Consider the following 142,197-nt stretch of genomic DNA (forward strand, 5'->3'; position numbering starts at 1 on the left):
CTGATATATATTCGATATTGACCTGGCTACAATGGCGATGTCATCTACAATGCCACATTTCCACGTTCTGTTACAAGGTGCAAGCAACCAGTTCCCAGGGTCACATGGTGTGCTTTGAAATATATTTTCTATAGGTTTACTGCTCTGTTTGTGACAATGTGAAGTCAACCATAGCAGTCATGGAAGAAGAGGGGGCCCCCAGGGTTATACCCCCCTCCCCACACACCCACCCACCCACCCACACACACACACACACACACACACACACACAAAGAAATTACAACCTAATCGAATGCCTGGGTAATGGAGTAACTGAATAAGAGGCCTAGAGGTTATTAATGCAAGCGGTTTCAAAACCAGGGCCTGGAAATCCAGGGGCTCATGAAATAGGGTCCAGAGGGTCCAAATGTAGACTTGTTCAATTTAATCATAATCAGCCATTGCCAGTTAGAAAGTAAATAAGCATCTGAGATTTTACTCTCACTACTTCTATGTTCCTACATAGGTCCAGAGGTCAAAATCAACCACAACAAATGAGGGTGTGTAGAACCTAATGTGTTTGTGCTTGGGCATCTGTTATATGTAAATCATTGAAATGAATAGATTTTGCGCAACAGTCAATATTGAATTGTCAAGTGTTTTAAATTAGATGTCAAAAATATGGCCATTCAAAACCTGAGGATTTGTTTTACATGTCAGTTTTGCATGAATTATTAAAGATTTCTGTCGCCATCGGTCAACCAATTAAGGAACTTATTGTGATGATTAGTCACCATAATAGGCTAATCTTGTTTGGGTTACGAGCAAAATAAAAATCAAAGCAACAAATTAAGGCCTTAATAGCTATAATCAGCCTTTTAAAGCTTTTATTTCTACCAAGAGGTTAGTCATTGTTTGATCTGTTTTCAACCTTTGGCTAAATGGAGCTTACAGGTTGGGGTGATCCACCATGCTTCATGTGTGAACAGGTGACAGGCCCATCTATTAGACTTCTTTCCTTTATTCTCTCAGCATCAAAGTCATAAGAAAAGCCCCATCAGGTTAACATTAGTCCTACATGTAAAGACTCAAATGAGGAGTTCATCTTTGATATTCGTTTGATATGTGCTCTCCATTGGCTCCTTTGATCCTGTACTTCCCACTGGAAATGTGATGCTCTGATGCACTGACCCTCAATGAAAAGAAGAAGATTGACAAATGTTGATGTCATCGGTAACTAAGAATTTCCCCCGTGTAAATTGAGATGCCTTTCATGTTAATTTCAAAATGTAGACTGTAGATGTTTGAGGTGATTGACTCTTAACAAATGAGGCTTCTCTGACTGTTTTGTGATTTGCCAGATTTCAGGTAGGTCAGTCGGTCACAGCATGCAGTCACTTTGTCCATTTCTCATGTGGAGTATGCCTATGCACTGGTGGACAATACATTAACTGAAGTACAACTTTGAGGCGTTTCTTCTCATTTTATGTTACTTTATAGTTATACTTACCATACCAAATATGAGAAGGACATGTGGTACATCGGATCAAATATATAAAATATGATGCATTGTTATAAAGTACCCAATAGCAGCCTATAAAATGAGTACTTCCACCAGTAACAACATGAAACAAAGTAATGCATCAATGATAATATTTTACTTGTATCACATAACTGTGACAAAGAGCATATTGACAATTATAACCTTTGATATTTAAGCACATTTTACCGATAATACTTTTACTGAAGTAAGATCATGAATGCAAGACTTTTATACCTACTTATAACAGAGCATTTTAAAATGTGACATGATATTCCTATGTTTAATTAAACAAAAGATCTGATCACACTTTGTCCACCACTGATGGTAAAATATGATGACCAGCTGATGAATTACACTTTTAGACTTTAAAGACATTTTATAACAATTATATGTTACAGGACTTGATGCATATTGAAAAGTTTCTTGGTTGACTTCTTTTCATGTAAACCGAGTGAATTGTGTCCACTGTTTATCTTCAACTATATTCACTGTTTATAATTGACGATTCAAATTAATCACTCACTCTGACTCAGTGAACCATCAAATCTTCTCCTCTCTGTGTGGGACTTTGCACTTAGCTTCAGCATCAACTGAGCGGTCGTACATCTCGCGATGAAAGCCAGGAAACGCGAGATTTTTGTGCTCCCCGCAAAGTTGTGATCGCAGCAGCGCAGCGGGAGCAGCAGCAGCAGTAGCAGCAGCAATGGCCGCTTTCCGCAAAGTAGCGGCCCTGGCCAGTCGGCTAAACCTACTGTCGGTGGCGAGAAACGAGCTCGTTGGAGGAAGGACACGGAGGTGTCAGGCTGTCGGGATGTGTCTTGCAACGGGAGGCGCCGTGGCACTTTACTTCTACAACGATGTGACGAGCGACAGTGTCAGGAAGAAGATGGGGAATCGCAGCATCAACGGTTTGCTGCCGTCCATCCCGACCGTTGAAGCCAAGGAAAAGGTAGGAGTTGACTACATAGGCGCTTGATTGGTTGCGGTAACAGCAATGCTTTAGCGACACGTAGCGACTTGCCAGGTTGATGGCAGAAAATGAGATGTCCTCTGTGTTGACATGGGGACCTCGGTGTGGACTGTGGGGAAAAGCCACAGCCCACTGAGCGAAAGGACAGGGCGCTGAGTATTTTCACATCTCCTTCCGCTGAGGCCAGGCCCACAGAGGCCCAGGGAGACGGGCCTGCTTCTGTTTTGTTGCCATGGTGTTTTCTGGCACTTCATGTTTTCCTGTCAGGCGGATAAACTGTGTCACTCGTTTTTCTGCACGCCCAGTGGAAACAGTTCGCTCACTGCTTGGCTGTTGGATGTGCGCGCGCAGATGCAGGAATGGCGCTCTCCGCTCGTGCAGGTGCTGAAATGTCAACACATTGAGGACGTTGCTGTCAGTCAGGCAGCTGTGTGCTCACTGCTGTCTGTTACTTTAACACTTTTAGCAGCAAAATATACTGAAAGCACCAAAAAATTAAAAGCAGCGTTGTTGCAGCTGGTGGAGCTGGGGCTCTTTATGCCTACTTTAGAGGTTCAGTATTTTTAAGATAATAGGTCTTGAATGAAAACATTCAGGATGAAGTAACTGTCAAAAGTATTTGCTTTTGAACATTCAGTGAATGACTAATCAGTGATGATTAGAGCTGAAACGATAAATTGATCGACAGAAAATAGTTGGAATGGTGTGCTGTTCCTTTCTTTGTCTTGTGTGATTGTAAACTGAACATTTTTGGGCTTTGGACTGTTGGTTGGACAAAGCAATACATTTTTGTCCATGGTTTTCTAAAACACCTTGGGCTTAAGAAAACCATGGCCAGCATTTTCACTATTTTCTAACATTTAGTTTGTTGAAAGAGTAATCAGCAGATTAATCAGACAGGAAAATGTGTTATTTGCAGCCATAAATCCTACATATGTGTAAATCTGCATACTGTGTTGATGTATGCATGCTGTGCAGGCATGTATGCATACGCGTGTTAATGCATATGCAGAAATCTATGCTTGTGAATGCATATATGTTTATGCATACCTAATGTTAGCTCAATGTCTGGACTGTTTGGCTCATTCAGAAATTTTCAAAATCTTTTATTTTATTATAAAAGAAGTAATTTTGCAAGAATGAGATGTAGGTTTAATATGTTATGTTTCCACCTACATCTTTTGGGTCACTGTTAACTCTTTTTTAAGACTGATTCACTGTTTTATGGCTGAGTATACACTTGAGTTTAAGTTAAAGATGAATTAAAGATTGATCATTAATGCATCATATTTAGCTATTACTAGGAAAGCACCATTACTTTTTATGTCACTTTTTCCAGCCTTTTGCCTTTATAGACAAAGGAAAGTGACAAAGTGGAAAGGCAGGAGAGACCACTAAAGGTCAGAATTGAACCTGGCTTTCTACAGTAAGGACACATGGGGCAGGTGCTCGACCTGATTACGTGACCACCATTTTTGTATTCCCTCGAGTGAAAAGAGCATCGCCCCACTGAGCTAGACAGAAGTCACAGACAACAGAGTGCTCAAAAAAGAAACATATTTATATTACAATTACAATAATATCCACATCAGTGTGCCATAAAGGCTACCAACTGAACAGTGACATCAGATGTTAGGCAGCAAACTAGTGAACACATATGAGATATACATGTCAGTTGCTTTATGATCAGTAGGGATTTCCTGATATACTTATTTTGGACCTTTGATATTAGGCACAAATCAATATAAAGTCTGATGGTTGTATTTACCTAAATGAGCTTGCTCACTTGAAAATGAAATAAGATGTAACTTAATTGATGGACATATGCAGTGTTGATTAAATATGTATGTGGCACATTGAAATCACAGCTGTTCTCTTGTAGACCCACTGGAATGAACTGATACTAACCGTTTATTACTGGGTAGTAAATCTCTAAAATGTATATATGTATATGCAGGTTGCAAATATAAGGTTAAATAGAAGAGTTGTCTGCTAGGACACCGGGATGAAGGAGTGGTAGCCAGTTTAAAAGCAGGAGGGGTAGCCCATAAGAAGACAAGCTACCTGACTGGGGAAGAAGTTGACTAGATAGCCACACCACTTGGGAAGAGGATAGCTCCAGTGGGGAAAGGGATAATCAACCATCTGTTACTCATAAAACATAGCCTATAAGGATCCTGAATAATTACATTCAAAGAAATTGAGAGAAATCACCTGCAGGGAAAGAGAACAAAGCTGCAGGGAAACATCCGTTCTTACATACTGGAAGCAAGACGTCGTTTCTAAAAGGAAACAAGAAAAACATACGACCAGGAAACAAAAGAGTGGTTCAGTTGTGGCTTCAGAGATCTGGATTTTGGGGACTTGTCACCAAGAACTGCTTGCTCTGGAGAACAAGCCAAAAGGAACCTAGACGCATGAGATGCACAGGACCAATCTGGACAAAACCTCTGAAAAGAATCCTGTCAGAATTGTGAATGACTGGCATACCGACCAACATGATGTCTGAACGCTAGAGATGGCACGTGGATTCACACGAGGCAAAGCTGTCCTGTGCTACAGACAAAAGACCTCTTGAGAATATTTTAAGTCTGACAGCTGTGTTCTCATTTCTGCTGGGAGAACTCCTCAACTTACGAAAACCAAGCAGCTTGGATAGTGGCACAGACTAAGAGGCAAGATCAGTGTGATGCTCATTGTATCACAACAGAGAAAACTGCTGCAGTGTTAGCCATTTCTGACACTTCAGATACAAGAGCTGTTTGATACCTGCTGGAACCTTAGCTGGCTAGATTTTACTTTCATTCAACTGAACTGAAAGAACTAAACTTGGGAACACAGGATGGTTAGTGTTGGGACAGCTTTGAGAAAACTCAGGAGATGGACCAAAAGCTGCAGCTGTGAATGGAGAACACTGGGTTACCTAAGGGGAAAACACCTGGAGCATCTGCTATGCATTCTGAAGAACAAGACTAGGCAACAGGAGCAGGTTTAGTTGTGGCTACATGACATTATAACTACAGAAGAACACGGTGTACCACACAGAATCTAATTTTAAATCCCTGACGTTTAATTTTTTTTTTCCTAAGGAGCTTGCATTACTTTTAACGTCATGTTGTGCAGCATGGCATGTGAACCTAGCTGCCTTTGCAGAACTTTTAAAACTTCATTTATTAGTGAGAGTCAAAGCCATGGGCGTCTGTGCTCTTACACTTGATTACAGTGCATTCCTATGAAGCCGAGCACTCATCTCCTATTCATGCCTTCAAAAGCCCCCTCGGTGAAGACAGCATCAAAGCTTTATGAATGAATCTGTGTGCTCATTAGCATGTTAGCTGAGCTGAGCAGGAACCTCGGTGCACTGGGCCCGGCGGCCAAACGGGTTTAAATTTGGAAACCTCTCTGCTAATTACGCAGCTTCATGCAGCACAATCTGTTGGCGTAGCAGCTCTCCTACACTGCAGCTAATCAAGTTGAAGCCCCGGCTCTGCACAGAGAGAGAGCGCGATGCTAATCAAGTAGAAAGTAGTGACAAAGTAGTTGTGTGTGAATGTGTGTTTGTGTGTGTGTGTGCCTGTTCTCCTGTTATTGTACTGCGCCAGAGGTGCTGACTGTTTATAATCTCAGAGAGCTAAATGGAGAGAGTTGATGCCAAGAATAGATGGAGCTCCTCATTATAGAGGTTCAAAGGCAGTGAAGAGGCACATGTAGTTGAGATTCCTCTGTTTGTATAAGAGGCCAGAGAGTTTCCTCTTCACAGACAGCTATGACAGCTTGGAAAGTCACATTCAGACTGTAATCATTGGGGCAAATGAACACCTATTGCTGTAAGGATTATTTAAATCAGATGGTTAAGTAGTAAAAGTACTTTTTTTATATGTACCTTTCACATCATTAAATATTTCTTTATATTGTCAGTAATGTAATAATATTGAAATAATCAAGATGCACTCGTTTAATTGTTGAGCACCAGTTCCTTGTTGTTTTGTTGTAACTTATTTTTTTTAATCGTTTCAAATGCCTGCCACCTTAAAATGTCTTGGTTGGAAGAAATGTCCAAAAGATAAGAAAACCAACAAAATAGTGTAGCTAACCAACAGGGCAGCACAGTCAATAACAGTGTATTTTGTTTTGCATTTTGGCTTTATTTCTGCAGGCTCGTCCATTTGACTTTGAGGACGGAGACGTGTACATGTCGTCCCACGAGCATCGCTTCCGCATGTTCAGCTCTGTAGAGTATGAAGGGCAGCTGTACATGACTCCACAGAACTTCATTGAGTCGGTCACCATGAGTGAACCAAGAAGTACGTTTCACAGCCTTGACACTTGACACTCAAAACTCTTGGGATTATCCTAAAATTAATGGGCTTTGTATTGAACTTCAGTTTGAAAACATCTTCAAATTGTTCCTCTCAGAGAAATGACATTCTCCATTTGCATCAATTCTTAAAACCATTTCAGTTTCACATGCAGATCTTTTTATTACCGTGGTCCCATTTTGACCTGCCAGTAACACATGGCTTATATGTGGACTGCATCAATATGTTACATGTGACATTAAAATATTTGGAATCATGCATTACATTTCTTTGCCTAACAATACAGACCTCATCCTGATTTTCCAATATGGATGTCAGTGCCAGGTGTTAAATAGATTTTTTTTTTTATATGTACTGAAAACAAGTTTCAAAACACACCAAAATCCTGGCCTTAAACACGCCTTTGCTATTTCTGTCAGCCTACAGCCAGTCGTAACAGATTAGTCCTGGCCAACCAGCCTCAAAGCAGATGGCTTTACAGCTATTGTTTAGTCTGAGGTTAATGTTAGTCAGACACACGCGCGCACACACACACACACACAGACAGACTCTTCTCTACTTGTCCACATTCCTTTTGCTTACATTTACCTTTTTGCTTAACCAATAAATATCTAAACCAGACACATAACAAATTTTTTCCTCGTGGCAGCTGGTTTAAAAACGTCCTTACACGTTGAGGTAATCATAAAACGCCCATCCAAAAGCAGCTACCGTTCCTTTCTTCAGCAGCCATGTGATTGTCTTGCGTGCAAGCTGTGCACCTGTATGTGTGTGTTTACATCTACCCTGGCTCCCTGACATACGATACAGCCTCACATACCCTCTCAGCAGCCGTCATCCTCTAATGCGCCCTTTGAAGTTGAATTAGATGAACTTTGTTGTATAAAACAGAACAAAAGTAGTATGTGCTTTTACGGGGACATTCAGCATACTACAAAGACAAGCACAGGGCACTTTAGACAGTACAAATGGGCTTGTGATGATGACAGTGTATATACAGTGTGTGTGTGCGTGTGTGTGCATGCGTGTGTGTGTGTGTGTGTGTGTGTGTGTGTGTGTTGTGACTGTACCCGGCACATTAAGACCCATTTCTGGATCATACAGATGCTATCAGACTGAGCCCACCCAAACTCTCTTCTCCTCTTTCCCTTCTTCTTCTCTCCTCCTTTGTCTCGTTCCCTGGCAGACAAGAGGCCCTGGAGGTCCCTGACCAAACAGGTGGGAGACATACTCTTAATTCTTCTTGCTTCTCCTCCTCCATGTTGCAAGCATCTGTTGCATGTTACATCTGTTGCAGGCTGTGTGTACTCTGCAAAGTTAAAATCCTGATTTTGGCATGATTGTTGAGGAGTTACTTTATATAAATGTAAAAGTGTAGCATCAGTGTGTGATTGCAAGTCATGATATGAGCCATTGTCACTACATGTAAAGAAAACTCAAGTCAGACGATGTACAAGAAATAGGTTCTGCACAGCACAAAGACTGATTCTGCAAAAATTTATACTGTTGAGCAAGTTTTGACAAGGCACACACAGTCTGTCCTGAGTTTATTGGTCACTTATGTGGGTCAAAGTTGCTGTTGCATTAGACTAAGCAGAGAAGGCCAGGTGTTTACAGCTCAGTAGTGGCTGCAGAAAGTATCCAGACCCCTGATGTATTCATTCAACACAAATCAGGTGCTTGGCCTCCATAGTAATGTAGCATTTTTGGTGTCAGTAGGACTGATCATAGTTAAAGTTATTAATGGTATGTGAAGGTATTGCCATTGACAGCAGACATACTGGAAGTCAGTGCTATCACTACTTGCCAGGTTCCAATCCTGATGCAGTCTGAAAGGTACCCTGTGGAGGTTTCTTGTAAACAAACAGTTATGTTAAAATTATATGTATGTTTGTTTTTAACCAAAGTAGAGGCAGAGACAAAAAAAACATTAATTAAATGAGATTTTCCACTTGATTGCAGGAAAATAACATTTTAGATATAAATAGTAAAAATAAATGGCATGTCAAGATGACATGCAGTGAATCCTTTCTGCTTTTCCATTGCATGCTGCCTCCTTTCTCCCTCTCCCTCTCTCTGTTTCTCTTATGTAACTGTCAGAGATTGAAGTTTGAAGGTGAAGGTTTGTATTTCTATTGTGTATGCTGGAAAACTCATTTAGAAATTGTATGTTTTTTTGTGTGAGTCACAGGAACTGGAGAAGATTTTGACAGAAACTCCCCCAGTATGGAGAGGATCCTCCAAACTGTTCCGCAACCTGAGAGAACGAGGTCAGGGAGAGTACACACACACACACACACACACACACACACACACACACACACACACACACACACACACACACACCCTCACTTAAAAAGAAACAGGAGCAAAGGCACCTTGAGTGCATTTGCACTGACTAATACAAACGCACAAAGTAAACAGGTAGCAGTCAGATAATATCAAGGTCACTGAATGTCAGTGGATTTGGATTTGGAGATTTTTAGCTGTTACAGTTTAATTTGCTTTATAAACATATACATTTCATGACAGCTTATGAACAGTTGAAATTTTCTGTTAATATGAGCAATAAGTGAGGAACAGCGTATACATTTTACAGCATTTTTGTAGCTCAGTACACTTCCTTGTGTGTATGTACTGTACCAGGGCTTACCTGCCGGTGTGTGACTAAATAGGGCTTGTGAGGTTGTGCGCTGTGTGTCGCTGTAGGTGTCTCTAATCCGGGGTTGGAGCAATGCTGTCCCTCCTTCCAGCCAGACAACCTGCTGAAAAAAACTAAAAATAAACCTCCTCTTCTCTCTTATCCTGTCCTCTCCTCATTGCATATGGGAACAGAACAAATTATATAGCACCAAAGACTGAGACATGGAGTGGCAGAGAAGCTCCCCCTAATTAAAGCACTTGCTTCAGGAGAGTGTGACATAGCAATCACACTCAGGAGTGAGTCCCCGTAGTGATAATTACACGCACATAAACACACACGCACACACTGGGAGATGCTAAATATAACACACCCGCTCTTCCTCTACCATGATCATGATCTATACCTTCTAACTACAGTGTATTAGTGTGTGTTACATTCACACTTCAGGCACTAATATCCAGCACCATTGCCTTTATCATTTTTTTTTTTTTGAATCAGAGAAAAACCAGAAACAAAAAACTGGTAGAAAATGAAAAAGGAATGAGAGAAATCAAAAGGGGAGCAGAGAAAAAGAGGGGTAACACGACAAAGACTTAAGGAGTGAGTGAGGGAAAAGGAGACATGTAAAGTGTGGGGAGATGTTTAGAAATTGAAGAAGTGGATGGAGTGTAAAGGGATGGTTAGAGTCAAAACAGACAGATGGAGAAATGAAAGAGCACAAAGAAAAAGAGGAAAGAGAGATCGTTTGTAGAGCTATCTTAAGTATTCAAGGGCAAGACATTGTATCCAAATTGCTTGTGGCATATTGCCAAGACCACACATACACACATACACACACGCACACACACACACACACACACACACACACACACACACACACACACACACACACACATCATCAGCATTCAACAGTACCTTTCTATGTTTACTTTTTCTATATTTCTCTATATACTTATTACCTCTAAACCACTCATTTGTTCATTCACACATTTATTCAGTTCAGCTTTCTTAAGATGCCTTCCCTTGTTTAAGATGTGTGTGTGTGTGTGTGTGTGTGTGTGTGTGTGTGTGAGTGTGAGAGTGAGTGCTGGTGTCAGGACATGCTCTCCCTTTCATACCGTGATGAGCGAGGACTGTGAAACTCCTTGGGATGGCTTTGGATTTCTGAGAATGACAGAACTATGTGTCAGACATAGGAATGCATAGCGTTGCCTGAGCATTGTTGACTCTGTGTGTGTGTGTGTGTGTGTGTGTGTGTGTGTGTGTGTGTGTGTGTGTGTGTGTGTGTGGTGGGCTGTACAATATGTCAGTACTGGTTGTTTGTGTTACTCAGTAACCTGGTATGGTGACGTTATTAATTTGGTTTTGAAACATTAGATGTGTGCAGCTCTGTGATGAGTTCATGGTTAGGTGATTGTTAGTGTACCACAGCATGTTTGACACTTACACGACAGACTACAGCTCATAGTAAATCCATGTTGTCAGCTGTCACACATAACAGTTATTGTATGAATGTACCTCATACGGCATAATGAGTTTGTGTTTTTTACTTGTGGTAAAAGCATCTTTTATTCCTAGATCAGTACCATAAATTGATGATTCGACATGTACGTTGTTCTACTGTGTTCCTGTAAGGAAGTGTCATAATTTCTTTAGCAGACCTGCTTACGTTTGGACAAACGCAGAAGTTCAATGAATTGAGATTGATCCTGCCGTTGCTTTATTTAAATATTAAGTAACTGGATTTAAGAAAGCAGGGAGCTTTTTCTTGTTTTCTTGAAGAATTTTATCAAATTCAGCAACAGTTATCGATATGGTCCATGAAGCCAATTGAGCCAAAAGTGATATTGGCTTACACAAATAACCCTGACTTTGTTGTTTTCAAAGGTGGAAGGTCAGCTTAACTGTAACATCATAATGTTCTGTAAAAATGCTTTTCTGGCCATTATTTAACACCATAACTCAGGAACAGAAGGGGAGAGTGTGATCATTGGGCAGGTAGTTCACTGTGAACTTCAGTGATATTGCAAGCTATGAATTTCTGCTTTGTGTGGGGCGATGGTGAGAATTGTGTGTTTTTGCCAAGTTTACATGACCCAAGGTACCAGACTCGGAGTCTCTTGTACAGAGGAGGTCCAAGTACTGAACAAGAGTAGACTGATTCCGTGAGAGCAGACCAACAGGTCAGAGTTGGAGCAGGTGTGGGCTAGGCACCTGAGCACAGCAAGGAAAAATCAGTCAGGAATATGCACTGGCAGGCAGACAAGACAAACCAACAAGAGTACTCAGCACTAGCTTCAGGTCGTTACCACTTAGCCAAGCAGACGATATGATGAATACTGGTTGTAACTCGGGTGCTTATATACTGAGTGAGCAGGTGAGTCCTGATTGATGATTGAGCACAGCTGTGTTCAGGAGGCCGGTCCCCACCTGCAGGCCACACCCTGCAGCAACACAAACACAGACTTGACAGACAGAGGAAGACAGACAGGAGACAAAAGGAGAAAACACTGGAGCACAAAGGGGGAAAAGGAGGAGAGACTGCAGATCTCCACGGTTTGGATTGATGTGGACCTGCTGATCAAAACAATCAGCTGATAGCTGCAGAGACTGTGGTGTTGATTGGCATGATGTGGCATCAGATATACGTACATACAGATATATATATAAGAAAGCTTTCATACTTTCATTTCCTGCACTAAACAGAATTTTGAAATGTACAAACTCATAAACACTCTTAATTAAAATATGGATAAATTAGAGACATAAATGAAAAGTAAATGTGACTATAAATATGTAAATAGCATACATAGTATAAAACTAAATTACCTTTTGTTTTGACTCATCATTGATTGAGAGGTGTTCTTCTAATGATAATTACTGCCTGGCATTCTATGTTAACCCACCTTTTTATTCAGCAGCATGTCACTGAGAGTATGTGAGTGTAAACATGCTGAATATATTTTAGAAACCTGAGTTGTTTCACAGTGTACCCCCTCATCTTTGCACAGCTCTGGCTACGTGGGGGGGTGAGAATTCAGTTCTAAACCAGCTCCTCCACACAAAGCAGTCGAGCATCAAGAAAACACAAGGCTCACACTGGTCTTTAGCTGGTGTCATGTTCATATACACACACGGGAAAGCAGTCTCCCGTAACACTCAAGCGAGTCACCCTGAACTATCTGAGCGATCAAGGCAGAAAGCGAAAAAAGAGAGAGATGAGATGGAGTAACAAAGATTCCTAAATGGGCCTTAGGCAAGAAAGGATCATCTCTTAAAACATTTTTCACTTGCTTATCCAAACACAGACCCATATGCATGCACACACCCCTACCAGCTAGTGTCTTTACCTTGGACACTTGGGGTGTGGAAAAAGAAACGGTGTGTGGCAAATGGCTGTTGGCAGCTCAGCTCCAGAAGACACATTTTAAGATGCTATCTTTATGAAAGGAAGGATTATGTGTGTATGCGTCTGTGTGTGTGTTAGGAGGCCCATGGTCTTTGAACATCTGTAAACATTTTGTGTGTGTGTGTGTGTGTGTGTGTGTGTGCGTGTGTGTGTCTTGAATGTGACCTTTTCTTTAACTCTGTCTGTCTTGGTCTCATTACCAGGCATCATCTCATACACAGAGTACCTGTTCCTGCTCTGCATCCTTACAAGTGAGTCAGTTCAGTTTCTCTGAACATCCTCCGTCACTTCATCTTCATTTTTCTACTTTCTTATTCTATTTTTAGCTATGGTATATGATGTGAACTGTACTCAGGCCCACCCAGAAGACGCAATTATCTAAGACACATATCTGGTGGTTTTCCCCATTCCCTTTGGGATAAGACAGAAATTGAGAGAGAGAGTGTACACATGAATGTGAGGCTTGTTCCTCAAAAGTTAGTTAAAAGAATTTTTCTCATTACTGACAGTGTACTGCACTGTATTAAAATATTTCCCCGTTACATGCTCAAAATTGTTGATGACGTATGCTCTTCTTCAAATCAATATCAGGAATTAAATTATTTTTCTCTTCTGTAAATAATCAGGAAATGAAACAGTGTCGATATTCAATCTTTTTTGAACTTTCAGCATTTCCTTCTTGAGAAAATCGCAGTAGTTTTGCATCTTGTGTCGCTCAGTGTGTGTCAGGGAGTCATTAATCATGACCACATTAATCAGGAGAGGGTTTGTCTTACTGTTTGATCAATTTAATCCACATTAATTTGAAATTCAAATGGAACGATGAAAGTAATGACTTCAGTCTGATTAGAACTGTTGTTTCTGAAATTCAGTTCAAACTGGTCATGAGCTCCTTGTACCTCCTTCTATCATTGGACTCACTTACTCAGGATGAAGGGCCACCAACAGTTTCAGAAATGTCTTAATTTTCTGTGGTTATTCTGTAGCAAATATATATGATCTGGTATTTATAATATAAAGACATACAGCTTAATTAGATTTGGAATATAAGCAGCTATTTCTGATGACTAAGAAGCAAGTAGAGAGGGAAAGAAAAATCCAAATGTTAACGGCAGCTCATAGTCCACATAGATTCATCCACCAGCCCCTCTCCCTCCTGCCTCGCCTATATGCCACTTCATCCCATGCTATTTCTGGATTTAAAATTGCCTTTAACACACACACATGCACACGCTCACCCTATGTGCTCTTGTCTCTGTTCTCCAGAGCCCCATGCTGGCTTTAAGATTGCTTTCAATATGTTTGATGCAGACGGCAACCAGATGGTGGACAAGAGGGAGTTCTTGGTGGTAAGTCTCTGATACTGAGAAAAAAAATCCACCCCGTGACTGAATTCATATGTTATTATTAACATCACCTTTTGCTCTCATCACAAAAGGACAAGGTTAGGATGTTATGGATACTGATAATGAGTGTGAAGTTGGTGATGATGGAAAATAAACATAGAGGAACAGGAGCTGCAGGAGCTGCTTTATTTTTTAATTTCCAAGCATTTCACGGCTGCTTTTCAGCTCATTTTTTGTAAGGACAGCTTATTAAGCAGCTGAGTCGGCTAACTGTAATAGCATTCCTTTAGATTAATAACCTATAAAGGCTATTTGTGTCTTACTTTCTCTGTGGGATGGGACCAAGAGATTTTCAATTGAAAACACTGCTGCTGGCAGGAAGTGATCAGAATGTCTGTGGAGGCTGATGGGAGTGGAATGGCACATCAGAGGAAGTGGGTGATAATGGTTTAGGGTCTTGTGGGAGTGGGTAGTGGTGGGACCGAAAAAAGACTTCCCACATTAAGGGTTTATCAACGGGCTCTGATTTTCCTGCTGTCTTGAATACAGACGTCACCAAAAAACTGCTGCTGTTGTCTGTCCTGATCACAACTCTTAAAATGTCTTAAAATGGATTCAAATATCTCTTTTTATGTAGTGCTACAATTGTAGGCAACAATTGAAATGTTTAATTCAATTTAGTAATCAAAATTGATTAACGAAACACTGTTCATTTTAGAAAATATAAAAGCTGTTAATACTAAAACGCTAATAGTAATTACCATGCAGTTGCGGTTTTCTGCCAGATGTGATTCAGTATTGACTTACTATTTAATATACTGTCTGTGACTATAAGTCCCTTTCAAAGCCAAACTAGAAATCATGTTGTCAAAAGACCAGAATCACATCACAGACCAGCATGAAAGAGTGAATGACTTTGTGAACTCAGTGAATGTTTGTGCGTATGAACATTTAAGCTTCAAACAGAGCTTTGAATTTGGCTTTGAATTGTCAATGAGATCCTCCCTCTGTCTCTCATTACAGCTTCAGGAGATCTTCCGGAAGAAAAATGAAAAGAAAGGGAGGAAAGGAGATGCTGAGAAATCTGCACAATTGGTAAGAAAGCCGGTGACAGAGGACGAGGGTGTGTTCTTGTGTGAGAAGAGGTACATTTGTAGGTAAAATTCAATTATTTTGCTAATTAGCCTAAGTATAGCTAACAGTTAAATGAGCATGGCTTATACGTCTTCAGTATCATCACAAAAATCCACAATGTCTTGGTTTTATTGAGGTTAATATAGCAGTAAAAAACAAACATTACTCTTAAAGTGGCGTTTTAATACATCCATGGGTGTAATGTGGCACAGCACCTCTCCTGTTTCCTCTTCAAAGCTACTGAAGCTGCAAAATGACCGCTGTGTCAAACTGTGCGTGTGGATATATTAAACATGACACATCATCATCAAAGCTAATTGTCATCTGTATTCAGGTACTAAAGTTAGCTAAACCATTCATGTAACCATGTTTGAGTGCATGCTGCCTTGTAGAAACTGTTATTGACAGTGTGGTATCTCCTCTGTTTTTACTGTGACAGGTATCCCTACTGTGTACTTGTTAAACTGGATACACTCTTAAAGGAATTTGTCCTTTTCAACACTGCTAAGGTTGCAGTTTTGGAACAACACAGGTCATCTTAGGCTTGATATCTTATCAGAAAGTGGTGGTTTAAACTTAATAATCTATTACACCTGCATTTGTTAGAGCCAAATGATAAATCTGTGAGGTTGGGTGAAAATGACGTGTTTACAGATATTGGTACGACATATTGGATACTAAGTAACAAGACATGCCAGTATTGGCTGGACTATATTTTCAGTTATTAATAAGTTATTATGTTATGGTTATTGGCTCAGATGTTAGCCTCCTTTTGTCTGCAGGTACCCGGTCAGGTAACAATGTGTCCCTTCCTCATTACTCATTAAGAGACGTTGGCAGAGGACACACCACACTCCAATCAAAGAGAGGCTTTGATTCAAATGATACTAACAACCTGCCAAACACAAATTCTGTTTTTATCCCCATGTTAGAACATATTACTACTGGTTTTTAAAGCCACGTATGATGTAATAGTAACAAATTATTAACATCTCGTGGTAAATTCATGATGTTAATACATTTGTTGCTCTAAACACTTACTGTTTTGTAGATCTGGCCCCAGAAAACTTTCATCTCACAGGAAGTGCTATCAACAACGTTTATAGTTTATTTGAAATAAAGGAAAGATAAACCTGAAGAAGAACAATGTTACACTAACCCTCACAGGCATATCGTGTCGGGGAGTTGCAACGCGCAGTGTTGTAACGCAAAGTGTGTGTTGTTCTAAAATGTAATCATAGATGTGTTGAAAATGACACATCCCTCTGCAGAGTGTATCCACAGCCTCTTTCCTTGCATGTACTAACATGTCTTTTACCTTCTCTCCTCCTCCTCTCTGACTGCATGCTCTGTCCTTCTCTTTCTCCTCCTCATGTCTCTCTCTGTGTGTTAGAGTATGCAGCTCTATGGATATCAGGTTGCCCCCATGAACAGCGTATGTATCCAAAACCATAACCCCTTAGTCTCCTTTCTGCTCTTGTTTTGATGGTTGCAGAAATGGCTGGAAAGATGAACAGGGGGACAAAGAGCTAGGTGTTTTTGTCAGTGGGGTGACTATAGTCTACATGGTTTCATTTGAAAAAGGTAGCATAATCGACATTTTTGAGATAATGATAAAACCACAATGGGGACTTAAGCATCGTGATAAAAGGTTAAGTTGGTTAAGGTTTTTTCTTTTTTTAATATATATAGAACCACTGCTTGGCTCTGTGTTCAGTTGATGAAAAATCATTATTTTGAAGTTTTTTAGCCTTCTTTTTTGTGTTAAAATTTCTCAACCGCCAGCATTTTCTGTCCAGTGTGCATCTCTCAATACTGGAAAATATAATTTAAAGAATGTTCCAGATTTTTCAAAAATACTTATTCACTTTCTTGCCAAGAATACATCACAAGATCAATACCACTCTCATATCTGTCCAAGGCCAGGGCCTGATGTCAAGTTGTGGTTTTAATGGGGATTTATGTGTTCGACTATGAACTATTTTCCTGGCTGGATACTGTGAATTTCTGAAGTCTCTGCTGGTTGTCTGGAAACATTATGGTGCAACAGAGCAAGACTAGCTGTTTGCCCTTGCTTCCAGTCTTTATGCTAAGCTAAGCAGTTCTAGCTGCATAATGTCGAATCTAAAAAACTCAGGTGTAAATGTCAATTATACCGGGATACTTAGAGGACTGTTTAATGCCCCTGTCACCCACTTTTGTGTCCTGACCTGGTTTTTGAAAAGGCCTTAACCCTGACCCAGTCCACCTGATCCTGTTGTCAGTAAAATGTACACAGTAGACTCCTTGAAAGCATGGATGGATGAAAAGAGTGAGAGGGATAGAGAAATACTTCCTTCAAGACAGGGTGTCCATCTGTTAGGTCAGCTGAGTGATTGATAGAGAAACGATGGCAAAGGGTAGGATGAATGGAGAGAGGGATGGCAGAAGAGGAGTAATAGATTTAAGGGGTCAGGAGAGATGGGCTCTCACAAAAAGAGAGTGATGTGATTTAAAATGACTGGAGGCACTCTAAAGCTCTAAACACAATCAGACACTGTCCACTGGAGACTGTTTGAGGAGACGTGACGTTTGTTTGGCAGTGTATATGTTCATGTTGGGGGTGTCACAGAGTTTTGTTAATGCAAAGACAGAGAGCAGGAGATTTTTATTAAAGGAGGTCTAGGCTACAGACAGAAAGGGCCTGCTATTGTGTGAGCACATTTATATTTACATGATAAAGAAGGCAAATGGGTTACATTTATCTGCAAAGTAGTATGGCATCCAAAATAGAACATTGACTGCTTAAAAAGATAGATATGTTTATATATTTTAGGTCCTTATTTGCCCTTTATTTCCCAAAATGTCAGGATGATGTGAACTGTAGGCTACCAGTCAGTGTCTGTTAAGCTTTCCTCTCTCTCTCTCTCTCTAGCACACACACACACACACACACACACACACACACACACACACACACACACACACACACACACAGTCCTTGCCCTGTCAGTGCTGTGATGGATAGCTGCATTGTCACTGTGAAGTTAAGAGCAGTGTAGGGTCATGTTAAAATGGCTGCTGCCGCGTTCTCCCTGGGGAGGGAGACGAGGTGGGTGGTCAAGAGCTCAGTGGTTGTCTGTTACAAAGGCAGAATACACTCTAAAAGAACTGGCTCTTTTTTGTGCCGTTTGTGACAGCAATATGTTCAGCTGGTTCACTATCATTGGAGTGAGAAAGGAAAACTTGCTTTGGGGTGAAAGGCTTTTGTATTTGCTTCAGAAATCAGTTAGATGTGTTAGGTTTGCTTGTGTTTAGTCTTGATTCAGCACAAAAGCAAAGTTACAAATGGTAGCTTTAGTGATTTAAACATAAAGGTCTTACAGCCAAGTCCTTGTAGAAAAAACAGGAGTTTTTGCCTAAATGTGACCCTTCCTCCTTTCAGTCCTGTTTTTTTTTTTTTTTTTTTTTTGGGGGGGGTGGGGGGTGGGGGGTTATTCCTTTATCATAGCGACAGCTGAAGGTACGACAGGAAAGGGGGCAACACGCAGCAAATGAGCCGCAGGTGGGAGTCTAACCTGCAGCCACTGCAGAGGACTGACAGCCTCAATACATGGGGTGCACACCCTACCAACTGAGCTAAAGAGGCACCCCATCAGTCCTGTTTTTTACACTTGTTTTTGGTGCTTATTACAGTGGATGGGATGAATTATAGTTAAATTAAACATTGCAAATGGATATTTCCATAAATGGTATTGATGACAAAAGACAATTTCTTAAGATTTTCACTTTATTTCTTTCTTTCTTTCTAGTTGTTTTTCTAACAGCATTTCATCAATGTTGGGTTAGCTAAGAATTTATAGTGCCTGTAATTTACTATTTGTTCCATTTAGTTTGACAAAACAGAACAGATGAGATTTCCCATGTAGTTTAGTTCAGTGAACGCCAGACTCCCGATTGCAATTATCGTGATCAAGTTTTTGATAGTTAGGAATGCTGTATGTGAAACTGTTCATGAAAATGCAGTATATGTGCTCTTCAGCAAGAAAAACAACATCATGAATCTGTTTGTATAAACTGAGAATGGATAGAGTGAATATTGGAAGCTGAAGTTTCCTTCCTGAAGTAGTTGAGTTGGAGGTGAACTGACCCTGGTCCTGCTTGACCGCTCCTACAGGTGCTAAAAAAAGACAGTCAGGAGTTTGTGGCGCGGAGTTACTGGGACGTTCTGAGGCGAAGTGCCAGTCAAGTCCTCTTTTCTGACCTGGCGGAGGTACACAGACCCAACTGTCCTCTGTCCCTACATCCCTCCATTCTTCATCCTCCACTCTTCCTCTTCAGTTCCCTGTAGTTAGTGTTGAGACTCCAACTTGCCCCATAGATCCCAGATAATGTAGCTGCATCAAGCTTGGCCAGAATAACACTAGAAATGTTTACCTTCAAAATAAAAGCTTTATGTGACACATTAGCGTGAAGACCTAAATTTTTGACTTCTGGAAAAATCATGCTTTGCTGCTCAATGTTCATATGGATCGAAAGAACAAATGGATTTTTTACGAATGTTGTTTTTAACATTTTTCATGACTAAAAGAGAAGAAGGAAACAAAAATATTTGTCAGTATGGGCTTAAAGTTATGGCCACCTTAACTCTTTTATTCTGGTTTAGCTTGATACTGATACTAATTCACATAGACTGAACATCTTTTTTTGTTTCTTCCTTTCTGAAGCATTGCTCCATATATAGTTTAGATTACTCAGTGTCTGCCATATTTCTATCTCACTGGTTAATACATTTCAGTCGGGGACAGAAAGTACTGTCAATCCATTCCTCCAATCTCATTCCCCATGTTACACCATTTCTATTTGGATGAGCTCTCACAGACCTCCTCACACTAAACACACTATGTCCATCAAATTGATCTCCTCTAACACTGAGACAAAGTTGAAGGAAAATGTTTCTTTCCTGGAATAACTCGAGGCTCCTCCAAATGTCTGAAGTGTCTTCCTCATTTCACTGTCACTCACTTCCCTGATGAACAAACATGACAAGGACTTTTTTCCTCATGTTTGTTCTTACTGATTATTGTTTCAGAAGAATTTTATATATTGTACTGGTGTGACAGTATTGATCCGATAATGCTAATTACCTGATAGATATTGTAATGTTCTAATAACTTGTACTGTTTCTCACCTGCCCTCTATCATTTGGTCTCTTCATTATGCTTTTTTATGTGTATCTGTGCCTTGTTATCTGTGCTGTGTTGTGGCTAGTGTTGTAGCTTTGGTGTTAAATCATTCTTGGTGTACACCACAACATGTTTAATGACACTGCTATCACGATAACAAGGCTAACTGCAGAACACATACAAAAACCCTGATCATGAGCACACCACACACTTACACTGAATCACATAGAATTTATGAGTAATTTGTGTACTGTAGTCTGTTGTTTGTACAGCAGTGTAAACTAAAATAGAGACCTGAGCTACCTGTGGCTAACAGGCTATTGATACCTTCAAACAACCATCAAAAGCTCCTATTTCTGAAACTAGACATCCCAATCAATATTATTTGTCCTGCATTCAAGTAATTTTGGACAGAATTGATCGAAAAAAAAAGACTAAAAAATCTCCAGCTATGCCAGCAACATTAATTTTGCAGGTGTTTTTGTCATAAACCAAACTGAATGTTCATGCAACAAGTCAGCCTCATGGTGGCACTAGAAAAAAGAAGTTGGGATCACCAAAGGTCAAAGGATTCATCCTCTGGGGATCATGAATTCCATTCCATTCCATTTTCCATTTTTTTTTTTGGAAAATGGAATGGAATGGAAGTTGAAAGGATTCATCCTCTGGGGATCATGAATATCTGTGTAAAATTTCATGGCAATCCAGCTAATAGTTGTTGAGATGTTCAGTCTGGACCACAGTGGTGGACTGACCAACCAAGACCAACCCTGTCTTGACCAACCGTTCCTAAAGGCAAGGCCTTAGTGTGGCTAAAAATCTGTTCAAAACAAACAAACAGGACTAAAATCAATCATCACGTGTTTGCTCGTGTAAAAGTGCTGTCCATCTGTAAAATCACACATCTTGGCAATTTGTGCTTCACAGAAAATTCACAGTAATTTTCACCTTTTCATTGACTTGTTCATGTACAACTCAGGCGTCTTTCTGATAGACAATGTCTAACAGAAGGTGAAACTGCTGGTAATGATTAGTAACAGCTAACAGCGCTAGCAGGCTAGCTGACTAATGACAGGCTATGTACTGTGGTGGCAGCGGAAGCTGAGGTGGAGGTAATGACAGTGGAGCATAATGGGGCTGACCTTGTATTTACACCGAGCAGCCTTTCATCTGCTGGGCTGTCAGACGGTCAGAACAGACGAATCAGACAGGGGGCGGAAGGGCTGAGGAAAATAGAAGGGAGAAAAACAGGGACATTAAAAGTGTGAGGGATTAAAAAAATATATATAATGAAGTAAACTGAACAAAAGAAGTGAGACAAGGGGACACTGTACAAAGAAGAAAGGATAAATCATAGCAAAATGTTGGAATTGTAACAAACCAGTAGAAGTAGAAGAGAAGTAGAAAACCTGAGGATGAGGGGGAAGAAAAGAAAGAGATAAAATCAGAGCGACAACAAACAGGTGAGAGAGGCACAAAGAAGATGACACAGGTAAGCAGAGAGAACAAATGTTGAGGAACAAAGTGGGTGGGGAGAGAAGAAGTTCGGGAAGCACATTTTGGGGAGAAGAAAGAAGCAGGTTGTATTTAGAGAAAGATGTGTTTACTCAACAGATTAGTCACCATTATACCTCTCTGCTTTTGTCTGGAGGAGGAGGGACTGACTGACAGGCTGAGAAGGAGGGAGGGAAGGAAGGAGCAAATCACCTCTGTGTTTGTCAGGTGAAGGAGGCACTGAGGGGTAGTATGAGGAGAAAGGAAATGAGAGCAGGCGCAGGATGAGAGGGAAAGAACTGACAGGAGAGGGAAAGAAAAAGAGAGAAGGTAGGAGACAAAGTTAGGAGGGAGAAAGATAAACAGGTCGTGGGAAGGGAAAGGGGGGGTTTGCTGTTTTTACCCTGGAAGGTGTGACTGACTGACAGTCTGACTGACTTGACTAAAGACCGACAATGAGCTCTTGCTCCAAGGTATTACTCACAGATAGGGAGGGTGAGGAAGACCGTTTAGTGTTTACATCGATAATTACTGTTTTTAACTTCAGCTTTATGATCAAAGTCTGTCGAAGCTCTCTCACACAGAGATGGACAAATAGACACATGCATGCACCAGGTGTTGGCTCGTGCCTTGTGGGCGTGGTAACCATGACGTCTTCGTGGGGATGATGAGCTCACACCGGTGCTGCCACACTTCCAGGAACGATAAGCTTGTTATGATCAGTTTGGCATTATGTACCCACGGTTAAACTGATCTGGGTTCAGAAAAGTTCATTAATACCAATCGTTTTTATTGAACCTTATGATATGCTGACAATTTCTCATGTTGTATATCAGCTTTAAATTTCACCCTAAAAACCCAAATTCTGTCATCTAATATAACATAGTATTATGAGAACAATCATTAACTCTAGTTAGGAAAGACTATCTATCATGTTAGAGGTTGACAGTCCTGACTTTTTTCAAGTACAACAGCAAAAACTCTAAGTATAAATAAATAGTAAATAATTGAATAGATTAATTCAATTAAATCGATTAAAATGGTAATGATTAAAGTTGTACTGATCCATATTTTTATATTAACAATTGACCAAATGACTGTGTAATGTGAAAGGTGTCACTTATGATGAACCCACAGAGAATCATCACTCTGCAGTTTCCCATAGACCTACAAAGCGTGTTAGCATCATTCAGCTCATTGTATTAGTTTGATGGTCTACAGCTTAACTGTTTAGGTCTGATCAGCCTTGCTTTCAGCAGCAGATGACTGCTTTCAGCAAAAAAGTGGTGATATCTCACTGTACACTACCTCCCCAGCACCAAACAGCAGACACAGCAACTAGCTGTTAGCATTTAGCAGCTAAAGAGACCTAAATGAGGGAAAATATTTGTGGGTAGATGCAACAGCTCCAAATGTTCAACATAACAACTTTATATGGTGATAGTATTTCAAAATTGTGTTTACAATGTGTTCTGCTGCCCCCAAATGGCTAAAAAAAGTCTGTTAACGCTGCTTTAATAATCATTTTTTACCTTTGTTTTAGTAGTGCTGAGGAGAAAGTAGAACAGTTGGTCTACAGCTTCCTCTGGTTCCATATGTGATCTCATTGATTTCACACGTTTTCCTTGGTGCATGGCATCCAAATATCAATAACCTCTCCTGCTAGTTTTCTCAATTCAACTAAAATCAATCACAGTACCCAAGTAATTCCACTTACTGCACGCCACTCACTATATTTTTTACTCCACATGGATCCATCCTAACTGACCAGCTGGATTTATCTTTAATTATATATAAGGCATTTAAACCTCTTGGGGACAGCTGACAAATCACTGCAACAGTGATGGGATGTGTCCTTTTTCAAAAGATCAACAAAATGATTGATTTTAGTTTAACTTTGTCTTGTTTTAGTGTTTCTATCACTGCAGGGGCAAAACAGTTTATGAAAAGAATAGCAAGAATATGCTAAAAGGAGGGCTGACACGCACAGACACACCACCTGGCTGCTGTCTAGATGTATGAACAGCTCATGTGTCATAAAGACATCAGTAATGCGTCAGTTATAAGATAAAAGAGCAGATGTATTTTTGTCCTGTTTGTCCATAATCAGAGTCTCAAAAAAGTGAGACACAGAATGCAAGACACTGTAATTGTTTATCTGTGTTTATATGAAGTCCTGAATCAAAGACTGGAAGACCAGACTGAAAGTGAATCAGAAACAGACTGAAAGATCGGAGCCACACTAATGTTGGTGGTCCTAAAAAACACTTTTTCATGTTTATTTCCCAGAAGACATTTCAATCCTGTGAGTTACCACTTGGCATCCATGACAGTGGGATCTACTACAAGGCATTTGGTTTGGAATTTGGTTAGCGCCTTGATCTAGGGAATATTACTAGTGTGCATCGGTAGCCTTAAGTGTCCAGAATTGAGACCCATAATCTGATTTGGCTAAAGGCTCTGAATGCTTACATAATGGACTTATACCAGCAAAGTTTTAGTTTACTAATGATCTATCCTGGTGATTCCCAACCTGGAGAGATATGATCAATGAGTTAGGATAGAAGAACGAAAACATTTTTCTGCCCCATAAAATTGTTTTAATTCATCATTACATTTATCTTTGTGTTTTTCTGCTAGAAACCTCTTTGAGCCTCTAAGTATCCACATGAAACAAGCTAAAGATTAATATCACTGTTAGCATTAAGTGCTCACAGTGCAACAAGTATGGAACCTTTGATGAGGGGTCCTGCCTTGACTGTTTTCTTCATTTTAGAAACTGGAGGTTTTTCCACTGTAAAACATCTCTGCACCTCGCTTATTTTCTCATTTTTAATTCAATGAATTCACATCTTATGTCACAACAAACAACACAACAACATCTGTCAATTATGCAAATCTAGCTTGCCAACTTGAACAAACATCTTTTTTTTTTTTTTTTTTTACTTCTGTAAACCTGTGTCGTCTTCTTTGACATTTTCTTCTTGTCCCACATCGGATTTTAGGATTTTACTCTTGAGGTAGAACCACGAATGGCATCGTGGTGATGTTGATAATGATGATGATGATGATGATGATGGAAATGGCATAAGTGCTCTTCCTCCTTAGAAAGACATGAGATTCCACCCAATCTGATGTCTGCATACACCTCAGCATGGCCATGGATTGGACAGGGGTGTTGGCTGGTTGGGGCATGGCAGGGAGAGAGACAAAACAGAGGCTTTCCACATCCTCTCTTCTGCCCTGATGCTGGCTGAGTCTTTTCTGAAGCTGCCCAAAAGCACAGTCACCTTTTTCTGAGAGAATAAACAGTGAAATGCACACTCATGCACAGTTTTCTTAAAGGCTCATAAAGAGTACATGCCACCTTGTTTTTGTAAGGGATTAGGAAGATGTTAACCAGTAGATTATATGAGCAAAGAGAACAAACATGGGTCTCAAGTGACCAGGATCATTCAGTAACCACACACTTGCAAACTGTGGAGGGAGGACAGAAGGGCAGAGTAAACAGAGTAAAGATATAAAAAGGAAAAAACAGATGAAAGTTGTACAGATATGACAAGATGATTCTCATTCGTTGCCGGAAAAAGGTGGAATTGGCTCACTTTCTCTGCATTTTTGCTTGCGCGGGTTTTGTTTCTGTGCTGCTCTTTGTGAATTGAGGTTCTGTCCGGGTGTGTCAATGTGGCATTTGCAGAGAAACGCATGAGATGTGGTGGCTTTAATGTGTCTGTGTATGTTTGGCAGTATAGTGTTATGTATTTGTCTGTCTCGCCCTTAGTTGTTCTTCCATGTGTCTTCTTTTTCCTCTTCTCTCACCTCTCTTGTCTCTCTCGTTAACACTGTGTCCTCCTTCGTTCTACATTCTTGCTGACCCTTATCCCCACCTCTGTGAATATTTGCATGAGTCTGTCATTGTGTCATTTCATTGTGTCTCTGTATCTTAATGTGTGCTGCTACTGAACACTTCTTGTGTCTTCACCAGACCAGTGTTGGTCTGTGTTTCAAGCTGCTACAGCAACGCTCCTCGATAGTCTAGGCAGCATGGAAAAATAGCTCCATAGCTCTCATTTTATTACTTTACTTGATTGTTAGAATTAAAATGGACAGAAATCTCTCTGTCCATTTGACCTCATTCCATTTTACTTATTTTTTTTTCTTCTACACACTTTATCTTACTGACAGCTTTGACAATCATTCCACTATGTGCAATTGTGTCATCATAGTGGAAATGCACTGAACCTGCCTATCATTTATTCAATTGATACTTTTCCCATTTAAGAGGTTTAATTTAAACCTTACTGCTGCCTAGACTAGTATGTTTGATGTCACAATGGCTGACTGTTTGTCTGAGCTGATCCGTTTGATTGACAGTTTGCTGTTGCTCATCCGGTGCACGTTCTGCACACGTGCAGCAGAAACCTGCTTCCTGCTAGCCATGTTGGATTGATGATGGACTCGTCCCGCTCACTGCTCCTCCTCCATTCACAATGCTTGATGTTTATTGCTTAGTCACTCATTGATCCTCTCTCTTATTCCTTCTTGATGATTTGTAGCGAGCAGATGAGAGTATCACTATTGACACTACCCTCTTGGTCCATTTCTTTGGGAAGAAAGGCAAGGCAGAGCTTACATTTGATGACTTCTACAGGTACTAAAAAACGTTAAGTGGAAAGCATAAAATATGTGCCAGTGCTATACACAATATTAACCAAACTACAAAATAGTAAGGTGCGTCTTTTGTAAACCTTTGCGTAAAATATGTTTCCTCTTCTTTCCTGCGCTTTCCTGCTTTTCAGGTTCATGGATAACCTTCAGACAGAGGTGTTGGAAATTGAGTTTCTGACCTACTCTAAAGGGATGACCACTATTAGTGAAGAAGACTTTGCCAAAATCCTGCTGCGTTTCACCAATGTGGAGAACATCAATGCCTACCTGGAGAATGTCCGCCAGTGTATACCTGACGAGAAGGTACAGGACATGCACACAGTTCTTTACTGGTAGAGGAACAGCTGTTACAAACTGAAAATACACTATTTGTGTGTGGGTGTATCTGTCATCTACCATTTTTCTTCAGCTAATTGAAGTGAAAATCTTGAGAATAGGAAATGGTGGTTGTAAACTATGAAATTACAGAATGCTGCAACGGTACACTTATGAGCAGGATTTTGGATGGTCGATTTACCTTTATACAACCCCAGATACCTTCACTAAACCCTTTATCTATTTCTTCTTCCTGCTTTATGGGTGCTCTCGCCTTCCAGCCATCTAGAGCATCCGTAATTTCCCACCACTGTCCCTGCCTGAGGCTGTTGTGGCTCTCCACACTTCAGCGCTCCACTGTTTCACTCGACACACACACACACACACACACACACACACACACACACACACACACACACACACACTTGACTGCACTTCGAGCTTCATGTGAATGTTTATCTATCTATCTAGCTATCTATCTATTGGCATGTAGTTCTTATGCAACACAACTCTATTTCTGTCCCTCCCTTCTTTCCTTTTCATGCTGTGGAAGAAGCAGGAGGTTGGTCTCTGCCTCGTACAATACACGACCTGCAGTTACAATCTGTCAGTCTATCCTGCTATTTAGTTGGTCGGCCATCTTCTTTGTTTCTCCATCTAAGGGATGTCGAGGTTGAGATACATGATTACCTAGTTATTTTTGGATTTATCAGTATATTTCAATCTGCATCATTTCATATAAACCTAGAAAGACTGCATTTCTGTTTTTGTTTGTTTATTTTTGAGTATAGCGTTTGTTACTAATCTCGCCATCGTAGGTTTGATCTTGATTCACAGCAAAAAGCATGTGGTGGTTACTGCTACTCGTTGACTGGCTTCAGCTTTATTACTGTATGCAGCTAATTTAGGGTCATGAAACACTGCAAGAAGGCTACGGTTGAAATGTCCCATATCATGAACACACAATGCAGCCATTAATGACCTTTTATGTCATTAATGGGACAATTTCATGCAATATCTTGGTCATTGATTGATAGTAGAAATTGTGGTGAGTTGCTTTTTTTTTCACTTTGGTTAATTTTTCTGACAACACAGTGGACATGCCTCCTGGAATGTTATATGCACATCTGTCAAGGTTTTTTTGGATGGCGACTGTGCAGAAACACTCATTACTCTCATTTTCGAGCAATTCTTCTTTGTTTTTCTGGGCTGGATAGAGTTTTATTGCTTCACATGTGTTTTTTTCTGCTGTTTCAGGGAATCACCTTTGATGAGTTCAGATCCTTCTTCCAGTTTCTCAACAACCTTGAGGACTTTGCCATTGCGATGCAGATGTACAATTTTGCGTCCCGCTCCATCGGACAAGGTAGGAAGAGATGAGTGGCAGCCGGGGCCGCAGCCTCTGATGGTCTTAACACACACATATGGTGTGTTTTTCCTTCTAGTTTGGTGTGCAACAAGTAGCTGAAATGATCAAAACAGTTTTTGCTCTGTCTCCTGCCAGATGAGTTTGCGAGAGCAGTGTATGTGGCCACTGGACTGAAGCTGACACGCCACCTTGTACACACCATCTTCAAGATCTTTGATGTGGATCACGACGACCAGCTCTCCTACAAGGAGTTCATCGGAATAATGAAGGACCGTCTGCACAGGGGAGCCAGGGTGAGGAACTGAGTGTGAATGAAGCAGAAAGACGACTGCTAGCTGAGAAGAGGCTTTGAACTGTTTGACTGTAATGAAATGATAGAAGAGTGACTGAGGGTGGATCTGTGGTCCAAATAACAGAACTCCCCTTGAAAAAAGACTAAGAGGAGAATGAATCACAGCCAGTAACAGCAGGGAGGACATGAAGATGAGGGAGATTTTATTGATCCCCATAATAAAAATGTACCTTCCTCCACATGGAGGCTAGAGTTCAGGGTCTGCTATAGAAGACAAACATAGGGATGGTCGGGGTTGACTTAGAGTAAGCTTTGAAAATGTTCTCTATTAAGGAGGGAATGTTATTCTGATATAAAGATCCAATAATATCAACAGCCTCACAGGTTGTGGTGGAATTCACAGTTAAAGGAATCTCATAAACAGTACGATTTTCAGGACAAGCATGTAAGACTACTCTGCAGACACCTGAGTGACTATTTTATTCTGAGGACTTGGCAGAATTTGTTTTCATTTTTATAAAAGGGGCTTTGTTGGTTGGAACCCAGGTTATCCAGCTGAAGAATAGCCTTTATAACAACTAGACCGCCTTGCTGTTTAAACGCTTGTTTCCAGTTATTGTACAGGGGTTTTAAAACAACAAAGCCTATTTTTGCCCTTCAGCCACTGCAGACGAACTCAAATGATTTCAGGAAATTAATATTGTGGCCAAAATGGAGTCAACACAAGATGAAGGTCTTTGAAAATATCATAGGTAACACGTACATTAGCACTGAATAGAATAAAATCCGCACTTTACGTTTGAATACATAATACGGATTAAAGACCTTCAGTAAAATGTCAGTTCAAGAGGGATGAAAAGACATCTAAATGACTCAATATTGACAAGTTTGGGATTCTTTTCAGGGGAATAAATCTTGGCCATGTTGCGTGACAGCTTTTAGGAAGAAGCTGGCAGCGACTTCGATTAATTACTTGAAGTGATGAAAACTCTGACTGAACTGGCAGTCACCTTGAGTGACTTCATAGTGTTGTTGCCAAGGAGGGACACTGCCATCTAGGGGTGTATTGTGATGCAATACTAGAGTAAAGAGAATCATTTTCAACCGAAGTGAAACTCATACATGAGGTGTCTGGTTGTTTCATGCCTACAGTTTGCCTGATAGGCCACAAACATCACTAACAGCAGTGAGCCTGGATGTTGTTCTGTTATGACCCTAATGGCTTCGTTGGATGCTCTCTTGGCCTCACAGTCTTGGCTTATTAACTGTGTTTTCTTTCTCTTTCACTCCTTGCTCTGTGTGCATTCTCCTCTCTTTCTGCCACACTCACCTGCGCTGCCATCATCCCAACCTCTCCTGTGTTACAACACTCATGCCTTCTTTTTCTTTCCCATCCATCTCCACCACTCTCTCTTTTGTCTCTTGTCATCTCTTCCCCTCTGTGTTTTCCCTTCTTCCTCCATTTCTGTTTTTCTCTGCCATGATGTCTTTTCACTGACCTCTCAGGGCTATAAATCTGTGGAGCGAGCCACCTCTTTTAGATCCTGTCTGAAGAAGGAGCTGGCAAGCAGATAAGTACCACCAGCAGAGAGTTGGATTAAGTTCATGGTGTTCATTATTTTTGTCATTTTATTGTTAGATTTTACATCTAGAGTATTTTTTTGAAAACACATTAATCCCATATTTGGACTTGATTACAGCATCAGCCACAATAAGACTCTTCAGCTGTCCTCTCTGACGTTTAACCATTCAACCTGTAATATGACTTTTATCAGTAGCACCTGGATTAAATGATCTTTCATTACCGCCATGAAATGTAACCTATGATCTTGAACTTGTATGGGGAAAGTACAGCAATACCAGGGGGCAGTAGCAAGGGGCAAAATGACTTCAGACTTCTCTAACATCTCTCACACATCATATCTAGAGTTGTTCAACACATTTTACAGTCATTGTGACTTGTACCTCCTGTAAATGAGCAAATTGTCAAGGTCACCATATAGTGTGCCAGGATTTGCAACAGTAGGTTCCTGAATGTGTTCATTTTGGAGAATCCCGAATGTGTGAATAGCTCAAAATGATGTGCAATATAATATTTTGAACTTTTAAAAACTTGGTTCCTTGTGACTGGAATTTTTAGTCATTACAATAGTTCTGTATCGTAACTCACAGTTAAAGGAACTGGCTTCTGGCTCCCAGCATGACTGAGCCTCCTTTTGCTCTGTGTGTACCAGGTGAAAGGCCGACACCACACTTCCTTCTCCAGCTGCGTTCGCTCTGGAGCCAGAAGACAAGTGCACCAGCTCTGGAGGAGGTACAAGGAGAACCCATAGAGGAGGACAGAGACAGAAGGCAGAAGAACACATGAGGGAAGAAGTCAAATTCAGTCAGTGGACTGAGTTAACAGCATTTGATTTTTCAAGGGAAGATCTCCAATGGACCTCTAAAGCAGATAATAACTGCAAGCATGACTGTACACAGCTGACTCACGCTCTGTATGCTGATAATGAGCAGCGTTGTTCCCTTTTTACATGTTTTCCCAGCCATCGTGATCTGTTGAAGTCATCCCAAGTATGATTTACAGCGTATTTAAAGAACAGAATTAGATTAGAATGTGACTTTACTCTCCAAGCATGGCTCTTCCAAAACCGTCAGTAGAACTGCAACCAACCATTTGTTCTATTTTGGATAGATCTGTCAGTTGCTTTACTTGCTATAAAAAAAAGTTTATTGCCAACCGAACTTCAGCCAACCGAATGAATAATGTTCTAATGAATGATGTCATCAGTTACTCAAACTGTAAATATGTTGTTTTTTTTATTTTACAAGTAAGTATAATTAGTTGAATTGCTGCACCACAAACTGTAACAACGAAAGGAGCACAACATTAATTAAATGCCAAAATCATCTTAGAATGATAAATTATCCATATAAATGTAATAACAGTAATATGAAATAATATATTAACACACAGAAGAACACTACAATCATAGGATTAAATGAAGGCATCGTGAATATGCTTTGTCCTCATTTTAATCATTTCAGCATTTTACACCCACATTTTGTTTGATCTCATCTAACCAGTATGTTATTTGCTTTTTATTGCTCTGAGAGAATATATAAACCCTACTGCTATGTTAGGAATCCATGTTATCCTGATATTACTACAGCACCTGGGATGGCTTGACCTGGACAACATACTGAAGAACATGGAGGAGATTTTTTTCCTCATTTCAGTGTTTTACATGACTGAATCCTTACATGCAAACACACACACACACACACACACACTCATTCGCCTATATACAGCATAGATATCCATAGGTGCCTTTTCTCCATCTCCTTTATCAATCCCAAAAATGTCATATAAAGACTTTCACAGCAAATAATTCTACACTGTGTCACTTTCAATGTGTACTGTCTGTTCATTCATCACCCTGTCTTTGATGTTGTTATATATTATTGAAATGAATTATTGAGTCTAATTTCAATGTCTTGGTATGAAATACGAAATATGTTTTGAACATATTGAAATAATGGAAGAAGTCTTAATGTGTAAGAAATTGTAGTTTTTTTCCCCAAGTTACTCTCATAAAGTCACAACTTATTGTCACTGTGTTCCCAGCAATTCATGTATTAGTCACATCAGCGCACCTGGTGAATGAATTTCAATGCATGAATAAACTATTTTAGGACACGAGAAGTCTGTGGTGTTCACTGAGCATGCGCAAAGCCACGCACCCCCTTTTAAATTGAAGACGAATATGTTCAAGAAGCAAATATGCTCTGTAATAAAACTTATATCAGACTAAAAATACAGATTCATTTATATAACTACGCTCTTTACTTTTATAACTACTTTTCTTTTTCTTTTTTTTTTAACCTCGAACTCCGCCCTCCTGTAGGCCGCAGCCATTGACACCTGACCTTTGGCATTAAAACTGGACGTCCTTGCGAGATGCAAACAAAGATGCTGCGATGTCGATGCTGCTGGTATGTTGGTTGTCTCAGTGTTGGAACTATTGAGGTATCACGAAACCATTAGTTTACAGCACAGGAGATTGTCGGGCTTTCGCCTCACTGCAGTCAGATGGAAATGCTAACACGCTAGCAGTTAAGCTATTCGTTGACTAGTTTCTGGACATTACAGTTAAGTGGGTAACTTACAAACGTTATCACCAAATGTTTCTCCTGTTCCGTCCTCGCCATTACATTTATTATAATACGTGTTTGGTTAAGTTTATCTGAAGTTTATCTAACAACAGGAGCGTAACATTTTACATAATCTTTTTACCTAATGTGGCGTACGGATGGTAGGTAACGTAAGCTAACGTTAGAAAACATAATCCACTTTTCTAGAAAGATCAACAATGTCATTATCAGTTGTCATGAGGTGTAACATAAAGGCACCAATACGACTTAATGTCCATTTTGGTAATTGTCCATTGGTCAGGTTCAGGTTTAAGGTTTGTTGTCGGTGAATTGTTATCTAAATGAAATGACGCCCTCGTGTGTTGTACCAAACCAACTGCTGGTAAGACGACAGAACTGAGGACAGGACCGCTACGTTACAGCGAAAATCACACCAGACTTTGCAGGATTTTCGACCTGACTTTAACTGCAAGCTATCTGAAGTCCACTTCTTCATGTCTGTTGTCACCGTTTAAATGATATTAGTTGACACCTCTGAAAACCCTCAAAACGAGATCGAATCTGGCGTTGGTGTTGTAAGCGGAACTGTATTTCAATGCCGGGTTTCTGTCAGGAACATAACAAAGGACGCACTCTCCGCATGTGTCTCGTGTAAACGGTTTAACCCCAAACTTTATTTTACTTTCAGTACTACAAGCATCTTCCCTGTTGTCTTATTGTTCATTGTCCGAACAGTCCGGTCGATTGCTAAAGGTTTTGGCTCCTACAGTTCAACAAGTCAACAAATATATAAAACACTTGGAATCAATTCGCCAAGCATTGTGGGTATTTTGAAACTGACCTTAAACATTGAATAATAAACATCTTGAATATCAGTTTACACTAAAGTTGTATAATTGTGTTTTTTATGGTTTTTATACTTTGTTTACTACCACTTCATCAGTCGTTTTGGTCACGTGTGACAATACAGAGTAACCCTGAGTGAGAACGACTGTCGTGTGAATGAGTTGCTGTGTTCTTCGAGGTTCAGGTTAAGACTATACTTTCAGGGATCATTTCTATAGTTTCTGACTTGAGAAATGTGTTTCTAAAGTGATTGGTCTCGCTAACCACGATGATGAGTCGTGATATTCCTTTCTGAGCGCGAAGCGGACAGAGAATAATGATTCATTTCATAGGTTCTCTGTCATTGATGACCGTTCAGTGTTCCCTTGTGGAACACTGAGGAGAGGAATATGATCAGAGTGGTTACATATCTGTTCAAAAAAAAAAAGGTCAATATAGTTCACTAAGTAATTTTGGAAGTGATGTAGTTTAATGGTTGGTGTAGACTACATTGCGTTGTTATAAATATTTGGCAATGTACAGTGTGTAAGGTAACATTGTGTTTACATTTGTAGTTGTTTTTGCTCTGTAAATTTCATTTAATATTCTTGAAAGCTAAGAGATACATGACAGATGTCCATTTGTAAGCATGATTAAGGGTATAGTATGTATGTATTCATATAGCATGTCTCTAAACTTACTATTGTTAAATGTTTGTTTTAGGATAAATATTTAGTTGTGTAGCTTATTCATGTTAAGACAAAAATGAAATACATGAAAGTGCAGAAGGTCTGCCAGTTAAAATGCCGCTGTGTGTGGAATAATGCAGCCTAAACTGTACTGTCAAAAGTGCCTTTTAGTTTCTAACTTAAGAAATGAGGTGAGGAGAATTTAGATGCTGGCCATTAGACTCCGTCTTCTCTAAAACAACCTGGCTACTGATAATTAAAAAACATCATTTATATGAGAAAAGATCAAATTGCACTGTCATACTTGTAGTCACTGAGAGAATTTGGCCTTGTGTCTTGCGAGTACATTTGACTAAATGTTGTCATTGTAACTCTTCTTACTTTTCTTACTTAAGACTTTTTCTTGTGTCAGTGCTGCCTTTCTCTCTGTATGTGCTGTCTGACCACAGCCATGCTGTCATGCATGTCTTGCAGTGATTGGCTCTGCTGTGCTGTGTCATTTAGATAAACACAGATGACTGGAGGAGACACAGCAGCTGAAGGAGGTTTTTGATGACAGCAACGAACCCCGAGTGACATTAACTTTGCAGAGAAAGGGATGCGGTGTTCAACTTAACACACTTTAAGACTATACTTTCAGGGATCATTTCTATAGTTCATGACTTGAGAAATGTGTTTCTAAAGTGTTTGGTCTTGCTAACCATGATGATGAGTTGCGATGTTCCTCTCTGAGCATGAATCTGACAGAGAAAAATGGTTTAAATCATAGGTTTTCTGTCATTGATGACTGTTCACTGCTTCCTTGTGGAGCATTGAGGAGAGGAACATGATCAGAGTGGTTATGTATTTGTGTAAACAGTGCATGAAGGGATAAAATAAACACTGTGAACACACACCAAAGTTACACCACATGGTAGCATGAGCTAGATACAGCTAAATATTTACTAACTGTACTTTTATGTCTTTGCTTGCATTGTGTTTTTGCAGCCTTTGTGAAGATAATATAGACTATAACGTGATGTGAAATATTTAACTTTTGTAGCATCACCTCACAGTGGGTGTGTTTAGCATCATTAAAGAGTTCACGCAGTATTACCAGGTAAAAGGCTGAAATGTGGTGTGATATACCGATAAGAGTCAGTGGCAGTTAATAATCCAGGCAAGTTTCACTACTTTTGAATCATACATTTAATTTAAGACTTTATATATTTAAGACTTTATATTATTCATAAGAATAAAGGAAAGGCATTCAGTGTATACATATAATAATACATTGTATTTACAGAGCACTTGCTTGCATGGAGCACAAAGGGCTTTCCACATAAAATACAATGATGGAATACTGTAAAAAATTCAAATATAATGACGATATTTAATGATACATTAAAACAAGGCAAGACGTTGTTCAGCTCGTGTTTCTATCATTGATGACTGTTCTTTGCTTCTTAGTGGAGTATGGAGGAAATGATCAGAGTGGTAGTTGGAGGTTCTGTGAAAAAGCAATGTGGTCTGTGTTAATCTGGAGCAGGCTCTAAACTGAAAGCATTCCATGTAACCGAACCCGTTTCCAAGTACAGACAAATTTGTCTGGTCAAGGTTACTGCAACTGCAAGGATGAGTACTTCCATTCCTGAGTTTGTAGTACAGAGGCCTGGTGGAAGACTTTGTCGGGTGGTGCAGATCGAACTATCTCCAACTGAACACGAGCAAGATAAAGGAGCTGATCATGGACTTCAGCGGGGCTAAGCCTCTGTCATCCAGGGGGAGCATTCATAGGTGGTTCACTCCAACAAATACCTAGGAGTGCACCTGGACAATAGCCTGGAGTGTGCTGGGAACACAGGGCTCTCTACCCAAAAGACCAGAGCCAACTGTGCTTCCTGTGGAGGTTCTGTGTATGATTGTATATGTGACAGTAAAACTTGATTTGATTTGAAGGTGTTCCACGTAGCAGGACAGGAGATCGTTCCTGCAAGTGACCCGAAACTGCAGGTGTGTTGGCACATCCCATACATCTTTTTACCACCACCAGAATTTTTACAGTACAATCTAATATTTTGGAAATAACCACACCTTGTCATCCCAAATTGTTATCGGTATGTCATACATGAATTCAGTTTTTGCAGAATAACAGGAATGCATTTTGAGAAATCTCTTCATTCATTCATGGAAAAAACACTTTTTTAAAACTATTAATTTAATAAAGCACTCATGAATAGAAATGACGGATTTATGTGGGGAAAAATAAGCTAAACTAAACTTTTTAAAGCCTGGGATCTTTTCACACATGCTAAATTTACATTTTTAAGTTTGCTCAAAATAAATTACATTTTTGTTATGCTTAGGAATCTTTATCGCGACAACATGAAAACAGGAAGTTACGCTTGACGTAGTCTTGCGTGACGTAATGCGTAAATAAGTTGATCTGGCTCCTGCTTACTCGAAAGGTTGTTGTTATTTAGCTACAATTATCTCTCGCCCTGGTAACAGTAATGAATGATATAATTACGAACAAAATCCTAGAGATAAAACGGAACTGACACTTCTGACACGGGAGGATATGCCATCTGATTTCGTAACGTAACATTAACTGTAACGGAAGCCTCGTGAGCACAACAAACCGAGTGTAGAGTCAGCTAACAGGCGTTAGCCGCACAGCTCTCCGCACCGTCTGCTGTTTATTCTCACTTTCTCTTCCATTTCGGTTTCGTCTTCAGTCGGCCATTAGATTCTGCCACCAAGTTCAGTCCGTGGTTTCGCCAGTAGAGGATGAACTGGTTTTTCTCCCAGTCCAAAGGCTCCGGACCTCTCCCTCCTCTGAACAGCCTACAGCAACAAAGACAGCGGCAGATCGACTCACTCAAAGCCGCTCATCCAAGGTAACAAACGGCAGCCGGACACCGAAAACCACGACCCAGACCCGGTGCTGCCGGTTAGCTTTTAACATTGACGTTATTTTTTTCGATGGGCAGTGGTTCCTGCTAATTTGACTGATGTTAATTGCTTTAACACATTGACTGAGTTGACATACTCTCAACCAATGTTTACTTGGCATAGCTAGCATGCTAGCTCACAGTCCAGTCACAAGAAGTACATTAGACTAAAAAATACCGTCTAGCTTCGTTTTTCGCACATTTGTCCCCGCGATTCTGTAAATATGTCTAAATGCCAGACGAGGCACACTCTACGTGAACCCAAAGCCATCCTCCACTGTGAACGGCCAATCTTTGCTAACCTTTCCTTGTAGCTAACTAGCTCGGTGTGGTAAGCAGGGCGCGTGTTAGCTAGCAAGCTAATCAAGTCAGCCAGTGAGAGCTATTTTAAGGAGTGATGACACAAGTCGCGGCTGACCTGCCATATCGTGTGATCATTCCAGTGTTTGACACGCCAACTTGTCACGCATGTAGTTTCGGGAGCAGCTTGCTAATTAGATGCGGAGATTAAAGTATTAGCCTTTGTTTACTTTCATGGAATCGCAGAGGCCACAACGCCTGGTGTGCTGTGGTGAATGCCGACCATGGTGTAGCAAAGTTGTAAAGGAATTATTGGATGGCAAAGAAAATGCGTACTGATCAAAGATTGTTTACTGGAACCGGTGTGAGGCCAAAGCATGGTGACATGCAGCTGTGGACAGCTGCATGTGAGGCTTTTGAGGCATAGAGGGGGTGGAGTATTGTGGATCAAACTGTAAGGCACAGATTGTTTCCAAAAGTAATGTTAGTTTTGGCATCAGCAGTACGATTTTAAAATAACGCTTATCTTACATAGATAGAAGTAGTTTGCCATAAATTTGACACATCCTCATGTCAGAAAAAGCTTTTACACAATGTAATACAGCTGTGAGGAAATGGAATTATTTGTGGTGATTGAGGCCTTGGCTGACAACTGTTTCCCTGCCAATCCACCGTAATCATGGTCCCATTTATTCAGAGCTGTGTTCTGCTTCATAACACTGCACATGCTAAATCCCTTACCCACCAAAAATGACTACATTTTCCATTTGTTGCACTTTGTAATGTTAATTATCTAAGAAGTGAAGTTAGAGGGTGAGGATTGGCCTCGTTTGTAAATGTACTGATCATGATTGCAGATGCAGATTGTGACCTTTCTGTGTTACCATTTCCCAACAGCCTGGCAGAGATCCAGAAGGATGTCGAGTACAGAATACCTTTCACAGTCAACAACTCCACCATTAGTGTTAACATGTGAGTACATCTTTGCAAATACAGCCACGGTGTTTAAGTATCACAAGCAGGCTGTGGGCTGGCTTCACGGTCACTCACACTGATTTTGGTTAGAAAATGAATTAATCACACGACAGCCTTGTTTCTTTCAACAAAACAAACAAAATCAACTAACACACTTGACAGGTTGAAATTACAAAAACATCGAATGGTAATCTTACACGAGTTCAAACTGCTATTGTAGGTAATTAATTGTTTGATTCCATATTTTTTCTGTTTCCAAACACAAATATATTCACGCGAGTAACAATACACACAAGAACAACAGGAATGATATATTTTTGAAACAACTCACAAATTGCAATGGCAGCATGGAGAGGCAGCGAAGAGACGATCCCAGCATTCCGTTGATGAAACCAAATCCAAAGCAGAGTCGTCCATTACACCAGAAACTAACTTAATATTGTCCTATTTCCATGAGACTGTTGAAGAAGAAAGACAAGAAGAGGCATTTAACTAAAAAAACATGTCTCACTGGCTTTAGTCCCGCAGCGTGAACAAGTAAAATTTTGTTTGTTCATGAGAGCTCTTAATGAAAACCACATTTCCTCCAGTGGTGCTGAGGCTTCCTATTTTTTCACATGTGAAACCTCAAAGAACTAGAGCAGAGTTAATCAGGAACAAATATACATATATATTACATTACCATAATACCTTATTACAGCATTAATTTACATCATGTATTTAGTATTCCTAAAAATTGAACTTATCATGCTGCTTCTTCTTTTTTCCTCTAGCCTGCTGCCTCCTCAGTTCCCCCAGGAGAAGCCGGTGGTTAGTGTCTACCCCCCTGTTGGTCATCATTTAGTCGACAGCAATAATGGCACCATGATCACCAGCCCCCTCATCACTAATGTAAGTAGTTGCCAGGGCTTTTGATTTTGATTAATTTAGTCATACTAGAGTTTTGGTGAGAGGCTTTGAGTTGATGGGGTTTGATGAGATTGAGGGTCTGTAACATAAAACTGGCTAATTTGTCGGCTGGGTTGTGAAATTGTCAAAAGTAGTACTATTATTATGTTGTTAAAGTAGTGGCGGAGGTTGGCAGACAATATTTTGAATGCTGACACTGTCTGGCTGTGTGTTTACTCCATTGTTAAAAATAGGCAGATTTCTTAATTTGTTAAGAGAAACCCAGTAAATTCAACACAGCACAGGGACAGAATCACAGTGTGGCAGGATGAAAACGGCAAGACCATTACTCATAGCTCTGACTACAACTGAAACTGAAATGAGTTAGACAAAATAAGTTGGTTCCTACAGCCGAACAGCAGAGAAGACTTGCTAACATGTGAGTAGCAAAGAATAACTGTGATCCCTCAGCACAGAGCCTGTCCTCTGACTGCCTCCTCAGTCCAAAAGCTCTGTTGAAAAAGGATTCAAGATATGATGTAAACGTGAAACACAGAGTTCTGAATCTGATCAGAACAGAGATCCAAGTGTGCATGTTAACATATTCATAAAGTATGACAGCTGGTGGTCAAAGCAAGGATAGGAGAAATGTGCTTACCGCTCAGCTGCATGGAAATGCAGGTTTTCCTGTAATTATGTAAATGTCTTCTCCTGATTTCTCCATGCAAACATAATGTTTGTCACCTGTAGCAGTGTCAACTTGTTTTTCTTCTCCTCTTGTTCTTGTTTAATTGAACTTCTTTTATTCTTTCATGCTGTGGTGTCATAAGTGATAATATTCTCACTTTCCTCTGAATGTTTCTGTTCTGTTGTTGTGTTTGTTGTAGTTTGGAATGCACTCTGATCTGGGGAAGGTCATTCAGAGTCTGCTGGACGAGTTTTGGAAGAGTCCTCCTGCCTTGATGTCCTCTGGCCCTGCTGGCTTTCCATAGTGAGTCTGCTCACACAGTTTCTTTAAACACGTCGAAGGCTTTGGCCCAAATAGGCACATTTAAAAAGTTCTGTGTAGTTCAAGGACAAGTTCGGTCCCTGGTTGCTTAAACTGAAGGTAGTGACTTACGTACTCATTGCAAATAAAACTAGTTAAGAAGCTTCTAAACGTGTTCTCTAGTAATACATTTCATGTATTTGTTATCCTGAAGTGAAATAATCTCATTTCCTCCCATGTTTGTCACAGCGGTATGTATAAGTCGTCAGGCATCACTCCGTACCCCACTCAGGCTTTCCACTATGGTCCTCGCCACGTGGGTCCCGGTCACACACCGCCTGCTGGTTCAGGCCCAGCTCCAGCTCCCATGCCTCACCCAGGGGTGGATAGTGCCCATGGGCCTCCTCGAGCTCCAGCCCCATACGGACTGATTTGTGACCTGCCACTGCCTGTTCCAACAGGAGACTCCCAGGTACACCTGAAGGTGTTAACATTTTAAAGAAACAGAGGGCTGTGATATGAGCAGTTTGAAAAGCAAATGTCAAGTCAAGCATCGACAGTTCGCAAAGCATCAGGCTCACTAATTTATATAAAAAAATGAATGATAAAAGGAAGAGCGACAACGTCTGACAGCCCAGGAAAGAAGCCGGTTTTCACTGATTGGCCGGCTTCAGATGAATCCAGCATCAGCATAGTCATAAATTCATTGTAGATTGTGACCTGTTTATACTCCTGCTGTGTGTTTCAGGCTGGACTGAATGGACACATGTACAAGATGCCTGAGATTCCCGAGTCTTTTCCTGAACTTTGTGACATGAAGTAAAGTATCAACTTAAAATGTCTTTTATTTGAGCTGAGAAAGCTCTCTTCCATACCCACGACATTAATGTTCTTGTTCTCTTACCCGCTGCTGTACATCTGCTCATGTCTGCCACCCTCTGTTGCGCCTCTTCTAGTCTGATCCAGTTGTCGAACATGTCTGAAAACGAGGATGTGTTATTGGAGTTCTTTGTGAGTTTGCCACAACTCAAACAGGTCACCAGTGATAAAGAAGAGCTGGTCAACAATATAGTGGACATGGCGAGTAAGTTCCCTTTCTGCATATCTATGAAGGTCTTGATGATTAACCTAGAAAGAGAAGTTAAGCTGCATTTGAGCTTTACTGAGATTTATGCATCTGTGTTTGTCGTGTGCAGAGAAAAACCTTCAGATGGAGCCACAGCTGGAAGGAAAAAGACAAGAAATGCTCTACAAGGTCAGATATTACACGCCCCCCCCATACAGAAACACAGCAAACATATTCACGCTATTGTCCAGCAGCTTGTGATGTGTGTTTTTGTCTGCTGACAGTACGAACAGCTGACTCAGATGAAATCGGCCTTTGAGACAAGGATGCAGAGACAGCATGAACTCAGTGAGGTGAGAGGCTCATGCTGATGCACTTTTGTGGATCCAAACTGCCTGTTTTATGTCATGGTTTTCAAAAAAAACCCACTTGCTTGAACAAAATTTCTCTCTCCCACTTTTTTTGTGTCTTCTCTCCCACACCAGAGCTGCAGTCTTAGCACCCTACAGGCTCGGTTAAAAGTTGCAGCCCACCAGGCCGAGGAGGAATCGGAGGAGACGGCTGAAAACTTCCTGGAGGGACGCACAGACATCGATGAATTCCTGACCAGCTTCATGGAGAAGAGAACGGTGAGAAGCCATAAGTGCAGTTATTTGTGGAAAGATGACCACGATGTGCTGTTGATGTAATCAGACGTGCAGTAATGTAACAGCTGAAGAGGAAACGTGTTTGGACTGCTTTTGTGTTATTCCACAGCTTTGCCACAGCAGAAGGGCCAAAGAGGAAAAGCTGCAACAGTCCATCAACACACATGGACCGTTTCCGACCAGCCACTAGAACACAAGGTACAACACACACACGCACACACACACACAAATTACAAATATATTTATCAAACAAAACACACAAGACAGTAACAGTCAGTGATTTGTCTCTTTGTGGAGGAAACCGGTGGTTCTCAGCTGACTGTTTCACAGCAGGCGGCCTTCATGGTTTTTGTTCTCCACTACACTTCCCTTTTTATTAGGCCAAAACTGGTTTGTCTTCATTTTCTCTTCATTCTGCTTCTCACTTCTCACATTTGGTCCTCAGGTTTGGTGTTTCCTCAGCCAACTGCTGCCAACTAAAAAAAGATAAAAGACATTTGAGGGGAGAAAAAGCACACTGAGTCAACAACGGGCACTTTGGAGACATGAGAAGACGGGGATGGCAATGATGGGCTCAAAAAAGAAGCCCACTGTGCCCAGATCTTAAAAAAGAAAAGAAAAGAAAAAAAAACAGCTGAAGCTGGATGGAGAAGCTATCAAGTCACCACACGAGGCCAAAACTGGGAGAATGAGTGACACGGCGTTTCCTACCACATTCATTTCTATTGCACATGCGGTTCGTCCAGTTTTGACTTGACGGTGGACAAAGAGTTTTGTTTCTTGGCAGAATTTCTGTCACGTTGCTCAATAAGAGAAACACCTGCATCTGTGTAGGGTGGCTGGTGATGTGAACACATTTGCAAGAAAGTAGGTATTGTTTAGGACAGTATTCCAATCTTACACTTTTTCATGCAGTGAGCAAGTAAATGTCACTATGAACTTCTCAGTAAAATGCTAATGTCAGTTTCTGTACTTCTCGCCTCTGAGATCATTGTCAGGTCCTTGCTTCATTATTCCTGAAAGCCTACTGGAGAGACAGAAGAACGACAGTATGTTTGCACTGCAGATCTCCTGTTTACATTGGAAAGGTAGTTACACATTACCTACACATCAACATGAAACTCAGCACTGGCAGTGTCACTTTAACAAGTCAAGGTAATCCTCTGACAAACGAAGCAAGGACCGGGCAGTGCTGTCAGGAGACCTTCAGCTCGGGCCTTTAAAGCTGAACTCTTTGCGGACAGCGGTTGGTGCTTTACGTGGGTGGCTGTACCACTTCAGTAATGTGCCTCAGTATCAGTGTGTTTGCACAAACATTAATAACTCAGCTCAACTTGCCAAGGCAATACTCTGATTCTCGTAACATTGTTGACACCATAACTGAGTTATCTACTGTATGTAAAAATCAAAGTCAACACAGTCCAAATATTTTTTTCTAATTGCTGTACTATGTGTTTGTGGGAGGCTTCAAAACCACAAACTATTTTAGACATTGACCAGTTTAACAAACATGATATAATCTGAGGTTACTTGGAAGTCAGAGCACCGCAAACTATGAACGGTTTAATCACACTGTTACATTAATGCTTTTACATGAGGTGAGTTATTCGTGTTTGTGTAAACATACTGATCGCGAGGAGCACCGTTATGGTATAACCAGCTAATTTCTGACACCATTTGAACTTGAAATTTTTGATTGAGAGCCTCAGAAGATTTGGCATAGTGTTTGGGGAATATTAGGGGAAATGCTGCAGTGGCATTGGATACTGTATTTAAATGTTAATAATAGGCTATATTGTAATCAAAGACTCAGACACCTTGTATTATATGTTCTTATTTAATTTGTTAGAGTAATAAATCATTTAGAATAAACCTTGTTTGCTTTACTTGCTTTAACTGTAACACTGTCTTCATTATAACAGAGACTCATGAAGTGTAAATACTCTTAACGTGTTTACCCACTCCACCCTCTTCCTTGTTAGTCTCATAACAAGCAAGATACTATCAACACTTGCACTGAACTTCACATTACAGCACTTTCTCATTGAATCCCACTAAATATTCCTCCTGCATAATATCAGCACTGTGCCTTGAGGGGATGTCTACAAGGGATTTGTTACAGGATCAGGGTTTATAATGGGATTTACACATGGTCCAAAACAAGTAATAAAGGAGATTATACATTGTGTCCCTTTAATAGTGGTGTTTAAGTGTGTACACTTAAAAAAAAACAAACAAACTGTTGCATAAAATCTACTCAGGTTTGATACAGACAGGCGCTGCAGAAGCACACGGGCTGAGGAGGAAATACTCATACTCAGCAGGTTTTATTGTTGTATGGAAAAGCCAAGCCAACACAGCAGAGGCCACTAAGCCTGAACTCAACAACTTACCCAAACTAACAACTGGATGTGAAACCTTGCAGATTGTGGCATTTCTACAAGCCAGTGACTTAAAGAGATAATGTATTTGTCCTGATAATATTAACCATACATTGTCTCTACACAGTTAAAAAAAAGAAAAGAAAAAAAAAGTTTTGGAGAACCACAGTGTCACCACTCCTGATTTACATTCATCCATGACATTTCTGCATTGGTTTACAAGAGGAAATTTTAATGTTTCAGAAATGAGCAATTAAACAAAAATAAGTGACATTATTTTCTGGATTTCCTTTTTCATTTTCCAAAGTCAGCAAATCATCAGATTTATGTGAGAAGTGTAGAAAAGTTTGAGTTAACATTGCTATGACTGTAAGATTGGGTGTACAATAAAATTAGTACAATAAAATAATCAGTGTTTTAAGAGAAAAGTATTTATTTTTGTTGTGTGGCGCGGTGCGCTTGATGATTTGTCTGGACCAGCAGGTGGCGGTAATACAACAAATAGCCTACAGCTACCGGAAATCGACGTAGAAGAAGAAGGAAGGCCGGGAAAAAGAATAACAACATATGAGTCTGTGAAGTATTCAAAATCTGAAACGCTGTAAAGGTAAACCGCAAATAACAGAGGTCTACTCTTAACTAACAAAACCTCCACGTTGGTGCAAGTTAGCAAACAGTTCAGATTTAGCGGACATTGTTGAAACACGTGTATGTTGTGTAGCGTTAACGTTAGCTAGCTAAGTTATCTGACAGCGGCTAACGCTGTCCACGCTCAGTAATTGTTATAAGATTGATTAAGTCGACACAAAGTTAATTTCTGTTTGCTTTGGTCACATATGTCGACAGCTGTCTCCTTTCTGTGGTCAGTTAGATCTCTGTGGGAGTCTGTTCGCTCTATTTGATGTTAGGTTTCAGTGCTTTTCTTTAACAACCATTTCCCAATATATCGTAAGTTGAAGACTGCTTACCTTCAGTATATTGTCTTCTGTGTGTCCAGGTCTGTCCAGAAACATGTCTCGGCAAATGGGAGACAGCCATCGAAGGTTTCTGCAGACCATGATGGCCAATGGCATCGTTGATGAACAAGGGGCAGAGACACTGCATCGATACTGTTGTGAAACACACAACAGTGAGTTATTTCACATATAAAAACTTTTAGCGCTGTTAATCCAGAATAACTCGACAGTTCATCTCTGAGTCAGGAGACAGGATTCACCTCGCAGGTGGAGGCCTATGCAAATCCTTCAGTGAAGGAATTACACTGTTTTATTTTTTTTAGCATTTTCAACTGAATTGTCCTGTACATGACCCACTTGAGCTGTATTTAAACGTCTTGGACACGACTTGATGTGTACATGATGTTGGGAATATGTAAGATTTTGGGTCAATAATTTGCTTTACAGTGGATTCAGGAAATGTAAATTAGACAGAAATCGCAATCTCCTTAAAAGTAGGTTCAGGTCATTTTCAGCGTCTGCATTTTACTTCCCTATGTATTAGCATATTCTTGAGATGAACAGACTTGTTCTTTTCTTCTCCTTTTTTTTTTTCTTTTGTGCAGCACAGCATGGCCCTGACAAGCTGGATGATTTCATTGATACCATCAACTCAAAGCTGCAGCCCCTGTTCATGCAGATTAGAAAAGGGATGTCTGAAGACACTGGTCACCAGTACTACGCCTTGGTTAGTAGATTTAATCACGACACTGGGCCCGTGCTCGTGTAACCTAATTAGTCACCTATTTAAAGTCTCAAAAATATTGTTTAGTAGGTCGAGGTAGCGAGTGCCACAGGACAAGAACCGGCGTGGTGACATCACAGACATGGGGGGCTGTGGAGCATTACAAACGAAGCTTCTATCGGCCTGCATGTTCTTCAAAGTCAAACATGCACCACGCTTCTCTCAACTTAGTCAAGGAAAACAAATAATGGTCTTTCAGAGGTTGTCATTTGTTTTTACCCTGCAATATTTGGCCAATTAAAATGATTAGATCTAAAAACAAATGTCTTCATCTACATCTACAAGACGCTGTTGGTTTTGTGATCTGAATGAAATTACAAGAAAGCATTTGTATATGTGTCAGTTTCAGTAGTTGTTCATCAGGGGGGTGAAAGACTCCTGACAACTGGGAGCCCTTGTTAACCACCGTCTCACTTTAATCCTGTCCAGGTAAACATGGCTGAGACAGAAGTAACCCGGATGTCGTTAGATTATGCTGACAATGAGCTGGAGCTGTTCAGGAAAACGGTGAGTCAATTTCACAGATGCAGAACGTGCAGAGTAACATTCTGTTGACACTTTTAATTTTGAAACACATATTTCTAGCAATGAGACACATGTCAGCAGTAATCTGTGTTGAGCCTCTTCAGAACCTGTTTCTCCACAGTAGAACGTGTGTCCTGACTCTAGCTGCTCTGATTCAGATGGACCTGATCGTGAGCTCTGACAATGGCAAGGCCTCCTCCACTGACATCCTGAACATCAGCGACACCCTGACCACCAAAAAACTGAAGAAGAGCGAGACGGAGCACCTCTTGAATCGACTCGTGCACGACAAATGGCTGAGTGAGGTAAAACACAGCACCTCAGTCAGAATTTCAAAATCAATTTTGTGTGGATCAGTGACTGTAAATAAAAACAGACAACATGTCTCCACTTCCTCCCACTGTACAAGAATTAAGCCAAAATATCCCAGATATGGGCAACAACATAACAACGACACAACAACATAACTTGGAACCGCAGTCCACCTGAATCAATCCCAGTTTAGTCTTATCTGTCATCATGATGTTAAACCCCCTTTTGGTAGCATCAGATCACTAAAGAAAAGCAAACTCATCAGAAAAATGAACACAGCCTTGTAAGAACTACCTAAAATGACAGAATTAATCTTTGGGAAAAATGTATTTAATGTGTACTTTGATATTTTAGATTTGTCCATGTCCCATCTGCTAACATCGTGGTGGTGACCTATACTGCAGCCAGCCACCAGGGGGTGATCAAAATGTTTTGGCTTCATGTTTAGGGAGCTGTCATGTCATCCATCTTTCTTGGTGTGGACAGAAATCTCAGTTTTTTGAGAGACACTTGAACACATTCACCTGTGTTACGCTAAGCTAACCTGCTGCCGACGCTAGCTTCATATCCACTGTACACACAGAAACTTGTTGTGTTAACTATGAAGTGCTTAGAAAAAGCTTTGTGCACGCTCACATTTAAGAGCTAGCAGTTAAAATACATCCTTAGTAGAGAGAGAAATCAGAACATTGATGTGAAAAAGTTTTGTGCTTCAATGAGGTGAAAGATGTCAAATACTGCTGCACAACAAGATGTTGACCAGATACAGATCTGACACTCGGTTATCATGTATGAAGCTTTCGTACATCTTCTCTAATCCAGACTTTGCCCTTCAAATCATGGACATCTAATTTAAATCATTTTGACCACTAAGTCTCTTTGCTGTCGTTCTTAACCACGTCTTGCTCCCACTTTGTCGCTCTGATTTGATGTGAGATTGATTTCTGTTCATCGATGTAGAATCGGGGTGAATACACTTTTTCCACCAGATGTATCATAGAGATGGAGCCGTACATTCGCACAGTGTATCAGGACCAGGTCAAAGTGTGCCACATCTGTCACAACATGGCTTTCCAGGTAAGTGTTTCCTGTGAGCCTTATCACCGTTATACCCTGTGACAAATACCTGAATGAAACCTATCCCATCTGTCATTTAGAAGCTTCCAGGTGCTAATTTCATTAAATCACTTCTAACTAGAGATGCTCTGCCTTACTGGTGAGAACTAGATTTTTATTTGAAGGTAGGCTACATTAGTTACATGATCACACTAATTGTTACTAAGAAAATAATCCTTACAGGCAGTTTTGTCATTGAAAAGCAGTCTGAAAAGTCAAAATCAGATTTTTTTCATTTAATAAGTAAACTAAATGAAATATTTGTACTGTTTGAAGCTATTAGCGAGATTAGCATCTGTAAAAACTAATTATAGTGTGAAGAAGCGAATCTCTTTAGAGGTGAGACTTCCTCTTCAGTAATTCCATTAATATAAATGACCAAGAATTAATCTTTTTAATCATATGATTTGATGATCTGCAGCACAAACAGACACAGTCAGTTCCATAAGTAATCCTGACGTATCCTGCTGCTTCAGCTCTGCTTAGCTTTTACTCTCTGTGTCATGTTGAGTCGTTGCGGATGCGTTCGGCTGATAGGTGACAAACCTCATCTATTCTTAACGAGTTTGCTCACAGTATTAAGCTCATGTTTTTTTCCCTAGTGCCAAATGTGTGAGAATCCTCTATGTGGCATTAAAATACACAACCCATGTGTGGCCAGATACTTCAAAGGAAGAACGGAGCCGCGGTGTCCAGCTTGTGATGACTTCTGGCCTCATGAAATCCCTGGTATTTATTGCTTATTTGTAGATATTTGCTCACATATATCAGACCGATAATAATTACATAGATGCTCATTAAAGTCCACTTGTTAGTATGGACTTGCTGCAAAGTAGGATACTGTTGTGATACATTATACTGATACTGCTTGAGTGTATATTAGTCTTGCTTTAGATATATTCATGAATATAATACAACATAGAGCAAGTCTGCTTGTTTCACATATTATTTACTGTGTTCATTGCAGAAGTCAGCCGGCCCCGCTCTCAGTCGAGAAGATGAGGACTTCAGCATCAAATCTCTTTTTTGTTTGTTAATTGTTTTATATTTATAACATAACTTTTTAATAAACCAAACATGATATAAATGACATAAATCCATTTGGTTATTCTTACAGAAGTGAATGAGAAAGTGTTCCACTGAAATGTCTTTAATATGTCTGCTTACACACAATTTTCATCAAAAACCAACATCAGTGTCTTTTCTTATTGTGCTCATTTTGTACATGCTGCATCTGAAGGAAGGAATAGAGGAAGGACATGAGCACTCACATGCAGAGCCACTTTCTCTCCTGCTTGTTCCCTTCAAGCTCAGTTCTGATGATAGTATTTGTCACAAAGTCCTTTGTGTAGTAACAACGCTGTGAATTGAGCATGAAGCAAACATCAAGTTCAGTCTGTTGAGGTCTATATAGGTTCAGAATTAAAGGTCAACAGTTACACTAATCATCTTTTATGTGTGTGCGTGTGTGGAAATGGTTGTATGCAAGTTCAGCTTGCTTAGTAAAACTATTATTACACCTTGGCTGCAACAAAGAGCCTTTTCAGTCCAGTGATAACTTTCTGGTTTAATCTACTAATAGTTTGGTCTCCAAAATGCTGAAAAAAAAAAAAAAAAGCAAGCCTAAAGTGACAAATTCAGATCCCCTTTTTTGTTTGACCAACCAACTAAAAGTCAAAAATATTCAGTTTACTACAATTTAAGACAAGAAAGGCAGAAAAGTCTCACATTTAAGAGCCTGAAATGAACAAATGTTTTGCATTATTGGTTCAGAAATGACAACTAGCACACTGCTGAGTCTAACTCCCAGACTAACATGCTGCTGAGAGAGACAGTTTGCTTTTTCTTTTGTTTATTCAGCTCTAACTTTCCAGGTGATAATGAGTCATGGAAAAAGTGACTTTTAAATGATATTTGCCTGAGAGGAGTCCTGCTCTAGTATCTTCAGGGTGACAATGAACTTGATGGCTTTTCTAAACCACGGATAGAAAAAAGCGTAAATGAGTGGATTCAAGCAAGAATTAAAGTACAGGAGCCAGGACACGATGGCCCAAGATGAAGCGCTGTTTGAGATGTCCTGCCCCACAAGAGAAGGGTAGTAATATGGACAGAAACTCATCAGAAACACCAGTATGACGACACCCAGAGTCCTGGCTGCTTTTTTCTCAGATTTCTTTGCAGTGACTCTAACTGTACCGCCGGCAACCATCGTAACATGAGACTGCAGTGCACGAGCCTGAGACACGGCCACGATGAACACTTTCGTATACAGAATGAGGATGACCGAGCAGGGGCCGATGAACGTGAACACGAGGTCGACGGTTCCAGAGATGTAGTTGATCACCACCAAACACTCCCCGTGGCAGGAGTTGTGTGCGTCTGGCTGCCTGAGATGGTCCTTTAAAATCAGCCCGTTGTAGAGAAGCGAGCAGGCCCAGCACAGGCACACACACACCTCCACCCTGCCGCGGGTGATTTTGCTGCTGTACTGCAGAGGATAACAGATAGCGACATAGCGGTCGATGGATATGAGCACCATGTTCCCTACAGAGGCCGAGGTGAGGGTGAAGCCGATAATGTAAGACAGGGCGCACATGAGGTCGCCCAGCAGCCAGCAGGTCTCAATGAAGCGCACCGACTCCACCGGCATCACCAGCAGCCCGACGAGCAGGTCAGAGATGGCCAGGGAGAGCAGGAGCAGGTTGGTGGGGGTGTGAAGCTGCCTGAAGTGGGAGATGGAGATGACAACCAGCAGGTTGAGAGCAACAGTGAGCACGGCGATGCAGGAGAGCAACGTGTAGAAGACAACGGCCTGAGAGTGAGGACGCATTAACCCCCTGCAGGAGGAGTTCAGGAGCTGAGGGTAGCAGAGCTCGACTCCCTCCGAGACGTCCATCATCCGCCGCTGAGGGGAGCTGATGGCCTGACCCTGCTGAGCTCCAGCGGCTCTCTGATCATACGATACGTAGTGCAGCTCACTTATCTCTGAGCGCGCTCCTCCTCAGCTCCCCAGTCGTCCTCTTCATCACCGTCAGCCTTTTTCCTTTTGTTTCTCCTCATCTTCCTCACCTCTCCCTTGCTTATTCCTCCCTCCTTCCTCCCCTTTTAATCCCACTGTTACATGATGTAACGTTTTAGTTTCATGCACCTGATGGAAAACTTTCCTGTTAAGGTTTTCTTAAAGTTCTGTTTGAGTCACCTCAGCTTACTTAGAGCCCTGAGGGGATCTGTGTTTGTCATCTGGTCATGTCAGTAATCCAAAGACATCAGTTAAGGCAACCAGTTACGACACAGAGACCTTACAGCAGTGATTTTCTGACTAAGGACATATCATATGATCATATCAAACTTGTACAAGCATAAAACCACTTTAGTTGAACCAAAGTCTACTAATGAGCGTACTATAGTTCTTGGTGTGATGATACTTATATACTGAGGTTTGCTCTCTGAACTCTGTAGTTTTTGGTTCACAGTTTCGATCATCACTCAAGTCATTGACGGGCTAACAGGATTCGCTGCTTCTCTCTGTTTTCTATCATTACATTTAGAATATTTTTGATATTATTTTGGATTTCAGGGCCTTGATACAGCACTTCTATCCAAAGCACTTTACAGGGGGCAGGAACATCAGGAGCAATTCACTGTTCACTGTTCAGCTCAACAACGCTTTGACATGTGGACAGGACCGAACTGTCAACACTGACATTAATGGAGGACCCATTCTACCTCCTCATTCACAGCTTGGATGGGCATTAACTCATCCAGGACCTCTTGGACTGCTTTTTTTTCTTTTGTTGACAAAGGGCTCCAAGCAGGTTCCCCCTTGATCACAGTCCAAGGTTCTCCTCAAACTTTCCCTCATATAGTTTTACTGCCCAGGCCAATGTTCATTTGGATATGCCACAGTAGAAAGAGCACAGGGGTAAATATCAGTTTAATGGTATTCATTTAGCTGCTTCAGTTTCAGGGTTGATTTTGTGCAAGCTGCCTCACTCTAGTCCATGGTGGGAGACTTTGACCAATCACAGGATGTATTAGAGATGGATGAAAGCCTAGGCAGGAGGTTTTGTATTGTGTATGTTCAGCTGTGGCCTACTTCAACCATTCTTTGAGTCACCTGTCTTTACTGTATGAATGATATCCAGAGAGGGTTTTCCTGAGATACAGCCTCTCTAAAGCAGTTGCCATTAAAATACATTTCAGTTTGCATTATCTGTGCTGTTGAGTGTAAAAGTTGTAGCAGTACATCCTCGACCTTCAATTGAAAAGAGAGTTTCAGGAATTAATGTGCAGTTATGAGCTGAGTTTACTGATTTGAAACTGTTAGTCAAATATGTACTTTACTCTAACCTTCAACCTGCTTTCAGTTTCTCTCTGAGCCCCTCATTGAGGCGTATTCGTGCTTATGTTCCCCTTTTTAACAGTTTACCATCAAGTTGTTGAATCACAGAAAGTTGCATTTACTCCTTTCTTTGACATTAGACCTTCTGACTGTCACAAACAAGTACATCCGTGTTTTCTGCTCCAGCTGCGGTCCTGGTTCAGGTGTGTAAAGGGGATGTGGTTGCATCATGTGTTGATGTGAAAGTGTGCTCATTAACACCTTTGACTGGAATTCAGTTGTGGGTTAACGTGTTATCGAACATTATTACGAGGTGTCAGCCTGTCCCTCTGCTACACAACACAGCGACTATCATGTTTGTGTTTTTATGTTGAAACTAATGTGTCCTCTGAGGTACCGACGACTTTGATGAGTTTATGAGCGCCGGTCCTGAATAATAGTTAGTTTACCCTTGTTGAGGTCAACTGATGTAATTATTAGAGATTATGTTGTTTTTCTTGCCATAGATCCACGTGAGTTATTTATCTATTTATTTATTTTACATGTTTCTGTTGTTACAGGTACCATGTATCAGAGGGCAGTTTTGTATATTTTTACCATTTATCTTAAGACCGTCATTACTGCTAGTTTGACAGAATTAGATTTTGCATCAAGAAATTCATCACTGTCTAATAAAATATGATAAATTGTTAAATTAATTGAAACTAACCAGTTGTAAATGGGATATCACACCCCAAAGTATCACCATTTAGTGGTGTTTAATTTAACTTTCTCAGCTGTAAATGCTGTATAAGTAGATTTTCTGCTAAATGGTCAAGAACCATGTGAATCCAGTTCAGACTGCTTGTGATGGGCTGTGCTTTCATCTCTTTCTTTACTTCTTAGGAGGGAATTCTGAACACAATTTTAACCAATTAATCATATTGATATTAGAGATTTTCCTGATTTGACACAGTTTAAATGGATAATTGAATTCACGTGTTATTGATCAGTTCATTAATATTGTCAGTTTATGGCACTAAATCCAGTTCAGTCATCATGTAGACCTTTTATCTAGTGTTTGTCTTTGTGCTTTTGTCCTTACCTCAAAGATCACATTTTCTCTCATGGCTTATTTCTGGTTTCATTCACATTGGAGACTTAGAAAGCAACACATTCTTTGCAACATATCGGGTAGAATAGTACAATCTGTTTCTGTTGGCAGAGCCGGATTATTTATTTGCTAACACAGAAAAACGAAGAGTGTTTATTAAGTCCTTAGTACATAATGACTTCATATGGAATTGATGAGTCGTTCATTATTAACAGATTTGTCAATTCTATCCTTGATGTAGGTTATGAGTTCATATCAAACTGGTCGCCTGCATCATTAATAATGTCGTTACTCACATCTTGTCTTGTCTCTTATGTATTTTAGATGAAAAAGCTTCACTGAGACTTAATTTATTACATTTATTTCTTATTAATCATTAACAGACAATGTAACATTGAATAAAACATTAACTCACAATTAACATCTTGACACTAATGTATTTGCTGGCATTAAAAATCCTTTACAGAATGTAAATATTCCTAAATTATTTATCAATATTTAGTTTAATATTCACATCAGTAGACAATCATTTACTCATCACTGAATGTCCAGTTGTCTGATGCATAAAATACAGTCCCATGTTGGATCGCTCTCATCACTGATGTGCTGCTGCCATCTGTTGATGATGAATAACAGCTGATCCAGAGACGCATCACACTGTGAACTGTTCGCTGGTTGAAAACTTGCAGTGAGATCTGATGCTGATAACCAAACCTGCACCAGCAGAAACTCGGCCCCTGTTGAGCTCAGTGGTTGTGTGGCTCGTCAGACACTAGATGGCGCTGCTGGTAAAGGAGTTGGCACTTCTGTAGCTTTAACGACTTCTAGCACTTTGCTCCTAGAAGTTTTACACAAAAGAGACCCAGTTAAAACATCAAGTGCATGAGAAGACATTTCTGCCACATCAGTTTTATGCTTACATACTTTATGTTTCTTTAGGTTTTTTCCATCACTTTTATTTTTACTTCCCCACTGAAGTTCATCACCCACATGGCTCATAGAAATACAGTATCTTGTACTTAGTGGCCTGTGCTGGTTAAAGCTTAAAGAAGAGACTTCATAACTCACATTATGAGGTGAGTTACAAAATGTCCAGCGGACAAACTGTAGACAAATCATTCAGAACTCTTAGTTTTATGAAGTGAAAATATATTGTTGATGATTTAAACTTCATACCTGAAAATCATCCAATGGATGCAAACAACTTAGGATTCTCTGATAAATCCTAATAAGTCCTTTTGTCTTGTTTTTATTAAGATGATAAAAGAAAATAAATAATATTGTAATGAGGTTGTAGAACCTCACTGCAGTACACTGTAGTTTACTGCACACTTCACATAAACACGTGTTGTACTCCTTTTATTACCATATGTCTTATTTGTATATTTGTCATTGTACTTATGTGTTTACTGATATTTAGAATTCTGTGTGCCACATGATCAGCCTCAGTTGTCATATCCCAAAAATCAGAGGTGCGACAGCCACCATGACCTTGTTTGTTTTTTAACATTGGTGCAGTCATACTGTAGGACAAGGAGCGAATGCTGAGAGGGACACAGAATTGAACAGAGACAGAGACAGATGGGTATTTTTAGTGAGCGTGGATAGGTTCAATCCTTCAGTGGGAAGAGGGCGATGTTCTGTCCTCAGTCGAGGAGGGAACACATGGACAGTCAGGGCTTCGCTGAGCCAGAGGAGGTGAGTGAAGGTCGGGTGGCAGAGGAGAGCTGTGCAGGAGCTACTGTGTAAAGGACTTGATAGATCCTGCTGCAGTATCAGTCTTTGAGCTGAGTGTCTTGTGTGTCCCTGGAGACCTTGTACATTAGGTTGCCTTCATTTGCTGTATCAGTCACTGGCCTGTTCAGATGGAGTCTAGAATGAGGGTCTTCATTTTTCCTTTAAATAAAGTGCTGCATCGTCAAAGGCCTGCAGCACTGCGCATTTTCATTTCAGTCAATAAATGAACGAGTCAGCCTGCTCTCACTGAAAATCTGCATTTATTTGTGTAAAAATAAATATAATATTTAACATCTGATGGGGAGCAGACACTCAGCGCATTAGAAAATTAATGACCAGGAAGCTTTAACCAAAAGAATTTATTCTAACAACACCAAACAACTCAAAGAAAAAAATCTATACAGATTTGTAGTTAAAGTTAATGCCCGTGAGAAAACCCTGGAGACACTGTGCTTTCATTGTTTATGGTGAGCACCAATGTCTGTTCGTTTTCCTTCAACCACATCGTGATCGCTCTGCCTCAAATAAAACGACACCAAAGCTTCAAATCCGCAGTCGGTTGAAATGTTTCTGAGCGAGAAGAAAGTGCGGTGGGAGCCTGTGGAGTCACCGTATTTATGAATTTGACAACTTTCAGGAGGAAAAGTCTGTTTCTGTTGGTTTATATTATAAAACTGTAAAAACGAAACAAAAGAATTCAAATATTTTCACCGGTTATCAGAATGAAAACATTTTTATTTATTGTAGTGCTTTTACTTTGGTCTCCCTCGACCTTCAAATGTCAAAACTCACTTTGCCAACCAATTTCCTGCAAAATAGTTTTGGTACTCTTGGGTAACTGTAGGAGATTTTTTCTCATGTAGCACATCCCTGGAAAACCTTAAAACTAAATTAGCATTAACAGCAGTATGTGACTCGGCTTCAACGGAGTGCTTTTAGTTTGTAGGCTGATTCGTTTTTTAATGCTCTCAATTGAACAAATGTGACAAATGACTCAGCGAGTGTTTAGTAGACTTTTCAGTTCAAAATATAAACAAGGATAATATAATTATTGTTATGACACAAACAGAATATTGTAATGTAAAACCACATTTCACCACAGCCTGAACATGTAAGGTAATGATATAATAAATTGATTAAGGAGTGGGACGATCACGATTGTGTAAAGTTGAAGAGTAATGAATTTTTAAAATAACAAATTTTAATATGTCAAATGATCAAATCTAGAATGTCTCATAAACACACACACACACACACACACACACACACACACACACACACAAACAAACATGGCCACACATTAACATGCCTGGTTTCCCCCAGTTTTTCCTCCACACACAGCGGCCTAATTGATTCTCATTTTAATTATGTTGACCCAGACTCCATCTCTCTTCTTCACTGACAACAAAACCAGCGCAGGCCAGCAGTCTGCCTCTCACACTGTGAGGATGACACCTCCGTCTCCTCACAGAGGAACGAGTGGAGGATCCACTTTGATGTCACTCCCCCGCAAAGGAAAGGTCAAAATAATAAATGTAGGCCCAATTGATGGGTTGGCAGGGGGGCGCGGGGGTTTCAGGGCTGATTTTTGGACGAGTGCTCCCCTAAAGGCATAATGAATTCATACAGTCAGCCACAGCCAAAGAGGAAAACAGCATGGGTCCTCTTTCCATGAAAAGGTTGATCTAAATCTGCAGACGAGCCTGGCTCCTTCTTCCCACTCATTCTCCAGCACATCGCTCTCTGCACTCTCTCTCTCCCTCTCTCAAACATACGCTTGTTTCACACACACAGACGCGCACACACACACTCGTATGAATAAATACTCAATAAGTATCTGTCTCTCTCTCTGACACACACCTCTGCATATGCATCGCCTCCTCCACACCTTCACTGGGAGAAATGAACCGCATCACCATGGATCAAAAACCTCTCAATAAGCTTCACCACCTAACTCTTCCTCACAGCAAGACGTCTTTGATTCAAGAGTCAGTAACCCAGAAATACACAGACGCTTGAATATGCCTTTGAAGACTCCTCGGGTCATCCTGGTCACAGTATATCTGTTAGTAGATTAAAGGTAACCAAGCCACACTGTGTCTGCTGGCCCTTGACCTTCTGTCCATCGTTACAAAGTCCAGTTTTGCAGCCGGAGAACTTGATTTTAAATCGTAAAAAAATATCCCAACCTTCACAAAAATGCTAAATACAATGAGGCTGAATTACAGGTAAATGAGAATAAAGACAGTATTTGCATTGCATCTATAGGCATCACAGTTAAAAATTCACAGCAGGTTTAGTGTGAATATTTCACTTAATTGGAAATCTTTTGGTAAGTAGTAATACTGCAAAGTACTCAATTCATAAGGGTGGCATTAGCCGCAAAATGTACTTCAGGTATCAAAACTTAAAGTGCTTATTATGCAGAATGGCCCCTTTAAGAGAGTTAAATTATATTAATACTGACAGATGAATATGTGAGCAGAATTTTAATGTCCATTTGACCTACAGCACTTTATATAAACTATAATGTGTCACAGCATTTCAGCAGTATATAAACATGTAATAAACGCACTACAATGTTGTAAGCAGATATAAGTATTCATGGATTTGCCAACTACTATAAATCCTCTCGTGGGAAACCCATATGCTGTACAAACAGATGAATCAATGATAATATAGCTGTAATAATATACGTAAATAAAGTATTGATAGGAGAAGTTGTAGTGTCTTTTAAACCATCTATTAAATGTTTTGGTATGATGTACTGATTATAAACGCTAAATCAGAGGAGTGACACCGTAGCCAGTCACCAGGCCTGTGGCTGTCAAATAAATAGTGTAGTAAAAAGTACAAGATGTCCCTCTGAAATGTAGTGAAGTAGAAGTAAGAATGGAAACATTCCAGTCCAGCAGAAGTATGTCAAAACTACACTAGAGTAAAAGTACTTATGTTTCTCTCCACCACTGAGGTCAGCAGAAACATGTGATGTTGTGCTGTGCAAACATTGTTTTATCCTATTTAAAGACACAATAAGAGGAAAATTAAGGGAAATATTGACAAATCTAGAGGGTTCACTCTGGTTGAACTTCACAAAAAGTAACCTAATTAAGAGAGAAAGTAATATCCCAAAATACTTCCAAGCACAGAAAAACTTGTTGCACGTGCCAGTGTATATTTTCAGTTTGGGTTGACCAGGATCCATTGATGAGTCAGGCCTTCATACTACTGTATTTATGTTGTTTTGTTGGTTATGATTGCGTCCTGGGCTTGTATTTTATTGATCCTATCAGTCCTAAGTTTCCATGTTTCAAATGCGCTTAAATTCTTTGCAGCTGTTAAAAAAAATGACTGTGCATTACAATCCGGACTCCCTCTGTGTGTTTCCACTCCAAGACAAAGCCAGACCTCAAGGCCCTGTCTCACCGCACTGATGACAAACGCTCAGATGAACCGAGATATGATTATTTTCCACAGACGAAACGCAATTTCCTGATGAGCCACACTTGAGATGTGCGCTCACACTGAGCTGCCAGCTTCCTCCGGAGGACGGAGCCGCTCCAGGCTGAATTACATGCGCAGTCCTGCCGTGAATCACGCATCACCACGACAACCGGCGTTCACAGCGAGTCCCCGTCAGCATCAGTGCGGTCCGATCCCACCGCGGCCGAGCGGAGAGCGAGCGCAGCGAGCCACAGTAAGTTTCTGTCCTCTTTCCCACATTCAGCGTGTCCCTGCATTGGCGCATTGGACAGATCTGTTTTCGGGTCAAGCGAGCCGGTATATCAAGCTGTGTATATTTAGAGATGCTGTATTTCTTCACATGATTAAGTGGTTTAGCGCAGGTCATCCATCGGTGTGCTTTAAGGGATGAACGGACAGGCATTGGCTTCTGTGTTCGGGTGTTATGTATGGGACTGCGTGCCTCTGTGACAGGCTGAATTGCCTTGCAATTTGCGCTATACCTCCACGTTACATAAAAGGCGACAATTAAATACGCGTCCACTGATTGTCCTTACAGCTTAAGGATGCAGTCCGCAACTCATTAAACAGAAGCCATCATGTAGAGAAAACGCACAATGTGAGCTGTATGTACAAACGGCTGGGATGATACTTCATTTATCTGTAATTAGATAGAAATTTCTTTCTTTCTTTTTTTTAAGCAGCCTTCTGTCAATCCCATGTGTGGCTCTCGTATCTCTGCTCCATGATTCCTGGTTATGCCTCCTGTATTATCTTGTCGCAGCTGTCTTCAATGCACCAAGTTCGGATATGCATGGCCAGTGAACCCTGAAGAACTTGAGAGGCGCAGGCATAAACAGCCCACTGTGAGCTATTCATAACACAACATGTCTTCACCTTTAGAAAGCTGCCTCTTCCCCGTCCGGCTGCTTGATGAACATATGTCAGATTGTGGTGATGAATTAAACTGTATTATCGTACCATGTTTCTGGCATAAACAGCCTTTTACAGTGGATGAAATGTGCATTTTGAAGATGTCATCGACAGCTCTTGTGGAGCTGCTGGATGTGTTTCCTGTCAAAGTGAGGGAACACAGCAACACCCGCTCATTAGTTAATCACACATTCAGGATGATTCATCGTACCCACACTTCACTCCAACTGTGGGGAGGAAACATGGTGGTCAGCACAGATGACCGCTTAAGCCACCCACTCACCAGAGGACACCAACGACTGTGCTGTAGTCTTGAGTAATATTCAAGATCTCTTTTTTTTTCTTCTTCATTTGTCAAAAGCTGCTATTTAACCGCTTATAACATGAGAAGACTGTACATCAGAATTCATCCTTTACGCAGTTTAGAGGTGATTATTTTTATTTATCAGTATTGTTTCTTGATTGATTGGCAGGCCTGGTCCACTGTCCAGAATGTCTGCAATTCATTTTGTTTGTTTGTTTGTTTTTTTCAATTAGAAAATGTTTAATGAGAGCATGTTATAGTTTCTTAACCAACAGAAAAGCCTTAAATTAAAAGTTAAAATGTTCATTTTAATGTCAGTCTTATCATGCAGGGCTCCCACCCAGTGACAGTATGTACGTTCTTTCTTGTGCAGAGCATGTATTCACAGAGGATTTGTCTGGCGGCCTCAGTTAATGCCCCCGTATCTCCTGTATCAGGAACACATTTCCTTTGCATCAGGGATTTCTCCTGCAGCATTAATACTGTAGCTCTTTGCCTCCAGCTGTGTGTAGCATCATTGTGAGTCACTGGCGTCAGCGGGCCCCATGGGGTCCTTGGCTGAGGGAAGGTGTTGTGTTGCACTGTGTGAATGAGATAAGTGGATCCTCACCTCTTCCCTCCACATTTAGATGATCATTTCATCGAGGAGAGAAAAATAGCATCGTTATCAGAGCAGAGAGGCGTTCAGCATCGTGTTGGTGGCTTGTTACATTTACACTTTGATTGCAAACATTAAAGATAAGAGTTTGGAGGAAGAGATGGGGCTGCGATATACGAGATTAATCATAAACAGTAGTTATGAAACATGTTTACTCTAGACTAGTGGGCTGAATAAACAGCAGGAAAGCAGGCTTCCCTAAGAGGATGGTTGCAAATACAAGCCCGAAGACATTTAAATATGCCTTCAATTTAAGCCACATGATTATAATTCCACGTACCATAACCTCATTTAATTATTCAGCTGTTGACGAAATCATCTGACATATTGGGAAATATGCTCATTTGCTGTCTTGCTGAGATGAGAAGATTGATACCGTATCATTTTCATATCAGTACAGGATGAAACTACTGTGAGCAATTGATTTCCTTAGCTTAGCGTAAAGCCCAGGCACTAAATAGGGGCAAACGGGTAGCCTGGCACTGTCCAAATGTAAAAAAATCCACCTATCAGTGTCTCTAAAGCTCAATAAGCTGAACGCATTCGTTTAATGTATAAACTGAAGTGTAAGATCCACATGTGTTTTTGTCATAGGTTGAGGCTCTGAGGAGCTCAGTTGCCAAGCAAACAGAGGAGATTGCAGAAAGTCACTGCAAACTGCTATTTTTACTGTTCAGTTTTTTAGGAATATCTTCATAGATTATATTTATTTTATTTGCTTTACCAAGCTAACAAGACTAAGAGTCCACAGACAAGCTAGCGGCTCTGTGATGCTGTATGTAGGCATAGCAGTGCTTTGAGCTAAATGCTAATGTCAGCATGCTGTCATACTCACAACAACAATGCTAACATACTGACATTTAGGAGATAAAATGTTTCCTCTGTCACCATCTTTGTGTGTTAGCGTGTAAATATTTGCTAATTAGCGTGAATGACAAAGCACAGCTGAGACTGATGAGAGCATCATTAGTTTCAGAGGCATTTAGTCATGAGGCAGCATATTAGAAAACTAAAGCGTTTGACCTGATGATGATTACTGGATGAAAACAAAAGTTATCACAATTCATCCTTATGGGGGACATCAGTCATGGCAATCCAGCCAATGGCAGCTGAGACATTTCACACAACTTCACCCTCATAGTGGTCCTAAAGGAAAAGTCAGGGGATTGAAAGTTATTGAGGATGCATCCTCTGAGCACCATGAATCTAATTTCTGGCAGCATCAGTAATACTTTTTTATTCTATTTTTCTTTTGGTGTGCTCTATATTAATCTCGTCCTGTCCTGTTTTTCCTCATCGCGCTGTCATATTCTCCATGTTCTTTCTTGTCCTGGCAGGAGCTACAAGCAGCGCTGTCACATTTGATTACAAAGCACACAGTCTGAGTCGGTCTGACCTGAGCTGCCTGTCCCTGCTCTCCAGATCAGTCCAGGAATTTTCAGGCAGTTGAACAGCCATGGTGAAGCTGGGCAGCAGTCTGTCTGATAAGCTGGAGAAGCAGCCGTCTGCGGACGACGGCTTTGATAACATCCCCCTCATCACACCCCTGGAGGTCAACCAGCTCCAGCAACCATTTGCAGAAAAGGTAAGTACTGCCTATTAGGTCTGTGTTTGTGAGTTCATTTCTGTGCCTGACCACTTATGTTTGTTTTCCTCTAAAATTTTGCGTTTCAAAGTTGTACGCCGACCACAACAATCCATGCATTACAGCATTACAGAAATAGCCAGCAGATCATGACTGGCTGCAGAACACATCTGGACAGACACCATTAATGCGGGTGTACTTTCCTCTAAGCATAAGCTGTAATTCCAAAACTTTTGTATTTACCCTCTCTTACCTCCTGTCCCAGGTTAAAAGCTGGGCATCAGCCCATGCAATGCAAGCACCTCTTTGAAAGCATAATAGCCTGCACAATTATACTTTGGCTGGATGATGCACTCAGCAGCACAGGATGTTCCACAGGCTGATTAGATGTTGCTGAAAAATTTACATAAAATACACTTTGTAGTTCCGAAATGTCTTTCTAAGGCACCGATTAAAACTGGCTGCTTTGCAAGTGATGCTTGTGTACGCTGGATACAAGATCACTGAACCTGTGCTGAACACTGGGGACAACCTCATCCATCAACTACAAAGTCAAACAAATAGAAGAGAATTAGGAGTTTTTTTTTCCTGAAGAGTCACAATGACGGTGCATTGTTTCTGCTGCAGGTCATTGTGAAGACGTCAACACAGTATCAGCTGCAGCAGAAGAAGAAGAACAAACTGTATGTGCCCAGCATCAAGAAGCTGAATATCAACTTCTACAGTGATGTTTCAGATAAAGCCAAGGTACAGCAAGCAAATGTCTGGAAATTGGCTCCAGTTCTCATTAAAAGATAATTCTGGAGATAACTTATGTTTTTCTTGTTGTCAACAAATTTCATCAAATGTGTTGTTATTAGTTTTGTATAATTAAAGGGAAGGGGAAAAAAAGGCTCTTGCAGAAATATCAGAAATGCTCCTCTTCCTCTCATTAGTCTGGAGGGAGGTGTCTGTGTTTGACTGACAGCACCAGTGTTGCACTACAAAGAATGATGGACACAGTAAACAAAGTTACACTGCAGCCCAATGTGCTGGGCAGACAGCCTGGTTTTAGTGGAGAGTATTGAAGAGTAAGTGGATGACATTTACATGCGTGCTCACATGCTGACGTGTCCCCGGTGAATCCTCGTTTGCACGTTCAACGTGCTCATGAGCAGGACAAGATGTGTGCTCTTGTTCAGAAGTTAGACGAGGAGACTTTAGCAGGAAAGCTAATGTGAGTAGTTGTTGTGTCTGTGGCTGCTGTTTTCCTCAGTGCGACTGTCCGCTCTGCCTGTGACTCAATGCTGACATCACTTCCTTATGATTTGATTGGCTGTATCAAAGTAAGGCTTAGACAGATACCCGACAAAATTCCGTCAAATGAATGCAAAAAGTTTGGTGTCCTGATGTGCACCATCATGAAACCAAAAAATATCAAATATCAACTTCTCTCTTATGGCCTCTGTGTTTTTTCTCAAAGGAGAACAGATGACAAGTGATTTATGGAGCAGATATAAGTTCTGGAGCAGACAAATAAAAAGAATATCTAATTTGGCTCCGTTGACCTTGAAAAACACAACATGCCAAATGCTGCACTGGCCGGCGTGCTCCTGCATCACCATGAACTGAGTCCCATCCCATCCCACATACATTGTCCCGTTGCCGTAAAGACTCACTAGAGCACCAAACATGTATTAATCTGCTGAAGAAAATAGTCCCCAGCAAATGCTCTGGATTCTCCTGTTTGAGTAACATTTGCTAAATACCACAGTGCCCAGCTGTTTTTAACATACATAACTTAATAGAAAATTACATTTTATATTTATATAGGGAAGTCATAAAGTATAGAGAAATGGACCAACATGTAGGTGGTTGATCTCTTCATGGAATTTGTTGACAATATCAAAAATCTCTTACTGACGACGTTTATCACTGAAGTGGTATAAATGCATGTGCGTGTGTGTTTGTTGCTCAGATCACAGGTCTGATTCTCATCACTTTGGCCTTCCTGACCAGCCTGCTCCTCCTGCTCATGTACAAAGCCATGTGGTATGATCAACTTACCTGCCCAGAGGGCTTCATCCTTAAGGTAGGCAGCATGCACACATGCGCGCACACACACGGATACATAAATGTGGATTTACATGATTTAGGGAGAGAGAGCAAATCTAAATGTCTTGGCCATCGTCATCTTCCTGCAGTACAGCAGAGACCAGCAGACGCAGCTCATATCAGAGTCTTGTCCTTGGATATCACAGACTTCTTATTGCATTACTGCTGAAGAAGTCTGTGCGACACCCACTCAAAGGGTACTTTAACAGTCTACAATGCAGCCAGTGCTTTGTTTCTCGTCACACCCTCACATCAGTCACTTTTGGAGGATTCTCTGAAAACCGGAGCTGGAAACCCAAACTCATTATCTCCCAACGACACCTTGGAGGCATCGTGTAGCGAGCCAACGCTGCCACGCATGTTAGTTGAAGAGCCTGTCTCAGAGAAAGAGAAGGAGAAGGAGGGAGAGGGAGAGACAGCGCCCGCTTTCTGGTCAGGCAGAGATTGGGACGCCCGCCTGTGAATCGGAGGGGTCTTTAATTAGGGCTGAGCGTGACTAAACTGTGATTAAAGGCTTAACAGTGAGGGGGGAAGCAAGGAAGGGAAGGGGGGAGGGGGGGACCTTCCGGCAAGGCTTTTGAAGTTTTTGCCGGTTACAGTTGCTTTCAGCATTTTTTCCGACTAATGCGTTGTTGGAGACATAAAAAAAGGAGTGAGGGTGGAGGGAGGCGTAGTCACTGCTGTGCTTTTGAGAGGTTTGACTCCTCGCTGCGAGGGAAGGTCAGGTAGAGGATCCTCCGACGGGAAACACCCGCGAGGTCAACACAACTCAGTGGGCTCTTTCCAAAACATAACATTAACAGGATGGACGTTCTGTGGGTTTGATTTAATTCGCCCACACTGTCTCGTACACAGCCTCTCTCTAAAAACAAGTCAGTGTGAGTTTAATTACAGATGCTGCAAAGGATGCTTTTCCCTCCAGTGAGGGCTCGTCCTTAATGCACTTCTCTGGTCACAGCTGAGCGAGTGGTGTATTAGTGCTGTAAATTTTTAACTGTGTCTGTGCACTAGGATGAAGGAGAACTCCTTCTTGGAGGCATTTTAACTACCCAGATCTGATTTGTACACACATTTAAGTGCATATTAGTGAAGAAAAACTCTCTTTGTACTGACCCACTTAGATTTTTCTCACTTGTCTCTCACTGCCAGAGAGCCGTAGCAGACCTTACAAGTGAATATATGCTATTTTCCCGTCTCCCAAGTGTGCAAACAGTGCATCTTCCACTCTTTAATAATCAGCAGTTTGTGATAAAGACTGGTTATTTTTGTTGATTAGCACCAGTAAAGCATTTGTACGTCATTTTCTACTATTTTTTTTCCACACTCATGCCAGTTTTCCATTGCAGGAACTGAAACATCTAATGGTGAGGTTGCAAATGGCAAGTGTTTGGTTTGTCCATTCTCAGCTACTGTAGAAACATGGCGGTGCAACATGGAGGACTCTGTGAAAGAGCACCCACTTCGTCTGTAGAGCTCATTCTAAGCTAACAAAAACACAGTTCTTATTTTCAAGTGATTATACACTGAGGAAAACATAACGATCAGTATTATTTTCCATTTCTAACAATCAATCCCACACACTGCACCTGAGGTATCTGTGACCTGAAGTGTTCATTAACCTTACAGAACTTGCGATGCGTCGGTGTTCAGCTCTTCTTTGCATTTTAATTGTGTTTTAAAAGCAGGTAGTTAGCAACATATGCCACTCAGTGGGCCAAAACAGCATTCATTGCATCAAATCACGTTGTTTATACTTCACGTTCACGCTTGTCTAATCTTTTAATTTGTTATAGCTGATTCTACAAGTTACATTTCATGAAGCCCTTTAAGATACGGCAGTCACACTTATTCAGGATTTTTCATGTCAGCAAATGCAGTAAAATGTTAATAAGGTGAATGTGATGAGGAAGGCTTGAACATATGGGATCATTTCCAATTATTTTTGGCATTTTTTTAAGATTATTTTTTAAGATTATGCTAAGTTTTGCCTCAAACATAAACTGGAATTCACCCTAACATGACTGTAGACAGAGACCTCTATCCACAAACAAACATCCCGACAACGTAACGCTAATGTGCATCATTCACGCATTGATTTCTTAAACAAAGACTTCAAATATGAATACATGCTTTCAGTTTTGTGAAATGAACTTCATCTTATATAGATACACAGATATTTTTGTCTGTCTGGTCTAACAGCAGAAGCACTGCACCCCGGCAGCCCTGGAGATGTACTACACAGAGCAGCAGCAGGAGCAGCAGGAGCCAGGCCTCCACGGCAGCAGCAACGCTGGGCTGTACACCGCCCTCAGCCACCTCAGCCAGGTCAAGAGGACTGGGCCTGAGCTGCCACCGCCGTGGTTGCCGGTCATCAGCGCTCTGAAGGAGGCCGAGCTGGCCAAACAAGGCGGCGAGCCGATGAAAGGAGTGCTGGAAGGAGAGGAGTGAAGGGGCTGACGGACCTGCAGGTGTTACAGGAGGAAATGATGATGGGGAGGTAGCGTAGGTTATTTTTGGACCGTGTGTGTGTGTGTGTGTGTGTGTGTGTGTGTGTGTGTGTGTGTGTGTGCGTGTGTGTGTGTGTGTGTGTGTGTTCAGATTTTTTTTTCCCCCATTGAATCACTTGTTCATACTGGTGCTCCAAAACAGGTGTCTGTATTTCCCTGAAAATTTAAATCAGCGATGTAAAACCCAAGATTAGTCGACCTCAATCCAGTTTTATTCTGTTCATATTTAATATAAGCTAATCCCCAACTGTGGCAGTCTCTGTCTGTCTGCGTGCGTGCGTGCATGCATGCATGTGTGTGTGCGTGCGTGTGTGTGTGTGTGTGTGTGTGTGTGTGTGTGGTGAGATGTTGAGGTTAGAGGCAAGAATGTTATTAAAGTGTTGGAGAATGTGCCTGACTTTTACAGTGTTACTGAGTCATGACTAAACTCTGCCATCTGCGTGTGTGTGTGCGTGTATAACACTGTAAATACCGAACTCTATAAATGCTGTCATACATGTGTGTGTGCATGTACTGCAGGCACATTTGCAGTCATGTGCACCGTGCGAGTGTGTGTATGCATACATTTGTGTACTTCTCTGCAGAAGTTGGAGGTGAGGGAGGACAAGCGAGGCGAGAGCTCGCAGCGATAAGTGCAGATAACGCGTTTTTAATGAGATTACTGTGAGTTTCTGCTGATTATTCCGTCTCGTTATCTCACCGTCTAGTCATTTAGTTTTAGAGGAGAATGTATGAAATCATCAGTGACTGTGCTCACAGTTTAACCATTAAGACAAGGAACTATAATTGACCGTTTTAATTTTGGCCAAAATGAGTCGAGTCCGCATCTTATTATCTGGAGACTGTGAACTGCAGTTTGTGTGTGGGTCTGCGGTTAAAGTCAGAGGAACGTGTGTTTTTAAAGTGCTGCTCTTAGACTGCAAATGATTTGAGTCACACCGCCTCATGCATGCTGGCCTGTTCTAAAACAGACTCAGGCGGCAGCTTTGGAAAGTATGAAAAATTAAAATCTATGAAAATGTGTTTCTATCTTCTTTATGTTATTGTGGGTTATTGGAATTAATCGCCAAAATATTCAATCTATTTTTAATTAATAGCACATATAACACAATCAAGCGTGCAACAAGTAAAAGGGCCTGAATGCTTTCTGAAGCCACTGCACATCTCTTCATTTGAAGACTCTTGTTACTTTACAATGTGAGCTACTTACTGTACTTATGGATAAAACTTGAGAGCTTTTAATGCATCACTACAAAAAAAAAAAAAAAAAAATCCAACTTTCAATAATGCTGTGTGTTCCTGAATGTAAGCAAACTGTAAAAACTCTGCTCCATTTGAGTTTTACTAAATGTTGTTTTTGATTTCTGCTGCTCTCAGTATTGTGTAATGCGCCTGTAAATGGACATGTGCAGCGTAACCACAGGGTTAACTCGTCATGATCCTCATATGAATGTATGAAGTAGCTGCTCTATCATGCCGTAGATGTAATTAATGCTTATAATGCACTTCCCTAAAAGCTTCTATCATCCTCACCTTTTTCTATTTATTGAATTAACAGTATTTATGTGTGTATTATTTGGTGTGTTTACAAGCTTTGTTCAGTATGAAGAGTTCTTTTCCAATTCGTCCATCTTTTCTTTTTCTTTTTTTTTTTTAAAGAAAAACAATTGCGTGAAACAAATATTGTTTTTCTTCTGTCATCAGAAATAACAATCCTCTGACAAATCCTGTAACCTGACCGAAGTATCTGCCATCACTAATTCTGAGCTGCCTTTTCTCTTTGTGTTTCTTTGTGTTCAAATGGCAGACATCTCATGTTGGAACTAAACTCTTCATGTGAGTCGGACTAATGTGAGATCACAGCACAGCTTGTTCCTTTGGGTTCAAGTGCCAAACATTTACATCAGGCCCATCTGCTCTGATGTCAGACTGAACAGAAATAAATGATGTTGAATTGTCTCATTCGCTGCTGATGCTTTAGATTCATTGCCATCAGTGACCTGAATTAATGACTGAACAGAAAACATTCATCAGGTGTTTTCTTTAGCCAACAGGAACCAAACTGTCATTTGTGTTTTTACACACTGCAAGCTTATCAAATGTATTTTTATGTCAAATGACAATATGTAAAGTAGTAGCCTTTCAGATAAATGCAGTGGTCAAAAATATCCATGTACAATTACTCATCTACTGTATTTAAGTACAATTTTGAGATACTGCATTTCAGTTCTGTATGAATATTTTTAATGTGTAATGTACTGTAGCTAGTAACTATAATTGTCAAATAAATGTATTGGAGTAAAAGAAAAATACCACATTTTCCTTTAAAATGTAATGGTGAAATACGAAGTAGCTTCGATGGAAATACTCCAGTCACGTAAAAGCAGCTTCTCATGGCATTCAAGTACCACAGACTTTAGTAAATGAACGTCAGTGTTTTCCATCACTACATTTATTTGACAGCTGCAGTTCCAGTAATTAAAAGATTAAGACACAGATCTTACAATATAAGAATTAGACGCTGTAGATGCTGCTCACATATGAATGCGTCAATAATAATAACCCCATACTGTAATTCAACAGCAACCCTTAAGGTACATGAAATACTGAGAAGGAGAAGGAACGAGAGAGGAACAAATACAGTACAGACCATGAGTTCAGGTCAGCTGCTGAGCTGCACAAATCTAATTACTACTCATTAATCACTAATTAGCTGAATAAGTTACTTTACACATTAAAGTAAAGCGAGTCGTTACCCGTAACCCTGCATTGCTTGACTATCTTACCATTATTTACCCTCTTTATGCCGCTTCTAGTAAAAGCATCATCCTACAAAACTAACAAGTAGCAACTGCATTTTTCCTGGTTATTCATAATGAGCTCCTTCAAACAAACCACAGAGAGCAGGATTCATTATCAGTTAGTGTCTGATTTGTCCCTCACTCATTATCTAGTAACATCTGTGCATCACTTTGTTGAGCGTTAAGCATATAACAATGACAGGGGAGGTTCTTCGTCAAGGAAAATTATACTTTTGATATTTAAAGCACATTTTTTTATATATATATAAAAATACTTTATCTAAGGAGACAGTTTTACGGGCAGGGCGGAGTATTTCTTTCACCTCTGCATACCATTCCTACCCATTGCGCCATACATGAGAAAGAAGCATAGGTTCTTGTGAAATATTTGCTATTCAGAGTCTGGTTTTAAAAAAAATTGCCAGCAGAAGAACAAATGTACAGCTCCTTTTACACTCAGAGATGATCAGTATGCACAGAATTCAAGATATGACTCCTTCCTCCTCAAACTTTCGTTTAGCAATTCAAAGCCAAGCCACATCCTCTCTCTCTGTTGGGTTCACTGCTGTGAGCCTGTCTGCATCTCATTTACACTCACATATTTTCACACCATCGCTCTAAACCCAGGGATGTGTGGCTTCAAGTCAATGTGTGTGTGTGTGTGTGTGTGTGTTGCCTTGGTAGAAGTGTGCGTGTGTGACTATGAAATCATTAACCTACAGTTACAGTTATGTGTATGTTTGCTGAAGTGCTATGTGTGAGTGCCTGTGTTTCACGTGTGCGTGTTTGTTCTTCTGTGTGTGTGTGTGTGTGTGTGTGTGTGTGTGTGTGTGTGTGTGTATGTGTGTGTGTGTGTGAGTGAGCCCATGCTTAGCTTGTTAATTAAATCGACATTACACCCTGTTTAGCCTTTAGGGTTTTTTTTTCTCCACACTGTTACTGGGTGACATACTTTAGAGGCAGTTGGCCCAGGGCATGGAACTAAATAAAGTGCTGAAAAAATATTTATTAGGGCATTTACAGATCCCATGCTTGGTCAAGACATGGCATGTTGTGCCAAAAAGGCTTATATTCAGGGCCGGGGGAAAATCACGTAAAATCAGCCGAGCAGTTATGTAAAGGCCGCCAAGCCCCATTTTCCTGCTTTATAGCATCAACAGATCTGAACAGTAAAATAGCAGGTTGGCTTTTTAATTTGTCCTGACCGTTCAGAGTCCCCCCCAACCCCCCCCCCCCCCCCCCTCGCCAGCATTCCCCCTGTGAGGAGAAGACTGTGAGGGAGGGCCGAGCCAAGAGTCATTTAGCCGTTAACATCCCGCTTTCGAAATTCCTCTGAGCCTTGATGTCACTCAAATGTTGGAGAAGGAAGGACGCTTTGTGGTGATGTAAGTACCGTCTCCCTGCTTTTCCTCTTCCTGTGTATCTGAGGCCGATCAGGCCGGGGGTGTTATGATACAGCTTCCTCTGAAGCTGCGTCAGCACTTCAAGCAAATATAATACATAATAAAAAGATGGGGAGATGAAATCCAAGAGGAGGGATGAAGAGCACATTTATCAAACTTCTAAAAGTGAAAAGTTGGACTTACAGGACACTCCTACTCACTACTGTAAAGCAATAGTTTGACATCTAGGAAAACATGGTTATTAGTTGTGTGAAAAGACTGGTACCCCTCTCATGTCTGTACATTAAAGATGAAGCTGGAGCCAGCAGATAGTTTGCTTAGCTTAGTATAAAGACTGGAAACTGGGGGAAAGTGCTCGATTGGCTGCTGTTTTATGGGGAGTTTGTGTCTGAGTATGTTTTGGCTGGGAGCCCGTGCAGGACAAACAGCAAATTGGCAAATTGGTCTTTTACACTTCATTTCTGTACGTATTAAAGAAACATGATATAACGCTCAGTGCTGAGCTCTGGAGGTGCTGATTTTGTTACCTTCAGACAGGAGTCAGGCTACTTGTTCCCCCATTTCCATTTTTTTTTTTTTTTTTTTGCCAAGACAAGCTCAGCAGATTCTGGAGCTGCATATTTACAGCACAGACATCAAGAAAATTACTAAGAATATTTCCAAAACTGTAGAACTTTTCCTTAAAGAGTTAAATGTATTTAATGTGTTTCTCAAATTACTTACAATGTAAAAATATAAATATAAATATAAGTCAATCTTATCAGTCATTATAAGTTATCTGTTACCGGAATTGTGGTAGTTTTAGCCTTTAGCATTTATCCGGCGCGCAAACAACAACCAAAAATTCTGCTGATTTTGTTTGCAATAACTTTCCTTGCAATGAATTTTCCTTATTATGTTTTATTTGATGTACCTTGCATCTGCCTTCCTGCCCTGCTACAGTTTGGTTGTCTGTTTCCATTTAATTAAGTATTATTTCTATTTAAAGAGTTCATTGGCAAAAAAAAAAAACAAAGCAAAACAAAAAAAAAAAACAGCTAACAGTCATTGATATTCCCAGAAGAAGAAGAAGAAGAAGAAGAAGAAGAAGAAGAAGAAGAAGGAATACTTTATTATTCAATCGAAAAAAAAAAACATGAGTATTTATTTTGTAAATAAACTCTGCTGTTATAGTTTTATATTAGAGAGTTGTTCACATAAATAAAATGAATGTTTTTGAACATTTGAATTTAACAGAAACACATACAACAAAGTAAATGATTATTTTAAATGAATGTCTAGTCTCCCATTGGCTGTGCCTGCTCAGAGCATACATTATGATTTATCATGCGATCACTTCAGAGTTGCTCTTAAAGGTTACTCCTACACTTAACTCTAAGTATATCCATAAGTGTGTCTTATTCTTAACCCTCAGCAAGGAACCACTGTTGCCCCTTTAGAGCATTTTTAAGTTTAACTCTTAGCCGCCTGATGAATAGGACGAGAGAAAGTGAGGTGGAGAAAAGAAGACAGCAGAGAGATGGAAGGAGAAACAGACGGAGAGATGAACAAGAGAGAGACAGCAGATGAGAGGCGGCCAGGCCTGGGAAGACAAGGCGGGGGGTGAGGGTTTGGGTAGAAGAAGAGGAGGCGGAGGAGGCCAAGAGGCATGGAGGTGGTGGTGGAGGAGGAGGGTGAATCTAGGCTGACCCCTGTGTCTGTGTGTGTTGTTGTGTGTCTCAGTGGGTTTCCTCTGCCCTGGCGCCAGCTGGAAATGCCTCCACTAAGCAGAGGCAGTACACACATCATCCTCCATTCACCCCCATTCAGCCCCCTTTGATGAGAGTAACACTATACATGCCCAGCGCGCCTCACAGATCCTATCAAGCTGCTGTTTAAAGGGCGGGAGCGAGAGCCGGGGCAGCTGATCATAACTTACCGAGTGTTTGGTCGCACTGTCATCCAGTTTCGTTGTCCTGCGGAGCAAATAAAAGACAGGACAATTGAGGAGGTTTTGTAATTGGAGTGATGTTGTTACAGAGGTGGTAGTTTCATGAGGTACGCTGCCACCTAGGGGTCATCTCCCATGGTTGCAGAGGGGAATGTGGTCCCCTTCTGCTTATTTTGAACCACTAGTTAGACAAACACAATTTAAGTGAATTATGTTTTCTCAAAAGTCTTTAAAGTCACCAAAAAGCTAACGTGGAGACGTCTTAATCTTTCTTCACTTTACAAGGGAGTTATACCTTGTGGACTGTACCTTGAGTACCTGCTATCGGATTAGTCACAGTTGCTGTTTAAAGCTGATCCTCATGATGGTCTTTTTAAAATGACTCAATAGCCATGAAATTAGTCATTAGTTTGTTATCCTGCCGTGATGTTGCCCTCATGCAACAAAAACCTCGCCAGTAAACAATTATCCCACTGACACGGCGAGGTAAAGGCCCAAATCTGCAGCCCAGACATGCCGTGAGGGAGAAAAACAACCGGCTTTGCTTAGCTTAGCTTTAGTTTGCTTTGTTCTGGCCATTACAGAGCCGAAATATTGTCATTACTCATAGACCAAATCATTTTACGACATCCTGCAATTAAACTTTAAGCTAATAGGTTAATGAGACAAATGGAGTTTGAACGCTGGAAGTTGGTTTCTATTAGGGATGGCAATGCAGGGAGAAGTGCACAGTCGCATGCTCTGCGCACACACTCACTCCGTTTTTCTTCTCCCTTTCTCTCTCTGACACACACACGCACGCACGCACATAGACACACGCAAACACAAACACAGAGAACAGACTGGTTTGATTTAGGTTTTGCGGTCCCCTCCCGGTGCAGCCTCAGACAGGCAGAGAGGACCAGAGTGCAGTGAACCCCGGTTCAGCCTGAGCCCGGCCGTCTCTGCTAAGCTTCAAGCTGAAACGCTCCAAATTGGGTTTAATCTGTGTTTTGCTTTGCCAATTATCGACCCGCAGAGCTGCATGGCAAATGGGGATGAATGAGCTTTAGATGGGCCTGGTTGAGAGGAAGGTCACGGTGTGATTAATGGTGATCTGTTGAATCCATGACTCGGCTACGGCGTAGCACGGGATGGGTAATCATCAAATGAGCATCTGCAGATGGGAAAAACAGCAGAGCATCATAGAGCATAAACGTAGTTTGAAAGTATAAAAATTAATGTCAAACTGTTACTAAAACCAAAGTGGGTTGATCACACAGTACATTTGTTTTTCAGTCAACATGGTTTCTAAATGTATCCAGACAAGAGGTCTGCTTTGTGTGTCATGTAATACCAGCGCTGAGGTATCAGTAGTTTTATGAAGACGAAAATACTGTCTGTGAACCTTCTGTTCATTATAATCACTGCTAATTCTGCCATGATCACATCATAGCAGAGCACTCAGAAATAAAACCAGAAAGACATCTCGTTTCTACAACTTTCAAGTGTTTGTGCGTTTAGCATGTCGGATAGGTCACAGTCTGAATGTCGTTTTCCAAATTCTACTTAATGGGGCTGATTTTACACACGGAAATCAGTTTAGGCATCATAAGGAATCCGACATAACCTGCAAAAACTCTTCTCTTCACTTCTGGATCTAAAGTGAGCTTTCCAAAGTCTGAAAAAAATAGCCCCGTGATGTTGTCCCTTTGGTCTGAAGACTTAAAATTTTGAACAGAAAGCCAGCAATACAAAAAGAAACTGGCATTTAGGATGCAAGGGGGTGTGATCTAATGCTATTAAGTTGCATTATGGGAAATGTAGGATCCACTACTTCTGGAGCTTCATACATAATACAGACACAAATGGAGGATATCTCAGCTTCTACTTTTAAAACATGTCTCCTGTGGGTCCCTCACCTTCATGGAAAAGTAATACTAAGACGCTGGAGTGTCCCTTTAAATCAGCTACAGAAGACATTACTTGGTTTTGAGTACTTGTATCACTGAGACTATAATCAAGGAGAGCTGCAACTAATGGTTACTTTCATTATCGACTAGTGCGCAGATTTAGGTCAACAACATGTTTTCCTGTGCCCAACAGTCCAAAACCTGAAGATCTGCAGGTTGCGATCATACAAACAGGAAAGCAGCAAATCCTCGTAACTGAGAAGCTGTACCTGTCGAATTTCTGTGGTCCATGTTGATACATTCTTGGTGTTTGTGACATTATCTGTGTTAAAACACTCAACCTGTACTTTGCTTTATTCCACAATGTCCTCAGTGGTCTGTCTTTCTCTCCTTCTGGATGTCTTCCTCTCTCCCTCTCTCTGGTGTCAGTGTTGACACACTAAGCATATTTGGGATTCAGTCATTTAATCAAAGGAACATCATGTTCATATCAAATTACTCCTTTTACTTCACTGCAAGAAGAACACTGTATGCTCACTCTCTTCAATTCCTCTTTTCCAGTCCATGAAACAGTCCATAAAATAGAAGCTGTGCTAGAAATCACTCCCTGTTTGCTACTTAATGCACAGTATTTACTTCCTGCCATTTGAAAGTCCATATTGTGTGAAGTATATTCCCTCTTCTTCTGCAATGGTTTAGTAGCACAGGAGAATAATCTCAATGAACTAATACCTAATAATCATATGAGGGCACAGGATGGAAACACACTTGAATTTGCATTCTCTTTTGACAATTCTCTGGAAATTTGGTTGAAATTTGCATTGCTTTCGGATGGAAACCCAGCTGTTGATAGATAGTAGGTGAAATCTCTTATTAGTTGTCATAGAGTAAACTGTAGGCTGTTTATTGTTTGGGGAAAATGAGTAAGTGAGTGAAGGAGTGATTTCAGACAAAACGCTGATTCCATTACACTTTATCATCATCATCATCATCATCATGTTTTAAAATACACTCAATTGCCACAACTGTTCATTACAGCAACGGCCTCCTGTAGCTACAAGACCTGACTTTTAATCACAAACAAATGTGTTTCGAGTGGACTTAAGACTTGCTGAGTTTTGCCAAAAAGATCTCATTTCTGCAGACTTTCCTGTCTCATCATGAGGGTTCTTCATCTGCATGTTCCTCCACATCACCCTGTAACTGAAAATGTACAACAGTCTGGTGACTATCACATCCCATGTTAATTAATATCAATACATGTATTTCCATCCAAGTATTCAGTCAAGTAAATGCAACCTGACCCTAAACTCACTCCGAGCCGTGTTTGCCAACAATTCATGACAAAACTGAATTAGGACTCGTCAATATAATCTTTCAAATTAATCATGTAAAATAGCCCTCGCTGTTCCTCATGATCATATATCCAAGAACAATTTCGAAGGTTCTGACAAGTTTGCCAGGTCCAGACCAGCAAACAGGGGTGTGGCTGCAAATTCTGGGACCCCTGACAACCCCCAACGAGTTTCTAATCCTTGACATGTTCCAGGGACCCTGTCCAGCATCTTGGCTTCCCGAAAAAGGCGTCACAGCCCAGGAATCATGACATATGCTCCAAAACCAAATGGCCATTTATTTATTTATTCAACATTTTTGCATGTGACTGGTAATGTTGGAATAGCCACTAAGTAACAGCTCTGCACTGCAGTAAGACTCAAAAATGATAAGAATTTGAAGACGTCAAATGGGGAAAATGCATCGCTTCAAGCTGTGCAGGGTTACTGTGCCCCTGTGGTTGGTTTCACTTGGGTTCCCTGGCACAGCTCTACAGTCATTTGACTGGCATTGTTACATCCAGTGTGGGGGAGTAATTAGTAATTACATCCAAACATATTATTTTGTGTTAAAATGTGGAATATAACATTCATTCTGCTGCCTTGCATCTTTTTGCTGTGCAGGAATGCCTTCTTCTGGACTATTTCCAGACCACACAGGTCAGCAACACCATTGTCACATCCACTCCACACCCTACCTGCCACCCGCTCTTCCTAGCCATGCCCTCCTCCCCTCACCTGAGCTGCACACCTGTGTCTCCTCACTCATTAAGTGAGTATATAAGCACTGCTATTTGACTGGCTCTTTGCCAGATTGTTCTCTGTGGTTATGCAAGACTTTCCAGCACTCGCCTTCGGACTGATCTCCTGGTTTCGACCTCACCTGGTCCCGTCCTGGTCTGCTCTCTGGTTTCCTGCATCCAGACTCCGTCTGCCTGTTGCAGTTCTGCAGACCCTCTCTGGTCCGTCGACGTACAGATCAATTCACCCATCACGGGTAAAAGAGCTAATTTCTTACTTAGTGCCTGGTCCACTTCAATCCGAGTCTTTCAGTGGCTTCGGGTAAAGTGACTGCATTGACAGAGTAAAGCTAGATAGAAAATCTAAAGCATGCAGCAACCTCCAGGGCTGAAAAATGTAGGCTAAGTACCAAAAAGTGCAGTTCACTGAATGGCCATTTGAGGCTGGCTTCAAATTCAAACTGCCCCCAAATTTAAATGCCCAAATTTAGAGCAAAAATGAAAATATTTACTGGTCCAGTAAACAGTTTTGGTCTCTATCGCTAATTTCCAGTTCATGAAACCTTTTTTACTCACTCCTTTAAATTATATAAAGGCTTAAAGTTATGCATAATTAGGGGCATGACAGATTTTCGAGACAGCTAGCGTCATGAGAGCGTCATCTTTCATTACAGCTGTTTCGTGATTGTTGATTAAGTAAAATGTATTTTTCTATGTTCATCTTAATCCAATCAAAGCTACCCAGTATACGAGCTGTCTGGAGCTAATGTGTTGCTAATATAACCTTCTACATAACTGCTGAATTACTGAAATATATTTTATTTTTTTTACCTTCATGGTGGTGGACAATGTGTGTGATTAATTACTGTACTGTAGTGGCAATAGAGACTTAATATTGATCTTTTGCGGGTGATGCACTGTTCCTTCCTGACATGAAGCTAAATTTTCATTCCCTTTTACACACATTTGGTCTAATGGAATCTCATCATTTTCTGATTTACAGTACAGCCACTCATTTAATTTGTGTTACAATACTGTTTTTACAGCTGCCTCTAGTCAAAACCTCAAAGGCAATCCGCTGTCTTCAAACTTAATTGGAAGTTGTTCCCCATAAACAGGGCAGAAGATAGAGCCTGCAGGAAATCCCACAGTCATGCATTTGCCATTAGGGGACATGGTCTTTCCCCAGTCTGCAGCTTGATAAAGTAGATCTAACATTAGCAGGTGGGTCCATTTCACTCCAGCCAGTTTCAGGGGTGGTTCCAGTGTGTACAGACGCTCCACCATCAGTTCCACTTCTGCTCTGCGTTGCCATTATAGTATAGGACCCTTGTTAAGAGGCAGCTAAAGCACAGATTTTTGCTGGATTAAAATTGATTGCCACTGCTGACAGATTCCCAAAAATCCCCCAGTGGGGCGACTCAGCCAGTTACACACTGAGCCGACTGTCAGCAAACCCCTCTGAGATTCAGCTAAAGCTGACACTGGGTGGCTCAGCAGCAGCAGCACTCACTGCACAGGACGACCCCGGCCTTCTGTTATTAGGGAACTACAGTTTCACCAGCGGATATTCTTGCTGCCCATAGATGATATACGGTATCATCAAAGTTATTCTCCTTTCTTAAGGGAATGAAAATGTCACTGTCAATTTGATGCAGTATTCCACGTCTCTGGATCTGGTTACACGGTGTAGCATGGAAGCCAAATGTGAGACAAGAAGGTCTTGTAAAAGGGTTATTGATATTTATGAGGGTATCTCTTGAGCAAGATTCTTAGCAACACACAAGATGGTTATTATAAGAATCTCCTCATAACCTCACCATGAGAAAAAAAATCTGTCATGTCATGTGCTCATTGCCTCACAGTGGCCTAATTCTTGACATGTTTTCACCCCTCACTTCATTTGACAGTGGCCATAACTGCAGAGAAAACAAAGAAATACTTTCAAGAAAACACAATAAATTTGGAAACGATGATGAACAACTGTCAACAAATAATGACAGTCGCTATTAAAAACCCAAGCGACCCTCTTGCCACAGGCCTCTCTCGAGGGGGACAAGGGAAGCCAAGAATAAATTGCCTGTCTGTAGTCATTTGAATGCAACATTTAGCTGTGATTTATGTGAAGGCAGAAAAAGCATTATGAGAAAACATTTTCCAAGTGCAACAGCTTGCAGCAATTTACATTATATGGGGGGAAAACCACTGAAACAAATATTTGACTGGCCTCCATAATGAAATGGATATATTTATACACATTGAATTGAGTCAAAGGCTCTGTAACAAACGCATGGCTTCACCAAAGGGCCTTTCTGCGTTCCTGTAGTAAACATTTTACTGATGCTACAGGGGCTTCGAATGAAAGTTATTAGAGCCATAATTCTCCCAGCGGGCCAAGAGATACAAAGATAATCCACATGAGAGAGAGAAGATACGCTAGAGGGAAGAGGCAGCGCTGTGTTTGTACCAGTGACAGAAAGAGATTGAAAGATTTACTAATTCAATTTCAATTAGTTTTAAACTGAAATAGATTTGCTTTTGCTCTTCAAATTGGTGTGCCGCCCGTGCCGCATTTTTCTGTTGTGCATAAAAAGAGAAAAGGTAAATGTTATTTGCAGCATATTTCCTCAGAGTGATCTCGATAATAGAATGCATAAAACACAAGTTTTACTTTGCAACATGCAGAATAACAACAAATTAACATGTTTGCATAGAAATATGGTGCTGTCCTCTTTCTCCTTCTTCTGTTTTATCAGCAGCTTAAGACTTACACATACACACCTGATTTCTTTATAGTGTTTTTAGACTCTGTATGTTTAAAGTTGCGTTAATCAATATTTTCATCTCCACAGTCGAACAGAGTGTTGAATCCAAAGAGAATTATCATCTGACTCTTCTTGGATTTTTGTGTCTTGCAGCTCATTGTTTTGATTTAATGACCCACAACTGTCACTGCTTCATCAGCAGCAGCAGCAGGCGCCTGTTTTCATGAAAAAAGCTCTAAAAAATCACTACAAAGAAACAAAGTTAGGGGCTAGCTGGTGAACATAGTGGAGCACTTAGCAGCTAAAGAGCCAGATACTTCCCTGAGGAGTCGGTGGAGACCAAAGCTGAGCTGAAAGGAGAGTGAATGTTAGACTAGAATATTAGATTAGATTGTTGCGTTTAGAACTTATCTGTGTTGTCCCCAAATGGGCAAAAAATCAATTAACACAGATTTAAGGTTTCAAGGTTTGTCTACTTTTTGACAACAAAGACTTCAGTGTCATAATTTTATTTCTGGTTGTGTGAAGAATGATTTGAAATGCGCACGTAAGTTTGTCATTTATCTGTTTATATAAAGCATGAACAGTGATCGACATCAACGTCATCTAAAATTCTAGGTAATCAAACCTGGTTTCTGGCCAACATTTTCTCAGGATGTTTTGAATGCATCACGTCCTCAGTGTTTCTAAAATCATCTGTCTTTGTTTTGGAATAATAAGCAGAAGAGTTACAGATGGCTGAAATGTGTGCACAGCTATCTTGTCCCTGTCTAGTACATAATGTAACATGGCTAAAACCACACACACACACATTAACACACACATTGTAACTGCAGCAGGCTTCATGCACAGGCGAGAAGACCGAACGCAACACTCTAATTAATATGTCACAGAGAAAATATTTTAATGACTTACAAATGGGGGTGACTGCACACTGCCCTGTGTCGTTTATTTAAAGTGAGGCTGAGACTTACTGGCATGAGGCAGCACATACAGCAAATTCTTAGACATCTAAATTAGAGGGGGCCCGGAGTGTCGTGGCTGCAGATACATGTGTGTAACCCCTGTGGTCTCCAAGCCCCCTCCTTCAAATTTGCGTCTTCCCTAATCAGTGCCAAATGGAGGTTTTTTTCTTCCTCTTTCCCAGCTTGGGCGATACAGGCAGCGAAAGAGAGGAAGGAAGTCATTGTATTCAATGAGAGCCTTCCATTTTTATTTTTTATAGCCGCGTCACATTCGCCCCCCCCCCTCCACACACACACACACACACACACACACACACACACACACACACACACACACACATAAATGGAGCAACTCTTACAATTACCATCGCTTTCATGTGTCCCAGTCAGCGGTCGGTGGGGAAGGAGGGCCAATTGCTTATAATTAAGAGGTATTTGTTTTGGAGCTGCGGGGTGCTAAATTCTTCATACACATGGCACTTTTTTTTGCCATATTAGCAGCACTGTAGGGCAAATCTCCAATGCAACGGCAGTACAACAACCAAAGATACAGTAAGCTGTATGCTTTCTCAGACATGTTAGCTGATGTGAACATGAGCGCTAAACGTGATTTTCAATAAATCTGAACATTTTGGAAAAACAAGCAGTCAGAGGTGCTGTTTTGTCTGAACAGCCATTATTGCACTTTTAATCTCATTTGCACCTAATGCCACAGTAAAAGGTTTCCACGCTTCACCCAGCATATGCTAGTGATTATTAATTAGTGTTTTGCCTGCATTTTAGATAATAAGAGAGAGAACCAGTAAAATTGTGAGTCCTCATACCCAAGGCAAATGCCTACAATTAAAGTTTACAATGTGTTTGTTTTTCAATAGGTTTTTAACGTTCGGCTGATGCAACAACTTGGCAGATGAGGGCTCGGAGCAGCTACGGTTCCTCCTGCAAGATGGACAAAGCTGCAGCAAGTCTGAGTGAGGGAGGATGAAGGTGAAGCACGATGTCACCGCAGACCCCCTCCTCAACCTGTCAAGGTGAGCAGTGACAGAAATGTCAACTCACCTTTACTACTAAACTAAAAACAAATGTTCAACTGGAACAAGAGCTTAACATCTGAAAAATTAAATAAATAAATAAATAAATAAAATCTTGATCCAATTCAGTACTCAACAAAACAACCAAACAAAGAAAAACAGTTAAAGCTATATCCCTCAATAACATCAATATTTTATCCTGTATTTGTGGTCAAATTTAAACAAATATTGTGCAGATAAATTATCTCCTAGGCTGACTGATAACATACGAAAATTTCATGCTAAAAACTTTTCAGCATTAACCTTCAAGCGGGGACTATTCATATGCTGACATCAATATTGTAAAATCGTTTTACACTGTACGTAAGAATAAGTCTGGTGACGTTCAACATTTTCTTTATTAGTGTCAACAAACCCATGAAAAGTCAAAAGCCAATGTAATTTATTGTGTAGCTAAATCTTCATATATCTCATTTGTCTTTGCTCCATTGTTGTGTCAAAACTATAAAAAAAAAACCCATCAATGAGCCACACCTGCGCTGGCTGAAGTGTGTATTCTTCCCCAGTTGATGGATCCAGCTTGTCATCAATCAAAAACTCAAACACTAAATATAGATGTAGCCGACTGTATGAACGTTTCATCCTGTTGAGAAATGCTGCAAACACTGAACCGGTCGACGGCACAAATGGGGGATCACTTTCTCTTTGCTCCTCTCTGTGAGCAATGCACTTATTCAGCTGATTGACAGAGAAGATGTCTAATTCTCCACAGCGACACTCTGGTCTGCACTGTGTATTTGTATGCGTGCGTGCGTGTGTGTGTGTGTGTGTGTGTGTGTGTGTGTGAGGGAGTGCGTGGGGGTATTACTACCATAGCACTGTCATTTGGTCCTGCTGACATGGCAGAAAAGCGTCTGGGTCACAGAGTCAGCTGGCACCAGAGCTAATGGATCTGGCCCCTGTGTGTGTGTGTGTGTGTGTGTGTGTGTGTGTGTGTGTGTGGAAACACTAATGGTTTGTTGCATGTGTGTCTATTCAGTGTATTCATTGTGTGTGTGCATGTAGATACACATAAAGGTTTAATGTGTGTGTGTGCACGTGCATGTGTGTGTCCCTCCCCCCAGCTCTGTTCTCCATCCACAATGAGCCGCACTCTGAAACATGGAGCCGCGTGATGACAGGCCGATCGGCGGGGGACAATGCGCTGTAATTTGTGAGGGGCCTTGCCGCGAGAGGAATGATGGGTAATTAAGAGGAAGACACTGAGAGATGCGGCGGGGGCTCTGTGACAGGCGACAGGCCATTGGCTGTGTGTACCGACAAGCCAACAAACCCTTCTCTGGTTCCCCCATAACAGGCTGGTCCCCTGCTCGGTTTCACTCACGCACACACGCACGCACGCACACACACCACCACACACACAAACTCTTGCCCTGCTGTCCCAACTACATGCCGCATACTGATACTAACTGTGTTCTGAGTGTCGTGTCGTGTTTTCACTCAGGAAAAATAAAAAAGTGGAAAAAAGCAACCAACACTGAGGATTTTTACTGCCTTCTCCAGTTTATTACCACGTGGGTCTCATTCTAATACTTTATGCTCTAATTTCTAGCAGTTATAATGAGATTATTCACACAATGTCATGATGACATTGCTTTATTTGGAGGGAAAAAGAATAAAATTACAGCGATTGCACCGAATATCACTAACATTCCTTTCCTGCAGAAAAACGTTGCACCTGATCAAATACGGCAAGAACAAAAGGTCAAAGTTGAACTACATTGGTCTGTAAACTGTAATGGAAGTTTAGGTAATCATTGCTTTCTTTTTAAGTGAGTTTGGCTGACCTTGGACTTTGTTTAAAACCTTTTTGTCTCACTCTGCGCGTTCACTGGCACAGATCTCAACAATCAACCCTGTGAGTGGTAACATTATTATCAGCGATAGGAATGATGGCCATAACAATTGTAATAAACTGGAAGTTTACCTCATATGCCAGCTTCTCTGTGGTGGACAAATGAGTGAAGGAGCTACTTGTCTCAGTTGTTGATCTAACCAAGACTAAACTTCAACTGTAGCCATTTTGGAGGATTCAGACTGTGATGTTGTTAAACTATATTGTGTTAAACTCTGGGCTGTTTTTAGTATTTTGTCCTACGGCACTGCACTATAAAGATGACTACATGACTGTATTAGTATATAATATTGAACTGGGACCCTGTGGCTGTCTCTGTCTGTCTGTGGGTGGTGAAAACCAAACTGAGGTCTCTGTAGGGACTTGAATGAAGCACAGAGGAGTCGCTGATGTGTAACATATCAGATGATAAGGAGACACGCGCTCCCTGTGCTGTTAGACTAACATGGGGTTGGCTCCATCTTTTTAACAGATCTCCTCTCTCCAGGCACAACAGCAACATGTGAGTAGAAACTCAGCCATCAGAGTTTCACATGAATTCACTTCATCTTAATGAATGCTGAACAGACTGAAGAGATAAAAGGATTGTGCTCATATCAGCTTTTAAAGGAAGAATCAGTCATCAATATGTAAGAATACACTCACTGGTTTTTGTGCTCAAATTCAAAATGGCCATGACCAAATACATCACTGCCCGAAAAAATGTTTGGTTCAGATGAGGGAAATGTTTGGTGTCTTGAGGAAGGGAAGACACATTTGATAAAAGGTTAATTAAGAAAGCAGCATTTTCTTGTTTTATCTCCGGCAGTGTGGCTATCAGCATGTTGATCCCGGCCTTCGCCTCCATGCAGACAACAGATCAATTATTCATGACGGTAGAGTAAAGCAGGGGTTCTGGGTCGTCCTGGGAGAAACACAACAGCTTTTTGATGACACAATATTCCTTTGCTCTTGTCAGAACATTCACATAAATGTATTTTCTGAAAAACAACAATATTTTACACAATTCTTTTCGTGTTGTCAGTTTTTCTGAAGGGAACAATAGTGATAATCTCAGCACTCATCGGCTATCATCTGATGACAGTTTAGCCTCTGGGAGCAACAACCAATGTTTCGGTGACTCCAGTGAAGCTAGCAGACATCTGGATAATGGATATCCAGGCCAAGACTTCCATTCAGCAACTTGACTTTCAAACCTGGCAGCTCAACACTTCAGCTAATCTCTATATGTGCATATGAATGCAGATAAATCAAAACAAAGGAAATAAAAGCTGGATGGATGGATGGATGGATGGATGGATGGATTGCATTTCGACCAGTGCGGTCTCCGTCTTTTACTCTCCAGACGGACTTTTTACAAACGGACTACAAACAGGAACCAGAATGCTTCCAACACCAAAACTTTTGTCTCTTGCCTACAGATTCAGCATTTTTATGCAGATACATGTTTCCAGAGATTATACATTATGTTACTTCATTAATCACACTTTTAAGTGCATTGAATGATGGACTGTTGCAGCCAAATAATAATAATAAAAAAAATCTCCTCTTCACAGATGGATTTCTGGATTTATGAATGGGGAAAAAAAACAACTTTTTTTTTAAAATTCCATCTAAACAAGATCAAATCTCATATCTCCATGTGACGTCACATCATCTACGTCGGGTCGGTTTAGAAAAATACGCCAAACAGAAACCTGACCAAATGATTCGAGGTATAGCTTTCATAGCGGTTTTTAACAATGCCATGGTGGTTTAAGATGCATTTTTCCTTTGAAAGCAAAATCCAATGTCAATACACAGAATTTATGCCCTCTGTTTTTATCGTAAAGCATTTCCATAACATATCGCAAGAGTGCGGCTCTTGCACAGAGCAGACTGTGGTTGAAATCCAATACATATGAAAAGAAGCATTTAGCCTTGCAGAAAATCTCCAACATTTTCTCTTTCCTTTTCATTTCTTTTCTTCCTCTGCAAACCTTTTCATCTTATTGAGGTTTCACCGCATTCCTACAGGGACCTTAAACCACAGGACCAAATCCTTAAGGTACACCGTACATAAGCTCCGTTCCCACAGACTTTAAAAACCCATATCAGCCCATGTCTGCACATCTCTCCCTTACATCTCCCTCGCAGCCTGTAAATCACCAAAGCTCACTCCCGGCCCCATTGAATAAACGTGCTGCAGTCGCTGACTAATTGATAGCGTTACAATCTGAACTGGTTCATAGTGGCGCTAAATTGAAAACACCGGGGGAGGAAGACTGGAGGATGTTGGTAGTAAGGAGAGGCAGGAGAGGATCGTGAGGAGAGAGACAGAGCTAAGGGGGATGCCGGGAGGAGACGGAGGGAGGGAGAGGTTTTGATGATAGAGACAGAGGAGGAGTAGGAGAGAGAGGAGAGGGGGTGAATAGGATGCTGATAGAAGAAAGGGAGGACCTTCTGCTGAGGAGGAAATTCAAGGAGAGACACAGATAGGGAGTAAAAGAGAGGGAGAAGGCTGGACAGAGAGGAGAAAAGGGAGAGGGAGAGGAGGGGTGGTATCAGCAAGATAGAGCAGGAAGGGCATCTGAGTCCTTTTCATAGATATCTTTGCCTGCACTTTGACGCCAAAACAACAGACAAAAAGAGAAATGCCTTCATCTGTGAACAAACAACAAAAGTGCACATCACAGCCCAGATCTGGTGAGGAGTTCGACAGGCATTCTGCTTCCTCTGCTGAGTCTCAGCTGGTTAGACCTCCTTTCTTTCCCCTCCTGCTATGTGTGATCACCTATACTGTGTTTTAATGCAGTTTAATGTAGTCCTTCTCACTTGCATATTATCAGATTTTTGTTGCAGACCACTGAATGCGCTATAAAATAGAGATTTTGTGTCAGCTGTTTTGTCAGCTGGACCACATCATTTGTTTGTGCCACCTACAAGCTACAAGTCCCTGTTGCAAAGGTGATCTGCCATGGCTATGGTTTGATACTGTTCATGCATAAAAACAACTTGGTTAGAGTTACAGAAAGATGATGGTCATGGTTTAAAGAAACTAGCATTAACTGCTGGTAAGCAACTAGAAACAAATGGTGGTTTTTCGTGTCATCGTACACTGTTTTGTTACCATCACTTTGGTCCACACTAATGGATTTATGTTTAGCACTAATTAACAAATGTCAGCATGCTAAAGTACAATGGTGAACATGGTAAGTATTAAATCTGTTAAACATGAGCATGTTTTATTCTCATCGGCTGTGTCTGAAATTCCACAATAACATGCTATTTAGTACACTAAACCAGTACATTTTTACCGTATCCAAAACCTTGGGATGGCATGCTATTCACGGGGAAATAATACAGTATGCAAAAACTGGACACCTCACTGGTGCATAAATATCCCACAATGCAAAGCAGCAGTGACAGCAACGGCAACATAACAATGGTGGGCAGCATCCAAGATAGCTCTGAAAAAAAAAAACAAAAAAAAAAAACAAGGCAGCTCTGGCGTGATGTCGACAACACTTCTGTTTAAGTGTAAGTAAGAGGTCTCACTTTGCTGGGCATAGCTAGATTAAATGAGGTTAAATTAGTTCATCGTCTGTTCATATCACTGCATATAGACTCAGTGTTGGGGTTGCAATGTTAATTGAGCTAACTAAGGAGCTAACTAGTGTTAATCAAGAGGAACATTAATTCACATAACATTAGTGACATAAATAACAGAGGGTGGGGGTTAAGATGCCTGCAAGATACACAACGTGTTCACCTGCAGTTTGCATTTTTGTGATTTCAGATGCAGCAGTTGTGAGCATATTAGCATGCTGACTGTAGCATTTGGATCAAAGCACCGCTATGTCTAATCACAAAATTGCTAGCTGGGCTGTAGATGTTTGCTTTCCTTGTGAGGACAGTCTTACCAAACAGTCATTCCTGTGCTAAGATGGTGACCAAATCACTATATTTAATGATTGCAAAGTAACATAAAAACTTGTTAATGACAAGACCTGTGTCATTCGATGGCAGAGAAAGTTAGAGGCAACAGCAATTTGTCCTCTTACTTGAACCATTACATATCGCCTGACCCTGTCAGAGCAGACCTACGCGTTGCTTTGCAAAACCTTGGTATCTGCACTAAAATGTAACATTTCGACATTGGGTCTCTGGGGTTCCTCAGCGTCCCAGAGGTTTGACGTGCTGACCATGAACCACAATGTCCTCTGTTTGAGTTTGGCCAGAGACATTTGTAATATGTCATTCCTCATTGCTCTCCCTCATTTCCTGTCATCTCTCTACTGTCAACTCTCTAAAAGACACAAAAAATGATTTATCCACTTGAGAGACTATTTCCAAAAAGCTCCATTTTCTTCTGAGGGAAAACGTGGAGTTAGTGTGGACGGAGGGCAAAAACTGAGGAAGAGACACACTTGCAAAAGTGTAGGCATAGAGGAGATAGACAGAGGGAGAGAAAGAGGGATAGAGAGACAGAGAGCGGGGGGGGGGGGGGGTAGTCTGTCTTTGATCTCTGTGCATGTCTGCTATGCTGTTTTCCTTCAAGGCTTCCTGGTAAGTTTCAGTAGACACCAGTGGGTCCACTCTCGGGGATCGGACACTAATGGATCAGTTAAAGGGGCCTATGCTTTATGGCCAGGCTAAGTGTTATCATCTGGGGTTAAAGACACTGACCATGGAGCAAACTCCTGCCAGATAGCCGCTCCTCTGGGGGATTACAGTAGGCCCTTTGCCAAAGTAAGGAGGCAATTGAGGGAAAGTGGTGCTCACTCGCTGTTTTGTTTTTGTTCATTTATCTCAATCAGATCTCCCTCATCTGTCTCATTTTTTCTCGTTCTCCGTCCTTTTCTCTCTACCTTTCCTTCCACACACCAAAAGACATCGGGGAATACCTCTCTAAAGCTTCCTGAACGCTGTTTGAAACCATTTGTCAGTTGCGCAAGACAGAAAGCTGCCGATGGAATCCAGAGGTTGAGGTGACCCCTTTCATACAGCAGTTTATCCGTGGGACCTGTCAGGGCCGACTGCTTCAAATACGACGCAGGGCCCGTCAGATAAGGATCACAAAGACAGAGACATGCCTCTTAAAGTGATCATTCTCCGTCTGTGTTTTTGTTAAACGAGCATGCCGAGGGCTGGATTGACAGCTCATGGACTCCCTCTAATTGAATGTGATAGATTCAGTCATTAAGTTAATTGGCAGCTGGTTTTGATCAGGACCTGTCACACTCACTCAGAGATTTTATGGCATAATTTTTGTAGTCAAATGGGAAAGTCGGCCTCACAGTGAATACCAGGTCTGTGAGAACGCACCAGGCCTTTCAGTTGTGACTTTTCATCGCGTCATGTTAACAGCATGTGCTGTGCTAATGTGTCGCTACTGACAGAGAGGTAACATGGATCAGTGGGCCAGGCACTGGCTATTTACACTTCTCGTGGATTTAATGCGTTCGTTTTGCAAATCCAGTCAATATTAGTAAAATAACATTCAACTTTTAGTCTTGTTTTTCATTTTTCACATCAAAAGTAGAAACAAATGCAAAGTGAGAGTCCTTGAAAACAACAAAACTACTAATGAACTGATTTTACTTACTTTCTTTAAGTGGCACTGTGAGAGAAAAAAACTTCAAAACTATAAAAAAAAAAAAACACATGAATGAGCCACACTGCTGAACTGGATGACGTCTCCTCTTCATCACGATGAATGTGTAGTTTATTTTGAGTCAATCCCACATTTGTCCTACTGCTGTAAGTACTCAGCATCAAATGTGTATTAATCTGCAGCTGGAAATAGTTTCCAATGCACTATTTCCTCATGTCTGAGTAACTTTTGGTAAAACCCACTGTGCCCAGCTGTTTTTGGAAATTACTGATCCTTTTTTCAAAAACTGAAACTACATTTGTGATCCATTTTTTAAAGAAGTTTATCTCCAGCAGGAACAAACAAAAAATAAATGCATTTTAAATAGATTTCTAATAGATATGCAGAGCAAGTTAAATACGTCTATCAGCCATAGACGTACGTCATAGAAAACACTTCATGTCACCATCTATGTTCGACCCATGAGGTGACAGACGATGAATCCAGTAGTGTTCCCTCCTGGACAGTAAAACATTTAAATCACCTCCTCTTCCAGGATAGTGATACCTTCACAGATTCAGTGTATGCATCTGATAGTACTGTGTTCAGCAAGTTTTAGGGGTCTCCACGTGTGACTTACTACAGGGGCCAGTGATAAGATAAATGACTGACTATGAAACAGCTCTTTACTTGTGTGAGGATGTTTAAAACTCTCAATGTGGTAAGCAATGCAATGCACTGACTAAAACCACCACAGCAATATATCAACGAAAACAATACCATAAAAACAGAATATTGCTTGTTTTATTTAAAAAAAATAAAAATAAAAAAATCTACTGCACTTTGAAACATTGGTTGACAAACTAACTCAGCTGCAGAAGCCACAACCCTGGATGAACAAACTATAAAGATACTTCCAAATAAAACTTAAGGATTACATTTCAAGAGTTTGTCCAAATAAAGAAATAAATAAAATCAGACTTACCTGTGCAGACGTTTATTATGACGAAGTTGAAACTGAACTGTGTGCTACAGAAAAAATTGTAAATAAAAGCTGTTGACAGTGAATACTGTGGGTTATCCAGAGTAACAGGGACACTGCAACTCTTTGAAGCTGTAAGCACCACAAGCAAAGTTCACTTCTCTCCATAAGGGTATATATAGGTAAAAAGGTAGAGCAATTAACTTTTTAAGGTATCTTTCTCCAGCACTAGTCTGAGGTCAAATACACTCAACATCCTTACACTGGCTTCACTCACTTCACGTCGCCACCATTTCTTTATTTATCCAACTGTCAATCACCAAACGTTGCTGACTAAATCTGAAAAGGTCCTTGTTACACACCAAATCATCCCAGTCAAGTAGAAGAGGAGACCTGTCGTAAAATAGCCAATAACACGTGTTTCAAATTGGCCATTGGTTATAGATTGGTTTACAAGGCTGGCTGGTTATCGGCCCAGTGGCATTTCCCTGTGTTGATAAAGCACCAGGGAGTTGTGGGTCAATTAGTTTGCCACAGCAGAAATTCCTGCAGACAGCCAATTAAAGCTCTTAGCCTGTAGTCATGAAACACGCTCTTCCTGTTGACGGCTCACGCGGTTATTCTGAGCCCCCGGCAGCTCCTCACCAGCTCCGCCGGTGTAAAATCTTATTCTAAGTCCAGCGCTATTATGAGAGCACTTTAGGAGATCTCCATAGTTAGCTGAAATGACTTTGAAAAAAGCGAAAGCATGTGTGTTTGTGAGCAGCTGACAGATGAGTTATCCTGTGCAGTGCAGTGATTGAGATCCTTACTTTGTGTGCTTTTAAGTTACTGGAAAGCATATGCCAAAAGACAACCACAACATATAAAGAAATAAACAAAATCAAAAAGGGTTAAAACAAGTTCATTTGTTCAAAGGAGCAGTCAGTGCGGGGATGATTGGAGAGTGGGCCAAAGTGGTGCCGAGTGTAGACAAAAGACGACAGGAGATGATTGCAGGGAATCAATTTTCCATTCTGCTCGGTCTGTCTTTGTCACAATGGCCTCAGAGAGAAAACCTATCTTCTGCAACGAGGAGGATAAACTTTTATCTTTTTCCCTTCGCCTCTGAGTCAACACTCCCCCCATCCTCTCGCTGTCACAAGCTTTTATTATGAAGTCTTTTGTTCATGTACGGGCTGCAAATTGTTATTTTTGTGACGTGACGCAAACGGAGCATAAGAGTAAACACTGGTCCATTGTGGGATGTCGGCAGAGGTTTGGAGATCACCAGATTCTTTGTGCAGGGCGGGAAGAGCAGCAGCTGAGTCATGAGCAGACGTATGTGTATGTGTGTGTGTTTGTTTGTGATGGCCTATGAAAATGACTACCACGCTCTCACTCTCTAACGACCATCATCCTAACGAAAGCCTACGTACGAAGACAGAACGTGGGGTTCAGCATTTTGGTCGGAATACAAACATCACCACCGCAACCATCCATTTCGCAGAAAATGGAAAACTTCAAAGATGGACCGTCTAATTGGATCAGATTCAGTCACACACCTGAGAGCAGCCTGATGTGTGCGCCTGTCTGTGCGCCAGGGGCCTCAAATAAAACAAAGTTGGTTCCCGGGATCGCTATCATCCTCGCGGCTACGGCTACATGCATAACCACTTATGATCACTTATAACAAGTCTATAGACACGGTGGGCGTCAGCTGATGCACGCCGACAGGCACAAGGAGAGGCACCCTGGCAGAATCCCCCTTTAAAGCCCAATTATCCCGTGGAGCCGGTGTCGTTTCAAAGGCCAACAGTAGAAGATGTTGGCCCCTGATAAGGGACACATGTGTTCCATCACACTTAATTGAAGCAGGGTTTCGTGAAAAAGAAACAACCCCGGAGCAATATGACAAAACAAACAGATTTAAGGACATAACAACTGTATTTGTAATAGGAACGTTTTTCATGGTGCATGGAAATTGCTTTTTGTGGGGCATATTTCTTCTTGCAAAAGTCATAGTTCAGCGCAGCGTGGTGAATGTGTGTGTGAGTCGTTCTCTCTCTTTTTTTTTTTTTTTTTACTGGACATCATCCTGTCTTGGAGAGCACACCATGACGATAGGTTTCCAAACCTTCCCAAATTTGATTACAGGTCTGCAAAAACCTCAAACAATGCCGTGGCAAGCATGTCACTTACGGTCACAAGCCAAAGTCCTTCACTGTTTTCTTTTTTTCCCTCTCTTTCTTTTCATCCTTATGATCTGAAGTTAAGAATAAAGACATAAGTCATCTGTTTTAACAGGAAACACACAGAACAAATTTACAGTTAAAAAAAAAAAAAAGAGCTACTCTGGATGGAGGAAAAAGATAAATCACGATTTGTGTGTAATGTAAACAAAAAAGCAGCTTATAGTGGCTTTAATTTTAGGTTATGGGTTTGTGAAGGCCCTGTTCAGCTCTCACGACGCATAAAAACACATAAAGGTTCACCTTTTAAAACCTTTTCAAGAAAGAAAGTGAGAGGAGGAAGGCTGAGGATCAATACTGATGCAGTTATTTTCTGTTTTATTTGTAAAAAAAAAACAAAAAAAACACAGGAGTACAGCGTTGCTCCCCGTCTTTTCCCATCGTCTGTAGGATGTATTTAGCATTTACAATTTCTCATTTACGGGGATATTATTACCTCTCTGGCACTGAGCCCCGTTTTTGGAATCCTTCCCTTTAATGTTAAATCATGTGGACATTAAAGTCTTTCCTTGACTTACAAGACATGACATCTCTGGAAACATACAACCCAGGTCAAAGATGGAGCTCGTTAAAGGATTGCACACGACCACAAATTCACAGAGCGAAAAGGGGATAAAGAGAAAAAAATGTTTAGTTAGCTCAGACTTCAGTCGTCGGGGAAGCTCGGCTTTGTAACTGGCCGCTGGAGATGAGAGACAAAGACAGTTTTGTGCAGACTTCTCAATAAGGCTCGCCTGTCGTACTCAGTTTATCACAGGAAAATTGTGTTTGTTATCGACAATGGCTTTTAACAAGCACCGCAAGCAACGAGGGGATATGACTGTAAGGAGATAAAACCTCGAAATAACGCACGCTATACTTTCCTCCCTCTGATGTTAAATTAAGACCACGTTTTTTAAAAAGGTCATATATGATTAAAAGCTGGTGCACACACAAACTGTTTTCCCTTCTTTTCAGTGGCACCTGACTGACGTAATATTGGCTTTTTTTTTTTTTTCATTTCTAATCAAGCAAATCTTCCCTTCTTCCTCACAACTTAGGCATTCATACTCCACCTTTGATTATCACTAAACAAACTAATCTAAAACACACTCAATGCACATCATTCAGCCCATGAGTCTCACCTACAGAGTACAAAGAAATCTCAAATTGACTCGTTTACTATTCACAGCGTCCACAGCCAACAGTCAGCCAGGCATAACTACAGCTAACTGTTTGTCTCATTAACTGCAGTTTGTATCCCATTAAAGCAAGCCAGGGGGACACTAATGACCCCACAGACGAGCAAATTACAGAGTTAATACTGTGATCTTTAATTAGACTTTACTAGCAGCTTCAGATTTGGAAAAGTTATTTTAAAGTCTTATTTTTCCATAGAAAACCAATAGACGAGGCTACAGCTCCATGAGACAAGTTTACACATCCCGTAACTGGTCAATAATCCCCTTCGCTTCATTTGGAGCACTTTTTTTTCCTCTTCTCTCTGCTAAAATGCCCGACATCATGATGCAATTTGGGTTTTTTAATCACCGTTTTAGCAGTTACAGCGCGGCTGTCCGATTTCCTGCAACAAAAGTGTGTAGCGCCATTAGCGCGAGTAATTCCACACAGCAGGCCTCCAGTTGTGCATGTGATCGGAGGAGAAGAAAACAACAGGCTTCACAATGGAAAACCTGAGCTAATGTCCTCGATCGTCCCACCTTGTTGTGGTTGTTTTCTGGAGCAATTACATTCTGTAGACATTATGGGTCATAAATGCCCACCGATGGGATCTAATCCCTCAGCTCTGTTGTTCCTCGGAGTGTGTGTGTGTGTGTGAGTTTCAGGTGTGTTTAGCGTTACACCGTCTCATGTCGAGTACTGAAATGTGCGACAGTCCCATAAGATTTCCTAAATGGGTCTGGAGGAGTGCTGGAAAGTTATCGCAAGGTCAGTGGTGAGTCATGGAGCTGATGGCAGAGCAGTGGGGAGTGTGGTGCAGCACTGGGATAGTTTGCTACTGTGTCATTGTTACATTAAGAGATGTCAAGGTCGGGCTTTTTAAGCGCTCCCACAAAGAATTCCCCTCTTGTCTCTGCGTTGGCCTGTACAAGCCATTTTATGGACAACCACACACCTATAGTAAAGTGTATTTTTGCACATACTCGGTGCCATATGCCTGACAACATGGAGGCTAACCTCACCGTTTTGGCTCGCTCCGCATTTCAGTCTAACGCACAAGTCAAACAAGCAAAGCCACGCAGCGGGTCAGATATTGAAAATTGCGCACTTATAGAGTGAAAAGCAAAACAGAGAGAATTCTTGTCCTGTTTTAAACTGCGTCTTGTATAAACGTAGCCAGGGTTGGGGTGATATCTGATAAAATAGATCAAAATTACATTATTGGCTTTTATAGCCCACTGAAAACATAGCCCAAAGGTATGCTATTTGGCAGAGAGCAGCTCGTAATATGTCTAAGAATTGTTACCATCTGGCTTGACTGCAGGGAATGCTTCTCTCTTAAAAACCTCAAAGTCAAAATGATACAAGTAAAACCCAGCATTCATAACCAGGTTGGCTTTTTATGGACGCCTGTCCACATCGATTTGGCTCCACAGTGTCTTGAGGACAACTCATGCCATTTAGAAGTAATCTTTTTTTCCTTCTCAAAGTGGCTTTCACCTTTTCTCTCTGATGCTACGGCATCCGAACACAGTGGTACATCTGAAGCGCAGTGATTCCTGCCTTAAGGAGGAGTTGTCCTTGGTGAAATTTGTTATTCTTGTTCCAAAAAGTAATCCTTTTACACACAGCATGCCGGAGAGATAAGGAAGACAACAGAGCACTGATATCAGTTGTAAGTTTACCCTGCTTGGTTCCATCAATACAACCTCCCTAAAAACACAAACACACAACATGCCATCCCTCTGTCTAGACAAGAAAATGTACCGCTCTGACATTTTAACCCCTTTTTTCGGAGCTACACCCTTCTAATCGCACTCCTGTACACGGTTTCAGCCCCCATTACCTTATTATGAGATTACATTGTCAATGTGCTCAGAATTGTGACAATTACAGTAAGTGGTGGAGTAATTTTCAGCATGAAATGGGCTCTTTGTGTGCTATGTTGCTGTATATTTCCGCAGCCTGTCATAGGTTGAAAGAGGGCATTCTGGCATCGAGTCAAATACATTCTCATGCGTTCAATAAGGTCAGCAGGTATATAGATGCATGGCTGTTCATATATATATGTGTGTGTGTGTGTGTGTGTGTGTGTGTGTGTGTGTGTGTGTTTACATATATACAGGAGCATTATGCCTGTGCATGGATGCAGAGTTACCTATTCATATTAGCAAACACACTCAGAGTCACACTGACAAGCTGCCATGGAGCAGGAATCCCAGTGTGTGTGTATGTGTGTGTGTGTGTGTGTACTGAGGCCTGTGGCATATGAAACATGAGTGCCTGTTTAGCAGTGTGAACCGTGGGGGGGAGTGAAGGGAGGAGGCTGTTTTCTCAATGCCTCCTTGAACTGTCACTATTGATGATGTGTGTATGTGTGTCGATGTGTGCGTATGCATGTGCATGTGAGTGTGTGAGAATCCAGCAGACATCTACAGGGGGACAGCCACCCCCTAACCCTCCTCCCCCGCTGCCGATATCCTCTCATGCCACCCCCTCCCGCCACCCGCTCCCCCACCTCTCGGCCTCCTCTCCTCCCCTCTCCTGGCGCCCCGGTATGAGAGAGAAAGCTGTTGTTAATAAAAAGTTTTCAAAGAATGGGATGAAAAGGGAGGTGAAATTGAGCGGCCCTGGCCGTATTATTTCTTCTCCGTATGGGAGCTGGCCTCTCGCGGTCTCTCCGACGCTCTCGGACCAGGAGGGGGTCGCTGGCTCGGTGACCATTACTGCCCCGGGGCCAAAGCAAATGATTTGCCTCTCTGAGGCTTCAAAGGGGAGCAATTACACTTAAGTAACCAAATGAAAAGATAGCCCAGCTTGGCAGCAGTTTGGGGGAAACAGTGGAGGCCTTTGAGGGAAGAGGCACCACACCTCAGGAGTAATATGTAACAGCTCGCATCACAGAGAAAAAAAAAAAAAAAAAAAAACAGAGAGAAGAAAATAAACAACAGAATATTCTGCCACTGAATTGAGAAGAAAAAGGGTGCTGAAACCTGCCCAAACCAAAACAACAGCATCATTTGGAGTGGTTCACCAATCCAGCCGATAGTTTTTAAAGCAATTGTGGCTATATAGAAGTACAGACCCAACCACTGGCCACTTTGGCTAGCGAGTCACACAATAGTGTATACAGCATTACATTGTGGCAAATTTGGGAGAAATTAGATACGGAAATACTTTTTTTTTAAACTGCTTTGTTTTTGTTAGTGACTTGAGATACGCCTCAGAAAAGGTCGAGTCTCTCTGCCGCGGTTCAACACTGTTTGCTTCTGTGATGCTTGTGTTTGTTTGCTTGTGCATGTTGTAATTACTGCCGACTCCAGCTTCAAAAAGACATGCAAATGTCTCGCATCTAATTGAGCTTGAGGCGATGATGCTGAAACAAGATATAAATCATCCCCCGTGCTGAATTCAACTGCATGTTACACAATGAATAACATTAATTGCAATCTTGAGAACCATGAATTGCGGTTCTGTGAGTGGCACACATAAAGTCAGCCTCTCCCCACTGATAAAAGACTTGAAAAAGGCCCTATTGAGTGAAGTGGAGACTGGGAGTTTGGTAGGGGAGCTCACCTGTGGAGAGGAGTCTATAGCTGCATAGAAGGCCCAACAGCTGCCAGGGTTGTAAGTCTAGGCACCTAGCAGAGCCGCAGAATGGGAAATGCAAGGCGCTCTTTCAATGCGCTGCCACTTAGTAACAGAAGGCATGTGCCAAACTTGCAGAATGAGAATGAAAACTCCCCCTTCGGAGTTCACTAAATATCAGCAGCGACTCTCTTTTTATCCCCTCCCCTCCTCTCCCCCCTCCTCTCTTTCTCTTTTCTCCCTCTCCTTTAGTCTATTATAATTCCTCCATAAAAGAACAATGGTTGACTGAAAGACCCCCAAACCACAGAGATATACCAACAATCGGCAGGGAGAAGGAAAAAGGGGGGACTCAGCTGAAGTGTGGAAGCCATCAATTACTGAGGGCCTAAAGTTAACATCCCAGCAGGATATGTGCATTAGAATGCAGATATAGGCAGGCTATGGGCAGCAGATGCCTAGCGGAGCGGTCAAAAGAGCACCCTGAGCTCACGAGAGGACATATGCAATGTGGGAGACTCTCGCCTCTCGCCTCTGGCCGTGGAATCTACAGAAGAATAGAAAATTAAATTGAATGATGATTGTAGTAGCGGCTCAAAGGAGCCATTGTGTGGAACTAACTGGAATTATGGGTTTGAAATGTGACAAACAACTGACATCTCACATAATGGGTGCCAATACACATGGCTGTGGTGCAGCCTCAATAAATCTCACACATCATCAGCGAGATTGCCATGGATGTGGAGTTCGCCGCTGCAACAAGTGGGCCTGTCAGCTTGAGTCGGGTCGAAAAAACGCACCGTGATTCCTCCACATGCGCTGCCCTAACAGGATTTTCCCCTCTCACCACATCTCTCTATTCTGGCCGCTCAGCAAGACTCAGCCCTCTGGGCTTCCTCGCGCTGCTAATTTACACTAGCCTGCAGGCTACCTTCACAGTCAGAACAGTGCAATTGTATTTTCAGGCTCATTAAGCAATAGCACAGAGAAGGGGAGCTCTTACCCCCCATCTACTTTCCCGTCCACGCTCTCTTCAGCAGGAGAGAAAGGGGAGTACAGAACAGATGAAAGGTGGGATAAAGAACTGGAGCAAAGTGCTGAATTATAGTCGTGAGGCTCTATCAGGTTGTTTGTGTTTACTACATCAGTTCATTTGGGAGGAGGAGGAGGAGGAGGAGGAGGAGGAGGAGGAGGAGAGCCTGCACAGTTGCTGCTCTCGATCTTCTGAGAACCAATCCGGCTGCTCGGTAGCAACCCTATTCAGCATCAACCCATGCTTGTTTATCTGAAAGAGACCCCGCTTTTTCAACTTCCCACCCTCTCCATTGTTCGCCTTCTCATGGGGAGGACTTTGAAATTGTAATCTCAGGATATTCAAACACACACATTTGTTCTGACCTTTGGTGCCTGCAATAACATTATCACTATCAGACAGGCTTCAACAATTTGGGTATACGCTGCATTCAACTGCTTTGACTCGACACTTTGGTTGACTTGATTTCTATGACAAGTTAGATTAAGAAAGTGACAAACGTGTTTTTTGTCATTAAAAAAAATGGAATTCAAAGTGAAGAAACATCAATTTAACCCAAAAATGATCAGTAACTGCCAGTTAAGATTTTGTTTGTTTGTTTTGTTTGTTTTGTTTTTTTGTTTTTGATTTTATTGTAAAACATCAACTGCTTTTGTCAGTTTCTTTCACTATTGGTAGGATGATGATTCATTTCATTTTATTTCTGGAGCAATGATGAAATGTGACTGTAAATTTACAACCATTCAAATATAAAGAATGAATAATCATCTCAGTTATTCAATGCAATGACGAAATGAAACAAAAAGAAGAAAATTGGCAGCAAAAATTTTAAGATTTTTTTCTCATACAGTCTGAAAACCAGCTAATACATTTTTATGACCTGCAAAAGAAAAGATTTCATATCATATATTCCCAATCGCTGTCATTTATACAATAGTTGCTGGTTTTGGCCTCACTGGGATTTGAAGCCAGCAGTGAAAGAGAAAATTGATGCTGCTGCCTTGGGTTTTTTTTTTTTTTTTTTTTTTTCTCAACTCTACTGCATCACAGCTTTGGCTGCTAAGAGCGTATGAGATTGTGGTGACATTCTTGGGTTTGTGAATGAGACCACAGAGTAGCCACACAAAGTTCCTCGTCCCCAGTCCTCAACCTAACTCGCCCACTCGCATTGTCTCTAGACTTTCCTCAAGAATGTGGATTTCTATGGCCGACGGCAAGCCAGACAAAATTGCCAATTGCATTGTCACCTCTTGCGGTTTTTCCTCCTTAACAATCTGTATTGGCAGCAGAGTTCAGGAGGAACCCTCTCAGCGAAAACATCTGTTTTTGAAGATGCTAGAGTGGGAAACAGTGTTAAAGATGTTATTCAAATATGTAGCCATCGGTATATGTGCAAACATTAATTTCAGCTTGAGTTCAAAATGCAAATTCCACCACCGCAGTCATAAGATATAAACCCTGTTGTGTTTAGGTTTGGGTTCGCAACAGCAGCTGGAACAGGATGCTCCGTTCCCTGATTGCTTTTTTACAGTCCAAAAAAGAAGCCATGATGAAGGCAATTTGCTTCCTTCACTTGAGCACGGAAAGAATATTTCCCTCATTACCCTGCACTCAAACACAGGGCACCCTGATGCCACAAGAGGAAGTGGCTTTGGCAGAAAATGTCAAACCAGCGTTTAAGTGCAGGATTGAAGCCGGTCTGATGTGGATTGGATCAACTTGTTAAGTCAAATGAAAGGTCAAGATATTTTTCCACAGCGTTGAGCGACCAAAAGAACAGCTATTTAAACTGCTGTTAAATGGAGAGTACCATGCTGGTCACCTCGTGTGAGGGAGGCACAGTCGAGGTGTTGACAGAGGCAGAGAGCTAAAGTAATTCAGGGAAAGATAGATAGTTACCTCTGGCTTTCATGCAGAAATGAAACTTCCTCACAGAAATGTTCCTTTACACCTCACATGTGATCACTTGAGGAGAACAACTTGCAACTCCAGCAAATATCCCACCGTCCTTCTGCTGACTTCAGGCAGGAGAAGCGTGAGCAGAGTGAGAGTGACGTGCCGGGACGCACTCGCCTGTCCTCGTCTACTCTGTGCTGTCATGTCAGCGAAGTGTCCATCTCGTTGAGGCCTGTAGCTGCAGGTCTTTGTGCCACTGTCGACACATCTCACAGGGATTGGGTTCCGCGGCTCGCTCGCTCCTCTAAATGATCTGTTTGTTTGTCAGAGGGCCTCGCTGCAGCAGGGAATTCACACATTGTTGATGGAGGACAGACACCAGCTCGCCCGGACTCCCACAGAGCCTGAGTTCATCAGCTGCCGGTGCACCTGAAGAGGCCAACCTTGATTGGATTGGATTTTGACCGAGAAAACAAATGCATGACATGAGAATCGTGTTATGAAATTGTTCTCTCGCTTGGCCCTTGCGCTGTATGAACTGGCTAAGTGGTTTCACTGAAGCATGAGAGCACTGAAAACGACCCCCACACGTACATGTGAAAAAGTTTTCATTTCTGGTGCCAGCTGAGGGGAAAGTGCTTCCCATTGAGCTCGCACTGACCTTGAAGGACAGATCTGCTTTCAAACTCGCTAACACCTTCTGACACAGTTCACTCGCCTGCATGCTGTTACAGAAATGTCTTTTGGGGTAGGGGAGAGGGGGCCGAAGCTAAATACACTGCACCAAACACCAGGGGAGGAGAGGTGAGTGTACTTACTGTGTAGATTTATCTCTGGGTGTACCTGTATCAGATGAATCTCTGTATGGGTCTGTGTGCTCCGCAGGCTGACTCTCATCCCCTTCTTGCACGACAGCGTGGAGATGAGATAGAGGGAAGGGTACACGGTCGCTGGGATTTAAACCCAAACCAGCTGGGTGACGAGAGGCCCCCGGTGTGTGAGGAGACAGAGGGCCTGGCTTTGTCAGATAGTAAATGAAGGAGCGGATTCAACATCAGGATTTGCTCAAGTTGAATCATCAGCCAAGGCTGTGTGGCTCACCTGATGAGGCCTAAATTGTCCTTTACGCTTCAGGGCTTTCAAGAGGCCGATTGTGAACGGTCTCGAGACAGAATCTGTCAATCAGATGACAACAATCTTTTGTTTTCTGTAGTTTTTTGGGAAACAACAACAAGATTCCAGTTGCATGACGATCATGCACTGCGAGATAGGCCTGCAAACCACAACCAACTACTCGTGGTTTTGAACAAGGCAAGTCTAGTAGGTTAATCATTCATTAGTTCATCAAATTAAGCAATTAAGCATGAAGAGTGCACCTAAAGTAATTTGTTGAGGTAAAATTTTCTCACTTAATAACTTCGTAGTGTTGAGGACCGAGGAGCTCTCAGCGGGGTCTTGTGTTGGACTGGACTGACGATGTCCAGGAGGCCACAGCGTGCTGCTGACACTGGTAATGAGATGTCAGCTTGGACGTGTTGAAAGGGAAGAATTATAAGACGTCATAAAGTTTATGGGAGTTTACGTCTCCTGATGCAAAGCACTGAGCCTCTTAGAGGGAAATAATTATTATGTGATAGAAGAAAGAAAGGACAGCAGCCAGTGGTTGAAAGTAACCATTACATGTACTGAAGTACTGTTCATAAGTACAGTTTTGAGGTACTTGTACTTTGCAATGGGACTTTATACTTCAACATCACTACACCTCACGGGCAAATATTGTACTTTTCAGTCTTTAGTATCTTAGTTACTGGTTGTTTTGCGGATTAAGGCTTTATTTACGAATCAGCCTCTAAAATGTGATAGCATCTATAATTAGCTCCACCCCAACCAACTACAACAGTAATGCTTAATTTCTGGTAGCGTGTTCATACAACTGTAATAACTATCCAGCAATGTAATAAATATGATAAACGGACATTCTGAATGGGGCTGTTCCGCATAACGAGTACTTTTACTTTAATTGCATTAGCTGATAAACTTTGTTTTTTAATGAAGTGAAATTGTAAATTCCAGATGTGTACTAATAAAAGACTAATTCCACACTGTTGTATTTATACTTTAACTCAAACAAAATGATCTGAATACCCACTGCAGCAAATGTCACACAGCCATCACATCAGATCATAATCTGTAAACCCAGATTGTGATTGAGAGTATAATAATGGCACTTTGAAATATTTTCCCGCATCCTTTCACTTAAATTCACATTACTTTGACCCACATCCACTCACTTTTTAGTCTTAAGAAAACGTATTTTTCACCTGTTGCAAAAATCCGCGATGGTGCTGAGGTGACTTTAATCTGCTGATTAGCATTTTAATAAAAGGTGTCAAAATGAATCGAATTCCATCCTCGTCAGTTTTGAGAGGAGACGTGAAACGGTTAAGTGTCAGCGCCTGCTTCCTCCCAGCTCCACGCGGTGGACTCTGAAATATTTGGAGGACAATTGGTTAAGTGGAGTTAACCGTTGCCTTTTCTCCCCGAGGTATCTTCCTTTTTGATCCCGCCGAGCCTGGCGCCTTGCTGAACACGACTTGTCTGGCTTATTAAATAGTATGACCTGGAGAAAGAAAACGCCTGTTGCTTCTCAAACTGAGGCCATTGTGGAGCGAGAAGAGCTCATGACAGGCCTTAAATTGCTGTAATGCTGTGTGACCAACAGTCATGCCTAATCAATTTCTATCCTGGTTGCGCAATTTTCTTATTCGATTTGATTCTTTTGATTTAATTGTTTTACTCGCTTTGAGCTTCAAAGTCATGTATTGACTTTATGCTGCCTGTTTGTTTGTTTACTTAATTTATCTTATTACTCCATAAGCTATATTTTACTCTGCAATTTTAAGGTATTTTTTTCTTCCTCTTTGATAAAAGTATCACTTTGATATGGACATGTGAATCTTTAGCTCCTGCGCAGCTTTACAGTAGGAGAATAATTCAGTGAATAGTACCGATGGAGTGGTCGGCTAATGGATGTAAATGGTCAAGAGAGTCCTCCCCACTGGTTAATTGCGCTAAAATTGGTCTAAGCTACTTTGTGAGGCCCATCAATAGCCCCTCGCCGCATGGGGTCTGTATGATTAACTTCTCCTTCCTTTCAAAGGCCTCTTGATGTTCCCTTGGAAGGCAGCGGGCCAATCAAGACCACACTCGGTGACGTCACGAGGCCAACTTGACGAGCTGATTGGCGGGAGCGGGGAGGGGGAACAGCCCCTGTCCTTTTATAGACGACCCCGTACAGCGCGTAAAAGCTACTGGGCGCCGCTGACAGCGCGGAGACGCACATTGGACACTGTACACCTCAGCAACTCCATTCCTGTGAACGGGCCGCACGGAGGTGCATGGCCCCATCCCCCTGTATCATGATGAATCCTGGGCAGGGGTCGCCGTCCCAAGACGCCAAACAGCTTCAGCAAAGAGAGGAGACGGATACGGAGGGAGAGGAACTTCAGCCTAAAGACATGACCACCGAGAAAGGATACAAACTCCAGCGGAGCAGCCTCCCGTTTAGCGTCGAGTCGTTGATTTCCAAGAAGACCACCTGTCGGACTTCTTACTCCCCCTCAGATTTAGCTCTGGTCGTGCCGAAGCCCGTGGCTGGGCAAGGCGGCGCGCAGTTCTCTCCAAGGACTCTTTACGCGGAGAGGAAGGTTTCCGTGGAGAGCTCGCAGGGTGTTTCCAGTAGTTCCAGCGAGGACAGTCCGCAGTTTTGTGAGAAAGATCAGAGCACTTGGTTCCAGACGTCCTCCTTTTCCACTCCGCCTCGTAAGTCCGTCCCTCTGCTGCACAAACTCTAAAACAAGGACACACTGCATGCATGTACTCATCACTCCCTGTCGATTAACCAAGGCCGCAAAGAATATTCAGTGTTAGGTTGAAGTCTGATGATCTTTTCCTATCGGTGTCACAGTAATGTTAAGATTTCCCACAGCTCATCAGACTGTGCGTATGTTTCTGTCGTGCACTTTGCTTTATGTTATATCTCAAAAACAGCAGCTAAATTATGGTGAAGTGTTGTGCCACTGAGCACATGAGGCACATAATTGGCTGCTGCACTGGCTCTTCGCTAGATTGTTCTCTCTTATATTTCTTAATATTATTTATTTACAAATGATGTATGCAAGCAGATATTTAAAGTTCGAGGCTCTCAGCGTAATTAAACGACTATTTGAACGACTCAGTGTGATCAGGTTGTGATGCAGATTGACACAAGATCTCCTCTTGTCAACATAATACAGTAAAGCCGATTTATTGGTGTGTGTTTACTCGCTGCATCATGCATTCAAGTTTGAAGGCTCATGTGTTCACCTGCTGTGACGATCAAGATTTCCCATAACAACTGGGCTTCAGTCTCATCTAACCTCAGCCATTTGTCGTTGTCATTTTTTCTCTAACAGGGAGCTCGAGTCCAACTCAGTGTACTTTAAGGAAACACAAAAACAACAGGAAACCTCGCACGCCCTTCACTACCTCCCAGCTGCTGGCGCTAGAGCGCAAGTTTCGTCAGAAGCAATACCTCTCCATCGCCGAGAGAGCCGAGTTCTCCAACTCTCTCAACCTGACGGAGACTCAAGTCAAAATCTGGTTTCAGAACAGGCGGGCCAAAGCCAAGAGACTGCAGGAGGCCGAGCTGGAAAAGTTTAAACTGGCCTCAAAGCCCGTCCTGCCCGCTTTCGCGCTGCCGTTCCCCCTCGGAGCGCACATGGGGTCTCCGACATGGGGCCCGTCAAGCGCCTTCCCGAGGCCCAATCTGCCGGTCCCAGGACTGTTCAGCGGACCCGTCACTTATGGGATGTACTATTTGTCTTAGATTTACGGTGTGTGTATGTGTGGTTTTAAGAGGAAAAAAGTGTCTTCTGTCATGGTTGCAATACACTTATGAATGAGGATGATGCGTCTGTCTCCATCTCGGAAAATGTTTTCACTTTGGAGAGAAATGTTCTCACCTCCAGAAAAGAAAACAGGCAAAATTTCTGACACTTTTTTTTTTTTTTTTTTCCTTATACGGACAGTAATAGTGTGCGTAATTGGAATGAGTGTGTCCACTTGCGCTCCTCCTTTTACGATAACGTCCGTTGTGGATTTACAGGCCCGAATAACTTGGGCAATACTCCAAAAGCAAATGTCAGGTTTTTAAATATGTCGCCTCAGTGCGGCCGCCGCGCTCCGCAGTAGGCTACTTTGTGAAAATGGACATTTAAAGTGTGCAGATACGAAGGCGGCGATCTACTGAGGCGGAGGAGGATGTTTAAAAGCAACAAAAAAGTACTTAAACGGTGCAGTGCCTTAGTGTATCACTTGAAGTAATTCTCCTCAATCAGCATCGACTGTTTCTGGTCAATCTGCAGTTTCTCAGAGCTGCTGTTACTACTTGTATTTTCGTACAGCGGCTCCTCGCACGATTTCTTCCATTTTTTGTAAACATGGAGCAAAATAATATTTTAGAAGAACACGTGTATTAGATTTTTTTTAACTCTCACAATGTGGCCTTTATGGGAGTGATGATAGGTTTTCTCTGAGGATTTTTTGCTGTAAATGTAAATAAAATGTGTAGTGTTCATAAAGCCCTGCAGCAGGAAAAAGTGGTATTTATTGAATATCTTTGTATCTGTACTGTGTACATACATCACTCTATCTAAATGTTCAGTTACTTGTAAGAACTGATTTTAGTAAATAAACATTATACAAGACCCGAAAATGACTGATTCCTTTTACAAGCTTTTCTCAGTGTTTTTTTTTAGTTTTTAGATGAATAATTACTTTGATGAATAATTATCAGCGCTTATGTCTGATCCATCAGTGGAGCATGAGTCTGAAGGTTTGCTGTGGGTTTATATGAGTGCTCCTCCAAGAAATATGACTTTAAACATAGCATAGACTTAGACTTGTTTATTAATGTGATTTTTAAAGAAAGCTGCTACTTGGTAAATATGCAAAACATCAACCACTGTTGCCAAAACTTAATGGCCTGGCCAACATAATTGTTATTTAATGTGAAAATGGTCCAATAATTGTGTAGTTTTTGCAATGTCGTGCCATTTACTGAGCGCAACTTTAATTCAAAATACCCTGCATACTGCAGTTTACTTATTAATCACTAAGGGAATAAATTCTAAGCCTAGACAGTAATTGGTGGATGTAAAAAATGAAATGTTTTAACACAATATTGTCCCCTATGGAACATCACACATCAATATTTATTTTACTTTTGGATTAAGCATTTGTGTATGCACATATATTTAAATCCAACACATTTAATATATTCCAGACGTGTTGAAAACCAACGCAAATGTGTGTTGTCCCGAAGAACATACACAAACGTGTTTAACGGGCACTTTGAATACTCTAAACAGAGACTAAGCCTTCTTCCTGTGACTGTACAGGGCAGAATATTTCCAATAAGACGACTTTACTACAATTGTAAAAATGCGGCAGGCCGATACGTCGTTGCTGTCCACCTCAAGAGGCACATATTCACCTGCGCATGTTGTTATTAGTATGATGTTTTTATGCTCACTAACATAAATCATGGTATCATCATTAAAAAGGGGAGGAAAAAAAACATTTTTTGAATGGCCCAGTGGACGTTTAACGTGGGGTATTTCATTGGCATACTTTCTAATTTACCTATTGTTCGACACACTTGTCACACCTCTATGTGTTACATTGCCACACTGTAGCCTACCAGTAGATTAATTGGCTGTTCTCTTAATTATGCTTATATAAACCACCATAATACAGGCTGTATTTAAAAATGTATATATAGGAAATATAAGCGGGAGGGGTTTTGAGGGTTTTGTTCTCGTCACCCCCTCCAAGAAGAGGTGATTTTATGTCCCCTTTCTTGGCCAAATATGATAACAGAAACGCAACTTACAACTTACATTATTTTTTCGTTTTAATTAGGAAAACTGCATTTAAGTAACTAATTCATAGTATATAGCATAAAGTGCACATGTAGCCTTCAATATGTGCTTTCGACGAATAAACGAACGCTGTGTGTAACTCGCTGTACTCAGTCCGTCCAGCAGGGGGCGGTGGCGCCCTCCATGACGCCCCGAATCCCCAAGAAGAAGAAGCACTTCCGCTGTTCCCTTCGGTCACAGACTACGGTTTGGTACAGCGAGGTAAGAAGGGATTAGCTGAGCGTTTGACTGAATGAAAGAACATTTAACGCAAATCTGTTTAAATTACGACTCGTGCCGCTTAAACACTCATTATTGTGTAGCAGAAAACTTGACTTTCACTCGGTGTGTTGTAAAAACCCTGCCGTCACAAACAGACTTCTCTGACCTTGGCTAGCAGGCTAACAGAGCAAGCTACCGTTAGCTAGATCTGCAGGGGTCTTGGATTGGAACAAAATGTCAAGGGCCTAGAGTCATTGATTGCCTCCAGTCAGAAATATGATTTTACTGTCATGTCTTTTCAGTTAACTGATACAACAGGCTTTACCTATTAGCGCCTGCAGTGGGACGGTCTTTGTTGGTAACGTCACCTTACTTAACGTCACCTGCGTTTAACGCTAACTTACTTGTCAGCGCGTTTTATCACAAGCTTAAGTGTCTCATCGTGCGACACATATCCAGGAGGCAGTCATTAGGCGACACCAGCCTGTTTAGACAGTATAAATGACATGATGTATACATATGTACGCCGCCATTATTACACCTGCGACATATTGAAATGCTGCAGAAAGGAGTGCCATATCACTTGGCCACACACACTCAACTAATGCACAGTCCTTCAATAAATCCTAATTTAGTGAAGATTGTAATGTTCAGGCAGTGTTAAAACAGATTTAGAGAGGTGGTGGTTTGAACATAAACTGAATTTTAACCATGTCAAAGTCAGGGTGTGTGGCACGGCTTTTGTACGAGGCTCCATTAGGTTTAGCAAGGTGTACGTCTTAAACGGGCAACTGGCATTATTTTGCGTTTTTTCTTGAAGGTTTGTCTCGACTAAACAAGGTTTCCTTCTGCCCTTCAGACAGTCAGGATGGCAGCCCGTCGTGTAGCCCTGAAGGCCATTGACTGGGTGGCGTTTGCTGAGCGGGTCCCACCCAACCAGAGGGGCATGTTCAACGCACTGAAGACTCGCACTGATGGCATCGCCGCCAAGTTAGTGTTACACCTACAACAGGCTTTAGAAAGTCAGCTTCAGTCTTCTAGTCCAGAACTTCATTCTTGGCTGGTAATACAGTGGGAGAACACAACAAACAATGAGTGTTAATAGTTGACTGAAATCACTACTGCTTGTTGGAGGATGTGTTTTCTTGCTCATAAGCAAAACAGCATCAATCCAGTTTCAAAGGAGTTTGCAGTGAAGTTGTCTTCCATGTGATAGACAGTGGCATATGTAAGTGTTACAAAGGGCAAGTGTCCACAGGTCACCTGACCCAGAAGCTGTGCAAGGTGCTTGAAAGACAATCATCACATGTAAATACGTGAAAGGCCATCTGTACACTAGGATCTGTTTATTTACCTTATACAGTTCCTCGTGTGTGGATGTTCTGTGTTGTATTTAGCCATCAGAGCTAAAGTCAGTATTTAATTTGGGACAGTTTGAAAGTTTTTAGAAAATAGTTTGGAAAATTAGGGGAAGTTTTAGGGAAAGAAAATCAAAGCTGCAGACTATAACAAGTAAATTAGTGCATCTCATGCATCTTATCAGGTCGTCAGTAAATTGCATTTAGCTGTTAATTGGTCTCCTGGAAGCAATGCTATGTTTCTACAGTATTGGTCTTGCACACATTATATAACCAAGTTGCTCCCTTTAGTCTGTCTTTTTACATCGTTATCAGCTCATAAACACATTTGCTCATTCTTCTCTGCCATCTTCTCTCTTTATACCAGACTAAACTCCCTGCCAGAGACTCCTGCAGGCATTGACTGGAGTTACTACAGGAGCGCAGTGGCCAAAGCTGGCATGGTTGACGAATTCGAGAAGAAGGTGAGCTCTACTTGACTGGATTATTCAGTGGGTCATGTGCATTATGCAGCCTCTCATGAAATGTGGGTCAAAATCCTACTTCTGACTCTCCATAGCAGTTTTCACTTTAATAGTAGTTGGCATATTTTCATGGGTGTTGTGTGTAGAGCCATCGCCAAAGAATTGAACTGAAAAATATTAGCTTGTCGCTTTGAAGATCTCTTGAAATTACATTTTGTTTGAACAGCTTTGAGGGTGAGAGTGTGTGTGAATAAAAATAACTACAGCTTAAATTTCCTCTTGGACCCTCTGCAAAAATAACCAGTTTAGCTGGTGGTTGTACAGCTAAGTCATAATTACATTAGTTTGTTTAGCATTAGTTGGATTGCGTTACAATGGTAAATCATGAATGTTCCTCCTACACACAGTTCAAAGCCCTGAAGATCCCTGAGCCTGTTGACACACAGACGAGTGCTATTAATTCACAGGAGGCTGAATCTGTAAGTGACTGCATCAAACAAATCCGTGTATTACCTGAATTTCAGCTTTACTGTACTGATGTAAAATGTTTTGCCTTTTGAAAATTGTTGGTTAAACCGAAATTTCTCTAACAGAACAAAAATGCATCTGCCTACATTGAAGAATCCAAGGCCCGCATTGCTCAGTATGAGCAAGAGGTCAGAAAGCCATTTATTAGTTGCTAAAACTTGTCATTGACAGCTTTGGGAATTTTTTGTTAATAATCTTACTGTTTATTTTCTGTCCCTCCCTTTCTCTTCTTTCATGTCTGATCCCAGTTGGCTAAGTTTAACAACATGATCCCCTTCGATCAGATGACCATCGAGGACCTCAACAATACCTTCCCCGAGACCAAGTTGGACAAGGTCAAATACCCCTACTGGCCCCACAAGCCCATTTCAGATCTGTAATCCTATTACTGGACATTCACCTCACAATAAAAATTATGTATTTTAAAGAGAACCGTTTGATGATTACAGTTTTTGAACACTTTTTTTTTTAAAATATAAAAATAGGAAAAGAAAATGAGTTGCCAAATTCAGCAAAGGCAGCTTGTGATAGTGTAGGTTGTGCCCACAAGGGGGCGATGTTGCTTTAGTTTTATTTGAATGGTAAGCTTGGTGGTTAAAATGAGTATTCACTAACACGTTGACATACACTATAAGGTTATGATTAATCTGCTGTCTTTTTGCATTGATATATGTAAACTCGGTATGGGGAAAGATGTGTGATACCAAGTTACTGTGGTCATCGAATAGACTTTCCTGATTCAATCAGCGGCACATCTGTGCTACAGTAGAGCAAAGCAGTCTGGTAAGTCATATAATTCACGCAATCACTGTAGTCAGTGATGAAGCTTAAATGTATTAGCATATAGTATGTTGTACGTGAAATATTAACTAATTTCAAACGTGCTTCATGTCAGTCTGTTAGCAACGTCCTGAATTTCATATGCTGTCATACGTTATTTCACAATGTCAATCATTACTGATATTACCCAATCATCAATCGACTGGTTGTGTGCCTCAATAATCATTGGACACCGGCAATGTATTTATATAGAAGTGGGTGGGATATCGGTCCTTTGTATTTTAATTGGCACATCCCCAAAGCGTCTCGGTTGTTGATTGGCCAGAGTTCCGGGGGACGTAAAACAGGAGGAGTTGTATGAAAGCTGATTTCCGTTCTATGTTATTTGACCGTCAATGACGATTGACGGGAGTCCATCATCTCAGGTAAATACCCTCTTTAATAACCTGTCTATAATTTAATGACATGTTTTTAGTGTGATACGTTTTATCTCGCGGTCCTGTGATTTACTCAGAGTGTTCCTGTAGCGTTGGTGAGTAGCGGTGAAAACAGGAGCTATGCGTTCAAGTGTGTCGGTAACATCAGATTGCTCATGCGGAGGTCAAAAAGGGAAAACAAAAATAATCAGAAACCATTTTCCTTTGACCATTAATGATGGCTTTCTGCCATCTTACTTCCACATCCTTGATGATACCCTCAGTAGACCGCCATCGGTAGCATCGATAGCTAGCTAGCGTTATCTAGTGACAGCGTTAGCCACAGGAGATTACGTTATAGAGGGGATAGTCACTCAGGTGCCGTCTGCCCTGGATGGTGGAAAAATGTTTGATTCTGGTATTTTGAACCCCATACATTTCACTAAAGTCTGGCAGTAATGTCACCCTGACGCTTAATGTTTCCCTAAGTGGCAAACCCTCATTTTATACTCGTCTGAATGTAAACAATAAGGCCTAACTAACGGTGTATGTATTTAGCCACAATAACCCATAGCATTCATGTGGCTGTTAGCTAGCGAACGGGACACCACTGCGTCAGAACACTCCATGGAGTAATTGGTGGCAATTACCTACATTTCCTCCGAGCTTGAGGTTTATTGACAGAAAACTCCACTTTTTTAGTATTCTGTTAAATGGCTCCCCGCCGGCTCGGTGTGTTTACAACACAACTAAACAATCCTGCCAAAGGATTTAAGAGAGGTCAGTAAGGCAACACCTCTGTGGCTGCAAATGATGCAAAACTATTTTGGCTGGGGGGGGAAATATGAGCTGATGTCCCCCGAGTTCACCTTGGTGAGTACTTTGCTTGCTTGTATTAGGGCTTATGTTGTTTTTTATTTTGTTATAAACTCCCGATGGCTCAAGCTTAAACGCGTTTCCATAAGTTTACAGTATGAAGTGAATTTTAACGATGTGTCGTGACATCCAGGGTCAAAGGTGACACATTGTGCCTAAGATAGTTGACCCTAGTTGACAGTAACACATTCAACCAAGGTGGCGGTCGTCTGTAGTTACCCTCTTCCACTGTTAAATCATTCAGATATGGATTGATTGCAGAGTCACAACATTGTGTAATGTTTTTTCCAACCATGCATCATCCAAATGATGAGTTCAAACACAACATAAGGCCTCGGATCCCTACAGGCTTGTTATTGTCAATCTCATGGCCTGGAGTGTGTATTGTGTGAAATGAATACAGACACAGTTGTGTTAGTAGTCAGCCCAGGTCTGCCCCTGGACAGTACAGTCACACTGGCTTCATTGTTGACAGAGAACAATGGCCGCAGGCTTGGGTTCACGGAGGCACTGCTAGGAGGCTGGAGGTTGGTGACTGTCTCATCCATAGGGGATAGTCAGCCTGTGTTTTTCTTACAGTGCTGTTACAACACATGAGGCCATGCAGAGACAAGAGACAGTCTGAAGCAAAGTGTTACATGTAGCAACAAGTCTTGGTCAACGTTCTTACTGAGACTGATGAAAGTTTTGTTGCACAGCCTTCTTCTTAAGAGACGGAGTGATGTCTTACAGCACTGGGGACAAAAGCACAGTAACTGTCACGTCCCCAAATCAACAAGCTTGGCTCAATTGAAATATCCAAGTGCTGCCAAAATTTGCTAACATTTGCCGGTGCTGATTTCTCATGGTGAGAGACAGATCGGGTCAGAACAAGGTGTCAAACCCAGATTTCCATTCACTGACCTTAATGTTCGACATATAGCATAGCATGCAGCATTACGGGATCACCTGTATTTTAAGATTTATTCACAGTATGTTTAAAATGAAAGCCATCTTATTACAAAGGAATAAATATAAATGTTGACGGATTAAATGGTGTTTTAATAGACGCATATTTTAATGTTATTAATAGGTGCAGAATACAGAACAGACGGTATTAATGCTGAAGATTCTCACTTGAAAGATTATGATCTTGAAACTGCATGTCCCTGGCACCAGCATCCTGTTCTGTGGTTTGCTTGTGACTCACAGGGTTACTTCATGTAACATGACACTCCATCCTCAGCCTTTCACTGATTGAATTTCATCCACGCAGCAGTACAGCCGCCCTCTCCCAGCCGCTGATGTTATGGATTGAGCAGGAAGTACTTAAGACAAAAGATGCAGCTGATGCCAGATTGTGTTGTTACTTCATACGTAGGCTAGACAATAACTGGGACATTGCCGGTGCCATTGGCAGATGTGTTCAGCAAATTTTAGCAGTCAAAATCAGCACTGCATTGTTATGAATAACAGAACCCAGATTAGAGCAGAAACAGTTTGTCAGTTGATTAGCTAACTGACATTTCCAGACTGCTGAGATCTTGTGTAGACCAAATGATGAATCATTAGCTATAGCCAGTAATTTGCATCTTATTGATAGTGATAACAGATAATTTCTCCTGTATTTCTACTTTACAAATGACTGAAAGGATTGATCAATTATCAAAATAGTTAATTTAATTCAAACTGATTATTTTTCCATTGATTAATTGACTAAACGTTCGTTGCAGCCCATCCTCAGATCAGGATAAAAATAGAGAACATTTTGTCTTTGTTTTTTGTTGTAACACAATTCTGAATAGGTTCCATCACAGCGTATTGTCAAACTAAAAGCCAGTTTGGTAATGGCCTATTTTTAGTCTATACTATGATTATGATAATCTCTTTTCTCTAATGGTCCTCTAGTTTTGGCTATTAGCCATGAGGCGCTTGCTTGATTAAAGGCTTCTTCATGCAACTGCTGTAGCCTACTTTGTATGCCCCGAGGAAGCATAGAGCCTGTGTTGTTCGCCAGCTTGTTTTCCCCCCAGCCTCACTTTCTGCTGGAGTCCTCAGAGTAGGAAATCTGTGGACCCCAGCGAGCTAAGCTAGCTGTTTATTTGTCCACAGACAGTGAATGAAGCTTGTTGTCCCAGCTACTGCACATACGCCTGTGTCAGCTGAATCAGTCTGCACTGGCAGATGTGGGCAGGGAGGTGGTATGTAGCCGGCCTGGGTGAACTTTAGGAATTATTGCTTCAGTGCTGTAGCTCAGTGACCAGTGTCAAAGAATCCTGGTTATTCTGGCCGACTTCTAGTAAAAGTGCATGGTTGTATGATTGTAAAAAGGGACCACCCGAGTAGGTAATATTACAGTATGTAGAAGCATCGGTTTCTTTGTAGTGGCAGTGAAGGAAAGCAAGTGAAATTTGGTTGTGAAGTAAATTAAACAAAATAAAAACTGCTGTATTCTCTTAGTGTATCAGGAGTCCATTTCTCAAAGGGACATGCCGTGTAGGAACGTTCAAAAACAAAACATCCTGGTTCTCTGCAGCCTTCCTCATAGACACCGCCGGTGAAAACCTCTCCATCGCTGCTGCAATCAATGAAAGAAAATGTATGGAAAAACTACACCCACAAACTCTTATTTTGTTATTCTGCTACCTTAAATAGTCTCCCAAAATCCCCAATAGAAGTGGTAGCAAGTAACTGGGACAGTAAGAAGATCATCTCATTGGGAGGTGAATGGAGAATGATGGGATGGGTGGATAAAAAAGAGGGGAAGGGGTTACCATCTGGATAGGGTTTTATCTGTTATCTAGATGGCCTGCTGTGTTTGTGTGTGTGACAGACAAAGCCTGACCCAGAGTCCTCTGCAGTGTGCTGCTCTAGGATCATTCAATAATTTGATCCTTCTCTGATCATAGTGCCCAGAAAAAGTGATTTTTAAGGAGATATTAAGTATCTGTCCCAAGGCAGGACGGCGTGTTAACCGCTTCATATTTCCTCTCTCATTTAGCCGCCTTTTCTGGTTTCTCCTCACCGGTTCTGCAGTAGCTTGGAGCAAATAAGTGTTTAAGTGTGCATAACAGTAACAATAAGATATTTTCTTGATAGGAGTAAAAGCTGTCCGGAGGTAATTTTATAGGTCACAGGAAATTAAAAAGACTTTGACAGCCAGACGTTAGGCAGCAGCCGCAATAAAACCCTGCTGAGTCTCGATGTGTGAGCACATGTTTGGTATTGTTGAGTAATTAAGGTGGTATCTTTCCATGGATGCATCTGAAAAGCCAGGAAGAAGATTAGAAGTTATCTATGTGTTTGTGCACGAGTGAACATGGGCATGTTTTCCCCTTTGATAGACCTCTTTCACAGCGAACATTTTGAATTGTCATTGTAGGAAAACCACAGGTGTTACTAATAATATTAGCAATGGCTCCTTTCTGTTTAAGTGTGTGACAGTGAGCCTGCAAGCAGAGTACCCGGAAATGGAACTCAGCCATCATTGATTTTCATATTCACACCTGTGCTTTTCCTACTGCGACCTGTTAAATTGTCTTCCATGAAAGAGTCCTGTTGAGTTTGCATGTCTGTGCTTATTTCCAGTGGCCGTTGATGGACCATCCCTATGAAGAAACAGGGTTACAATGGGACAGAGTACCTCGGAACAAGAGGTCGAAGGACACAACCCTGAGGTTGGTTTGTTCACTGTATTCATTAAACGGTGAAGCCCAATGTGTGCTCCCAAATTTCATCCTTTTAAAAGAGGCAAGAGTAGCTTGCCTTAGACACACAGAAAGACTGTCACACATGAAAAAGAGAAGAACCAATTAGCTGCACAAAACACAATAGCAGCTCATAATAGCAAACCATACTGACTTACTGACTAACAACAAACTCAACATGCCCTCCGGCCAACATAAATGTGGCTGGTCTTTCCCAGCTGAAGATGACAGTTCACAGCATTCACAGGCCATAAAATTCCCACAGTGAAGCAGCCTTCCCCAAGTCATCTGGGATGTTGAGCTCCCCTTTGAAATAAAGTTTTTGCATTACTTGTCTCTATTGCTGACCGTTAGTTCAACAGTCAAATGCAGCGCACAGGCTATGCTTTGCATAACAGCAGCACCTGAAACATTGTTGATGACACTTGGCCTAAACTAAAGAGGACTGCAAGTTTCACTTTCAGTTTGTCACTTTACTGCAGCCATGACCATAACTCTGTAAATTCCACACATGTAAACTTTCCATGCACTCAACCATCTGTCAGCCCCTTTGTCAGTTTCCCCAGTGTCCACTTTAGGCCTTTTACTGCCAAACGACCCGTAGCTCCACACACAGTAATCAATAACCACTGATTATAGACATGTAGTCTCATTGGCAGTCAGCCAGAACACTAAAAACATACAGTGTTACTCTTGCTCTTACAATGCTGTATCTGACCGCTAGCTACCCAAACACACACACACACACACACACACGCACACAGTGAAACAAACAAGCTCCTCATGGCCACAGGATCTTTCCATTCCCTGCACTCACAGTCTTGTTTTGATGAGTAAATAATTGATTAGTTTAGGTTACTGAACTTAAGTCTTTTTAGTGAAGCTCATTGCTTTCAGTCAGGATATGTTCTCTGTTTAGCTGCTTAGTTTGGGAAGGCAATGCACATGATTAGAAACAAGCCATTACATGTTTGTTCTTATTTTTTCGTCTGATCTTTTCTGGCTGGGTTTCTGTCATGATCAGTTGCGTTTTGTGTCTCTCTGCCTCACCCAGACTCCAGCTCCATCGCTTTTCATTATATCTTGTTGTGAGCCCATGGGCCTTGTCCTTCTGCAGAGAAGCGACATCCTCTCATGGCAGCAGAAGGCCGTATTATTTCCTATTCAGAGCCAGTCTGGACACCCCCAGCTACTGGATCAGTTAGGAATCAGGGGAGCTCTGGGCCTGAGATTCAGCACAGGTCATCGTGTAGAGTGACCTGCAGACTGTGACCTGGACTCTAGACAGTCAGAGCCTGATAAGATTTTATTGTCTGAACGTGTTTGTTTTTTCTGGGTCAGTTTGCTCCTGCTAACATGAGGAAATAATCAAATTTAGTGCTATCTGCTTTTTCTGGATATATTGCAGCAGAACAAACGAGTTTATCTTGGCCACAGGATCTGTACACTCCCTGCAGTTACAGTTACAGATACATTAATGGAACAACTTCACTCATCTGTTCCAGCCCTGCCTTACAGTGTGCTAGTTTGTAGCCCGTGAACCCAACATCGTCACATCTGGAATCCTCAGTTTGTACAGCAGGAGCAGAGCAGGGAAGCTCAGAGCGGTGCCCCGGAGTAAAACGTGGATGTGAAGTGTTTAGAGATATTGTTACACATGTAAGGGCAAGTGTGGACGAAGTCAGATAAGATGTTACGTCTTCATTCCCTTGTCCTCTCATTTTCGCGGCTCTGATAATCAGACATTCCTGCCTCCAGGGCAAATCCCTTATTCCCACATTCCATTACACTTCAGTGGAACTGAAGCCTTCAGGCCCAGACTCAGTGTTTCAGCCTCACTGTACCGTGGGAGGTAGCAGCCAGCGGTCATGCTACTGAGCATCCTGCTGCCTGGAGAGGTTTGAGTTGTTTGTTTGGATGAATAATTTGTCTGTATTTTTCTGTTACATTAGGACGGGTTTAATAATCTCAAGACATTTGTGGAGGAGGAACTACAGACGAGCATGGTGAGTTTCTCTGAAAAACTTTGACCTTTTGCCATTGCATTCATTCGCTTGCTGTCGGGTCACCCCTGAAGGGAGTCGTGTTGCTACCATGCATGTTTCACCAGAGGAAGAGCAAGTCAGAAAGTACTTTTTGGCTAAATAATATGTAGAAAGCATAAGTATGTAGATGAAATAATGAAGTGCTTTTAATCTGTTAAAAAAATATTTAACTTTAGTGCTGCAGCCAGTACAAGCCATTACGCAGACCAACTCTCGTCCTCTTTTGCTCTTTTCTCTTCAGATGGTGGGGATGGTGATTGGTGCGGGCATCGCCATAGTCCTCATCGCCATCCTCATCTTCTTCATCTTGCGGAGGATCCAGCTTCGAAGTGAGTGATCCCTTTCTCACCAATGCACTGAGAGCACGTCATGATAGTCATGAAAAATGAGATCTTGTATGTATTTCTGTGGTACCTTGTCATTTCTTCTTCTTCACAGACCTAGAAGCTCAGGAGGCACCCAAATACCGCTTCCGCAAGAGGGACAAAGTCATGTTCTACGGACGTAAAATCATGCGTAAAGTGAGTGTGTGGCTGACAGAAAATACCAATATTTCATCATGACCTGGCTCTGACTTAAACTCTGTTTGCTCTCAGGTTTCGCAGTCTACCTCTTCCCTGGTGGGTACATCCTCGTCCTCTCGGCCACGCCTAAAGAAGAAGCAGAAGATGCTCAACATTGCCAAAAAGTACAGCCGAAAGCTCACTCTCACCAACGATGAAACTGCTATTCCTGTCACGACCAGTTCACTCTCAGTGGTTCACACTCTTCACCTCATCCCCCTGTCTCTCTGTCTCTCTGTTGTGCAGGATCCTGCGCTTTAAGAAGGAAGTGCCCACCCTGCAGGCCAAGGAGCCCCCTCCCTCAGTGCTAGAGGCGGATCTCACTGAATTTGATGTGGCCAACTCCCACCTCCCCTCTGAGGTGCTCTACATGCTCAAAAACGTCCGGTAGGTTGGTCCTGTTTGTCACGTCTGTGTCGTGTTATTATGTGCCTACATGAAACAGAGTTGATTTGCATGATTCACAGGCACCTCCTGTGAAACACGAGCATCACTCTGACAGACATGCCTTTTGTGTGGTTCTGTTGTGAAGCAGTTGCCTAGCAAACTCTGCTCATAAAGTTCAGTTAATAGCGTTCCACACAACTGAACCCAGATTTAAAAAAAAACAACACACATTTTTGAGTATATAAGCCCAGGACAGATTCATACCTGTGTACACCTGTTTACGTGTGCACAAACCTCCTAACCTCTGTGTTGTCCTTCCCTGCAGTGTGCTGGGTCACTTTGAGAAGCCCCTCTTCCTGGAGCTGTGCAAGCACATGGTGTTCGTGCAGTTCCAACAAGGGGAGTACGTCTTCAGGCCAGGCCAGCCTGACAGCAGCATCTACGTGGTTCAGGATGGAAAACTAGAATTGTGCCTTACTGGAGCGGTGAGCATGCCCATTCATCCTGATTACCTGTGAACTCCACGCATGTAACCGTTGCTTTTGTGTTTGAGATTTATATGTTTGAAAGTGTTCAACAGCAAAAACTTACAGGAGAAAATCTACTTAGGAGCTTAACCATGGGAGTTCTGGCTTTAACAGCACATTAGCATCTATTAACATTTGATTTAGATAATCTCATTAGGGAACTGGGGGAATATGGCCGTTAGCAGAGGCTGCTGTCTTAATGACTATAATAATGATCCCACAGTATCCTACAGCCAGTTTCAGTGGCATTGAACAAGTCTTAAATGAGATATTTGCTCTGTGAGAGATTTCAATCCAGCTGCCATCTCCCTTGGTAAAACTGAGTGTAGCTCTGCAAGTTCTTAGAAAAATGTATGAGCCTGACTTGATTTATGTGAACACAGATATTCATGTCTTACTTCCATCTTCCAGGATGGCAAAGAAAGTGTGGTGAAGGAGGTTTACCCAGGAGACAGTGTCCACAGCCTCCTCAGCATCCTGGATGTCATCACAGTAGGTCACACCTGTACACACACAGACTTCCCCAATACACATGTACACAAAATGCAAACTGAATGAGACGCAGCGCCGGATGTGAGTGTGTTGGACCCCACCCACTTCCTTACACACGGCTTCTCCATTGATCTTTAATTGTAATTCAGTGAAAGTCCAGTTTAAACTGAAAGGAATCAGTATGATTCCAGTGTTTATCTGAAATGAATGGGGTTAGAATAACAGCTGTTCAGATTTCCTCATTTGAGATTAAAGACTAAAAAACAACATCGCCACAAGAATTGTCTTGAAGAAGCGACCTCCCACATTAGAGCTTCTTAACATGTGAGCATTTTGTGAAGTATTCTGTGGGATGTTTGTGTGCAGGGCCACCAAAAGCCTTACAGAACGGTGTCGGCACGGGCTGCAGAGGTTTCCACTGTTCTCCGTTTGCCTGTAGAAGCCTTCCTCTCTATATTTGAGAAGTACCCCGAGAGCCTGGTGCGGGTAGTACAGGTGAGTTGGCTGTGTAATGTGGTTGACTTTAGACATACACGTACATGTATGTATTTTATGGGTTCTGTTTAGCTCTGCTGTACAGTTTTATGAATGCATGCGCTCATAAACCCGAGGCCGTTTGATAAAGTCACCTGTGATGTGTCGAGTGACTCATTTCCTGTTGTGTCTCTTCAGATTATCATGGTTCGTCTCCAAAGAGTAACAGTCTTAGCCCTGCACAACTATCTGGGACTCACCAATGAGCTCTTCAGCCATGTGAGTTTATCACACACGCTCACACACCACACACAGCTTCCCAGACTGTCCCATGCAAACATCTGTGGATGATGTGGTTTGGCATTTATAGGGAATTCTGCATCATTAGCTCAGTGCACATATTGTTTTGATTATGATTTGAGTCACTAAATGTTAATATTGTCTCTCTCTTTCGGCTCTCCCCCCATCACACACGCACTGACAAATGAACATATGCAACATATCACATATCACTCGCACTTGTCCTACAGGAAATGCAGCCTTCGCGTCTGCCTCCTCCGTCTCCCCACCCGACTCGCACCAGTCCCATCCGCCATGGCAAACGCTTCGGCAGCCTGACGGTGCCAGAGGAGCACCGGGAAGCTGCCATTAAGGGTGAAACTGCAGGTACAGAGAACAAATTTAAAAGGCTGTAATAGTATGATTGAATGCTGTGTGTGCACAATTAACTCTGTGAAATATAGCTGAAGTCACTCTGAGAGGCGGAGAAAATTAATCTTTATTATGTGTTTATTGGTTTCTGCCTCGACTCTCCATCTTCCTCCAATTTTGTGTTTGGTTGTTTGTTAAATTCTGAATCTGTGGTTTCCTGTATGTGCAGGAGGGGAACAGGGGAAGGATGGAGCAACAGTGCCAACACTTAGCAGGACCATCTCCATGCCCGTGGACATTGCTGGTGAGGGATAAAGTTTTCTTTAGAATAAAAGAAACAGGACGTGTTCCTACTTGTGTTCTACTTTGACAAAGCACTTAAGTAGAAACGTTACTGACATGCCTGAAGAAAAAAAGATGGAGAGAGTGGAAAGATTCTTCGTTGAATTATCTGACCCTATCACCACAGAAGGATTAGGTACACGTGTCCTAAAACCAGCCCGCTCAGCTGTTGTCACACTTCGCTGTGGTCATACCTGTCAACATTACACTGCACGCACATGGTCTTTGGGCCTGTCTACACCCGTCACATTCAAAGTATTTTATTCAAGCTGTTGACACCATAATTGTTTTTTTTCTTTTGAACATTTATGAACAGTTACTCACTGTAGCTATGTGACAAGACAAGTCCTTGCTCTGTAGTTAGAAAGGCAAACAACGCTATCTCAACCATCTGCACGTAAGGGCATGTTCGCACAGAGAGATTTATGGCTATGACAACCCAGATGTTGACACGTGATAGCCAGCAGTGAAGTCATGCTTAGAAAGCCTGGCATGGCAGAATGACGTGAGGGCAAACTGCAGTTGCTTTCTTCTGCTCACTGATATCTTTATGAGAATAAAAGCAGACAGGGTGATCATGCTAACCTTGGCTGAGGTTATAGAGATTTGAGCCTCGTTTACACTCTTAAAAAAATGAACACAGCTGTGTCTCAAAAAGGCTCACAGGATAACCCCCCCCCCCTTTCTCAGACTCATCTTCACACTTTAGTTGTAGTTTCAGATGGAATCTTGGGGATCCAACATGTCAGTTTTTTCTGGTTTCTGAAAATCGCAGATTATAGGGTGATGATTTTTTTTTAAATTTTTTTTAAATCACTCTACACATTTAGCCTCTTGTCCTGTTTGGACTGTTAGCATATGCTAAGCTTTTCATTTGTTCTGCTAAAACACAATAATGACTCAAAGTTAAGATGCATGTTTTTCACCCTAACAAAAAGCTGCATGTTGATGGAAGACTGTCTGCATTTTGTCTGTGCAGGTATACAGAAAAGTCTGAGATCAGACTTTGACATGGCGTACGAAAGAGGACGGATCTCTGTGTCTGCAGAGGATGGCAACACTCCTCCTACTTTTACTCGGGTCAGTACACTGCAGACTCTTAAGAGACATAAGATAAGGTTTAATAGCAATAAAATTGAGTAATTGCGCCAGCAGCTGCAGTAGTGTTTGAGAACAAAGAAGTTCACCCCAGAGCACGAATAACAAGAAAGTGATCGACGCTCTAAAATATTTGTAAATGTGATTTTTAGTGTTCAGTACGTCAAAAACACAGCTATGTATTTAATATTAGTTGACACATCATCTTACCATGACAATTCATAGCTTTTTGTAGGAACATACTGTAATGTCAATTTGAAACAGGAGGAAATCCCCTTTCAGATTGAGCCTCATCGAACACTTTATTGTATGTGTGTCATTACAGTCTGTATCCCAGGACCAGCGGGAGAGGAGGGTGACAGTGGATGAGGTTCCCTCAGGGATCTATCTGTATCCAGAAGAAGAGTCAGGAGTGGACAATATTTTCACACCTGTAACCAGTCGATCGAGCATGGCACTGTTTGAAGAGGCCCAGAAAGAGGTCCTCAAACTCATGAGGATTGAGGTGATTGACTTTAAAAATTATAATTGCAAATGGCAGCAAGATCTTTTTTAGGCATCATTTACAGCCATTTACATTTACTCACCATTCCTCAGTTTGAAGCCACAGAAGACAGCCATTCCTGTGTGTTTGCTAATATATAAGAAAAAAAGTGGTAACAGAATATGTTGGCTAAGTAATCTTAAAAAAATGAACAGTTCAGCTGAAGTGGATACTAGTCACTGTAACGTATTGTATTGATCATTTAGAAAGTTTCATAGATTTAAACATTCAGCCTTTCTGTCGAATTCTAATCCAGATTTTAGCCTGACGCCAAATCTGGTAGAAAGTTGTCCACATGCCTTTGATGCAGTATGTGGTAAACCCTCTCTGTGTGCCTCTGCGTCAGTATTGCTAGCCTTAATATTTCAAACATCACGTTGGTGTAACTACATGTAAGCTGATGAAGACAGTTCATCCACATTGCTCCTCCACTGTGACTCACTCTTTTATCGCTGCTTGACTGAGCTTTTGGACTTCTCCTCTGTCTTTCTACTTAAAACCAGGACCCATCCTTGTTAAATGGGAGAGTGACTCTGCATCATGCAAAGGCTGGAGCCGTCTTAGCCAGACAAGGAGATCAGGTACTGAGCACAAGACACACTGGACCGCCTTTTTAAAAACCTGGAATGGACTGGTCCATTTGTCCTTAGCAAGTATTGTAATCAAATATAGTAAATAAGTAACTGAGTGACTGCAAGTAGAATTTGTCAGATAACACATTTAAGTTATGTTTCTTTTTCCCTTGTTTTGTTTTTTCTTTCTCTTCCTCTTTTCGCTCCTTTAGGACGTGAGTCTGCACTTTGTCCTGTCTGGTTGTCTGCACGTCTACCAGCGGATGATTAACAAGCAGGAGGCTGTCTGCTTGTTTGTGACCCACCCAGGGGAGATGGTGGGCCAGCTCGCTGTCCTCACTGGAGAGCCCCTCATCTTCACCGTCAAGGCCGTCAGAGACTGCACTTACCTCAAGATCTCAAAGTCGGATTTCTATGAGTGAGTCAACAGTCCACTTTCAGCAGGCATACAGCTCTGTCCAATTATATCTCCTACAGTGCAATTACACAGTCTGAATTTCAAATTAAGCTTTCTATACAGACATATTGATCTTCCATAATTATTGGAACCATTCACTTTTACTATAAAACACCTGCTTATGAACAATAGAAATACTGGATAGCAAGTGTTGCTCAAGTCTGTGCCTGTGCTGTATGCTGCCCCCTGCAGGATCATGAGGGAGCAGCCCAGTGTGGTGCTCAGTGCCGCTCACACGGTGGCCATCCGCATGTCTCCTTTTGTCCGGCAGATGGACTTTGCCATCGACTGGATGGCTGTGGAGGCTGGCAGAGCCCTGTACAGGTATTCTACTTCAGCTTTTTCTTTGTTAAACATGCAGGCAAATATTTTCCCTCTTTGTGCAAACTGTACTCGGCCGTTGCCTTGTGTTAACGTCACATCCTTGTTCATTTACTCTGTCATTTACAGTTTATGTGCAATGACAGCTGTAATATTTGTGTTTTTCCTCTTCACATCTACAGACAGGACGACCAGTCAGACTGCACCTACATTGTTCTGAATGGACGTCTGCGTTCAGTCATACGCAAGGCCAATGGCAAGAAAGAACTAGTTGGGGAATACGGCAGAGGAGACCTCATCGGAGTGGTGAGAACCAGACTCTGTCCTCCTCAGTTGCAGTTTCATTCTGCATGCATTTAAAGGAAATCCATGTGAAATCATGCAGGCTGAAAATGAGCAAGTTAAAAAGGGCTATTATGTTTAAGCCTTGATGAGCTGCAGTTGCAAGTTTTGCAGTGTGTTTGTTTCAAGCTTCTTGTAATGATGTGTGAGTGGATCTTACCACATCAGGACCCTTTTCATAAGATGTCTTTTCACACTAGATTTAAACAGACTTTCACATTTTTACAGAAATGTAAGTTTGAATATGTTTTTTATGTCTGAAACATCTCATGATCTTGCCTTCTTCTTTAGGTGGAGGCCTTAACCAGACAGCCAAGAGCCACCACCGTCCACGCTGTGAGAGACACTGAGCTGGTCAAACTGCCCGAGGGAACACTCAACAACATCAAGAGACGATACCCCCAGGTCAGTGACTTCGTCTTTATCCGGTTGTGCTCATGTGTACAGATGAAATGGTGCTGATGCTCGATGTCTGTTCAGGTGGTGACGAGACTGATCCACTTGTTAGGCCAGAAGATTCTGGGAAACCTGCAGCAGGGTCGCGGGCCCTTCTCAGGTAAGGTGATGATCGGGAGCCTTTCTTGTGCACATAAACACACTGATGCACTTAATGCACAGTATTCTCCATTTACACACTGTGTGATCCCGTCTTCCAGGCTCAGCCCTAAGCCTGCCCAGTATGACAACCAGTGCCGATGTCACTAACCCCGCCAGCAACCTCTCCACTGTGGCTGTCCTGCCTGTGTGTGATGAGGTGCCGATCAACGCGTTCAACCTGGAGCTCAGCCATGCCCTCAGTGCCATCGGTAGGCCCACACATTTTTTATTGTCCGCAGCAGCCCTTTGACAATCTGGGATTGCTGGATTTAGGTTTAGTTCCTGGTTATATCAGAAATCTACATTTTTTTTGTATTCACACATTTTACGCTGCCTCTGTCTGACACTTGCAGGGCCCACTCTGCTATTAACCAGTGACATTATCAGAGAGCGACTGGGTGCTTCTGCTTTGGACAGGTCAGTCTGACAATCTCAAAAACATCTCGTCATCTTTCATTTCCTCCTTCACTCTTTTTTTCCCCACTTTGGGTTTGTCTTTTTTCACTTTATTCTTCCTGTCATCATAGCCTGTTTTCTATTACATGTTTTTGTTCTGCCATGATGTTAATCCCTGTTGCTTTTCTTTCCTCTCAGTCACTGTCTGTTTCAGTGAATTAAAACCCTGTTTTGTATCCTCATCCCTGCTTTTCCTCTGTATCCATCAGTATCCATGAGTACCGTCTGTCTGGCTGGCTGGCCCAGCAGGAGGACATCAATCGGATTGTCCTGTACCAGACTGACAACAGCATGACGCCATGGACTCAGCGCTGTATCCGTCAGGCCGACTGCATCCTCATCGTTGGCCTGGGGGACCAGGAGCCCACCTTGGGAGAGGTATGTGTGTGCCCAGGAGGGGAAAGAGGAAGCGAGATGGGATTTCCAGTAACAAACAAATTGTTCAATTACAAATAGGTACATGTTCTCTCTTTATGTCTTTTCTAACTGTTGTTTCTCTTCCCCTCCAGTTGGAGCAGATGCTGGAGAACACAGCAGTTCGGGCTCTGAAGCAGCTGGTCCTCCTGCACAAAGAAGATGGGCCGGGTCCCTCCAGGACAGTCGAATGGCTCAACATGCGTAGCTGGTGCTCCGGGCATCTGCATCTCAAGTGTCCCCGCAGGGTCTTCTCCAGACGCAGCCCCAGCAAACTAGTATGATGCAAACTTTACTGTCATCTCTGTTTGTTTGTTTTTTTTTAATGCAATTTTTATTCTTCAATACATACATACGGTCAGTGATGTATTGATTTCCTGCCCCCACACCACCAACACACACACACCCAAGTACACCTCCTAAAGGAGAGGTGGCTTGGTCAGTGTTGTCTTTTATTGTATTTTTTTAGCATCACATAAGCTACTGAATGATCATAGAAATATTATAGGAGTACCACAGGCAGCAGCGTGTCCTTATGATCCTCATGCTCTTCCACAACTACACACTGCTACTTGTCACTTTGATCATGGAGGTCACACTCCTCTCTAGTGTTTACAGGCTACACTCTAGTACAGAAACGATTATTTATGGTGTACATACTTCAGGAAATATTATCGATCCAAGATGAAAATGACAGAAGAGGTAGACTGAGAGGGAAAAGGCACAATTACAAATCTGTCTCTTACTTCAGCACCACGGACAGCACCAGGGATTTATTAATACACCGCACAGTTGGGCTGCTGATATTTGAGAGCCATGGTCGGGACCATAGATCCTAACTTGCACAAACCTCAGATAAAAGTTCAATGAGTCAGGCAGACTAGACTGACATGTTCAACTAAACAGTCATGAAGTGATGGTCTGATAAATCAGTGGAGCTTCAGCATGAGAAATGTGCAGGAAGTGAACACTGGTCTTGAGTTGCTAAATATTAAATGTGAAAGTCAATGCCTTTACTGTATATTCATGTGTGTCGTCCGTGTTTGTGCAGAGGGAGGTTTACGAGAAGGTGTTTGAGAAAACTGCAGACAGGCACAGTGATTTCTCTCGGCTGGCCCGAGTCCTGACTGGAAACAGCATCGCCCTGGTGCTGGGAGGAGGAGGAGCCAGGTGAGCGGGCAGAGCCACAGCTGTCAGTGCACACGTGCAAAGAGCAGCTGTTTTGTAATATCAACAGTGGTGTCAACCCACCTGATGGGAATTTAATGGAAGATGTCAGCAGCCCGAAACTCCCTTTTGTAATGTCCAAATACACATAAGTCTATTAACCCAAAAATGTGTTTATTTCTTCTGTTTTAATGACAAAAATGTTCCCTTTCCTTCTGAGGAAACATCTCAAGTCATTCTTTACCACCACGTGCATCTTGAAGTTACGCAGTGTCGCTGACTGTTGTCTTCCCTTGTGCAGAGGCTGCTCTCATGTGGGTGTGATCAAAGCTATGGAGGAAGCAGGGATTCCTATTGACATAGTGGGAGGGACCTCAATCGGCTCATTCATTGGTGCACTGTATGCAGAGGAGAGGAGTGCTGTCAGAACCAAACAGAGAGCCAGAGAGTGGTCCAAGGTGCAGCACACATCAACTTTAAATCCATTATTCAGTCATTTCTGTCTTGCTCGTATGTCTAAGGTGGCATTTTTAAACATTGCTCTTAAAATGAAAAGAGTTTAATTTACCCAGCGGCCTTCAATTCATCTTTCTGTGTATAAGGGAATGCTTTGTACATGATGAGAAATAATAGACTTATGACCGACTCTTCTGTATTTTGTTGTTTGACAGGCAATGAACTCAGTATTTAAAACAGTCCTGGACCTGACCTATCCCATCACCTCCATGTTCTCTGGTTCTGCCTTTAACACCAGCATCTATAAAGTGTTCCAGGACAAGCAAGCTGAGGTGAGGGATTGTGGGTCACAAAATCTTTTGTCATGTTCACTGCAGCAAGTCTGCCAGAACACAAGTGAGTTATGTTTTCGAATCAGTCACAGGGAAAATAATAGTAAAGTTAATGACTCTGAAATACTCTGTGTGTCCCCAGGACCTGTGGCTGCCATACTTCAACGTCACCACTGACATCACAGCCTCAGCCATGCGTGTTCACCAGGATGGTAAGTGACAGCTGAGCTGACTGCAGGGGACAAAAGCTTTTAAAAGCTTTAGACGAGCTCAAGACTGTACTTTTCTGCATTACAGGACTTTCACAGCACTTTTTAGTACAGTACATAATTCCATAGCTGTAAATAAGCACACATAAGCGCAAACACACATAGACATACACAGGGAAGGGCATGAGTGATTGCTTAAGTCTGTCTCAACATTTAACACAACTCAATCAATAATACTGCTCTGAATGACAGAGAACTAATGTGTGAAATTGGCATCGTCATCATGTTTCAGAAGTATTTAAACAGTGAGTTATGCTTGCAGCAGTCAGTCAGAGGTGAAACGGCACATCAACTCAAGCTTTTGTGACCTAAGCGAATATACTGACATGTCTTTTCCCTGACTTGATTTCAGAAGTTAGTAGGCACAACCCGCAGGATACACAAAAATTTAAGTGGCTCATGCGTCATGTAGAGTGACTGGACTGCATGCCCTCAGGTTAATGGTTTAAGGTGGGTGTGCTCCAAACTAAATTGAAGTTGGTGTGTTCTCAGACTGCTGTTATTAATGACCATTATAGTTACTAATCTCTCGGTGTATCAGTTTAATAATAATAATAATAATAATAATAATAATAATAATAATTCATCAGTTTTATATAGCGCTTTTCTAAATACTCAAAGCCGCTTTACAATATAAGACAAACATTTAGTAGTTAGTTTAGTTTAGTCGTTTCGGTGCCAGCTGGAGGACCTTGCGAGTGGATGTTGAAAAGTTCCTCACAACAAGAAGGCGAAACGTGTTACAACCAGTAGAATTTAATGAGTATGTTAGGGAGTAAGTAAATGGGAATGCATTACAGCCATCAAAGTGTTCATCAAATATATTGCTTCATGTTCGTCACAAACCCACTATTTTGCCTCTGCAAACATGCCACTTTCAATCTGGTTTGGAGCAAGCCTCATGGCCAAGGGCTTAGAAGAGATTTCATTAAATATGTACAAAAGAAAACACCGTGCACATGTTTATATGCTTGTGTCTGTGTTAGCTGATATAAAGGCAAATGTGTTCTGTTTGACTTGCATAAAAATGCACCATCACTAACGTAAGCTGAAGTAGATTTGGCCTCAAAGGGCCCCCCCCCCACCAAACCCCACAAATCCAGTGTGTTGTCCAGCCATTTTCTATGCTGTGTAACGTTTTGGTATAATCACTGTAATACTACCTTACGATATCGTGCGTCAAATTGAGGCATTTTTAATTCCACTGTGAAGGCAGTGTTTTGAATTATTATAATTCAGGCTGATTGCTAGATTTGAGGGGTTTGCAGGTCTGAGTGCTGCAGGGAAACACTGAATGTTTGCATCTTGGCATGTGTATGAACTAATTGCTGGAGCAAAGTCTTTTCCCCTCTCTATTTCATTGTTCCCATCATCTGCCTCTCTTACTTTACCCTCCTTCCTTGCTTCCTTCCTTTCCACTATTTTACCATCTTCCCAACTGTTTCTAAATCTTCATTTTCTTTTCTGTCTCTATTCAACTTTTCTTCGTCATCCTTCTTAATGTCTTCTTTTCATACGCTGAATTTCTAATGCTGTAGCTTTTTCATTGTGTTCTTCTCCATCACATTTGTGTCTAAACGTCACAGATTACATGCAATATACTGTCTATATTTGTATATCCTTATGTCAGGTGTTTCTGTACATAGAGAGACATCACAGAGCTACCCACCTTTAGATTATGCCATAGACAAAATAACCTGTGTAGTCGCTGACCCCAAATTGCTTATCCCCCTCCCATGTCCATGTCAACATGTAGGATCCAGAACACTCCACCTTGCCTCCCTCCTTGCTCCTTAATGACATCCAGTGTTGCTTCTCTCACTCCATTCTGTGCGTTCTGTAGTTTTTTTCTCTTGTGCTTATGTCAAACATTGCTAGGGTGGTGCTATTCTGAATATATCACTTTGGATCCAGCCATTGGAAAAAATGAGTAATTGTATGCCCGTTTGATGGGTGTGAGGTTCACAGTGTCAAAGATTTGCATTACATCCTTTGGTTCTCTTTCATAGCATTTGTTTTGTGTCTCACTATGGAAATGCCTCCTGCGTGGCCTCATTAGAAACTCAAATAACACAATGCCAGCCATGATTGGCTGCAAATAGTGACATCTATGTCAGGAGGGGATGAGGCCCTCATCCTATATATTAGGTTGAAATAGCATCAGTCATTCAAAAACCTCTTCTCGCTCAAAACTGTGCTATTGGATGCTAAACTGTACACCAACTTGCAGGCGCTTTGTTCCTAGCTGTACAGTTGCATGCTAGTTCACAAGCAGTAGCAGTGTTTAACATATTCCCAGGCCTGCTAGCGTCTACAGCCCGAAAGCTAAAGATGACCAGGGCTGATAACGGACGCGAAGTCAGGAAAAGCCCAAAGCTTTGTTCCTGCTGCAACAAAATTTCCCCCATGTGTGCAGCATGTCCAGGCTTATCCCATGCTCAGGCTGCATTAACTTCCACCATAGAGTGTACACACTGTACTGCTTTCCGCCATAAGCTACTTTGCTGCCAGCTGGCCCAGACCAACTTGTTGGGTCCACATCCACTGATGCGTGAAGCAGCTGGACATTTCCAGTGACTTGGCCACTCTACCTGTCCCGAGCTGGGTGGAGGCGGACCCCCAGCTCCTGTTGTTCCTCCAGTTTTCAAAGAAATAATCCACTCTCATGCTTAAGACGAGTCTGCCAATTTCCTCCCAGAGGAAACTTAGAAAGAAAGTAGCTGTGAAAGTTGTTCCTCCTGATGAAACCAACAGCATTTGCTACTCAAGGTATTTTCTAGTATGTACGAGTGTGTGCATAAGTCTGTCATCCAGTCTGTCACTGAGCCCAAGGGTGTTTGTAAAATGCAAGACAGTAGTAGCCCCACTCAGGGAGGGGGATATTCGAGTGGCCACTTGCATCAATGACTGGTCAATAGCAGTGCGGATTTATTCAGGCAGCACCCGGGGGTTCAGACAGGGTGACCAGATACAGACAGATACACAAGGGTCTCCAGCCAGAGCGCGGTGGCATGCTGGCCCTCAACCCACGCGTTGGCTGGATTTTATAGGTTGGATGTTACGGCACCAACACATTCGGCCATTAGTGCTGGCTCTTCCCAGAACAGGCCTCCTTCCTGGTGAAATACCGGAGGGCTCAGTTGTCTTCTTTACAGGCATGTCTGGCAGTGCTGGAGTCTGTTATTTCTCCAACAGTGAGACATGAAATGAATGCTAAGAAAGAGAACTTAAAGTTATGAATATAACCCCCGGTTCTCTGATTAGCATGACTGAGTGTCTTACCAGACCACCCTCCCTGCTACATGACGCTACAACAGCCTAATATATAGGAAGAGGGTCCAGTCCTCTTGTGAGATAGGTGTCACTAATGATAGCCAATCAGGGCTGGCATAATGTTATTGAAGCTTCTAATGAGGTCACGCAGGAGTCGTTCCCATGGTGACACACTGGCTCATGCCTATCAGAGAACTGGGGTTATATCTATAACCTTGTGTTTTATCCAGTTAGAAAACCTACAGACATTTAGATCAGAAACTGAAATCGCAGACCTTTGCCTCTTTCCCTTTTGCAGTTTTCTCTTCATTCTACAGTTTGGAGAGTTTAGTTTAATGCCCAACAGCTTTTCTTGAAATGGTGGGCTCTATTACTGTCTTTCTCTCTCTCTCTTTTCTCTCCCTCTCTCTCTCTATTTCTCTCTCTGCTTCCACCCACCTTGCTTGTCGGAACAGACATCTAACAACGCTAATACTTTTTTTTTTATATATATATGGTCAGTGAACACATCAAACAAACCTTGCATCACTGTTTTTAGCTTGTGAAGCTACTTTACATACGTCCAGTGTCATTTATATCACATCCTGGTTTTAGTGATTCTTAGTTTTTATTGTGTTCTTTGGTTTCCTGACTTTCCTACAATTCCTTAATTAGCCTTTGAATAGTTTCATTTAATTGGCTGTACAGTTGTCCTAAAGTATGCTTTTATTGGCAGTTGGCCTCATATTAGAATTTGCTGTATTTGGTGAGAAACTGCAGTCATGAGTGCATAATTTTGTTGACATTGTATTCCCCTTCCTCTTTGTCTTGCTCCTGGCAGCTTCTTGCACTCTCCTTATCTATGTTGCGGGCATTTCTTTCTCTCTATTTCTTTCTCTCTCCCTCCTTATTCTTCTCTTTGTCAGTATTGTCCTCTCTCTCTCTCTCTCTCTCTCTCTCTCTCTCTCTCTCTCTCTCTCTCTTTCCCTCTCTCTTTTCCATCTGTGACATGGAGTCAGGTCCATATTTGATGTGTTCCTCCTTTTCCATCTCCATTTCCTGACAGGTTGCGTCTGGCGCTATGTTAGAGCCAGCGCCTCCTACACCCCCTATTTACCTCCCCTGTGCGACCCCAAGGATGGCCACTTGCTTGTGGATGGTTGCTATGTTAACAATGTCCCAGGTCAGATTTTAAACACCACCGCTCACCAAAACCTCCTCCCCCATCCCTAAGTCGACAATCAACCACTCGGCTACCCTCCTCCTCTTTCCCTCCCAAGTTCTCACTTAACTAACCCCACCCGGACCAGGTGGACACTGGGAGCCCATGGTTTGGAAGGAAAGGCTAAATCCACCATATGTCTGTGTTAGGGCTGATCCAATCAGGGCCTCATCTTTCACTAAATAACAGCCAGTAGGACATATTTCCTCCAGCTGGCTTTGTTTCACATGCACAGCACACTTTCTCCATTTGGCTTGGCGCCACCTCTGAGTATAACTTGACCTTGCTCAAGCTGACCCTGACTTTCTGATTAGATGTGAGGTTTTGCCCACGCATGTCTGGACATCTATGGATCATGAAGAGATGCATGATGGACTGCCTTTTTTCTGGCCCCTTATATTTGCTAAAATCTTCCCTTCTCTTTCATATCTATGAATTTATGGACGTGGCTTGTAAACACTGATGTCTTCATGCACCACTGCAGTTGCTTTTCTGTATCTATTTTTTACAAAAACAAAGTTCCTCACCTGAAGGTAGATCAGCAAGGCCAACGTAAATCAGACTTGAGGTTTGGAATTAGCTGGATTTTCAGTGTGAGATCCGGTAAAACAGACCAGACAGTACTACATTAAAAGAAAGTTAATAGTGATGAAAGTGACTCTTCTGCCTCACCAGAGATAGAGTAGTGAACGGCTGCAACCATGTCAACATTGCATCTGTCTATTGTTGTGGATCACTATGTGTTTCAGTGGGCCTAAACGTGTCTGTCCTTTGGACTGAACCGCAGCTTGTTTCCCATGAGGAGGTTCATGTGAAATTGCTTGTGTTTCATTCATCACATCTACTGACAGGAACATGTTCAGTCTCTCCTGCACAGCACCTGTCCTCTCCCCTGGCTTTGCTTGCTTCTATGTGCACGCCAGTGACACCATGAGCCAGTCTATATATTTCTCATGAATATATATTGGTGGCATGTATTACCTTTTTTTTTCCCTCTATTTGTTTTGAATTATTCAAGAATATGTGTTCTGGATCCTGCTGTTGCCCAAAGTAGCTCCTGTACAAACTGAATAAAGCCCTTAAGTTGAAATAAATCTCCAGCAAGCAAATGGAAAGCTGTAGGTGGTAGTAGTCCCTCTAAAATCAGATTTCAGTAAGTAATTCTGCCTCCATGCACAGTTGCACCCCTCGCTTTTCTCTGTGGTGCTCCTATCCTTCCAACCCATGCAGCACCCGGCCTGCTCCTGCCCCCTGCTGGCACTGAGCATAACTGAAAGACTGGGCAGGCTGGGTGCTTCCCTGCCATGTTCACAGTGAAGGATCTCCAAACATTGTCACATCTGCCACTGCTCCTTCTCGGACATGTAGAAAGTTTAAGTAGGTTCATTGCAATATTTTCACCTTCTTGATTGGCTTCAACTCACATATACAGAATCTTCAAAACGGAGCACATTCATATGATCTCCTGTTACAAAGCGCTGTTGTTGGGACACAGTTTGGAGATCCTAAAAGCCTTGGTGCTCTGTGATGGTTGCCATTTACTTTTTTACCTTATGCACAAGTCACACAGGGTCTCTGTGCAAGGTAATGAGGTTTGCAGTGGTGTACAACAGAGTCTAAAGGAAGGCAGTCCAGCCTTTGCAGGGATCGGCTACCTCCTTTGTCCGACCTCCCTCTAGTGTTTGGACTGCGGTCTGTGTCGACACTAACCTGAAACGTATAGCAAACATTATTGAGATGTTATCCACCCCCTTCCTCCTCCCTCCTTCCCTCCCTGGTGTGTCAGGCTCTCTGTGGCGTTATGTGCGAGCGAGCATGACTCTCTCGGGGTATCTGCCGCCTCTCTGCGACCCCAAAGATGGCAACTTGCTAATGGACGGTGGCTACATCAACAACCTGCCAGGCAAGTAGAGGTGGTACTCCCCCCCTCCCCCTCCCAACACACAATCCTCAATGTCCACCAAACTCCTGTCCCGCTGAGGACGGGGGAGGTGGAGTGAGGGACGGGGATGGTTTTTATTAGGGGTTTTAATGCAGTTGTTTATAGTCAGGGTAAGTATACAGACGTGGGCTTACCATAATGCTGATGGAGGGACGTTAGGTGGTAGAGGAGGAGTATGCTGAGTTTTCCCTGTCTGAATATTGAGCATCAAATAAGACTGACTGAGTCTTCATCAACAATTTAAAAAAAGACAAAAACAGTGTGAGCTCAGTCAGGAATTGATCTTTGTCAGACCTTGAAATACTCTGTATTACTAGATTGGGAAAAAGTCAGCATTTAGAGTTGTATTGAGAGTGGACTGAAGTGTGTGACAACGTTACACTCAAACTAAGAAATACCACATCACACAGGGGAGATGTGGTACTTGTCAAACAGCCTGGTGTCAGAAAGGTGTAGATTTAAAAATATGGGGAGAGATTGCCACTAACATCAAATCTTGGGGTGAAAAAAAAAAAATTCAAGTTCTTGACCTGATTTAGCTGTTTTTAATGCCATAAGACACCAGTCTGCTTTGAGATTGAAGTGTGGTTCCCCTCATGTCGAAATGGGCACTTTTCTGTAGGGCTGGGCGATGATTTAATATTATTCTTTGACTTTCAACAGAATCATACCGTGGTGATATTACAGCAATAATAATAAATGCAATGATGCAGCCCAAAGTGCTTAACAAAACAAGATCAGATGAAATTAAACAAAAAAAAAAGCGGTAATTGTAATAAAAGCAAACAAATATGACACAATATCATGTTATCATTCTGTTGTCAATAAACAAAATGCGTTACTTGTGTTGTACACCTGTGAGGAGCTCTGCCTCACGTAACACATCATTGATCTGATCTTGAAACATCTTCATATTGTGATGATCTCAGCCGTATTGCCCAGCCCTACATTTCTGTTCATTACACTGAAGCTTCACTTGAAAATCGGTTTTCATTTCAACCAGAGGAAAAAATGATGGTCTGTTTAGAATGAGGGGAAGAACTGTTTTTAGTCTGCGGACCGTTAAATACATCCTCATTACCCGAAAGCATTTTAAAAATGTACCCATTCCTGTAATGCTTCCGGAGGTAAGACACAAACTGTTTTATCTTTCATTATGGTGCGCAGATGAAAACTCCCCTGAGTCTGTCTCTGCGTAGTTATAAACGGGAATATATCTGCTGATGAAACAGCCATATTTCTCTGGCCACAAACTCTGGACTGAGCTATTGGACTTTGTGTGGGAATCATGATCCATTATCTCCCAAGTGATCCTCATTCTCAAGTAATGAGGTTTGTGAAATATGGTGCTTTGTGGGCCCAAAGATTGATCCAGCTAAGGAGCCCTGTAAAATGAGCATCCGTTATTTCTAACTTTTGTTACTCTGCGTTCTCCCTGAAGAGCTGCGTTTGCAGTTGTTCTTGGCACACTGGATCAGTGCTTTGGGCCTCTGGGATGTCGTCCTGCTTCTGTCTTTCAATAGGCTCATACCACAAAAATGCTCACTTCCCCAATGTTTTTCTTAACACTAGCAAGTCAATGAGAAAGGTCATGACCTCATGCCCTGTGTTCATTTGCCAGGAAAATATACTTTTTCTTATTTAACTGCACTGGTTTCTGTCACCCATTGGCCAAAGATGCTGTGGGGTCTCCTGACAGCTTAAAAAGCTGACGTTTTTGTGGTGTAAGTCTGTTTGAACATTGTGGCTCCTTAAATGAAGGTGTAAAGGAATCGATATTATCTTGAGACAAGCTTAATAACACAGAGTTCATTGTCTTACCGTCTCTGCTGCTGGATTTTGTCGCACTGTGTTTGTACGTCTGTGTGTGTGAATGCTGGCGTACGCGTTACACGTCCAACAGCGGACATTGCGAGGAACATGGGCGCCAGAACAGTCATCGCCATCGACGTGGGTAGCCAAGATGAGACAGACCTCTGTAACTATGGCGACTGTCTGTCTGGCTGGTGGTTGCTGTGGAAACGGATCAATCCCTGGGCAGAGAAAGTAAAGGTACGGTAGCTGGTAGCACAAGGCATTGGTAGCTATTGGTGACTCAGCATCTTAAAATATGGAATACTGCATTTTTAATGCTTCCGGTCAGTGTTTACCTGAGAGATATTTCTGCTGGTGAAGTATTCTCAGCCCGCCCTCTTCCACAGGTGCCAGACATGGCAGAGATCCAGTCTCGCTTGGCCTACGTGTCGTGTGTGCGGCAGTTAGAGCTTGTGAAGAAGAGTGCCTACTGCGAGTACATCAGACCACCCATCGACCGCTTCAAAACCATGGACTTCGGCAAGTTCGACGAGATCTACGTGAGTTGCTTCATGAGTGTTGCCTGTTTTTTATTTATTTGGAGATATCCAGCCTTTGCAAACATCACAAGTTCACTGCGATACTGCTTCACTCTGCAAAGACAATGTTGCTGCTCCAGCATCTCTGCTTGTGCATTTGTCTTAAAGTCTGCAGCCTTGTTCAGACGGATGTTAGCTCTGTAGAAAAACATGCAGAGCCCTCATTCATTTCAATGAGGCCACTGTGTTGACGTAGCGTGATTGCTGATGCCAGGTGCTATGAGTGGGATCATCTGCCGACAAGCCTAAATTCAAGTTTTGCTTTAAAGCTGCATCACATCATCGTATAAAACCCTGTATAACATTTTAAAATGGATGTCATGTTACCAAACAAAAAACACATCACCGTCCGTTCAGAGTTACAAAGCGTTTCCTCCAAACATTTCTGTTTTAAACTTCTTCAGGATGTGGGCTTCCAGCACGGCAAGTTGGTGTTTACTGGCTGGGCTCGAGGGGACATCATTGAGAACATGCTGAAGGACCACCGCTCGGCCGACTACAACAACAGCAAGAGAACTGACGTGAGAGGAGCACACACTATAAATAACAGGCAGTGTGGCTGATGTATAGCCACGCATTATGTTCACCTGCAAAGTTAAAACGTCAGTATATAATCAGAATGTCTCGTCTCGTAGTCCTGCACGTGTCCAGGAGCTGACTTCACTGACCTTGCTGAGATTGTATCCAGGATAGAGCCGGTCCAAAGCTACGTGGCTGCAGAAGGTGAAGGATCACTGGCCAAGTCATTATTGTTTATAAAGTGGTTAAAAGTTTTTTCCACAGCTTGCACTCGTCATGTTAAAAGTCCTTGTCGCAGCAGCCCCCTCCCTCTAGATGCACAGTTTCCTTTCAAGAGCATGTCAGATTTATTGAGTGTAGTAAATAAAGGGTGGTAGCTTTCACCTGGCGTGTTTTATTGAAATACAGTTGGAGATGTCCTCGGTAGTTTATGGGTACCATCTGAACCTGGTGGGTCATTCACGCCATAAATCCTCTCGGTAATATCTCCTCTAAATCTTTCCATTCAGCAGAGGAGTCGGACTGTCTGACAGAGTACGAGGAAGACGGGATGGACACGGTGAGGGAGGAGGAGGGGGAGGAAGAGGAGGAGGAGGTAGAGGACCCTGAGGACCACTCCCCTGGAGAATGGGGCCAGAATGGAGTCTTTCAGACTGTAAGCACACACAAAAACATGAAACATACAGTGTCTTCCTCAGTGAGTCAGTTGAAGTTCACACATTTAAATTTTAAACCCTAAAATACAAAGAAAAAACATGCACACAGTATCTCATTCCCTGTTTGTCTTTTATTCTACATGGACAGCACATGTTGTTGAAACATTATCATGTGCGGTAGAATAAAAGAATTGGAAATGAGAGAGCAGCGTGCAGGTGTTTTCCTCAGTGGTCCTGACTGGTGGTACAAGAGTAAAAGAGGCCATGATAATCAAAAGGTTTTACCCAAGTTATATCTATTTAATATCTTGGATGCAGAAACTTAGGCACTTGAGGGTGACACCAGAGTGCTAGAGTTCCTCTTAGCACCCTTTAGATTTCAGCTGTACTGACCAGGTGTAACCAACGCTCTGCTCCGCTCTGCAGGATGAGGAGAAATCTGTGAGACAACGCAGGAAACTCGCCAGTGACTCCAACACCTCCGAAGTCTCTGACTGCTGACAGAGGGCCACGCAGGACTAGAGGGAGTTTAAACAGGAACAAGGGCCAAATTATGGGTCCATAAACTGTCTCAAGGCTAAAGACTTCGACGCCACACTGAGCTCCAACAACTCCTGAAACTCTTCAGAAGTTTGTTTTTGTTTCTCTGGATGAAATCACTGCTCATTCTCTACATGACTGGACCTTCTTCGCATCAAGTGGCTTTCTCCTCTGGCTGCATCTGTTCACGTTCTGACCCCACCGTCAAAAATGAAAATGTGTGGTCTCAAATAAGGATGGTCTTTGAAGGTGTGTCCCACCCAACTGTGTCTCTTGTCACTTTCACACCAAACTGACCCTTTGCCAGAATCCCGGCCTGCCAACTCCCAGTGCTGCCAAAACTGGGTCTCCTCCAGTAAGCAACACTACAAAACAGGGACACTTCCAATTCACTCTCACTTTCAAGTGGCCAGAAGGAGCCTCCTGCATGTCCCGCCTGCGTCTCTGAGGGTACAGTGACACATGCGCGAATGCATCGCCTGCATGACCATCGCCTGCCGAGGCGTATGGAAGTTCACCAAAGTTGAACTCCACACTAAGGGAAGATGCAAATGAGCTTCTCTAATTTCACACATATGTGATCATACCCTGAATCTTTGTATGTCTCTAATGTCGGTACGTCTTCATTGCACTCCGTTATTGCCGTATTTCACGGTCCATTAGTTTCTTCTCGGATGAGTGTGCATATGTTGCCTGAGTTAGGACGACTGGTTCTGAGGTGCAGAGTTGTGATTTATTGAAACAGTAGCAGGACACAGAAAAGAAATGTATACAGTAGAGCTGTAGTTAGTAGCAGTCGTGTAAATTAAGCCTATACTATGTTCAAAAGGAGACTTTATGTTGACTGAACAGAGCAGGACCAGTGTTAGGAAGCTCAACGATGATGGATTCAAATTCGAAGACGTTTAACGAGAGAGATGCATGACTGAACGGTTTAGAACATTTCCAAATGTGGACCGATGAAGATCAAGTGAGGAGATAAATGTGTGTAGACAAGAAAAGAGATGGACCAGTGCGTTAAGTGTTATTTTAATTTATTTAAAATTGGCCCACAGTAGAGTAGTGAGCTTGAAGGCTGTAGATTGACTAAACTGAGCAGAGGATGGGGGGAAAATGTGTAATGAAAATTTTGGATGACTGACATTCTTTCGGTGACTGGCTGACATCGTGTCTGCGTGTTTGAAATTTTTTGTGCTTCAGCTGTTTTGTTTGAGATAAAGACGATGCCTTTTCCACCAGTGTTCGATCCGCTCACAGGGAACAGTGGCTGTGGAGGAGAGAGAGATCATTTGACTGACGCTACACAATGTGAGCCCGCCTCTGCCTGCACGACGTCACACATGCAGTACTCAGGGTTCCTGCGTATGGTGGACGACCCGGTGTGTGTGACGGTGTGTGTGGGACAGTTCAGTCATGAAAATCTTAAAAAACGAGCCAATGAATGAGTCATTTTGAGATGGATAATATGCAGAAACCCTGAGTAATCCTAGACTTCAAATGGGCAGAAGTTCACCTCATGTAACTATTAACACTTAATTAATATGGACCTCTTGTAGAAACTGTATCAAGATTATATTATGATAAACACATTGTTGATATTCATATATGTATATGAGGTGGACGTTTGTAAGCTGATGCTTTGCTGCAAGACAAGGGAACCTACACCTAAAAAAAAAAAAAAAATTCTTCTCTTAAAATCCATTATGTTTTATTTATACATGTTAACTACTGGCTTTTTAAAACTGATTTTTTTTTTTTTTTTTTTTTTAATTTGGGGGTGGGGTCGTCTTATTTTAATTAACTTGGCTTTAGCTGTTTTGCACTGAAATATTTGAAGTATTCCTTGCTCAGAAGATGTTTGGTTTATTAATTACCATCCACCTTGAGATGCCAAGAGAATCTAAAGAATTAAAACAGATGATAATTTAATATGCATATTGGGAAATAAATAATATGCATCATGTCACGTGGCATTTGAGTTTTTCTTTCTTTCCTGCACCTTTTATTACATGTCACCATTTTAGATGCACCAAATCCTGGGGTTGTCACAAAGCTGATACAGTTGGAAAGATTTACACAACCCGAAAAATCTGTTTGTTTATGAACAGATCACATTATCTTAAACTGACTTTACTAGACAATATAGTCTCCAGCTGAGTGAGGCTGTGTTTAGGCAGAGTGGTGCTTTTCGTTCAATGCTAACATCAATATGCTAACATTGACAAAGTAACATGCTGGTGTTGTTCATGAGGAACATTTTTAACACCACTGTCACAGGTTATGTTTGTCATTTCTGAGTACAGGCCTTATCTAGTATGAGCGAGAGTGAGAATAGAGGAAGAAAGGCGAAAAGTGATGCGCTTCTGTTGAGACCCTGATGGACAATTAATGATAACCTTTAACCCTGAAGCATTTTTACTTAAGTTTCTGTCTGCGTAACATAAATAAACTGAAACCATCCAACCATCCTCGGTGTGAACACAAGAAGAGGACCAGAGCGGGCTGCCCCGAGCTCGCAGTCGAGTAAGCTACATGGCGGGTAACATGAGGCTCTGGTGGGAAGCCAGCCGAGCTAACTGGGTATCAGGTAAGACCTGAATCTGCACACACTGTTGATTTTAATCAGCACTAAATCATATAAAAGAAATATAAACACAACATATTTGTATGATATATAGTGTAGGTCTGTCTCTACAGCTTTTTTCAGCTCACTGTGAAAAGACATGACACAGAAAACTATACCAAAGGAAACCAGACAGCAGCCCTGCAGGCTGAGAAAAACAGCAGGTGGAATTTTCCTAAACAAAATGGGAATTTTCACACCTGCTGCTAAAACACTGGAGCTATAGACTCATGGACTGGAGGGTTCATTTACACTCCTGATCTGCAGCTGAATGTACTTTTGAACAAGGTACCGAATGTCCTGATGTGGTCGGACAGACTTTGAGGAGGTGAAATTGGGCATTTTTTGATGCTAAAGAAAGGAGTAAATTAAAGTTTGAAATATTTAAACAGGTATTTTTGGTGTGTGCATGTATACAGTGAAAGCCTTTGCAACTCTAATTATTTAGAGTTATTTTTGTAAAAAAAAAAAAAAAAAAAAAAAAGAAAGAAAAAAAAAGAAAACTTATAACACCTAATTAACATTTCTGCTTTAGCAGCTTTAAGCCTGGAAAAATCCCCTTATTCCCGTCTGTCTGTCAGTATCATATATACTGTATACTAATCAATAAATAAAAGTGCAACAATCAGCAATTTTGTATACAGCAATAAAAACTCCATCGCACCATTTTCTGAACCTTTTCCCAAAATGCAACTTGACACATTTGGTATCTTTTGAAACTTTTGGATCTCTACTAAAAGTTTAAATAAAGTTCTGGGACACAGCCAGTTTGCAAAGTGGTCAAAGAAAATAAAAGTGAAAGGGTTTAAAACCCTTCACGGTAGAACAACAATTTCCAAAAAACTGGATGTGATTTTTCTGAGGGAGCAGTGGCAGGCAGCACGGTCCACAGTGGGCTGTATGCAGTCTGCTCTTCATCTTTAACTGCTCTCGTCTTCTTCCATCTGTGTGTACGTTAAACAGTCAGTCATGATTGTCTAAAAGTAAATATTTGTCTATACTTCAGCACCTTCAGCTGGGTATTGGGTAACACACACTCCATGGAGCTCTATTTCTTCTGTGCAAAGTCTTACCTGGAAAAAGGTAGACTTCATGAGACATAATTTAGGCT

At 41.7% G+C, this 142,197-nt stretch overlaps 8 protein-coding genes and 2 non-coding genes across 24 annotated transcripts; 9 read left to right on the plus strand and 1 right to left on the minus strand.

The window, feature by feature from the left end:
• The first annotated feature begins 2,158 nt into the window (after positions 1 to 2,158).
• Positions 2,159 to 31,020, plus strand: micu3a (mitochondrial calcium uptake family, member 3a). Of its 4 annotated transcripts, XM_076727668.1 has the most exons (15): positions 2,159 to 2,471; positions 6,649 to 6,796; positions 7,998 to 8,029; positions 9,003 to 9,081; positions 13,068 to 13,115; positions 14,131 to 14,213; positions 15,234 to 15,305; positions 16,738 to 16,779; positions 19,501 to 19,596; positions 26,560 to 26,654; positions 26,803 to 26,974; positions 28,244 to 28,352; positions 28,491 to 28,648; positions 30,154 to 30,218; positions 30,879 to 31,020. In XM_076727668.1, the coding sequence occupies exons 1-15, from the start codon at positions 2,226 to 2,228 to the stop codon at positions 30,883 to 30,885; spliced, it is 1,452 nt and encodes a 483-aa protein (XP_076583783.1). In that variant the 5' UTR covers positions 2,159 to 2,225; the 3' UTR covers positions 30,886 to 31,020. The 4 variants fall into 4 exon arrangements, with proteins under 4 accessions (XP_076583783.1, XP_076583786.1, XP_076583784.1 ...); XM_076727671.1 differs by lacking the exon at positions 16,738 to 16,779; XM_076727669.1 differs by lacking the exon at positions 30,879 to 31,020 and having other exon boundaries at positions 30,154 to 30,222.
• Positions 31,021 to 33,832: 2,812 nt separating this feature from the next.
• On the plus strand, positions 33,833 to 34,048 carry LOC143320223 (small nucleolar RNA U3). Its single transcript, XR_013077139.1, has one exon. It is a non-coding gene; the product is annotated as a small nucleolar RNA U3 (small nucleolar RNA).
• An 889-nt stretch (positions 34,049 to 34,937) lies between these two features.
• On the plus strand, positions 34,938 to 35,153 carry LOC143320224 (small nucleolar RNA U3). Its single transcript, XR_013077140.1, has one exon. It is a non-coding gene; the product is annotated as a small nucleolar RNA U3 (small nucleolar RNA).
• Positions 35,154 to 36,717: 1,564 nt separating this feature from the next.
• vps37a (VPS37A subunit of ESCRT-I) lies at positions 36,718 to 44,004 on the plus strand. The gene is made up of 12 exons (XM_076728145.1): positions 36,718 to 37,192; positions 38,444 to 38,518; positions 39,295 to 39,412; positions 40,297 to 40,400; positions 40,647 to 40,869; positions 41,146 to 41,216; positions 41,354 to 41,481; positions 41,594 to 41,652; positions 41,748 to 41,816; positions 41,949 to 42,092; positions 42,220 to 42,308; positions 42,556 to 44,004. The coding sequence occupies exons 1-11, from the start codon at positions 37,083 to 37,085 to the stop codon at positions 42,298 to 42,300; spliced, it is 1,182 nt and encodes a 393-aa protein (XP_076584260.1). The 5' UTR covers positions 36,718 to 37,082; the 3' UTR covers positions 42,301 to 42,308; positions 42,556 to 44,004.
• Positions 44,005 to 45,001: 997 nt separating this feature from the next.
• Positions 45,002 to 49,326, plus strand: nsmce1 (NSE1 component of SMC5/6 complex). Of its 4 annotated transcripts, none has more exons than XM_076728149.1 (8): positions 45,002 to 45,098; positions 45,489 to 45,620; positions 46,053 to 46,174; positions 46,661 to 46,738; positions 46,915 to 47,061; positions 48,058 to 48,145; positions 48,846 to 48,913; positions 49,152 to 49,326. In XM_076728149.1, the coding sequence occupies exons 2-8, from the start codon at positions 45,503 to 45,505 to the stop codon at positions 49,236 to 49,238; spliced, it is 708 nt and encodes a 235-aa protein (XP_076584264.1). In that variant the 5' UTR covers positions 45,002 to 45,098; positions 45,489 to 45,502; the 3' UTR covers positions 49,239 to 49,326. The 4 variants fall into 4 exon arrangements, with proteins under 4 accessions (XP_076584264.1, XP_076584263.1, XP_076584266.1 ...); XM_076728148.1 differs by having other exon boundaries at positions 48,029 to 48,145; positions 48,787 to 48,913; positions 49,152 to 49,275; XM_076728151.1 differs by having other exon boundaries at positions 48,029 to 48,145; positions 49,152 to 49,275.
• Positions 49,327 to 50,087: 761 nt separating this feature from the next.
• LOC143319818 (trace amine-associated receptor 13c-like) lies at positions 50,088 to 51,080 on the minus strand. The gene has a single exon (XM_076729045.1). It carries the CDS (start codon positions 51,078 to 51,080, stop codon positions 50,088 to 50,090), a length of 993 nt encoding a protein of 330 aa, XP_076585160.1.
• Positions 51,081 to 58,760: 7,680 nt separating this feature from the next.
• On the plus strand, positions 58,761 to 68,864 carry caly (calcyon neuron-specific vesicular protein). 4 transcript variants are annotated; one of them, XR_013077069.1, is made up of 6 exons: positions 58,761 to 59,053; positions 62,136 to 62,298; positions 62,926 to 63,045; positions 64,256 to 64,369; positions 66,592 to 66,942; positions 66,991 to 68,864. XR_013077069.1 is itself a non-coding variant. In XM_076728189.1 (5 exons), the coding sequence occupies exons 2-5, from the start codon at positions 62,170 to 62,172 to the stop codon at positions 66,838 to 66,840; spliced, it is 612 nt and encodes a 203-aa protein (XP_076584304.1). In that variant the 5' UTR covers positions 58,762 to 59,053; positions 62,136 to 62,169; the 3' UTR covers positions 66,841 to 68,864. The 4 variants fall into 4 exon arrangements, 2 of the variants coding, with proteins under 2 accessions (XP_076584304.1, XP_076584305.1); XR_013077070.1 differs by having other exon boundaries at positions 58,851 to 59,053; positions 62,051 to 62,298; XM_076728189.1 differs by having other exon boundaries at positions 58,762 to 59,053; positions 66,592 to 68,864.
• Positions 68,865 to 103,476: 34,612 nt separating this feature from the next.
• Positions 103,477 to 105,891, plus strand: LOC143319748 (homeobox protein MSH-C-like). Its single transcript, XM_076728937.1, has 2 exons — positions 103,477 to 103,963; positions 104,596 to 105,891. The coding sequence occupies exons 1-2, from the start codon at positions 103,540 to 103,542 to the stop codon at positions 105,006 to 105,008; spliced, it is 837 nt and encodes a 278-aa protein (XP_076585052.1). The 5' UTR covers positions 103,477 to 103,539; the 3' UTR covers positions 105,009 to 105,891.
• Positions 105,892 to 107,272: 1,381 nt separating this feature from the next.
• On the plus strand, positions 107,273 to 110,107 carry LOC143319513 (ATP synthase peripheral stalk subunit d, mitochondrial-like). The gene is made up of 6 exons (XM_076728560.1): positions 107,273 to 107,325; positions 108,185 to 108,315; positions 109,051 to 109,147; positions 109,555 to 109,626; positions 109,741 to 109,803; positions 109,924 to 110,107. Exons 2-6 carry the CDS (start codon positions 108,194 to 108,196, stop codon positions 110,053 to 110,055), a joined length of 486 nt encoding a protein of 161 aa, XP_076584675.1. The 5' UTR covers positions 107,273 to 107,325; positions 108,185 to 108,193; the 3' UTR covers positions 110,056 to 110,107.
• A 695-nt stretch (positions 110,108 to 110,802) lies between these two features.
• On the plus strand, positions 110,803 to 140,426 carry pnpla6 (patatin-like phospholipase domain containing 6). Of its 6 annotated transcripts, none has more exons than XM_076727544.1 (37): positions 110,803 to 110,880; positions 115,315 to 115,403; positions 117,386 to 117,439; positions 117,720 to 117,807; positions 117,917 to 117,999; positions 118,075 to 118,166; positions 118,288 to 118,428; positions 118,754 to 118,913; positions 119,367 to 119,447; positions 119,814 to 119,942; positions 120,120 to 120,200; positions 120,452 to 120,587; positions 120,802 to 120,876; positions 121,894 to 121,994; positions 122,338 to 122,517; positions 123,060 to 123,137; positions 123,341 to 123,546; positions 123,778 to 123,909; positions 124,089 to 124,212; positions 124,540 to 124,653; positions 124,729 to 124,804; positions 124,905 to 125,054; positions 125,199 to 125,262; positions 125,511 to 125,679; positions 125,811 to 125,993; positions 126,767 to 126,885; positions 127,184 to 127,340; positions 127,554 to 127,670; positions 127,813 to 127,882; positions 132,258 to 132,374; positions 134,200 to 134,316; positions 136,259 to 136,407; positions 136,557 to 136,709; positions 137,153 to 137,269; positions 137,384 to 137,471; positions 137,777 to 137,922; positions 138,350 to 140,426. In XM_076727544.1, the coding sequence occupies exons 2-37, from the start codon at positions 115,356 to 115,358 to the stop codon at positions 138,422 to 138,424; spliced, it is 4,170 nt and encodes a 1,389-aa protein (XP_076583659.1). In that variant the 5' UTR covers positions 110,803 to 110,880; positions 115,315 to 115,355; the 3' UTR covers positions 138,425 to 140,426. The 6 variants fall into 6 exon arrangements, with proteins under 6 accessions (XP_076583659.1, XP_076583660.1, XP_076583662.1 ...); XM_076727545.1 differs by having other exon boundaries at positions 137,780 to 137,922; XM_076727547.1 differs by lacking the exon at positions 134,200 to 134,316.
• The last annotated feature ends 1,771 nt before the right edge of the window (positions 140,427 to 142,197 follow it).

Source organism: Chaetodon auriga, chromosome 4, assembly GCF_051107435.1.
Source record: "Chaetodon auriga isolate fChaAug3 chromosome 4, fChaAug3.hap1, whole genome shotgun sequence".
NCBI classification, from domain to species: Eukaryota; Metazoa; Chordata; class Actinopteri; order Chaetodontiformes; family Chaetodontidae; genus Chaetodon; species Chaetodon auriga.

Bases quoted from the DNA above. Each gene is read 5' to 3' on its own strand.
- pnpla6 (XM_076727544.1), top strand. From the start codon at position 115,356: ATGGGACAGAGTACCTCGGAACAAGAGGTCGAAGGACACAACCCTGAG. The intron at 125,055-125,198 runs GTAGGCCCACAC...TGACACTTGCAG, and splicing joins CCATGCCCTCAGTGCCATCG to GGCCCACTCTGCTATTAACC. The intron at 137,923-138,349 runs GTAAGCACACAC...TCCGCTCTGCAG, and splicing joins AGAATGGAGTCTTTCAGACT to GATGAGGAGAAATCTGTGAG.
- micu3a (XM_076727668.1), top strand. From the start codon at position 2,226: ATGGCCGCTTTCCGCAAAGTAGCGGCCCTGGCCAGTCGGCTAAACCTA. The intron at 15,306-16,737 runs GTAAGAAAGCCG...TCTGTGTGTTAG, and splicing joins CTGAGAAATCTGCACAATTG to AGTATGCAGCTCTATGGATA. The intron at 28,353-28,490 runs GTAGGAAGAGAT...GTCTCCTGCCAG, and splicing joins GTCCCGCTCCATCGGACAAG to ATGAGTTTGCGAGAGCAGTG.
- nsmce1 (XM_076728148.1), top strand. From the start codon at position 45,503: ATGTCTCGGCAAATGGGAGACAGCCATCGAAGGTTTCTGCAGACCATG. The intron at 46,175-46,660 runs GTTAGTAGATTT...AATCCTGTCCAG, and splicing joins GTCACCAGTACTACGCCTTG to GTAAACATGGCTGAGACAGA. The intron at 48,914-49,151 runs GTATTTATTGCT...TGTTCATTGCAG, and splicing joins CTGGCCTCATGAAATCCCTG to AAGTCAGCCGGCCCCGCTCT.
- LOC143319513 (XM_076728560.1), top strand. From the start codon at position 108,194: ATGGCAGCCCGTCGTGTAGCCCTGAAGGCCATTGACTGGGTGGCGTTT. The intron at 108,316-109,050 runs GTTAGTGTTACA...TCTTTATACCAG, and splicing joins ACTGATGGCATCGCCGCCAA to ACTAAACTCCCTGCCAGAGA. The intron at 109,804-109,923 runs GTCAGAAAGCCA...GTCTGATCCCAG, and splicing joins TTGCTCAGTATGAGCAAGAG to TTGGCTAAGTTTAACAACAT.
- LOC143319818 (XM_076729045.1), bottom strand. From the start codon at position 51,080: ATGGACGTCTCGGAGGGAGTCGAGCTCTGCTACCCTCAGCTCCTGAAC.
- vps37a (XM_076728145.1), top strand. From the start codon at position 37,083: ATGAACTGGTTTTTCTCCCAGTCCAAAGGCTCCGGACCTCTCCCTCCT. The intron at 38,519-39,294 runs GTGAGTACATCT...TTTTTCCTCTAG, and splicing joins TCCACCATTAGTGTTAACAT to CCTGCTGCCTCCTCAGTTCC. The intron at 41,482-41,593 runs GTAAGTTCCCTT...TGTCGTGTGCAG, and splicing joins CAATATAGTGGACATGGCGA to AGAAAAACCTTCAGATGGAG.
- LOC143319748 (XM_076728937.1), top strand. From the start codon at position 103,540: ATGGCCCCATCCCCCTGTATCATGATGAATCCTGGGCAGGGGTCGCCG. The intron at 103,964-104,595 runs GTAAGTCCGTCC...TTTCTCTAACAG, and splicing joins CTCCTTTTCCACTCCGCCTC to GGAGCTCGAGTCCAACTCAG.
- caly (XM_076728189.1), top strand. From the start codon at position 62,170: ATGGTGAAGCTGGGCAGCAGTCTGTCTGATAAGCTGGAGAAGCAGCCG. The intron at 63,046-64,255 runs GTACAGCAAGCA...TTTGTTGCTCAG, and splicing joins ATGTTTCAGATAAAGCCAAG to ATCACAGGTCTGATTCTCAT. The intron at 64,370-66,591 runs GTAGGCAGCATG...CTGGTCTAACAG, and splicing joins CAGAGGGCTTCATCCTTAAG to CAGAAGCACTGCACCCCGGC.